Source organism: Colius striatus, chromosome 1 (genome assembly GCF_028858725.1).
Source record: "Colius striatus isolate bColStr4 chromosome 1, bColStr4.1.hap1, whole genome shotgun sequence".
Lineage (NCBI taxonomy): Eukaryota > Metazoa > Chordata > Aves > Coliiformes > Coliidae > Colius > Colius striatus.
Window position 1 is genome coordinate 145,560,508 of NC_084759.1, and position 144,179 is coordinate 145,704,686.

General features: G+C 39.0%; 1 protein-coding gene across 2 annotated transcripts; it reads right to left on the reverse strand.

The window, feature by feature from the left end:
• Positions 1-5,547: 5,547 nt before the first annotated feature.
• Positions 5,548-118,902, reverse strand: DGKI (diacylglycerol kinase iota). Of its 2 annotated transcripts, XM_061988895.1 has the most exons (27): positions 118,795-118,902; positions 112,591-112,665; positions 111,318-111,413; positions 109,396-109,478; positions 108,321-108,381; positions 104,341-104,454; positions 103,627-103,764; positions 102,592-102,670; positions 98,614-98,669; positions 97,689-97,751; positions 97,395-97,468; positions 95,732-95,843; positions 93,184-93,383; positions 87,603-87,665; positions 76,897-76,997; positions 63,633-63,712; positions 61,396-61,440; positions 56,317-56,386; positions 54,773-54,813; positions 53,086-53,213; positions 52,421-52,546; positions 33,862-33,887; positions 17,419-17,456; positions 15,753-15,873; positions 9,049-9,085; positions 7,093-7,192; positions 5,548-5,664 (listed from the first exon to the last, which is right to left on the reverse strand). In XM_061988895.1, the coding sequence occupies exons 1-27, from the start codon at positions 118,885-118,887 to the stop codon at positions 5,548-5,550; spliced, it is 2,337 nt and encodes a 778-aa protein (XP_061844879.1). In that variant the 5' UTR covers positions 118,888-118,902. The 2 variants fall into 2 exon arrangements, with proteins under 2 accessions (XP_061844879.1, XP_061844880.1); XM_061988896.1 differs by lacking the exon at positions 87,603-87,665.
• Positions 118,903-144,179: the final 25,277 nt, after the last annotated feature.

Below are 144,179 nucleotides of genomic sequence, written 5' to 3' on the forward strand. Positions count from 1 at the left end.
GCCTGCCTAATCACTGAAGTCAAATGTAATGAATTTACTGGTATGATCAAGTCCTGAGGGAGAGAATTTTCCCTTTTTTCAGGAATGGCACCATATGTGGGCCAGGAAATCCCCTAGCCAAGGAGAGGGGTGTTGCTCCACTGCACATGCACAGAGGAGAGAATGCCATTGTCTGTGGACATCATCATGGGCAGAGGTGCTGGAAACACGCTGAGGAGGATACAGGTGGACTGCCAAGCTCCACTACTTGCCAAGGATCTCCAGAGAAGCATGGTGCCATGGCACAACTTGCAGCACACTTAGCCAGGATCACTGCTTTGACTGCTGGACAGTCCATCCCTCCCAAGCCAACTTTATATAAAATTAGAAATAAGAAACTGCCCAAATCCTTGGCCTACTTTCGGGCAGCCCAAGTCCATTGCAGAGCTACTGCAGTCCACCTGGTCTGGTAACAACACCTAAGCAATTGCTGAGACGTCTTGACTCCTCTATGTATTCTGTTTGCCTGAGGAACTGAGTGCAGGGCATTTCCACAGTGCAGTCATGAGCTGCATCTCCTCTTCCAAAAGGAGTTAAAGTACAGAAGCTTGACACACATTCTTCACATAAAATTCTGGTCTTCATCAGTATGCTAGGAAGTCACTTTTAGCACATTACTGAGTCGCCATTGCAATCAACAGATTTTGGCAGGCAGCTCATGGGATATTAAAGCTGTAGCTATCTATTACTAAGAAAAATGGTTGCCTGCATAGCTGTTAAGAAAGCAAAAGGAGAAGATGAGTACCACAGTGAACCCTGTAATAGCATGTTCTATAGCTTTACAGATATCCTGAAGGACATAGGTATATGACAAGCTATTTCCAGGACTGCTGAAATGGCTGAAGATGCTGACAGTTGATGCCCCAGATTAATTACAAAACCAATAACCCAATGTCATTTTGGCTCTGTTTCAGTGAGGAAAATAGAGGAAATAATGTACGATGAATAGCAAAGAGTAGGTATAACGGAGATAGAAGCATTACTTTTCTACAAGCTTAAACACCATTCTTGTGAAATACTTCTCCATGGATGCTAGTCTGGTGCAAAAGAAGCAAAAAAGGGAGGAAAGAAAATGACAGACCTCAAATGGATCAGCATGAAGAACTGCTTTCATTCTTGGGAGTACATGGAGTGCAGGGACAGAATTGTCCTTGGAGTGTTTTCAAGGCACTCAAATTCCCAGCATGTCCATACATTTCTTAAGTACCATTAAATTTCCAGCAAGTTTAAGGTTACCAATTCGCCTTGCCCATTTTATAGCTTTTGCCCAGCTTCAAATCATCTCAACTTGTTTTTGACATACTGGAAGGATCAACACATAAGCATATCCCATAGGAGACATCTGGGGTGGCTGAAAGGAAAATAACCACCTTCTAAGTGAGGCTGTAGGTTAGTGACTTTCACTACCATGCATGCCACAGTCACAGCAAAGGAAAAGACAAAAGTTAGCAGAAGAGGCCATCAAACATTGTTCAAACGAACCTATGGCCACACCACCAGAAGAAATATGTATCTCATCTATTCATTTTCAACAGTGTCACCTGTGCAAATACAGCTGGGAAGACCAATGGCAACAAAATATCAATTTTGTTATAATTTCTTAATGTCTATGGTGCTCCTATATGACAGTCCTCCAGTATCAGGAGGTATCTCATGTAGTCCAAATCCAGGCTACAGCACCATAAGTTGAGACTGAGCAATTCTGCTGCTGCTGGGGAAAAGCAAGGGTGACAAGTGTCAGTAAAAATATTTAAAGATATCTTAAAGTGCTAAAACACGGACAAGCCATCATGTGAAATGGTGAAAGAGCCACTGAAATTTGAAGTCTGTTTTGTAATGGGCAAAATTTGCCTTGAACTCCTGTCTTACATGAGTCACTCAGCCTCACACCCCATAATATCAAGGGATGCTCTAATTAGTGAGAAATGTATGACAATGTCATGTCTTGGATAACGTGCAAAGATACCTCTAGCATAGAAACATGAAATAATAAGAGTAACTGATGCTATTAAATAACAAAAGTAAGTTTATTTTATCAACGTTATAAATATTTCTTTCCCTCCATTTAACTCCAAAGCGAGATAGTAAAACCAGTACAATGGAACAATTCAGGAGCTCCTCAGTTCTACTGAAAAGGCTCTCCTTTAATAACATATTGAAATGGAAAATGACATTTTGTCAGTCCAGCAACCTGAGTAGCTGAGCATCCCTAGGTACCTAGTCATTCAAATGGCACAATTGTAAGTGTGTGTGCAAATGTGTGTATGCATCTATATATATGCATGATGATTTTTATAGGTATACATATATATAGCAACATGCACACATAAACAGACACAGCCACTGGACAGATACGTGTAATAAATCAAAATGGTTTACATATAATTTAAAGTGGGTTCCCAGCTGCACACTGAAATTTGGGCCTTGCACAGTAGGCACAATGATACTAAGGTAGACCTCAAGTGCTCAAGAGATTCAATACGTACGTGTCACCTTTAACTGATGCAGAGTCTCCCTTCTTCCAGTGGTTGTCCAAAATCAAGACTCCTACCACATTTGAAAAGGGGTAAGGAACAATCCTGCAGCATCCTGGCCCCAAACTCCTTCCCTCAGTGAACCATGGCCATGTGTGAGCCATTGCAGAAAACAATACACATGCTTTGTTACCTACATACACAATACATTGCCAGTATCTAATGCATTATGCGTGTAGTGCTTTGGGACACCTTGAATATTAAAGGCACTACCTACAGCCAGTTCCTATCCTGTCTCCAGTGCTGGGGTTTATTTTCATGGTAGAGTAACTGCCTCCTACTGAGCACATAGCACAGGCAGCTTTCAAGAGGCACAACAGGCTCACTCTGATCATAGCATTGTACTCCAGCTGCCAGGAAAAAAGGCGAGCCAGACTCTCGCATGCTCTAAGCTCCTCTGAGCAGTCCAAATGGCACAAAGCAGCTCAGGAAATCTGCCTATCCTGCCAAGCTGCTCCAGAGCCAGCCCCCACTGCAGCCACCCTGTGAGCAAGATGGATGTCTCACCAAAAGGAGGATCACCGGGGACAGAGAGGAATCCAGCTTCCTTATCATAATTCATGTGGTCTCTGGAAGCTACCTATGATTAGAGCAAGCCTTCACTGCTCCACATGTTGCATGGGACTAAAGGACGAGGGAGTTGCAATGCACTCACTGACCATCAGGCACCCGTCTGGCCTCAGCACAGGACAGAGCCAAGCCCTTGGTATCACTGAAGCCCCCTCTGTCTCTCACAGCAGTAAAACAAAGCAAAAAAGATAAAACTGGTACTAATATAATTCTTATTTTCATCAAATGTATATAATTATTACAGTAATGTCTTTCCTCACAACTGGGAAATGATGAAACCATGAAACCTACCATGAAGCCACAGTGTGAGTATTGTCCCTGTGGAAGTGTCACGTACACTGAAATTATGCTCTGATTTTTTATTTTAACAGTTGCCAAATTCTGTTCTAATAGATATATGTACTGACCTTCAACACAAGCCCCTGGATGGTTATCAAGGGAAGGAATTTGGCTTTCATATTTTATTTTTTCAAACAAGAAAGGTAAAGACAGAAAATAAGACAAAATACATTTCATGTCACCATTGATCTATAGATTACAAATATATAGTTTCCTTCCAGAGGAAGAAATACTAAAGAAATATTTTGCTCATATCAAATGAACTTTTGAAAATAGAATAAAATCAAATATATATTTTCCAACTCCTCCCTCTCTGCCACAACAATCACTCTTGTTAATTAAAAAAAAAAAAAAAAGAGAGAATAGCATTAATGTCATTTTCACAACCTCTACCAAGGAAGAAAAAATTATCTGAATAATGACCTGAGTTATTTTCATGGTTTCCAACCTGCATGTAACCCCAGTGATGACCATCTATCAGAGACCTACACTGAGCAAGGTGCATGAAAGCAAACACCCATGGATCTTTCAAAACAAACAATAAAACAAAATTCAAAAATCTATTGCACAGATTATGTCAAAAGCGGGCTGCAAGCATCTTCATGAGAACTGGTCAGACGAAGTGGAAGCTCTGCTGTTTCTGGCAGCCAGGTTGTCTGTAGTGACTGAAAACCTGAAGGTGAACATTGTGTATATGCCTGTGTGTATGTGTGTTTGCTTTCTCTTCTTTTGTGGTTATAATCTTTGAGGTAAGACAGAGAACAGATGAGTACAGAAGACACACCTGGCCTTTACAGCAGCTGAGCAATTTTATGTTTCCAAGCCTATAGTGAGTAAATGATGCCAAGAGCTGCCACTTGTCCTTCTCCAGCGGGATAGCCTCTCTGAAACTTTGTTCCCTTGGGGAACTGGATAGCATACAGATTCAGCCAAAGACAGTTTTCCTATTCCCAGTGTAATCCGGGCAGTTCTTGCTTGTTTGTTGACAGCAGCAAACCTAGACTGACTCCTGATGTTCTAGGTATCCTTCCCACCTCTGGTTGGAATGCAAAGGGAACTAGGTGCATAAGTCAGTCCAACAGAACCTCCTCCATCTTGCACAGATCCCTCCCCAGTGTATAATCCATCTTTTAAAAAGTCAAAAACAGCACTATCAGCTTTTAGGCAGGCCTGAAACCTGAGAAGAATTGGGTCAGTCATTATATGTGCAATGGTGGTATGAGAAATGTTACCGGCATCTTTCTGCTTTGCTATACCACGTGGTGTATTCCATGTAACTTCTTTCCACATAAATGACTCTCTCATGAGGATACCGCAACCATATACCCAGTAACAACAAGGAGGTTAGGTTTTGTTACTGCTGTAAATCTAACTGTGCCCCACACCCTGGGAAGCAAGGCAATAGGCAGAGGCCTCTCCAAAAGTGAGAAAACTCTTCAGTGATTGAGCACTGAGAATGTATCTTCTGAGAGGACAGCAAGAGAGGGAATGCAGTCAGTAAAAACCTTGGGTTTTTCCTAAAGGCATCCAGAGCTCCTCAAAATTTCTGCTGCTGCCTGACCATTTTTTGTGAAGACTTAACACAGAGATAACAGGTACTATTTAACTGATGAGAAGTGAGGAGAATGGGAGAATAAAAGGAATGCAGGAAAGTGTAGGGATGGAGGAGGGCCTGGTTGGGTGCTAACATCCCAGTTCATTTGGTTCCCCCACACCCTCTTTTCTCTTTCCTCTTTTTGTTGTTTTTTTTTTTTTAAAATAAATTGTACAGATGAACATGGGAGAAGTTCATGCTACTTGCTGGAAGCAATAAAGGTAAATTTCCGTGGCCCATGGATTCCACAGACCTTTGAATGTCCCGCCTCATCCGTCACGGGCTAACTTATGGAACCTAACCGTTCTGTGGCAAGATTCAGTAGCCCTTAGAAACTGGTGGCATGTCCTCAGGTATTTTCCACAAGAGTGAGAGACATGTTGATTCCATCAGCTTCTTCCTCTCATGATGCCTGAGTGCCTCAGGTGCAGCCTTGTGATTTCCAAGGATTCTCTTTGATATTTTCAGATATCAGACTGCTGTCTCCAGATCCTCATGGGAAACCATTTGGTAGTTCTGTCGACTCTCCAGGTAAGAGGCCAGATCTGGGTCACCAGCTTGCTGAGCCCTGTCACGAGGGGTCTTACCCTATAACACAGAAACATGAAAAGAAAGTATTGTGCTAATGTATTGAGAAGAAGAGATGAAAACATGACACAAAGAAATTACTGTAGGAAGTACAGAAACAAATTTGGAGAATTTACTTATTTGTTGTACAAGTTGCATTAACACAATTTTTTCTATCATAGTCATGAGACTCTGAAGACTTTCAAAGTCCTTGCATGGACAAATTATGCAGTTCTGCAAGGACATGCTATTTGATACATCACACAGATGGGCTCACACACTGTAAGGAACTTATTTTTCATTCTAGGGCTGCAATCCCTCTGTGAATGGATACGACACACACAGTACTGTAGCTAACACTTGAAACGTGCACTTCATAGATGACACACTTTGCTAAGTATGTGCAGAGAGACATGCCCAACATCTGAGATGAGTTAAATGCATTTTATTCTATGTCAAGTACAAATTATTTTCCAGTGCATCAATTTACTACTCCATTATCTGAGTTGTGTTACAAGTGCTGTCAAATCAGACTACAAGCCTTCACCCTAAACTATGGAAAAAATATTGGAAACACGTTAATGTATCTCCACAAAAACACTACTGTTCCTTGGGTTTCTGGGTAGATGAAGATTAACAAGTCAGAAGCCACTTATCTGGATTTCAGTTGTTGCAGAAATTATCTTTTGCAATGTATAGTACTCTTATTTGAAAAGGGTATGATTTCTCTCCCAATCATTATAGGCTAACCCATACAGCATAACATAATAGGAATTGGTTGTAATCGTCTTGCTGCAGCAAAATGCTTCTGATTCTGAAATGCAGAGATCCAACCACCTCTAACCTGGTGACCATTGGGTGCTTATGTTCAGAAATGACAAAGAAGCAGCTTCTGGACCATATTACTAAGTGGTCAGATTGCTGTATTGACAGAATATTCCTCGGGTTTAATTTTACCCAGACTTCTTTCTCAGCCAAACATATACACTGAGAGAGGATTGTGGTTAGTGTCACATCAGTGAGCACAGGGGCAAGTGAGGGTAAAAGAAAACAGTTAGCCATCCTCACAAAGCAAGTCAGTCACAACAACCAAGTCTCACAGACACTGTGCAATCACAAACCAAAGGGCTGCCTCAGGTAGTCCCAGAGGCCCACAGGCCTCTCTTTTGACCACACAGGAGGAGGAGGATGCTGTGCCATGGAGATGCCTCATTCACACCCAATGCACAACTTAGTTTGAGGCCAGGCAGTGAAGATGACTCACGTTGGGGACTGAAGTCTCTTATACTTGTTTAAATCCCTACAGTTTTCTAAATAAAAAATGCTTGTTTAAAAAGAGCTGCTCTTGGCACACATGAGGAAGCCTCAATCATGCAAACAGCAGGGACGGATGCTGATCAGTCTCACTTGGCTGCAGCATTGTATAAGTGGCTGATGGGTCTGGGTTACCTTGGAGTCCATCTTCCTCAGAGAGGCTCCCGCATCCACCAGGAGCTGGCAGACAGCACGGTGGCGCTGGCAGGCTGCCTTGTGCAATGCTGTCTCACCCCTAGGCCAAAGTACAGAAACCAGCAGTGAGATACATCACACCAAAGCACATTTATGTAGCATGAGGCACAGAAGACAGACAGAGAAGGATGCTGTATTTCTGCAGGGTTCCCTCTTGATGGCTTGTGCTCACTCTCCCCTAGCATCTACATCTTATTCAGTAGGAAAGCCTGCAATGCACAAATAAGAGACCAAGAGTTGAGGGGTGGGAAGGAAAAATGCAAAGGTTTTACGTATTCAAAGGACCAAATGTTAAATTCCTATTCAACCACCAGTTCTGCTAACTGCTGCAAAGACAAACTAGTCACCTTCTTATCTCACAGCAGGAAAAACAGCAGTAGTGTTTGTTTCTTCCTGCAATTTCTTTCCTGAACCTTGTTCTTAGATGCATCCTAGAAAAATCTTGCCCATCAGAGCCATGACTGGTGCACTTGCTGACCTGATTTTGATACCCTGCTCTCTTGCATGTACAAGAGCAAGAGCTGTGTTTCTCTTTTCCACCACTGGACCAGTGAACTACTGGGGAAGGTCAAACACATGCTTTTCAGAAGAGAAGGCTGTATAATGGGAGAGATTTATTGAAAAGCTCCTCACTCAAACTAGAACTATGTGTAACAGGATTCTGAGACTGACTGTAGTACTGAGGTTAAAGAAATTTATTTAGATTTGTCTAGGAAGAGAAGTGAATTATGCTTTGAGTGGGCTGAAAAAGTGTCCTTAATACTAGCATTTGACAAGTAGGGTTAACATCCTCCAAAATAACAAATTACAAAAATGCACAGTAGTACAAATCTTGCACTTACCTACCCACCTAGACAGTGAGAGTGCATAAAAGAATTTCAGCCTCAGTTCACGACAGAGCAAGTTGAAATATTAATAGGTAACCTTGTAATGAATCTGCCTCTGTTGTATGAGATCTAGATTCAGAATGCATTATCTGTTTTTCTCCCTGAGGGTCTAAAGATAAATTCATGCTGCTAGATACATCTTGAATCTTTCCTTTTCAAGAGTTAGCAGTATATCGACCTTTGTAAAGGGAAGTCGTCACAGTGGTATGCACCTGCACTTTATTTCAGTGGTTATTGGATAAAGAGACATAGGCAGTCCATCCAGGCTCCATCAAGCACACGTCTTGTGCAGAGCCTTTCTGGTGTTCTCTGTTAGCACAGGAGGGCACTGTGAGATGAGGAATGGTAGGTTTAACCCCTATGAGAAAGGTGACTTTTACTTCCTATATATTCCGTATCCTTTCCAGGTTTATTCATGCTTCACACACTCTTTGTGACACCTTGACTATACAACAAGACATAGAGCAGCTTGGAATTGGAAAGTAAAGTCTTTCTTTTTTTTTTTTTAACAGAGGTAATTGAGGTGCTAAGTACTTGAGAAAAATCTTCAACTGCACACTCTGTGGACACTTGGGATGGCTAAGGCGGAACACCCTGGCTGAATCAAAAAGGGACTGAAGAAAAGGCACAAAGCAAAAAAAGCAATTTCCCAACTTCTGAAATTTATCCTTCTGGTTGGTCCCTCAGCAACTGGATGCCAGAAATATCAAAGCACAATGCAAGACTTGTATTCCTCAAGAAAGATTAAGGAAGCGTGGGAAGTAATAGAGAGGAAGTTCTTTACGGAGTTCAAGAAACATTTGTTTTTAAGCCAGAAAGCTACATATGAGTTGGTTGTTGCTTGGGTTTAGGGTGACTTTTGTTTTCTTGGGCTTATTTTTTTTTGAGGAGTTGTGCCACTTCACAAGCTAATTTTTTTTTTTTAAATTTGAAAGTTTGCATTTGAAAACCAAGATAAGTCTGCTATGCTAATGCACAGAATGTGAAGGGCAGGGTAGATTGTACTTACGTTTCACTGTCTGTCATGTCCAGTAATTCAGGTGGACCTGCAAAAGAGAGCCAGGAATGTTATACAGCATTAGTCTGCATCACTAGAAGAGTATGACCACCAAGAGAAGTTTCATGGCTTGAATACGAATAAGCCAATTGAAAGCGCCATTTGCACAAACATGCCAAAGTTCAAAGTAATATTTGCTTGTGCGAGCCTTTGCACTAGTAGAATTCTGAATGCACAGCCACTTCTGGATTGTTAGCCCTAGGGAGCAGCAGCCTCTAAATTATACTAAGAATGAATATTCATGGCATTTATTTTCTCACTCTTCACCTTGCTCAATTAAGTGGTTCACACAAGTACAGTGCATTGAAAATGCTGATATACTGGAAACCTTGATATATTGCAAGTTAAAATCCATTGTTAGTACTAGAGGGAAAATGTCGTTAGGAAGTTGAAATTAGCCCAATTCTGTCCTGAATGACATCCCTGTGCTACTCCATTTAATAGCTGTTATACAGTATGTAGATCAGGGTGGAATATTCCCAGCAGTGTTTATATTGATATGCAAATCCTATACTCTACTGGTTAGCAATAATCAGGAAAGTAAGGTTAACAAAAACAGAAAAGATTTTTGTTAAGTGAGACAAAATAATGCATTTGTGCTAATGTTCTTTTGTCCTCAATTTTCACTACAGGTAGATGCTTATAGCAGCAAATTCCATTCCTAAATTACAGTGATATGGAAAAGCCGGGATACGGATAGCATTTAAAATGAGAAAATCTTTTCCCTTTGAACTTTGTCGTATTATTCTTCTCTCTTCTGCTCTGGTGTGCAACATCAGATGGTATGAGGCAGTTAGCAAGGGCAACAGTGAAACTTTACAGGAATTTTCCTTCCTGTGCATGAATATTTTTCTTCAGCGCATTTTGACTTTGAAATTCAAGAGTCCTCCAGAGCTTACAGCAAATCTCACCTGAAACTGAGGAATTTCACACTACTTGCTTACAAAGGTCTACACACAACCTCTCTACAGTCCTTTCACTCCAAGTATGTGTCAAAACAGATGAGAGTAGCCCGTGTCTCCCTCATGGCTTTTACAACATATACATGTAGTATCATCAGGGGCAGCCAGTTGCCTCGCCTCCTGGAGCTGTAGGTAGCTCCTTCGCTTCATCTTCTGTTACCATGAGAAAGTGGTGGTGAAAAAAGCAGCATGCTTAATCCTCAGTGCATTGCATGGCAGCTCTCCACACTTATTAGCCACTGACAATTTTGCATGCACAGCAACCCAACTCTACCACCACACATTCCCATCTTCACATTTGGCTGTTCTGTGTTGATTCCTCTCTATCAAAAAGAAGGATCACTCATGATTCCCAAGCTCCCGTAAGCATGAAGAAAACAACCCCAAAGATGAAGAAAAAGATTCCTTTACATCTCCCAGGAGAAAATCTTGTTCTCTTAAAAACAGAGGCAATTCCCTATGGCTTGATGCAGTGTCACATCCCAGTGAAAGATAACCAGGAATGGCCTGCAGTCTGTTAGAAAAGACACTGCCAAGTAAACTACTATTTCTGTTCATGGATGGGATAAGGAAGTTTGTGATGCAAAGGCAGAACGGGGTGACAAGGTTGTCTGCACTGAGCACAGATGTACTTGCCCTGGTAAGCAGAAAAAGGCAATAAAATGCTAGGAGGAAAGATGAAGAGAAGTTACAATATGAACTGAGGAGGGAGGAGAAGCTGGTGCAGAGTTAGTCTGAAGAAATAGGAAGTCAAAACTAGTCTGGAGCAGGAAGAAATAGCAAGGTTAGGACAGAGGAGCTGAGTGGTGAGGACTGAGCGGGCAGCCTGAGAGTACAAACCCGAGAGGATGAGAGGTACATCCCACCTGTGTGAGAAGGCTGCTCTCCTGGACATTTTCCCAAATAAAGCATTTCATGGGAGTGCCTCTATTCCATCCCAGTCATTTAGAATAGCCAGATATTGGAGTTAATCAATTAGCAGCACAAAATGGTACCAGGATACATTAGTTTCATTCTTTCTAGTCTATCTCTGAAGCTGTAATGTCCCAACTCACACACAGTCTGAGCTGTGCCCTTTACTTCTTCGTTTTATTCTCACTTGTGCTTCTCTTAAACCATCTCACGCCCTTCTCCTAATTCCCTTTCCCTTCTTTTTTGGACCTCATTTTTACATCAGTCTCCCTGGCGCTGCCAACCGACCATTCCAAATCCCCCTCTGCCCTGGGACAAAAGCTGCACAGATGTGGGAAAGGCTGGCACTGGGAAAGCAAACGGCACTGTCATCCTGACCCAGCGGGGAGGCGGCTGTTTTACTCTGGGACAAGAGGCAGAGAAAGAAAAGGGACCAAGGCACAGAGAAAGAGAGGACAAAATAACCCAATAGAAATCCGGAAGGGAAATGCATGAGTGAGATTTCTATCAAGGAAAACAGCAGGGGAGGAAATAAAAACAAAAGATAGAAATGTGTGGAGAGGTGGAGGGAGGAAAAAAGAAAGAGAGTGAGAGAAAGAGAGAGAGCAACTTGGGGGCTAAAGAATGGCAGGATGGGGGACAGGGAGGGGGGAAAAGTTCGCATGAAAGGAGCTGAAAAGCATGACGCACTGAGGGGAAGCCCAGCTGAGATCACTGTCTTTCCTTAAAGTCTCTGATAGACTGTCTCTGTAGAATTATTAACTTTTTTCCTTCTCTCCTTCTGCTCCCTTTCACTCCACCAAAGCCCCTCTCCAGTTTCTCAGGAGGCAAAGCAGCCTGAGCTGGGGATGGGAGGAGGGAAGCTGCCCTTTAGCTGAGCTCACCACAACATAAAAGAGAGACTAAATGACAATATTTCAGAGGCATTTCCAAAATATACAGCACCATGCAGTCCATAAGGCCTCTGGCTCCACAGCACATCCTGCCTTCTCCAATCAATGTGGTTATAGGAGACCTACAGCCATTAACTCCTGCCAGTCCCTTGTCCTGTCAGTTCTTCATAGAAGAGGAGAAGAAGAGTATTTGCTTTAAAGAGTAATTTTGGACATTATCAGCATTTTGGGGTGTTTATCTGCCAAAACTCTCTTCATTTAATAACTTGATTGGTGTTGTTACCTGGGAGACAAAACTGAATTTAGCTCCTTACCTTCAAAGAGGGAATATTTTTAGAATAACAGCAATCTGGAGAGTTTCAAGCCTTCCCTCAGCTCCTCACTCCTCATTTCTATGCTATGTCATTATTAACGGTGTCTCTTTTTTTACTGCTAGCATCTTTTAGCTCAGAACTTCCTCTGCAACATAGAGGATAGTCAGGCTATGGGAGTATGCTTTCTGTCATAATTGTCTCTCATCCACATTGACCTAAAATCTGGTAAACTTACACATTAAAATACACGGTTTTATACCTTATAGGAAAACTAAGGTTTTTTCTGCTTAGGTCCCTAACAAATGTCCACTACCCTAAAATATTCTGCAAACCTAGACAAACTAGCAAATGTCAGACAAAATCACTTTTCTCAGTTTTGTCTCTTACATACATTTCCTTCATAGAAAAATTTGCTTTCCAAAGGCCTTCTTCGGAACTCTTAAACCTGGTCAGGATGCAAATTCGAGCTCACTGATGGCTCCTCACTGTTGCCTTTGCAGTGCAAAGAGTAACAAAAGTAGCCTTCTTACCAGAGGATGCTATCTAATGGAGTAAGGAAGTTGAGGTTTGAGGTCACACAAATGTTCAGGATGAGATGCCTTACTGACTGACTGTTCATCTAGAAATTTCCACCACAAACTCCTAAGGCAACTGTAAACTTCTTTACTCTCTTCTGTTTAAAATTGAAATAACCTAGAGGAACTACAGCAATCTTGTTTGTCTCTTGAGCCTCTAGAGAAGAGGGGAAGACAAGGAGAAGGCAAACCATGTAATGTCTTGTATCACAGTTACAAATAGTTCAGAACTGCCAGATAAAGATCGCAAGCCAAGTTTGATTCCAAACACAGATAATGATTCAGAAGGTGCTTTTTTAAGGAGCTTCTTAGGTGCACCCTAATTCTGTTTGTGTTAAGCAAGTAAACAGTTAACTCTTCTCTAATGTGTATGTATTAGTGTGTGAGACAGTTGCTGACTGCAGCACTAAACAGCTGTGGTTCTGATACCTACTGAGTTTGGCCCTCAGTTTCAAGCTAAGTGTTCTTTAGTCTGTTCTACGGTCAGATCTTAAAAGGTGACCTTTCCACTACAAGCAAAAGACCCCTGATATAGGAAGGCAGTCTTGAACAACAGATAGGTCTGTGTATCTGCCCTTCCTGCACAGGGGACAGAGAGAAAGTATTTTGCAGGAACAGCAGCCAACACAACTGTTCCTGCAACAGTAAGCAGCTGTCACCCTGACACCTACTACTTTGGTGCTTCAGATGCTATTCCAGGTTTGTGCTAGTCCACTGCTAAGTATCTGGCAACACTGCCCAGCAGTCTCCTTGTGCGACTCATCTCTGCTTTTTTCAGTTTGAGAAGGGTTATTTTCCTCCCCTTACCGTTTGAAATTATTCTGATCAAGATCACAGAGCAATCTCTTGCATCAATGTCCACTGCATGTTTGCAGAAAGCACAAAGTCATCTCCACAAGAACAGTCACAGCATCACTACATCATTTTGTCTCCTTTGTAGTTGCAGTGCTAGAGGCAGGGGGACATTGTCTACTCCTGTATCATGTTTGATTCACTCCACTACTTTCACACTAGGCAGTCAAAATTCCTGCTATGGTGAGGGTTGTTTTGTTTTGTTGTGCTGTGTTTTAAAGATATTCAGAAGATTTTCCCTGTGTGATTAATAATACGTTTGCTGTGGTGTCTGCTGGAGGGTATTTTGCAGTGGAGCTCTTATTAATATTAACTATCTTGAGCAACATATGGGAAGCAGACAAACTAGAGAGGAAGTATGGTTTGGCAGAGGTAATTGCTAAAACAGGAGTAAGAAACATTTTTTATCAAGGGTGGATTATCAGCAGAAATCAGAAGCTAGATATAGGGAAAGCCTCAGATATTAGTAGTGTTGGATTGGGTTTTATACACTAATTAATACTGAGAAGATGCCAAGTGCCAGAGTACGCACAGAAAAACAAGGACATTATGATGATGATGATGATGATTCAGCAAGAGAGCTCATTTGTGACTGAGAAGTGCCCAGGATAGAAACGAGTTTCACTAATTGCTTGGTGGGAGAAGAGAGGAGGCCCTTATTAGAGCATTGTCCCATGCACTCTCTGATCTCCAGAGAATGTTAGATAAACAATGCATTTGGAGAAGGCCAGAGGACATATGTCTCGAAAGCTGCGCAAAAGCTTCCTGCCATCCTTCAGAATAAATGGGGAAGAGGAACTGAGCTGACATTTGAGCAAATTTCTGGTTTGTCTAACAGTTCATAATCCCTCACATTTCTCTATTCACTTCAAAAATTCCCATGGATTCCTTGGCAGTTTAAATTATCTCAATTTAAACCTTCACTAAAGCGATAGTAAATGGATTGGACTATAAATATATGAGCCTAAGAAAAATCCTGGTGAGGCAGCCATGACAGTGAATTGGCACAGGTCATGTGCACTGTGACCAAAGATAGTAGGAAAATTGAGTGAAATTATGCCTGTCTTCAGAATTCAGAGGCACATATATGCAATGTGATTAATGAGATAATCCTATCTCTACAATTTCTGCAGTAACTTTCAAACATTAGCTAACATTTACTCCAACTGCCAGAAGCAGTCTCTGTGCTTAGTGCTAACACTGCTGCTGAAATAACATAGGTAATAGCTATACAATATAGTTCCAGAAGTCAAAATAGCCATTGATACTTGAAAAGAGATTAGAGAAGAGTTACAAGAATGTTTGAAGCACTAGAAAATATTTCCTACAGTGCAGGAGGCTGATCACTGTGACTTGAGGTCTGTGTAACAATATTACTGTACTACTCTCCAGCAAACAGTGAACAAGATTATTCACAAGATTATTCAACAGGTAGAACCTCCAAAATGCGGTGGCCTCAAATGTATGTAAATACAGAAATTTCTGCATAGGCTGTGTAAGCATATCTGCAATCCTGTTACTGACAAATAAAGCTGAAGTGAAAAAAGGGAAATGATGTGATCACATCCTGCAAATGTAAATATAAATATAAAATGGAGATGATACATTTATATTATCTTGTCATCTTGAATCTAACAAAGACATAAAATTGAAAGTCTGGAAGGGAAGATAGGCAAATCCAATCTAGAAGTGTATTGCATAAGTTCCTAAGCAGTGTGTTATTAAGTACTGAAAGCAGAACAATGGTTAGTTGAGTTCTCCATCACTGCAAATGTTTTAATGGAGATTAGATGCTCTCCACAACATATGCTCTAATTGAGAAACAAATTAGTTCAGATGATTCCTAGGACAGAGGGTTCTAACTAGAGCATCACAATGCTTCTTCACAGTTCTCCCAGCTGATGCAACCCTGAAAACACCCATCCTCCTCAAAAGACACCTTTATTTTTATTTCCATATTTTCCCTTTATCTGGAGCCATTTCTGTCATTGCTACCACATTCCACATCTCCTGCTCACACCTGCTGCAGGTGAACATTTTGCTGAGGGTGATCACAGATGAGCGAGGGTACTTCCATCCCAACAGCATGGTTTTACCTGATCAACACTTGTCTGAAGTATCCCTAAGTCTTTGTCCACTGTGACTCACCATGCTCCAGGATGTATTTCACAATCTCGCCATGCCCACTCTTGGCAGCGTGGTGTAACAAGGAGCAGTGATCAGGTCCTTGGATTAATAAGTTGGCTCCCTTTTTACAGCATTCTATAAACTGGAAAAACAAAATAACAGACAACATCCACACAGAAGGATAAGATGAGAGAAGCAGAAAATCAAATATGCAGGTAAATTATTAATTTAGTACAAAACTAGAATAAAATATTACTTTAAAGCCAGCTTTTAGGTCCCAGTGAAAGAAAAAAAAACCCAAAATAACTGAGCCAGAAGTACTGGCAATTATATGGGTTAAGAAGAGCAGTTTGTATTTCCTGAACAATGAGACGTTGCTACTCTGCTGGCAATGAATTATTGCTTGCTAACAATGCTTGCAAATCACTCTGCTTAAGCTGTTGGGATGATTTAAAATCTGTATTTGATACAAAATCCTAGCTTCTCTACCGAAAGTTCCAGTTTCTCCTCAGCAAAGGAGACAAACATATTCTGACTAAACCAGAAAACTCCACTGAAAAATCCACAGAGAGGTAGGGTTCAGTTGCCCCAGACCTCCCTTCTCACTCTTCCCCCCAGCTTGGGACTGGGAGAGTGGGAAGCACTATGTAGGATAAACATGGGCAAGAAGTAGCAACTGGTCAGGGATCAGAAATACTACAGGCTCTAGGGAGGGAGTGGTTTGCAGTGCAGATCACTGCAGAAAAGAGGGAAAGGATTGAGGCAGTGGGGCATTACTTACAATGCAGTACATCAGAAGAAAGAAAACAAGTTTCTCTGTCAAAGCAAACTCAGGCAAAAAGTTTTCAAGAAGCAGAAAGCGGACAATGTTTTTATGATTGCTGCTTGGAGGACTGCTCTCTAGATGCTGCAGCCACAAGCAGAGGGGCAGAGGTACAGAAGGGGCACCTGCAGGTGAAGAGTTGGCCTAACAGTACTGTCATTTTTACAAATGGCTCTAAGCTGGCTTCTCACAGATAAAATTGCAATCATTAATCACAGTCCTCATCCACATTTAAGGGCATGTTTTCCAGTCCTGACTTGGCTACTGAAAAACACAGCCTGAATAACTGTCAGATATGGAAGTTTGGACTTTGGGCACAAAACATTTTTGCATGAGTGCCTTTTCCCCGCAAATAACTAACAATACAAAGGCACTGCATGTTTTGAGGCATCCATCAGACAATAAGACAAGCAGCTGAAGTTTATTCTACCCAATCTGGTGGTTGCCTAGGTAGAAGTTGAGAAGTCCCTAGCAACTCTAGGGCTTTGGCCACCAATCTCACTGCCGCAAAATATGCTTTACTGTGTAAGGCTGTATCAGAACTATGCTGCTGTTCAGTGTTGCATTTGCCAGTATAGTAACTTCCCTGTTAGTAACTGACACATTGCTCCGTGCTGTGCGCTATGAATCCTGGGCTGAAAAGTGCTGTCTAACACCAGATCCTATTCACTCAAATTTCACATCTCGCCTGACTGATGTGTTCCCCAAATATTCAGGATTTCCTGGAGAGGCTGTAAAATGGCACTTGCCAGCAGTCTCTACAGCAGGCTATTTATGTTTTGAGCAGAGGTGTGATAAAATTTACAGTACATCAGACATGCAAAAAAGTTTTGAAGTAATAGACATTCAGTGCTCTGTAATTACCTTCAGTAGATCACCAGCTATGACTGCCTGTAAAAGTGCTGCAAAAGACAAACAGAAAATTAATGTTAGGCAGAAAGCATTACACATATAATGTCACAGCTGAGAACATAACTCACAGCATATGCAAGCTAAGACCAATGCTTCAATTCACTTGTATTCTCACATACTATCAAACCTAATGCAAACCCTGCACTGGCACGCAGATGGAAGACTACCCACATAGCACAAAAAATGTAGAGACGTCAAATCAGAGTTTTGAATGCTGCCCTGGAACTACATGCTTCTATTTGAATTTCTGGCTTGAGACACTTCAGGGATCTTTTCAGTAGTGTCCATGGGGTGGTCCCAAGTCTCAGGCACCTGAACTGTCACTGAAGACAGCAATGTCAAACACAGAGAACCTGAAAGCATCCTCAGACTTCTTAGACTTTATTCACACTGATGGTAGAGTGGTCAGTCAGTCTGAAATACATCCAGAATTTCACATTGCAGATGATTAGGTGGCAAAATAGAATCTTTTTAAGGATTATTTATATTGTAGAAACATTTTCACATGCCAGTGTGAAAAGTACCCCAGGTTTGGCAGGCAAGGTCAAACACAGAGCAGGAACTATTCTCCACCTTTTCAGCCTTTGTACAAAGTACTAAGAAACAGAATGAGAGACTGACAGAGAGGCAAAGTGAGCAAAGGCTCACAGTTAGGCAGGGCAGAGCTGTGTACAGAGTCAGGGACTGCTCACTACTCTCTACTGTCTGCTCCATGCCCCCTACAAAGAAAAAGCCTATATACAGGCTGCATTCAACTGAAAACACCATGCCAGCAAGTAACCAGAAACATAAGAAGTTTTTACAAATCTGTTGCTATACAACTATTTCTACCTTTTCCCCCTCCTTTTCCCTGTCCTGACATATATAGGAGAAAACAATTATGAATAATCTTTCTGAGAAAGCACTTGGTTTGCATCTTAGAAAGCATTAAACGTTTGTCTCAGTTCATACTTTTTCAAGAGCGCCTAAGCCCATTTCTGTCTTTGAGTCTAGGCAGCACAACCAAGTTAAGCATTTGCTCAAATGGCATCCTTGATAAAGATGCCAAAAGCTCACACAGGGAGGAATAAGGGGGAAAGAAAATTATAGTATAGCCTTGCTTCTGAAAAAAAAACCCAAAACAACAAACCCAAAACAACAAACCCACACAGGAAACTGCACAGTGTGAATTCCATGAGGAACTTGTTACAACTTCAGAAATGACTACACATCCAAGCCAAACACTGCAGAAGAGAAAGGGTATGCTAAGACAACTCAACAAATGTTCCTTTCTTTCAAAACACCTGGGGTTGTGCGTGGCTTTCTGGCCTCAGCAGTGCCTCATTCCCTGGCCCTGTAGCAGTAGAAAAAGCAAAAACTAAGTTTTCCAGCTAAGTTCATACTTGGAAAAGTGGTAGACACCACTCTTCTAACATTGGATTTAGGGCAGTTCTACAGTAACTATGAGTTAAATGAAGCTCTTGCAAATCCCCCTGACACTTGTGAAAGCAATGGCACATAGATTTGGGGAATGGGAAAAGACAAACACCAGCAGGTAAGAGCTAGAACTGGAAAAATACATGTACATCTTTTCTTAATATTTCATTTTCAGTGATTTACATCCTTCCTTTTTTTTTTCCCCTAACATTTCTAATATTGGCCTAGCCCAAATTAACAGCACAGCAGAGTTTAGCCCTTATGTCAATTGATTTATCTTTTTACTTCCTTTTCACATATCTGGTCTCACTGACATATTTATTCTGTGGACTACTACAGTCTGGACTTGTATAAATAACAGAATCAAGATAGAATGTTTTGGTTTGGAAGGGACCATAATAATCACTTAGTTCCAATCCTCCTGCCATGGGCAGGGACATCTTCCACTAGACCAGGTTACTCAAAGCCCCATCCAACCTGGCCTTGAACACTTCCAGGGATGGGGCATCCACAACTTATCTGTGCAGCCTCTTCCAGTGCCTCACTACCTCCACAATGAAGAAATTTTTCCCATTCTAAATCTACTTACTTTCTGTTTAAAGCCATTACTCTTTGTCTTATCACTATATGCCGCCATAAAAAGTCCCTCTCCAGCTTTCTTGTAGGCCCCTTTAGCTACCAGAAGGTTCTCCTCACACACATGGAATCTGGTGACAGATTTCAATGTCTCCTACATCCAGTATTTTAAGACATAGATTCTCTGAAGTTACTTTCCCGGAGGCAAACCATGCTTAAGATGATGGTTCAGAAACTCCAGGAGAAAGATCTAGAAAACTACAAAGTGAAAAGAAAAGCATGGCAAGCCATGAGAAATCTATGTTGAGTATCGATAGCCAGGATCTGGTGTGGTGATTAATGTTGCTTTATCCAAATAGCTTTAACATGTTCAACACAATCAGAGAAATCTTTTCCTCTCTTTCCTAAGCCTCCAATTCAGTAAAGCATTTAGGCAGGTGCTTAGCTGTGAGCTAATCAGATTCTTTTCAAGAAGCGTACCTGCAAACTTAAAATTGAGTGCTTTACTAGAGTAGAACCTATTGCATAAATGAATATATTACAGATCAACAAAACCAGCTGGCATAACAAGCAGATTAGGCTGCAGCAAAATGATTCAGTGCCATAAGCCAGGATGCTGAAAGACTTAGAATCTATTCAACTGAAAATGGAGAAAGGTTCTTTAGAATAGGGAGCACGTTTCTATAAACATACAAATATTGCTTAGCATACTAACCCTATAAACCAAAATGGGACTTATGAGCGTCTTAAAGAGGAGGGTAAAGATGGTAAAAATCACCTGGTTGTTAAGGGGCTGGTAAAACAAGTAAACAGATGGCATTGACAAGAGAGAACAGACTGAGAAATTGGACAAAAATGCTGTTAACATGCAATGCCAGGCTAGTTTAAAATTAAAAACATTAAAATGAGAATGGTTTTATTTCTTCTGAGTAACACTGCATCACTGGTGTAATATACAACATGAATTATGAAATTGTTTTATATCATAAAATACTTTCAGGTCTTAAAGATGCTTCAAAAATTACTTGATTTAATAAATATTTTAAACCAAGTCATTATTTTCTCGACTTCTAAGACAAGCCTTTGTCCTGACTAATAATAATGTTTTATTACCTTTTTCATTTATTTAGCAAGCAGATTTATTGCTGGTGGAAGGTGACAGCTTGATAAGACTGGAGACTTAAGTGCTCTATCGATATAATGAGGAAACACTAAGTCTGCTGTGGTGGTAGACTCCCCAGGCTGCCCTCACAGCAAAGCTCAGCCCTCTCTACTGGTATACTCCTGCAGACAGTCCCTGCTCCATCATTGACCTCTTTTCTGAAACTGCCAGCAAACGTGTCAATCACTGCTCAAGGTGATGGATCTTGACAGAAACAATTACCTGCTAAGACATGGACAGCCAGAAGTGCAAACTATACAACAGCTGCTAGAAACTAGAAACTTTCAGTTTCCACCGAGTGAATTCTGAAATGAGGCTCTAACCACAGCCGTGGGCCAACCTACCAAAGAAATCTCATTAAAAATAAAACACAAACAACTAACAAACACAACAAAGTAACACAAACTTGACTTATAAATTAAATATTGAACAGCTACAAGTGGATAATGCACTAAGAGAAAAAAAGAGACACGTTAAAAAGGCTGATAATTTAATTCTAAAAATGTTGCAAGCTAGTGAAGCTTGAGACATGGAAAAAACACCTTTTAGTACATCCCCTTATGCTGAAAAATACTACCTTCCCTGTCACGTGTCACTTGTTATTTCTGTTTGTGCCCACTGTTTGCATTGGAAACAGCTGTTTTTATTTCATGTTCTAAAAGTACATATTAATGTCACCAAGTTAAAATAAACATTTTAGTTTCCCAGCCATAAAATTAACCTACTCAATCATCATTTCTCTCTGACTCTGCATGTGAAGTCAGCAGCATTAAAACAGCACAGCAAAGTCAGCCATTAAACACTGGGAAACAGATAATGAAGGAGTAAAGTATTTGTATCCAGTAACTTCAGAGGCTGCAAGATCCCTAAGGATGTCTCATAGCGCTGTCTGGATGGACAGAAAGAAAATAGCCCTCCATACAGAGCAGCCTGGTGTATAGTTCCTGTTGCTCATCTTCCTCCACAGTACAAAGTTCTGGGGGAAATGACCTCCAACTTGCAGTACCTAAAGTAAGAGGCAAACTAAGACAGAGAGAGGACCCTTCAGAATGGCACGATGTTAGAAGATATGCCTGATGACCTGAGAGAAGAACCACCAAATAAGGACAATTTTAAGAGCTTCCAAGGTATGCTATCTCCTGGAACCACACAGTGCAGCATGAGAACACTTCATAAATGTAAGGGCTAAAAAAAGACAGACCCAAGACTGCAATAAAGCAAAAGAAAACAGTAAGAGAGGGGCAAAAGTAATCATAGCCATCTCGCTCACTTCAAAAGCAACAAAAATTCTCTGAAGCACCATCAGTAAGGAAAACCTTAACCAACAACTACTCCTTCCTGTCTGCCCTGCAGGAACATTTCCTTCTGATCCCAAAGCTCCTAATCAGCTTAACACCAAGGACGTGAGCAGGGCTCAGCACCAGGTTACTATCATCACAGAATTTTGCTGCTAAAACACTTTCAGAAGGAACACAGAGAAAAAAAAATCATAAACCATTTTAAGGAACATCTCAGGATCACAAGGTTCTTTGTTTAAAGTAGATTGACACAGAAGATACTTAGTGAGTTAGTTAAACAATCTTTACAGAGCCAGTTAGGGGAGCTGGTTTTCACTGGAAAGAATCTCAAAGAACTGTACAGCTCTGCAGTGTGCCACTGTCAGTGGTACAGGAGTAATGTGATCTTCTTACATAAGTAAAAATTAGTCATAAACCATAAATATCTTCCACATTTTACTAGTCAGATTGTACACCTCATGTGACCTTTTCCACACCATTTTTGCACCCGCCAAACTATGTCACAGTGAATGCCGATAAAAACGGCTGGATCTTTCGAAGCTTTCACCATCTCCAGTCAATTCTTTAGTGAGGGTCTAAGAACTGTAACTGGAGGGAGAAGAATTGTTTAAAACTACGTTTAAAAGTGTAAGTACCACACAAAGGAGTCGTTGCATGCATTATTAAAACGCAGCCAATTTGAGATCTATGAATGAGAGCAAAGTATTATTTACAATAATATATCTTACTGTGGGATAAAAAAATATCAGGCTAACAATGTATCTGATCAGTGTCTGAAAACATTTAAGCACATGGGAAATTGTGGCAGAATTCAAGTACCATAACTCCAACAGAATTAGGGCTTTCAAAATCTTTATCTATTTCAAAAACCACAATGAGACAGTTGATGGTGTGAAGGCGATCAGGATCTTATAGAAACTTTATCAAACAGTGCTTGCAACTGTCCAGCCCTTTCTAAGACACAGTAAACACACTAATTTAGCACTGGGAATTGATACACCATCCCACATTTCAGTGCTGGATGTTTCTTACTGGTTAGAGGTATAAAAAATAATAAAAAATATTACACGTTAGAGCTTTGGTGTGGAACTCCCACAATTTGAGTCTCAGTGTCCACCGCCATCTCCAGTTACATTTGCTCAGGGGAATTCTTAAAGAACACCTCATGAAACGCCTCACTCAAACCTTGTTGAGCTAATAATAAAGAAGCTGCAGCACAAGGTGACATCTTGAAATTTCACGAGAGTTATGGAACTTAATTTGGCCTACCATTAGCTTCCAGAACACTTCCTGCTCTTTATTGGTGTTGTAGACTTTATGAAATTCACACGGTCAGAAATTTAAAGTAATTACTGTTTTGCACATTGAGAAGTTAAAAGCCAGCCCTGTCTAGAAGAGTGATTTTACACAGCAGGAGTCTTCTGAGCTGTATTACAGAAATGATAAGAAAACAAGCCCTTATTCTTAATTTCCCACTAGTTTCACAGAGATCAACAATAACTTATATTTCAATCAAGCAAAAAGGTACATACTCAAATGAGTGTGATGTCCATATAGATCATTCAGAAATACATTCTTTTCTCTGTAAACAACAATTTGTTTGCAATAGTTTTGCACAATCTAGTAAAGATCAACTTGAAAATAATATGAAAAACTGACAGTGACATAAATTACCCAAAAATAAACAGAACTGACTTTTTTCTACTCTAGCCATGATGTTCAACTTTGGCCTGCAGATGAAAGGGATAGAGGGCACCACGGTGAGTTGCTTTGTGGACTACTTCCCTTCCAGGATGACTATGAAATGCAAGTATCTAAGATATAGAGCAGTTCATACACTTCACAATTCTGAAAGATCTGTTGGTCTTATAGAAAAACTTTTGGGATCCATGGCAAAGAAAGGTTGCAAACCTCCACATTTAATCTTTTACAAATCCTTTACCTCTTCCCAATATTTAATCTGCTTTTAGAGGAAAAAAACCCTCATATTTTAAAATGCATGTTCCAAACCATCTATATAACTGAAAAATTTAATTAAAAAAGTAATAATTCTATGTTGGAATGACTATGAGCTCACTGATCTTTGATCTTCAGACAGTCTCAAGTCTTACCAAAGCTACTGATGTTTAAACATTTCTCTTTGAAGCTGCGTGGAAGGAGCAATTAAATGCTTCTTCATGTATTTTATGCACCTGCAAGTACTAGAAGAAGCTACTGAAGACCATGAAAAAAGTAAATGAAAGTTAAGCTTTGTGGGTTGAGGAGTCTCCTAGATGTTGGCAAAAACCACAGGAAATCAATGGTTAATTTCTTGGGAGGGTATAGGAGAGGCAGAAGGCTAGTAAAAATAAAAGCAGCAAAAGCAAAACATGCACTATGCAGACTTGTTTGAAGTTCTGAACAAGAAAATAACTTATGTTTTCACTGAAAAAGGATTTTTCAGTTGTCCCACTGTTAAAATCAAATTTTCTTCCTGATAGAACGGGGCAAAGCTCCTTGAATATAAGCTAACTGGTTGGGCCAAAAAAATATCACTCATCCCCTTTGGAGAATGTTATTATCATAGTGCACAACTTATACTAACATATGGACACAAACATTTGGTTCTGTCATAACCATCAGGACTGAATTTTTCCTTACATCACAAGAAAAGCTATGTTCAGGGAAAAAAAATCAAAGTCCTTTTCATGAGAATATCCTGTAAATATACCTAAGTACTGATGGTAAATCTGCCTGATCATAAAGCTTAGTAGTGCTGTTTCGTGGTGAGACTCTTGGGTATATCTGTGTCATGTAGAAAGCTCCATCTTGTTTTCTTTTTATGCCACATTGAACTAAAGCTGACATCAAACATTCTTACATCAAACAGAAAAATATTTTTGCACAATTTCTACACTTTGGTGCTGAGCAATCAAAATAGAACATCTTCAGAAAAAAAGATGGCTAACTGACCAGAAGAATCAGTCTCACATTCCAATGCTCAAGAAAGAGGCTGCATTTTAACTAAACAAGGAGCATTTTGATGGGGAACTTGATTGCCTGTAAACCTGAAGAGACATCAATTCATAAATGCAATTATAGGTTGAAAAGAAAAAAAAGTTTCTATTCATTTTAGAAAGTCTAGTCCTATATGCTAGCAACATTTTCTAAATCTAACATCAGCCATAAGAAAGAAGATGCTGGCAGTCAACATCTGAAACAGGTGTCTGGCATGGGAATGAAGAACGGGGAAAGGTTCCTAGATTTCATAGAGGAGTTCTGCCTCAGCTTAAAGGCTGTATAAGAACAGTTATGGAACTATATGTAGTAGTTTTGCCTGGGCTAGATTTTTGGTAGCCAGGGAGGCTACAGGGGTGGCTTCTTTAAACAAAAATCTGCCAGAAGCTTCCCCCGTAGCTCATAGGGCTAATGCCAGTCAATTCCAAGATGGACCTCGCAGCTGACCCAGGCCTGGCCAATTAGTGATGGAAGTAATGCCTCCGTGAATAACGTATTTGAGAAGGAGAAGAAGTTGCTGTGCAGTTGCAAAACTGCAGCAGCAACAGGGAGTGAGAATGTGAGAATAACATCTCTGCAGACACCAGGGTCAGTGGAGATGGAGGGAGAGGAGATGCTTAGGCCTTGAAAGAAAGATTCCCTTGTGACCTGTGGTGAAGACCATGGTGAGGCAGCTGTCCCTCTGCAGTCCATGGAGGCCACCAGGGAGCAGACATCCACTCGCAGCCTGTGGAGGACCCCACACCGGAGCAGGTGGATGCCTGAAGGAGGCTGTGACTCCGTGGAAAGCCCACATTAGAGCAATTTCCTGGCAGGACTTGGGAGCCTGTGGAGAGAGAGGAGCCCACACCAGAGCAAAGTTTACTGTCAGGACTTGTGATACTGTGAGGGACTCGGGCTGGAGCAGTTGGTGCCTGAAAGGACTGTTCTCCCCATGGATGACCCATGTTGGGGCAGAGTGTGAGGAGCTGCAGCCTATGGGATGGACCCACACTGGAGAAGTTCATGATGGACTGTCTCCCGTGGCGAGGGACTCCACAGTGTAGCAGTGGGAAGTGATGAGGCCTCCCCGTGAGAAGAAGCAGCAGCAAAGTCCATCTGTAATGAATTGACCACAACCCCCATCCCCCGCACCGCTGGCAGGGAAAGAAGGAGAGTCCCAGGAAGAGGGAGAGGTAGGTGGAGGTGTTTTAAGATTCAGTTTTATTTCTCATCTCCCTGCTCTGACTGTTCATTAATAAATTAATTATTTTTTCTCCCCAAGTTGGGTCTGTTTTGCCCATGACACTAATTGCTGAGCGATCTCTCTGTCTTTTATCTCGACTCACAAACCTTTCATTATATTTCTCTCTCTCCTTTGTCCAGTTTAGGAGGAGGAGTGATATTATGACTTGGTGGACACCTGGCTCCCAGACAGGGCTAAACTGCCACAATATGAGAGTAGAAATCCATGCAGTTTAGAGGCTTCCTGCCTAGAACATTGTATCTCCTGTGAAATTCTTCCAAAATGTGTGTTTGCTGCCCACTACACACTGTCCTAAAAAAGAGCTGGTAAACAAAATTTTTCCATAGTATTTCAGCTTTGGGAAAAGCTTAGGCTTCTTAAGGAATCCAAGAGCAATGGCATCAATCTAAGAAGCTCACAAAAGCAGCGTTGAGGTACTACTTCCATTAAAGGCAACCAAATAAAGAGCCCGAGAGCTCAAAATGCTCCCAAGAGACCAAGAAAACCAACAGTGCTGCAACCAAAAGCTCAAAAGCACATCAGCTGAACAGCAGCCAGACACAGATGTCTGATGACTTCAGTAAGGGGAATATTATGAAGGTCTCTACACAGAATCTCAAGCTAATCCATCTGTACAGGAAAACCTGTGCATAAGCTTACATTCTCCTGTGGTTTGAGAGACACTTTTGAAGCATACTAGTCCTCTGAATAAATCATACCTCAATAAAATCTATTTCTAGGGTTGCACAAAGAGGTATAAAACCCTTCTAAACATTTGTGGAGTGTCCCTCAGTTACAAAAGCATTCCGTCCTGTGCAGATTCAAAGGAGGGAACCAACACAGTTTTGACTGCATCTGTTTGCCTAACTTGGGAATAAAAAGAAATTTAATATGCAAAAGATCATCCATTCCTCAGATGCTTATAAATATGGATTATAAAACTTTTCCTTTTAAAAATTTTAGTTTCTAACAACACAAAGCATCAAATCACTCTTCAGAGAGAAAAAAAAAATTAAAAAAAGGAAAAATAACCACACAGGCTTGCTGGAAGGAAAGAAAAGCCAAATTCTCACTTACACAGAAGTCCCTTCATACAACTCTAGGAGGATAAAGAGGCTTTCAAGCAGATGTAAATTACACTCAAGCTGCCTTTAAGGCCCCATTTGCACTGTCAGACTAGTTTAAAGGTACTTTGATGCCAATTAGAGTTCACCCTGAATTGTTTATATGGCACTGGTGCAGAGCTGAGTGTGCAGTTGATAGTTAGGAGTGGAAGTATTCAGATCCTAATGTTGAACTGCTAGACTGTTTAACTCAGATTTACAAATGGAAGGAATGACCACAAAGAAATAGGACTTCCTTTGTAAATGGTCCAAAATCCCAAAGAACAGTTGCAGATAAACTAAGTACCATCTGGCAGACATCCTCACTTTTTTTTCCTTTCCTTTTCCCTTCCACCATTTTTATTTTTCAGCCAGGACAGGAACAATTAATTTAATTTTCAGGAGCAATGCAGTGGGGGAAAATGTCTCTGATCAAGCGAAAATGGAAGGCAGGGAAGACTTTGGCTGACTAATGCAGCCACTCTGTCAATAGAGTGGCACTACTTTGGCAGGAAAAGAATTCTAGGTAAAAAAAAAGCGGTAACTGTTCCTCCTCTTTCCCTGACTTAATGGACCATAACTATCACAGGCACTCCTAACACATTCCTTGCAAGTTTTTGCCACTGCAAGACAGACTATAATGCTTTACCTGGCAATATCTAAGTAACTATTCCCCAACAAGCTAGGGCTTCACAGTAGAACTAAATAATCTGAAAGCCAGTTAAAGCAATTATTTGCTGGCCAGAGTCTTCAGTGGATGGAGAAAATTGTTTCCTTGTTTTACTTTAACAAGTTGCCACTCTTACTTGATTATGAGCAGCCTCTATCAGAAATAAAAAAACAGAGTGAAGTAGGATGCAAGTCTTCTGCTTGAAAACAAATGCCCTGATTCAGACAACACATTCCTTACTCCTACTTCCCTTTGAAGAGAAGGAATAATGTCAGTGACCATCTGGAAATAAATGTTTCTCAGTTTTCCTTTATTACTCATTCAGATGCCCACATCTGCCAGACCTCTTCCTCCCAGCTGCCTGTTGACTCCATCAGCCTGCTTAGATGTGAGCAGAGGTGGTGCATAGACACCTTTTGAAGATTTTGGGCAGGGAAGACCTCCCTCACCCTAGAGAAGTCTCAATCAATACCAGCCACTGCTGAGCAGAGAAGTAAATGAACAAATTCAGAGCAGATCCCTATGCAACCGTTGGCTCAGTTGGGCACAAACATACTTTCAAAACACTATCCAGGAAGGCTTTCTTCCCAAAGTGGCTAATTAATCAAAATAAATACCTGCAGTCAGGACCCCCCACACACTGTACTTTGATTTCTTCAGAGAAAGCATTCCAAAACATCTCAATTTGTTGCTAGGTAAACAACTGCAACATTATCCTGAAGAATACAGCTTCTCCACTGGAGCTGCATGAAACCACCACTCTCTGGAATGGAAGGATTTTTGGCTTGGGGTCTTTTTGTATTTTGTTGGGTTGTGGGTTTTTTTTTTTTAATTCCACCAGCACTGAGATGTTTGGGTTTGGACTAGATGATCTTTCAAGGTTCCTTCCAGCCCTTGAGATTCTGTGTGTGTGCGTGACCTGTAATACCCTGGTCAATTTTTTATTCACAATGACAGAATGCTTACAAAACTTTTGAGGAGAACATCCCTTTGCAGACTAGGACTAGTAAGACTAGTGGGAAGTGGCACCAGAAAGAAGAAAGGAAGTTGAGAGAGTGAAGTCCATGTTGCCACATGAGGGACACTGTCCCCATGAGGGACAACAAGAAAACCCATGTATTGGAAAAAGTGTTCTTCTTTTGCTCTTTTCTGGGGCTTCTACAGCCATCTTCCTCCTCATATGCGTTCAGATTTTCTCTCTTTAGTGGAGCAGACAGCACTGGAGCAAATACCAGAATGTATAGAACATTCTGTCTCTAAGGCAGGAATATGTGTTGCATAGTAAAGCGTTTTGCAGTGTGTCACTGCCTTCCATGCTCATACTTGACCATCCCTTTCTTTATAATTGATACATCAGTTCTTTCCAACCAGAGGGACATCCAAAGACAGAATTACACATCCCACCCAAAGCTGCCAGTTTGAACCTAGGCCAAGCAATCCCTGTGGAAGATTTCTATTAGAAACTAATTTGAAGGTGACTGTTATAAACCCACTTCACTTCTAATGCTCTCCTGGCTCCACACAAATCCCTCCTAAGGTCACGATATCCCAACTGAATGACAAAGTATCATCATGGAACCACTACCAGAATCTGAAAGATCATTGAGTGTTGCTGCTCATCTTTCCAAGTATAAAAACCATCCTTCACCTTTTGTATAATACTGACAACTCAAAAATTTCTCCTTTGAATGTATTTGCCCCTTGTCTTATTTCTCAGTTGTCTCCTATTCCCTTATGGATTTGGAATCTATTGCAGGGGAAAAAAACCAAACAAATCCCATCAACAAAAGAATCCAAGTTTAATCATAACTTGTTAGAAAATATTCTGATGCACCAATAAAGTTTGTCTGCTAGAAAATAATATGGCAAAAAGAAGAGCAAGAGAATAGAGTTGAACTTTTGGAACCTCATGTCTCCAGATTGCAATGCAACTTAGATGCATACAGATTAAGCTCGGGAGCTGACTACTACTTGAAGCGCATTAGTATAGCCACTTAAAGTTTGAAGAGTTCCATTAGAGGCAAGGTTCCTCTGTTTGAAGTTAGGCAAGCAAGTATTGAGCTGCATAAGCTCTAAGTTGCCATTAGGTAAATAACATACCAATGTCCATACACTATTAATAGTAACACTCAAAAGCTTGCTGGTATTTCTTTCAGAAGGCTGAAATGAACCAACTGTAGTCTTTTCTAGAGCTTTTCCCACAGTTGCTCAGGTGATGATGAAGAATAGACAATCCATTTACACAAGGTAATCAAAGAATGAATGGTAAAGCTAACCCAGAGGAAAATGTAAGATTATTCAATGCATTAGCATTGGAAATTTTGTAGACAGGTTTCCTCAGGCCAGCTGTAAGAGTGGGCAGAGCATGACCTAGCATACATACGATGAAAGGTGCTGGATGAAGTAAAGGTTTGGTGAACCTCAATCGCTCACCTAGTGATAATCAGGCAATGACTGCATACTGCCTACACAGTACATAAGAAATCTCCATTCCTATCCCATCCCAGTACCATAACTGATCTAGAAACTACAGATGTGGTTTCTCTCAATAACCTCCAACAGCTTCAGATCTGCTAAGCATAACTCTGGGATTTTTGTAGAGTAAAAATACAGCAGGTGGTACCATTCACTATCAGGGAAGTTGCCTGTCCCCTTCCTCATGACATCCACCAGATCTCCTGTGACCCTGTCACTTGTCTATTGCTGACTCAGCTAGTTCCAGCAGCCAAAGCTGTAAAACATGTAGCTGCATCAGGGCCCACACGACTGAACAGGCAGCCCCTCTATTTCTTTCTTCACAGACATCTCTCTAATTCCCTGTCTAAACTGCTATGCCTTGGTATTTACTTAGCTTGTTCCATTTTGTCAGTTAGGGAATTTGGGGGTTAGGGGTTTTGTCTGCTCTTTTTTTAGTTTGTTTTCCTGTTTGGTTTTTGGTATTTTAATTAAAAAAATAAAAGAAGAAGATAGATTCCACTCTTTAATCATGTATTTCCTGCCTAGAGAAGAATAAAATACAAACCTTCTAAAATCTTTGAGGTTTGCCTCTTTTCTTTTGAAGTTTGGTACCTTCTAGCAGTACTGTTTCCCTTTCTGTGCCAATTAAAATTCCTCTGTTCTGTAACTGATAAAGGTGCCTTTAACACGCGTCCACAACAAGGAGCATTGTGTACTTTTACAATTGTTCAATAGATGCCCAGTCCCAGACAGATGGTGCTTTATCCTTGCCCTCTCTTCAAGACAGCATAATGTGTTGTCCTGTCAGGGATTAATGGAAGTGCCACTCACATTAGATGCTAATTCTGGTAGCAACTCTGTTACTACACCGAAGATGCGACAGCTACTGCTTGCAACTAATGCTTGAAGTAGGCAGTCCACGCTGGAGGAGAAGCAGGACATTGAGAAACCAAAGTGAGAAGTACAATGCAATAATCTATGCAGAATGCAACCTTATGGTCAAGGAGAAAGAGACATTTGAAAAGGAAGACAAGGATGATGGAAAGAAAAAAAAAAGCAGAGAGATACAGTAGAATAAAAAATGCGTGAAGATTATAAAACAGACAAAACAAAGATCAAGAACCAAATGGGAACTTAAACAGAAGATCCAACACAATTTAGAAAGTGTCTTTTTTCAGTAATGGCCAACACATCATGTTGTCATAAATTCAGTACTAGAAAGGTGCCTCATAATAGAGAAAAATAGCTGAAATGTGGAACAATAAGAGTGATGCCAGTGAGAGTATATTATTCTACAGTTGGATCTTGCCCCATTGTGCATGCAAAAACATCATTGCCTTATAAAACTGTATAGGAATGTTTAACAGCTGGAATGGGCTCACAGTTAATACTGATTATTCATGAAAATAAGAGTCTCAAACTTGACTCCTAGATACCTACTCCAAGAAAAATAACCAGGAGAGGTCTCCATAAACACTATAAAAGACAAAAAAAATCAGTTATTAGTTTTCATCTCTTTTCTGGACCCTCTCTTTTTGGTTCAGGTAATAGATTTCAGATCCAAGACTAATTTGAGATGCTTCCACTCATGCATAGAGTGGACTGAGAAGCACCTAGGCTCAAAAGAGCTTATACTACATTGCTTTTGTCACATTTTCCTTCTAGTACTACGCTCATTTACGATGGTCTGTATGTGGCATAGCAGGAGAGAGGAAATCCAAGAAATGGACCTCTCTTTCTGAAAAGTCACTGGGGCATGGGAAATCTTTTGTGTTTGAGGGAAGCTCCTACATATTTACATAGATGACAAATCTAGTTAGACACTCCACAGTCATGAAACACAAAACTTCTAATAACTATCACTATCACGTCACTAATTGGTCAAAGGAACATAGGCCTTTCAGCCTGCATTTCAAAGGAGATTTCTTACTGGAGAAAGGGAAAAAGAGGGAAGGAAGAGGCTATTCAGAGACGTTTATCAAACCTGAAAAGCCAGACTCTGGCAGCAGATGGTAGATGGCAAACAGGAAGATTTTGTGAAAAACTAGAACAGTATAAAAATAGTAGAAAGTAGGAAAGCATTATGACAGTAGGAAATGCTAAAGTTTAAAGATATACAAGGAAATACATTTACATTATTTGTTGCTCCATTAACAGATAAAAATGGAGCAATAGAATAAATGCAATGAAAAATGAAAAAGCAAGAGCAGTCTACCACTAAGAAGCTTATGTACTGACAAGCAGCTAGAGTCCAGGTTTTGAAATACTATATTAAGCCATAATGTTTTCAAATTTCATCTGAGGGCTGGAGAAATGAGGTATGTTGTTAACTTCTCACAAGTCTTCAGTACTTTATATTAAGAAGCTGTGGTCATGCTGAAAAGCAGATGAACTATTCAACAAGAAAACTACCTCTGGTTCACAAAGTCAATGAGCTGCAAATTAGAGGAAGTTAATAGGGTACATCAGGAAATTAAAACTGTATATTTCTGCCATTCTCATGGTTTTATTTGTCAGGTGATCCACTGCTGTCAGATATTAGGAATTGACTAGATAGGCCAGATACATCTTAGGTCTGCTGTGTTTGTCTTTTATGGCTTTCTTTGTAAATTTCCTTACTATGAAATGACATGTCAAGGAAATGGAGGGGAATTTATTAATGATGGCTTGTCTGATGGCCACTATACTGGACTAAAAAGATCTTGTCTGGAACCAAATTACAGTCTTGTTTCTTTTTTTTGTTCCATTCCTTCTGCAACTTTGACAGTGTAATTACCTCCTTATTTGCAGTATGCCTCTGGATATCAGTACCAATGTACTCTAGAGAGCTATTTATACCACCTAGCTCTAAGCACCTAACTTGGTCAAGTTATTAACAACTAGTCACTGCAAACTCCCTCTTTATTCCATAGGGAAAGATCAGATCCTTCAGTCGGCTTCAGAGAAAGTGTATTACCACAACTTGCACCTCTTGCTACTCAAGCCATGAAATTTTTACACATAGAAGATCCTAGTTACACTAAATTTCATTCTATGCTATCAAACTGTCCTTAGTGGTAACCCAAGATAGTGTGGGTTCAGGTGTTTAAATTATAGTATACTCTCCTTTCCTACTAAGGTGCTGTCCTGTAAAAGTCATAAGAGATGAGTTCATCTTCATAAAAAACATATATCATCCTTTAAGCCCATACAAAATTTTCCATAGGTGAAGTCCTTTGCAGTTCTGTGAATCAACTGCAAATATTTGCAATAATTCTCTTTAACTGAGTAAGATTCATTTTGTAACTCATCACTTAACATTCAACTTCTGCCCAACTAAACCTACTAAATGAACAAGTACTTGATGCCTATGGGTGAACAAGGTTTGAGCAACAACCAAATTTCATTTTCATCAAGTAATTTTTCCCCACAACTGTATTAAAACACAGCTTACTAGCTAGTCTTTGGTCCAATTTCTAACATGCTATTAGTATCTGTAAGATAGATCTTACCTTGATCTTCTGAAGAGGCCGGTGACCTGGAATAAAACAACAAAATTCAGTCAATCTTTGGTATGAAAAGGCCACAAATAAGGTTCAGTGTCACTGTGAGGAATGAGATATGGAGGAATTTGAAGGTTTTATTTTTTATGTTTTAGAAAAGACAGCTGGAAGGCATCTGACAAAAGAGCAGAAAAGGGCAGAGACCCACTCCAGCAGCAGGTTCTGCAGACCAGAGTGGCCCTATTGAGTCAAGTTCATAAGGCAGTTGTCAGCTGCACTGTTAAGCACTCATGCCAAGTTTATGTAGGCATTTGGCAAAAAAATTATCTACTACTGTTACTGTTGGAAATAGCTAACATTACTGGTGAGAAAGCCCTGATCCTCCAGAGATTATTGAAGGGGCCATAATTAAGCATGTGCCAGGAGAAAACCTCACAACTAGGGGTGGTTGAGGAAATCATAGCTTCAAGGGAAATCACAGTCATTAAGGTGGCCACTTTTCTTACCACAAGTCAATGTAGTGTCTAGCTTAAAGCACTAGTCATAATTAATAATAGTTCACGTCATCTTCACAAAAGCAACATAAACAGGCAAAAGAAAAGAGAAGGTCTTAACAGACGTAAGTAGAGTAAAATGCAGTATAATAGCAGTAACACAAGAGTTACAGAATACCCTAAACAGTGGCTTAAGTCTCTGATACAACCTGAGGGACCTCTCAGTGTCACGCTGACAAACAGAAAGATCTCAGTGAGTTCCAAGGATTTGTGTCACAGCTCCTATTACTAAAGATCATGTTCCTCATTGTTTTGGTCAGCAACCAAAACAAAGCAACGTAAAGAGATGTAAAGTATTGGCCCTCTATTTTTCCCTTTGCTGGAGTAGTTTGGCTTAACAAAACTGGAGCTAACTGTAAAACCAAATCTGGGATGTGCCTTAATTATGTAGACAATACTGACAGCACACAGGGGGTTAGACCATTTCCTTAGCACTTCCCCAGCAAAGATTTTCAACAGCCTTGCTACCAGGTAACAATGAGTTTGTTCCTGAAATGAATGGGACAGCTGATGCTTCCCTTCCAAGATGTATTTAATTTTGCACCAATGTACAAAAATAACAAATTACTACAGATTTTTAAATGTTAGTGTTGCCAGCAAAGAGATCAAAGCTGACATAAGGCAAAGCAGCAACAGAGGGGTGAATGGAAAAGAAGGAACAAAGGGAAAAAGAGCACATGTATATTTAACTGAGCCAGCAGGGGCTGAAGGTTGAACTGGGGGAAAGGAAGGGTTAGAAATCCTGGATTTAGAGGAATAAAGTAGCGGAGGAAGGAGTCGTGATCTCACTCTATAACATGGATCTGAAAATGCAGGTTGAGGGATTATAGGACATGACAAGCAGATATGCAAATACATAGATGGAAAAAAAGAGATGGAAAAAAAAAAGAAGGCACTTTCCTAGTGAGGTAGGCAATTTAAAAAAAAAAAAAAAAGATAAAGATTTGCAAAGAAAGAAAGAGTTACAGCACAGCTGGAGCAATGGTCACTGTGAAAGGAAAAAATGTGATTGCCTAATTAAGATTCTGACTGTGTAAGAAGCTAATGTGTCTATATGGATCAGAATTAATTAATCCTTTACATCCATTAAATCCCCTGATTGCTGCTGAACATCCTAGGCATATATTCTGCTCTGCTGCCAAACAGGCTAGCTCCACCCTTGCATTTCAGCTATGTCTGTGGAAATACAGCTGTAATACAGGTAACCCAAGGGACTAGGCATCACTATGGACTCTGTCCCACTGCTTTGATCAGTTAGTTACAGTCTTTCCTCCACAGCCCCCAGCAGAAGCCCTTCTGAAGGTCAAAACTCCACATATAGCATTTACTACAAGGACATCCAGTGTAGAAGAGGTCATATCAAGACAGGCACATTTTTAGGTTCTTAAAAATAATTTTACATGCAGGAGTCATGTCGGATTCCTTAGCTCACATACTCTGACTCTCCAGCCAGTGTTAACGCAGTATCCCACTGCATCAGTATAATTCATTCCTTTGTTTTGTTTCTTAAACGCACAGTTTCATCATCTTTCATATCTTTATGTGAAGCAATAAGATAAAGAGTACAAATTAACCTATAATTTGTCTCCTCTTTATGCTTGATAAAATAGCTGACATTAAGTTCCTTAAAGCATCAACAACAGGAGAGACACAATTACAATACCGCTGCCTTCTCGATTAAAACATTGAAGGGAGAGATGAAAAATATGTTTGTGCATATTTAATGTGCCCAAAACTAGCATATATTTTTCAAAATCCTACTACCATGTACCTTTGTTGCGTGCCTTGAACACAGTGGTTGAACAGTAAAAAATCTAACAGGTACTACTGTTGCTACGAGCACTGTTTTTATTAAAAAGGCTTCGTCAAGCATCTTTTGCAAGTGTACAGCCTGGTATCCCAAGAAAATAGGGTTTATTAGGGTGAGGTAGAGAGGTGCATACATACACATCAAGATCCTGGGAATATATAAAGTTGGAGCCCTTTAGCTCATTTCTCCCATCGTTAACAGAGGGGTTGAGGAGCCAATTTCTTCTTTCACAAGGAAACACAATAGTGTAAGCTCGAACTTTCTGACACAGCTGCAAAGCCACAAAGAGAGGGTTTGAATATCCCAGCCACAGGAAAGCCTCAACGAGAGTTTCCACCATCGAAGATACCAAAGGTTCAACCACAGTAAACTAGATTTCCTTTGTTCCGCTCCTGACAAAAGTATTTTGGCAAAGAGTGGAGAGGACTTTTCCCCTACAATTTCAGGCCATAGGTTTTAGCAGGAGTGGAAATTTTTCAGATCGTTTAAGTACTGGTCTAACTACACCAAGGGGAGTTTTGGTTGTAACTATCAGGTAAAGAAGTGAGGTTGCTGAAAAGTCCACAATAACAGTGTCATACATTTTATGCATTGTCTGGTCTACCCCATGCTTATGACAGGCTCTAAGGGAGGAAAGAAAGAAAGTTTAATGACCTGCTCTAAATGACATACACTCTCTGCACAGCCACACGGGGCTTTTCTGACAGAAAAAAAATCCAGTGCATGCTCATATTTCCGGTCACACATCTTTCTCTCAGGTCTGTAAGGTGTGTGAGGGATATACTGTGGCAGTACTAGTTACCAGACATGTCCTGAGACAGGATGATTCTCACCTGCTAACATCACACAGTAACCATCTATCTAGCACCTGTCAGCTGCCCTCCTAGTATGATTCTGGTTGCATGTTTGACTGTCATAAAAAAGCAAATTATCACTCTCAAAGCCTCCATGCCTTACAAAAAGTAGAGACAAGTCAGAGATATTTCAGAAAAACTCACATGCTGTCAAGATCTGTGATCCCATCTGGGTCAAAACACTTTGCCAAATGAAATCTTGAAGAGATTTTCATTTGGTTAAACAAAACAAATCAAACCCCAAAACCTTCTGGAAAACGATCAGGCACTGCAATATCCTGCTTTTGGTCATTTCTGAATGGAATCACTTATTTTTTCATATCAACTCTTAGGTTTCTTCTTTTTTTATCTTGGTGTAAAATTAACTTGTAGAAACAAAGGTTCATCACCTCCCCATAAGAGTAAAAACAGATCGAATTGTTTATAACTGGCTACATTTCCAGAAACATGAGATTAAATTAGCTCTTCTAACAACAGTGTACTTTTCTCATGCAAAAAAAAATGTGAAAGGGAACTCAATTTCAAATATTTTCACCAAAGGCATTAATTTGACTCTTCTCCTGTCCTGGTTTGACAGATGCTTTATGAAGAGCTATTGCTGTAGTGACTAGTTGAAGTGAAGATAAGTATTTCTATGATGATAGGGAAGGGGAAGCAGAAGAGAGGAGCAGAAAAGGTACGTTATCACCTCCGTTTGCTTTCCATACTGTTCACATCCTTCCTTTTGGCTATAAGTCCTGCAGCAGTGTTCTCCTCTTGTTGTAGACTAGTAAACTCTACTCAGAAGAGATAACAGCACTTGCAAGCTTCACTCTGCAAGGGGAAGCTGTGCATTGCCTGTTCCACCCATTCCCTATGCAAGCAAAGCAGTACCTTTTGCACTTAACACAAAATGCACAAGGGTCTCCCAAGAAATGAGGTACACAAATGTAGGAATATATTAGAATGCTTGAATAATAATGCAAAAAACACCTACTCATACATTCACTAGATGCTTCCAGCAAATTGGATAAAGGTATGACACACAGCCACCTAAAACGGCATTGTGCCTCAGAGGTAATGCTCTGATCCAAAGCTTGCTGGAATTTTTCCACTCATTCTTACAGGCTTTGGATCAATTGCTGGCAAAAATCTAATCCCCAGTATAGCCAAGGCAGCCTTCAGTATCATACAAACCTTCCCCAAACACTCACAATTGTTTCCAAGTGCACTCTCCAATGTGCAAGCACTAAATTTATTCATTACTGAAGGGTGGAAGTGGGAATATTCACTTCTAAAGAGAGAAGGGCAGAGACTGCCACAATTTTGAGCCTAGTCAACTGAAGGTTAGGAATCTCAGGAAATACAGTCAGCCCCCAGCAGATGAATTCTAACAAAATTTCAGCAAATGGGTACATTATTCATGAAGACAAAAGCCTCTGGAGAAACAAACTCAGAGCTGATGTAAAGCAGCTATTTTAATCAATAAACCTGTAGCAGAAACCATCTGCACCAGGGCTATTTAAAACCAACCATTTACAATTTAAAGGCTAAATAACAATCTGTGTGCAGCAATCCTGATGGGTTTTATGACCATTCCCCTTTTTCTCTGATGAAGCGATGTATTTCCACAAACTTTCTAATTCAGTCTGAAAATAGTTGCCTGTGATGAGGGGAGGGAAAGAGCTTTCAGATTAAACCTATTGCTTCTCTTTTTGTGTGTACCTCTCCTCAGAACCAAAAGTGGCTTCCCCAGCTGCAGCCAGTGCCTCATATCTTACTGGCAGAAAGGCAGAACTGCTTGCTTTCCTAGTCCCTCAGCATCTCCTACTGGGATGTGCCCAATAAAAGTTAAAGATCATGTACAGCCTGGGTATCGCCACTTTCTGCCACAGCACATGATTAAAAAAAAGGAAGAAAAGAAAAGAAAAAAAAGCCTAAGAATTACTGAGACCTTCCCCACACTTCCACTTTGATCCTGTACCTGCTCAATTCAGTGATCTTGACAGGCTGCAGAAGTGGGCTAGCAGCAACCTAGCAAGTTAAAAAAAGGTGAATGCAAAGTCCTGCACCTCAGGAGGAACAAGCCCATACAAGACAAGCTGGAGGCCCAACAGCTGGAAAACAGCTTTGCAGAAAAGAGTGCATGGTGCTAGTGAAGTACAAGTTGAACATCAGCAAGCAGAGTTCCCTGGTACAGTGAAGTCCAACGACATACTGGGCTTTATTTGCAGATGCACAGCCATAAGCTAGATGGAATTGATTTTTACCCTCTATTCAGTACTTGTGAGACTTGTGAACAAGACAGACGTTGACAGGCCAGACTGAGTTCCAAAAAGGACCACAGAGATGATGAAGGCATATAAAGAGGGGCTGAGGGAGCTGGGTTCATTCAGTAAAACAAAAAAAACTCAGGGAAAATAGTATTGCTACCTTCAGCGCCAAATGGGAAGGTGTAAAGATGACAGAATCAGAGTCTGCTTGAAGAAAGAGGAGGAGGAGAAGCAACAGTCATAAGTCGGAACATGAGAAATTCAGAGTGGATATTAGGAAAAACTTTTGCACCATGTGTGCAATCAAACAAGGCAAGAGGTTGTTCAGAGAGATAACTGAATCTCCAGCTTTTCAGATATTCAAAACTCATCAAGACAAGACTGAACAACTTCATCTAACTGGATCTAATTTGAGAGAGAGTTTGGAATAGATGACCTTCAGAAGTTCTTCCCAATCTAAATTTTTCTGCAGTTCTATGAGTCTCTCTACAAAGCTTTCTGCTTTCATTATCCCAGCTTTCCTGCCATTCTTTCCTCTCAAGTATTTCTCATAGACCATGTCCATAGTGTCCGTAGTGTCTCTCACATGAGAAACGTGCTGACCAGCAATGCTCCCTGATTCTAAAAAATTCCATCCAAGTTAATTATTATTTTACAGAAATCCATTCAGATATGTCCTGTTAATCTATAAAAACAATCTGGAGAGCCTCGTTTTTTTCTAATTCTACTAAAAGAACAGTATATTTTTCTATTATCTCTATTATTATCTTTCTTGTGCAGCTTCAGTCTTTGCCTGCACACAAACCATTGCCTCAGGCTATTCACAAGAACCCCAACATTCAGGAATGTACCTTGGTGCTTCTTAGGAACACAAGGGCAGCTCAGATGTATTCATTGTTGTGTCTCAGGCATGTCTGTGTCCCTTATATACTTGCATATCTTTTCCCATTACTAACTTTTTATCTCTCACCATTTCTTCGTCCACTGTAGAATGATTTGAGTGAAAGCGTCACAACACAATTATACCTGAAGTCGTACTGACACCAAGAGGAGCTGCCTGGGAAGTGCTGCTTAGCAATAAAAGATTTTATTGCAGAATTGCAGTAAACCCAAACATGCTTGACCCTGATTTAAAAAAAGAGAAGAAAAAGAACCGAGTGATGTTCTAACACATTTCTCTTGAAAAAAATAGTTCTACCTTGCTATTACAGTCAAAACATGACCTAAGAAAGCTGGTTTCTTATTTCCCTGCAAAAGAAAATATTTTTAAATGAGCATCAGGATCACTGTAAGGTAGATCTTGGGTTGTTGTTATTTTTTTAATACTTGCCCTGTCTTTTTCTTACCACTCCAGGACATCAAAGCATCTCAGGGGAATGCGAGACATTAGTTTTTCAGAGGGTCTGAACCAAGCTTCTTTGAAATGCTGTTCTTCTATTTCAAAGTCTGAATTAAATCTTCAAAATCCTCACTGACCTACCCAGAAAATGCTTGATGAGCTTGGGGGTGAGGGGTGCAAAAGGCAAAGGAAAAGGCAGTAGCTGATGTGGCTCTAATCCTAAAAAAAAATCAAGTGAGATCAAGACACATGATGTAATACTTTGGCAAAACAACAGACTAGATGTCAAGAGACTGGATGCTTTCTGAAACAACTCTTTATTAAAAAGATCTAGGACAAGCAGTAAAGGGGCTGGGTGTGCACACTACTGTAACATCCTACATGAAAAAAAGATATATACAGCACAATCGAGTAACAAATTATCTGACCTCTTTCCTCAAGAACAGATCTGTGTACTCTCATTTTTTCCAGAAAAAGATTAATCCAGAGATGATTTTGCTGTGACTTCAACTTTTTATTTAAGCCAGAGAAAGGAATTATTTTGGTAGCTGCAAGGCCATGACAGCTACTGTTCAAGCACATCAGGAATACTCTGATTCAGAAGTCACATACCCACATGGCCCTCAGGCTAGATGGAGATGAAGTACATCAGCTGTTTGCTATCTCAAGACACTACCCAAATAGTCTTAGCCCATTTTGGCTTCTAAACAATCAGGAGGCTACCCTAAGTGGTGTGTTTGTTACCACAAAACAAACTAGTAACTCCCGATAAACAGCCTTTAGTGATTTTGGGAGAAGAGAGGCTGAAACATAGGAAACTCGTAGAAACAGATTCTTGCATTTGTGTTAATAAGTATGTGGCCTGATTTTCACAAGTGCTAAGTATCTCTCACTTGTTTCATATCTTTAAAAACAAATCACCTCAGTTAATGTGCATAACACACAGGCCCTAAGAAAAGCAGAACTGCTGAGCCCTTTACACTCCTTCTATAGAGTAATTAATGGAGAATAAAACTTACAGTGGGAGTATCAGATATGGTTTTGTGCTGCACTTTTAGATGCCTGGCACAGAAACAAGAATGTAGAAGTCAGGGTTACACTGGCTCCAAGCCACCTCTGGCTCTCTGATTTCAGCTCTCAGCATAATTTAGCCAGGTCCATCTGTCCCTCCTTGCCCATGGGCATCAACACTGGCAAGAACCTCAGCAAGGCTCTGTGTTATGGCCCTGCTCCTCATGTATTTCCCTCCCATGCACACATCTCTGTGTCAGAACTGCTAAATGCTCACACATTCCTGAGTGTTTCTGAGACAAAGCTGTGGGTTTCAGTGCTCCTTTCCCAGCAGCAGGCAAGTAGGGGCAACTTTTCTCCCTTCCCATTTGAATCCTTTTAAGCTTTCAGAGGCTTCTCTTATCACCTGAGAAATCCTTCGGCAGTCATTTTGAAAAGATATAGTACCTTCAGTACTCTGACATAAGTTCAAAGCCAGGGGACTAGGACAGGCACCCTAGATGTGGAAGGGCAAGAGCAGCTCCCTATAGAGCAGCCATGCCAAGAAGCATAACGTTTTCCCTGTTCCTCAGCAGTTTCCAGATGAACCCCAGAATCTTTCCTCAACTCAAGCACACTAAACCCAGCCCACATTCACAGGTATTTTCTGTTTCAATTGACATTTTCCTGAAGAAATAAACCTCTTTCATGCACACCTCCACCAAGCAAAACCACCTCACTAATACATTTTTCAAGCACTCCTAGTGAAAAATCTCACTTTTGATTCAAGGATTCCAGTGAAGGCTCATGTCAAAAGTTGCTCCCAGCCTCATCTAAACACTCTGAACTTTGTGGATCTAAAACACTAAACTGCAAACCTCAAAAGATGACCTATTTTCACATGACTATGCTTTGTCTCTAGTTTTTTGTTGCATGGTATTTTGACGCTCTCCAGTTTCCAGCCACAACTAAAATCCAAACACAGAGATTTCTGAAGAATAAGAGAAAGTTATCAAGGTTTGACTTTGTGGAGTTTAACGTTGTCAACTCAGACAAAGTAGTACTTCCATGTGATAGTCCAGACAAGGTATTTTACCAAATTATATTTCTACTCTCTTTGCAAATCTCTTAAACCAGAACCTAGGAACATGAATGGAATATCAACAAATACAGTCTGTGTGCATATTATGAGATGTTCTAGTGTTAAAGCCTGGACACATTGTGTATTCCAATGTGTGTGTGTTACATATGTACAAGACTGTGCTTCATATCCATGCCCCGAAGCTTATTAGTTTTGGCTTCAATAAGACAGCTTGGTACAGAGTGAGAGCACATTAAGAACCAGTCTCCTCTCGAGCAGATGGCAGCTCCTTATGGTAGGGACAGAGCACATGGACACAGGCTTGTTATTCCTTTGCAATGCTCAGAAAACTAGGACTGGGATGCTTTGGGTTTTTGGGTTTTTTTTTTTTTTCTTCTTCTGTCAACTCTTACAAATAAGTAACAAATACAGTCCTATATAGTACCTAAAACTATGAGGTTCACTTCTTTTCCAACTTTTATTGGACTTGAAGGCTGCTGTGCTGGAGGATATTCACCTTATATTTATAACAGTGCTTAAAGCAAGCCTCAAAGAATATATGCTTTCTTCCTGTCGATCACCCTATATCACTCCAGTAAACCCAACCAGCCCTTCTTCCAGTGCCTTTAGTATCATTGACTACCATACGTCTGCTGTTTCCACCTCATAAAGCTGAAGAGAGGGATAATCACATTCTAAGGTGGCATCATCAGCTCCATTCTCTCCTTCTACACTTCTCTTGCCAGATACAGTTACCACAAGCCTGATGCTCACAGGAAAGTAGTAGGCCTCAAAGATCAAATTATCAAATGTCCTTTTCTTTTACTCTGTCAAACAGATAAAAAGGGTGTAAAAAGTCACTGTCTTGATATGTTCCCCTGCCTGCTTTGCTGTAGAGTTGCTTTATTTCTCAATGCAGGTTCTGATTCTCAATTCAAGGGCTAAAGTAATCAAGCAAGGATAGAAACAAAGGGGAAAACGTGATAAAGAAAGGGTTATAATGAGAAAAGAGAAAAAAGAACTCAACTGCTTCAGCCCTGGCTATCAGCCAGAGAGTGGAAAGCAGATTTATAGTTGTTATGGTAAACCACTTAAAGAAAACCAAGACACCCAGCTATCTATACTCTGTCAACATCAATTTTATCCTTTAGACACACCCTCAACAAAAATACCTTACATTCCAGGTGGAAAACTCTTTTTTTATCCCTTTATCTACTGAAACTATTCAGAAAGCACTTCTCAAACTAGGTGGTAGTTGACTTTTTCAACTGTTAGGAAGGTCCCTTTGCCAAGTACATGCATATTCTGTTGCTTGAAATCACCCTGAGGAGGAGAGCTGGACTGTTTGCATTTCTACTTTAGAAAGTAGGTGCCAGTCAAGAAGCAAGATCTCTCTAAAGAAGCTGATTTGTAGTCTCAGTGTGTGTGGGACTGTTTTACATGTCACTGTCTGCCAAAATAATTTGTCAGCAGAGTGAATTTCCTCAGCTGTGCATCAGGTGTTGAGATGCCACAAAAATCATTCAGAGCCCTCAGAATGAAGGCTCAGGGGCAAGTGGGTGGGAAAAGAGGAAGCTACAGTCCCACCCAAACCACTCTGGGGAGCTACATTCTGAATATTAAAATCATTTGGTAATAAGCACTGATGAGGGAGAAAAAAATATCCTACAGGATGCAGTACAGGATGTATTCTATTTCTGCCACATATTGAAGGGCCAGAAACACAAACCCACCTTCTCAGACATGTCTACTGTTTTTTCAAAGCCCCATTAGCAATTCGGCACCTCTACAGAATATTCGGGAAGAAAACAAACAGTATTTGCCTTGCACTCACATACACGCATAAGGCCATACACATGCAAATCTAAACCAAATTCTGATTTCTTCTTTTTTTTTTTTTAATTAAGGTTAAGATGAATAGAAGTGAAAGGCGTTGTCTTAAAGCTCACTATTACTGAGAGAGGGGTTGCCAGAATGATGTGGAAGTACCAAATACTAATAACTGTTGCAGAAATTGTAATAAGTAAAAGACATGATTTCTCTACACTCCAGTTCTCTGTAGGTCAGACTTTAACAGTAGTGACATAAACATTTTACTAATTAACAGAGGAAGAGGTGATTACGTAAGGTTTTCCACACATTCAATCCCTTAAAGGCAACAACAGAAGTTGCTGAAAGTTCATGTTAAACAGTTTCCAGAACCATCTGATTCTTGCTGTTTGCAAAGATCCCTCAGGTCTGGTGGGTGCAATCACCGTAGAGCCACAACTCATCCCCTAATTTAGCAGGGATTGTAAGTGGTAATGCTTTCTCTAGTCCTGCTTCTGTAATGTCAGGCATCAAAGCAAAATGCCAGGATCTTCCCATGGCCAGAACCATCCCTGAGATGGTACCAGTATGGCTGAAGTAATGCAAAACTTCTTGAAACCTGAGTTGAAAACATTTGTTCTTGCATTTACCTCACATACACGGTCTAGATGTGATACACTTATATAAAGAGCATACCTCATGTGGGCCAGTCTCTGAAAAGATATTTTGTTCCCAACATTCCTCTCCATCCCCTGTGATTTTAGCTTTTTCTTTTTTTCTTTTCTAAACTGTGTTCATTTTTTCTGCAGTTGAGTCAAAACATGTCTAATAACCAGACATGTCCAGGAGTTGCCTCTCCTGGCTATGACAAGAATTAATATCAATAAAACTAGAGACATTGCTTGGGGAACGTGGACATGAATTAAATGACAACATGGGAGAGCCCCAAAACTAATAAATGAATTCATATTTGTCCAGGTAAAAATCTGGTTTCCAGTTTCATGACAAATGATTTGACAAATTTATATATATACACACACATATATTCTGTATCTACAGCTGTACTTGAGATTGCTATATAAGCAGCTCCAGAAGGAAAAAGAATACTACTTCCAGAAAAAAAAATGTAAAAATTGGACACTCAAATTAGCTTCCAAAAAGTAAAAGATACCAGTAGCAGTAGTTGTCCTTAAATAAACTTGTGAAATCTCACAGGCTACAAAGCAGCAGAGGGCACTAAGCAAGATTTTTCTTGTCAGTATGGAAAGTGTTTGAATTTCACTGGGAAGTATTTCTGTCCACAGTGCTACAGTCTCCAGATTGTTCTTGTATTCCATGATTGTATCACAAAATAAAAATAACTATTCTGTTTCTGAGTAACTCTGTACTGAACTGACTATACAGAGAAAATAAGAGATTCAAACTATTTCTGTAAAAGCTTGATTTTAAAAGCATAGAGATCTCACAGAGAAAACATGCTTCTTTTTGTCAGCCAAAATCTACCCTTTTTAAGAGCTTTCCTATTGTTTCTCAGGCTGATTTTTTTTTTTCTGGATGGCAAAAAATTAAGCAGCAAGATAAATTATTCAGACAATGACTAAATTCTGATAGATTTTTACTGTTACATTGTAAGTTTTTAAGGGAATGAGAAAAGACAAAAATACATCTTTTCAAAACCACAAGCACATTTCCTCAAGGTAGAATTCCAAAGGAAACCAATAATTGTTCTCTTTTTTCCCAAGGAAAAAACTTCAAGAACAATGAAGTCAGCTAAAATCTTGAAGTATATAGAGAGAAAGAATATTCACAGCAGAAGTATAAACTACATCAAATCCATTATTTCCCATACTTGGACACAAAACATAAAAAAAAATAACAGATGTCCTCTTTGTCAAGAAAGTCGCTGGAAATGGAAGTAGGGGGAGATTTACAGAAGCAACCAAAGAAAAGCTTTCCTAGTGGTAGATAAATTATAGCCTCTACTGGAACGAGCACAAGATTTTAAGCATTGTAACTGCATCATGCTGACAACAGTGAAAGCTTTCAAAATGCAGAACCAGACCCGACACTGAGATGTGTCACTTTTCTCCACTCAGTCTCCCTCAGGGAACTTGCATTCCCTCCAAAAAATTCTTATCCATTTGCTGTATTCTTTTTTTCTTCTTCTTCTTCTTTCTTCAAAGTTTTTCCCCTAATTAAGCCATGTTTACCTTTTCCTGAATCCTCAGTTCTCTTCACTTTTCACCTTCTTTGAGTCCATGTCTTTCCTTTCACTAATGTTTACCTCTCTCCTTTCACTCCTTCATATCACTTTCCTAGAGGTGGAGAGTTGCTTTAGGCAAACCTTTCTTGTGCCTCACTTTAAGGTAGTCAGAGTGGTACCTTGCAAGCTATTGTAAAAGTATCTTAGACAGTAGAAGAGAAAGAAAAGGGAGAGCCTGCCCAGGGAGGTGGTGAAGTCATTTTCCCCAGAGATATTTAAAAGACACAAGGTGCTGAGGAATATGGTTTAGTTTAGTGGTGGGCTTGGCAGTGTTAGGTTAGTAGTTAGACTCTATGACCTTAAAAGTCTTTTCCAATCATAATGATTCTGTGATAAACAGATACTGCACTTTGTTATGCTATTACAAGGATCGTACAGGAGTGTACAGTGAAGGTGAGATGGTGATTTATGCCTTCACTCAAATAAGATTTGTTTGAAAGCAATCTGTACTCTTGGGAGCCTCATTTGTGATTTTAAACAATGGGAAGTAGTTTGCACAAGTGTATAGATAGCTGGTTAAAACACATACACTTCACTCTTGTGGCTAAATCCTATAAATGCAGCTTGAACTACATCTGAACCAGAAAACTATATAGGTTTTGGTATCAAAACACGCCACATTACTGAGTTTTTCCAATGCAAGAGTTGTGAGGAAACACTTGGATTTTTCAAGTCTTCACCAATCTTCAAAATTTTAAGGGTTCACTATTGCTAGGCAGCTCCTGCCTAGCAAATTCAAATCTTAAGAGAAACCTCTTTATATTCTCTTAACTTCTACTAGATGAGCATTCCTTCTCTTTTCTACATGTAAACTTGCATCTCTGATAATCTTTTCACCTAGTACCACTCAAAGATTTCTCTTAATAAAAAACCAGCCCTAAACCACCTTGCAACATCTGTACTGTCACACTGATTTCCTGGGCAACGATGTGATTCTCATGGATGAGTGAAAACATTTGGCATTTAGCCTTTTTCTTCTTTCCTCTCAGGAACTAGATTATTATTTCCTCATAAAGCAGTGCCTCAGTGATATTATTAGCTAATTAATGTCTATTTAGTGTAAAGGGCTGCAGCCATCTTCCAGCCCCTACAGGCATTTTTTCTGCCTCTGTCTGACAGGACCAGATGGCATTTTGGCCAACCTTTGCCCACCCTTCACAAATCATGCACTTGATTCAGACAATGCAGCTAGCAGCTTTGGAAACACATTACCATCACAGCTGGATAGATTTTAGAAGTCTGGTTGTTACTGCCCGAAACAATGGAAAAATTAATAACTTCAACTAAAAGATGTAGAATAAATCTCTACTAAGATATAATCACCTTTTCATTTTAGTACATTGTTGTGGATTTTATTTTATTTCATTTTCCAGCTCTCATCACATCACATAACAGGGTGACAAAAACATAACTAGCATGAGAAATACATGTCCAACAGCAAATGCTTACAACAGGCTATAGGGGAACGCTCATCCCAATCTCACTGCATCCTTTAATCACAGGGTAAATCAGGCTGAAGAACACACTCACGTTTCAATGAAGAGTCCAATTACATGTTTCAGTGGAGTCAGTCTAAAATACTTTGCTTTTTTTTCAAGATCAAGTACCAATAGTCCAAGGAATTGTCTTCCCATTGGTCTTTTGTATATACTGTTCACATTAATTTGATGTTCCTACTAAACTATGATCTGCCCGAGCTCCTGGTTACCGCATTAAGACCCTGTTTCATGTCCTCCACACTCCATACCATCAGTCACACATAAAAGAGCCAACAGAATGAGAGTAAAATAATTAATCAAAAGCCACTTGGAAATTAAATAACACAAAACTCACTTAATTAAAAACAAACGTATAAGTAATTTTGCCTTAGAAAGACTCCCATTCAAATTACTCTTTAACCCAACACCTCGTGAGCAAAAGCAACAAAATTATTTTTACAACACATATCCTCTTCCCTACTTTCAATGATTGAAATAATTTAAGGGATCTCTCTATTTACATACTTTGTCTTTTTAAGCTTCACTCCTCATGTGTCAGAAACCTCATCTTAAAGACAATATATATATACACATGTGTGTGTATATACTTATACACACATATATATGTACATATATAGCAACACCAGAGACACTCTAAGTAGTTTGCAGACATGCTACGACCAGCTGGTAGTCTAAGCTGCTCCTAACATCTGAGGAGGGTCAATCCCAATCCCTGTTTGTCACATTCAATCCCTGTTTGGGAACAAAATGACCACTGAGAACATAGCCTCAGTAGGTCAACTGACACCTTCTCTCATAGCAAGTCTTCTGTCTCTTGCCCTAGTGAAAGGCTATAAGATTCCACTTAGAGCTTTAAGCGCTGTCCAGTATTTCAGACTAGATGTGAAATGCTGGATACTCCTGAGTCTATAAAGATGGATGAGAACTCCATATAGGGGAGGAATTGTCCCCTCTGTGCTCTGCCATATTCTTTTTTGTGAATTTTGCTAAAATCCTTTCTGCAGGTTTCTTTGAAAAATAACTTCTGCAGGGACAAACCTCTGCAAAGAATCTGTGAGCTACTTCAGTTGCCAAAATATAATAATGCTTCATAAGTTTTTCTTCAATGTGTCAAATCAGAAAGAATTTTTAGGTTGCAAAGTCAAGGATCCAGAAGCTTGGAAGAGCCAGAGTTATTGTCATGAGAGCATAATGCTCCATCCCTGTTGCATTTTGACAACCTTTAATCACATTGCCACTTGCTACTTCTATTGGATTCTTGCCTCAGTGTTTAAGTAGAGACCTGCTTGATATCTTTCTGTATTTTGTCTATGCAGCGCACAGCCTCAAGATTTATTTATTCCACACTACCAAAACTCTGCACAGAATGTAAAATGATTAATTTTCTCATAAGCATCTCTGACAGAGATTCCCCATAGTATCCAAGTTTCTTGTGACCGTGTCACTGTACTTCTCTAAGGTGAGGTTGCAATATAATCTGTATTCTGCAGCTGGGAAAATGTAAGTCAGAAAGGCACAAACTTCTCATTAATTTTAGTGATAAAACCTAAGGCACATAGGAAGAGTTTTTCTCAGTTTCCATCCCTACACTGTCTTTCAAAATCTCCTTTTAAAGGCCTCTCAGAAACCCAGTCTACTTAACAGTGGACATGCAGTTACTGGCCATTTGTGGAAAGCTTATTGTAAATCTGCATCATTCAGAAATTCTGTGAGGGAAATTGAGGGGAGAAGTCAATCCTCTAGAGTAGCATTCAACTGCCTTAACTGTAATAATACCTTGCATTCTATACTGCAGTCCCCCTGCCTCATTTACTATACACCTTCCAGCTTGGCAGCAAACGAGGCAGTGTCTAAACAATACTTCAGAGTATGCTTCAGTATAATAAATAATCTGCATCAGCCCAGAAATCCAGACTCTGGAGAGAAATAGCCATAAACCCTTTTCCCTCATGCTCCTAACCTGTCTCACTCAACTTTTACCTCTCTTCATCTGATGTCTGTCTCCTCTTGGTTATTCGCATTCCAGCTTCTCAGATATCTATATGTCCTCTGTGCTTATAATTGTGAGTTCCCATCCCCTAACCCTGCTTCCCAAGGTCCTGCACACACTCTTTTTTTGCTTCTAGTCCTTTGTCTCTTGCAAACTCTCTTCCCTGTTCCTACATACACCTTTTCCTGACCTGTCTCCATTTGACCATGGCTGCTGCTCCCCTTTTCTCTTTGCTGCTGGAGATCAGCTGGTGAGCACAATGGCCCCACTTCCCCCAGCCTCATGGCTAGGTCTGCAACCAGAATTAAGCACAGAGGGACAGAACTCCTCCATGAGCACGTGCAAATAGAACCTTTTGAAAGCAAAGTTCTTGGATCTGAGATGTCTCTGAAGAACATGAACAATCACATTAGCAGGCTAAACTCAGGAGTACTTTTCTCAAGACAGCAAAAGACATCTCCCTGGTATTATGGTGACACTTTATTAAATGTCAAGAATATTTCATTAACCAACTACTGGACTTATTTCTTTTAAAGAAGGTAATTTAAAGCAGCACATTTCCTAGTTTTCAGAAATAACTGACTTTTTGATAAAGTTTTAGCTAAGAGAAAAAGAGCAAGAAACAGCCAAAGACCGAGACTTGCCATGAAAAATTTCTGCCAAAATATGTAAAGTTTAGTGAAACTGTAAAGAAAACAATTCCAAATAGCAGGCAGTGATAGGTACACTTTACTGTGGGCAGTGCTACTGACTTTGCTTGTAATTAGTGAATCTACTAAATATACTTGTTCCAGATAAGCAAACATTTCCAGTCACACTGATATAAACAAAATTATTACTTTTATTAAGTTAGTCCACATTCTGTCACCATCTCTCCACACTACCTAAAAGTGTCTAAGCAACATTTTTCTCACAGCTTTGACAGCTTCAAATTTCAAGCACTGGAATTCTAAGTCTGTAGAAAACTGAACCGGAATTCATCATCCTTTGAATTGTAAAGAGTACAAAAGGAAGAACTGATCCCAAAACCCTCAGGGTAATGGAAGGAAACCAGGTAAGTGTTTCCTTGCACTGCTACCCCACTCAACCTTTTTTCCCATGGCACCTCTTTCTATTGCCAGCAGTTTCAAGATTGCTGGAAAGTTTCCAGTTTGAAACCATGTGGCTAATCAGCCTCCCATCCACACTGCATCTGTCCTGAAGCAGTATCTGGCAGGCACCTTGCAGCCTTCTTCCACACAGTTGTGAGACAGAAAGACAAACTGAAACAAGAACCACATGGCTACCATTTCTAATTTGTCTAAACTGTTTTAAAACCCATCTATAGGCATCCAGATAGAGTAGAACTAGAAACATAAAGCAGAAATGATTGTACATCATGTATTTGGGAGGGAAAAACAACTCCCAAACACTAGACTTTTCCAAAGTCAGCAACAGAGCTTAGATAGGTGCTTACCATCTAAACTTTGGTAGTGATTATGGACCTACTGCTGATTTTGAAAATCTAAAGCAAAAGCACAAAAAGCTGAGAACCACTTCTAAAATAGGCAAAAAGAATAAGAGATGCTCTTATACAGATATGAACGTGGCAAAGAGGATTGCAGTGGAAGAAAACTCTCACATGGAAGAATTATCAGCAGTAAAACTACTGTTTGGTCATCTTATGCTAAAAAAGGTATCTGTGGTTCAAGATTATATGAAAACTATTGTCTGCATATTTGAAAGCAGGCAGAAATAATAGAGGTTTCTTCTGCTTTGTCACATTGCATCAGAGCTACCTTAAGGATGAGTGTTTTGGTCATTCTGATAACTAGTTGCTATCAAGGTTCCCTTAGCTGGAACTTCAGGCATCCATACTAATTTATTTACTTTTGGAAACTTGGATCCAGAATTTTTAAGAGTTCATGAAGACACAGAAAAAAAAAAAAAAAAAACTCAACCAAAATAAAGGCAAGAATATCTATTAATGGAGAAGAGGAAGAAACAGAGGGAGAAGGAAAAGAGAAGCAGCAAAAGGACTTCTGCAATTTCAGAATGTCAGCACAACTCAGTAAACTGAAAGGAGCTACTTGTCTGTGGTGATGGTGACAGTGCATCATCAAGCAGAGAAATGCAGAGGGCTCTTACTGCAGCGTATGTGTCTGGCTGGCGTCCTTTTGTTTGTCAGGTACCTCGTAGTGTGGGGAGATCTTGCCAAGACCACTGTCGCTCAGCATCCTCTTTCGAACCGCAGGGTTCCATCGATCTGATATTCTAAGGAGGGAGGAAAGAAGAGAAAGGCACTCCTCAGAAATCACCTCACGTGCTCCACTTTGAAGTCGTTCCCAGCATTTTTCAGCCCATAGCAAACTAAAATACTTTCATTTACTATGAGTACAAAACTGTTTCCTAAAGATAAATAGAGGCATTTCTGGTCTGTCCAGAGGATGAGAAGAAACAGAGGCATTTCACCATCACTCTTAGGCACAAAGGGCTTCAGGGTGATATCAGATCCCAGACCATGCAGAGAAGAGGTTTGTAACTTAATCAATACAGATTTAGGTTGGGGTAGATACAGTTAGGGTATGTGAGGAGGTTGAAAGGTGCAGAAGTCCATTATTCCTGCTGTGCACTCCATGATGCTTAATGAAGTAGATGTTATTCTCACTGTCTTTCTGTCATTGCCATGGCTGCATCTGATCCTGTCCCCAGCTCATCACCTAAGGTCGGCCCTCCTACATCTCCCAATCCTTCAGAAAAAGGGATCAGAAAAGAGATGCCCAGTATGGCTACCAAAAGCCAAATTCACTCACCCAGAGGCCTGCTCCACTACCAGATCAGGCATTCCTGGTGGTGTCCCCACCTGCTGTGACATTACCATCTCTGGGTCCAGTATAAAAATCTCATCCTGTGAAATTTCTGTCACAAAGTGCAAATGTTCCTGTTGGAGTAATACAAGGAGCAAATAATGAATCTACGGCATCACTGATCTCTCAGACCTTCCCGTTGGCTACAGGAAAGCTGAGTGTACATCAAGGCCTCTGAAGAGCATTCATGGGACTCTGTCTGTGTATTATTTAAGTGCACACACACTAAAACCAGCGTCACTGAAGCCACCAATAAATACTTCATCAATTTCAAGCCAAACATGATTCACAACCAGCGAAATTAACACATCACCACTTAAATGGCTTCAACTCAGTGACTCTATGTCATTCAGCTGAAAAGTCGAAGTTTACCCGAAAAGCTGAGGTTTGCATTTCAAAATGAGGACCAGCACCTAAGATTTGCCCATCAATGATGGCTTACCAAAATTTTCATTATTTGGAGGTACTCTTCCAGATTACTTGTAGGTTCTAGTTTCACACCTCTGTTACTGAAGCTCTTTCTCAGTCTCTCTCTTTTTTGTAATTGACACTGAAGGTTCATTGTCCTTCAAAAAACATCGAGTGTGAGTAGGTCTGTCTATGTAGGCAAATGGGCAGGAAACATCCCACCATTTGTGCACTGGGACCATCATAAAATATTCATCTTTTCCCCACAGAAACAATGGAGTAGGAGGCAAAGATGACCATTTTTATAGAGCCAAGTGTTAAAGAAATGCAGAGTAAGCCAAATAGAACACATTGCCCAGTTTAACCTGTATCAGCATCTTCTTCACCCTTGCTTTCCAAATGTTATAATATAACTTCATTGAAGCATTTATATGACTGTGTGCAAAGAAGTCCCATGGTAGTTACACACAGACACTGAACCTGGGACCTCTGAACTAAAGCCACAGCGCCTTCTGCTTGAACTAAACCAGCAGCTGCTTTTTCTAGGAAGCAATCCTATGTTTATGTGATTCAGAAACAGCTTACACAGTTCTCAGGGGGACTAGATACAAATGACCACTATGTGAAATCAACAGCTTGCACTTAGTGATGAGCCACTAATTCCGGCTTCAAACCACAAACACCAAAAGCTCTGTAAAATTTCCAAAGTGTCTTTTAGAAGAGACATTGGGATTGTCAAATCTGTACTACAGGTTTGAATCCAAAAGAGCTACACAACATGTTTTTTTTGCTTTTGATACAACTCTGTTCATCATTTTAAATATCACCTTAATTTCCACAGGTATTCCGTGTCACACACACAGGATTCAAGACTTCTGGTGACTAAAAGCATCAGTGAGAAGAAAAACTCAAATACTCTGGTGTCACACAGATACTCTTACTAAGACTTGATAAGCATGACAAATGTAGAAAATTCTGATCTGTACATCAGATTGGTAGCAAATCGAAGGGCAGATGGTCAGTGGATCTCAAACTTCAGTGAAACAATTTGAATTACATCAACTAAGAAATGGTCCCAAATTTTTTCTCTGCTTTTCATGAGACATCAGTAGCATTTTAAAATACATAGGAGGCACTGAAGATAATTCATTTCAAACTGCATTTGACATAGCTTTAAAAAAAAAAAACACAACTCTGTAGAAAACTTATCTGAATAAAGATTTACCTGAGATCTGTCAATGCGGTAAAAACGATCAGCAGAAGTTGCTGCAAGACAAAGAAACAACAGAGACACAAGTGAAGCAAATGGTATGGACAGAACTGCATGGGGAAGATGAGCCGAGCTAACATCAATACAACATAAGACAATCTCACTGTCAACGAAGTCACAGAGTTTCCACAAGAACTATCTGATTCACTCACTATGTCCATATTCCTGTCTCATTAAATGACGAATTTAAAGGTGAGGCTTAACAAAACAATATCCACTAAAATTATTAACTTGAAATAAATACTTACAAATGGTATAAAACGGATTTCAGGCTTATAAGAAGAATTGATTACATTAAAATATGGGACAGAAAGAGCTGCATTGTTTCGATGACAGTTTAACAAGCATATAACAAAACTGATAGTTCTAATAGGATTAATTCAAACTTTAAAGCTAAAGAACAAGGACATGCTTGGGAGCTCTTTGTAAAATAAATGCATGACCATAGATATTCCCTTTGAATTACCAATCTGCTCAAGGAAAATTTATACTGTTCATGAAAAACACATAAAAATAGGGAAGACTCACTAAATGAAGCACCTAATATGAATCTTGTCACTGCCAAATAATCCATACTACTAAACACAAAAGTATTTTATCACCTACAATGTGCTTCATCAGATGTCATTTTTTTTGTTTCTGCTTTGCATTTAGCTTGGCCAGTGAAATCAGATTCATTACTCTGGAGTTTTGTCACAAGAACACAGTGATGCAGCATTGTAGGTTTTGGCACTGCAAGGAAAAATCCCTAAAGACAAAAACTGAATACATATATCCACACAGTTTTCTCCAAAATCAAATAAATTCTCAGGATATTTTTATCAACTTCCCTCATGAGAGACAAGGAATAGTGATTAGAAGTTACCAAGGAGAAATTGGTTTTGTTTAGAACAACAAAAATTTCAGTCTCCTCATGTTGAAGCTTTTGCAAAAGCAGATGCCATCCATTTTAGCTTCTAATCCCAGTGGTCTGGAGTCTGATGCAAAGTTCAGATAAGCTGTCTTGCTTTGACAAAGTCTGGGTCAAATACAGGTGCAGCTCTCCAGGGAGTTTCACCAAGTGCAGTCTTTACAGGGAAAGTTAGGTATATTATCATCACCTAAACACTATTGTACTTAAAGAGAAAACAGAGTGACAAATGCAGCATGACCAACAGCAGTGTGTTGCCACAACCAGCTGCATTCTGAGTCTAGGCCCTGCCATGCAGTACGTGCTGCTTATCACAGAAGCAACACTAATAAACCAAACCTCTAACCACCCTTCTAAGAACATGTCTCCTTGGGGTGATAATACTAAAGCAGATACATTGATTGCTAGAGGAAGGGCCTGCTTCATTTTTTAGAGGGAAAAGAGAGGCACCCAGCTGCTTCTTTACCTGCTCAGTGTATCAAGAAGGAACAGTTACTCCTCCATGGTAGTACTCTCAGATGCATGATCCTTCACATGCACACCAGAAGCAAGCAGCATGCTAGGCACAAGAGAAGGGAGATGCACTTACCATCTAGGAAGCACCATCTAGGAGATAGCCTTTGAACAGAAAGTACTCTGGGGAAGGAGCTTTCTTGGTCCTGGATAAGGCAAGGAAATGATACACAAAAAAAATCCAACTTTTGTATCTTAAAAGGACTATTTTCTAGTCTCTACTTTTTTCATTTTGCCTATTGATGTTGCAGCATGCAAAAGCTGCATTGCCCAAACTCACTGGATTTGCTCATCACCAACATTAGGATTTGACTGTTACATAGAAGAAAGAAAACTGACATGGTTAGCTTCAACACATCCTTGGCTGCCCTCTTCCCTTCAGCTCAGCAGGATCAAAAGCTTTGCATCAAAACCAGCTTTCTCAGCTGTCTACAGCCCTCCTTATTTGTTGGTGACACAGGAACAGACAGAGGTAGAAAAGGTCAAAGATTCATGTCAATATCAAACAACAGCCATTAACTATTATGTTTGTTTTCTTGAGTGCCTGCCACCTTCCTTTACTGTAGCTCAGTATTTTTATACTCTTTACCACCTGTACCGATCTGCCTCTTAAAGAAATTGACCACTTTGCCTGTCCCTGGCATTTCTGAAATGCACATTGGGGTTAAAAAAGTGCTACACATTCAGAATTTTATTTATTCTACACATTCAGAATACAGAGAGTGAAGACTTGGGGATCACCACTGGCAAAAGAAAGAGGTATCCAACATCAATAACTTCCCATTCTGGCTAAAAAGATAGGTTTCTTGGGAGCCAGAGGATGTTGTGTTAGGAGCCAAACCAAATGACTGGAGAGGAATTAAAGTCTTCTCCTGACCTGTACCCATCAAGGAGACAAATAGGCTGTCCCTTGTTCTGTCAGTTCTCACCGAGCTGGAGAGACAAAAGGGGTCTCTGAAAGCAGAGGGTGGCCATAGCTCTGCTGCATGCTGCCAGTGAGTGGACAGCCAACTTCCTAAAGACACTGGCACACAATGTTTAAGCACAAATAGGTGTGCACAGGGCAAAACACAACAGCATAAATATAGGGCACACACCAAATATTTGTATAGGGCCAGATTCTATTCTCATTTATATCTGGAGCAGTAAAACCAGCACACCTGCAGATTATGTAAATTCAAGCATGTACTGGCTCAAGATTAAGCTTTACTCCTTCAGACAACAGACTACAGAGTGGTATACCAAATAACAAGGGAATAAAACACAAAGTAGAAGCAATGAGAAGAAAAGGTACCTTTGAGAAAAGTATTGCTGTGCACAGAAAGCACAGAATATGAATAATGTATATTTATCTATATTCATATCATGGGCATAGATTAGTGAAAACAGGCCAGGACATGATATCTCTCTGTGACTTCTCAGAATATCACACAGGAGTCTAGCATCTTTTTGACAGCAGGATGCAGGACAAACAATTTTTGTATTGGGAATTGTGCAGCTATATCAGGTGAGTAGTTGTTTGAACGTCCAACACCAGAAAGTAAAAGCTGTCTGAAAGTGTGAGTTCTAAAAAAAGATTTCAAGCAATAACGGGTTTTTATCTAGAAGGGACAAGAAGGTCATGAATCTTAGCATAACACAGAAATCCACCACTTCAGTCTGAGCTACAGCAGCCCTAAGAAAGGCACCCAGTCTTTGTGTCCAAGTGACACAAGACCCACTATTCTCTCAGGCAGTTGGCACCATGGTCTGAAGGAGGAAAGTGAGTCAGCTTCATATACAAGAGGAAGGAGAAAAGTTCAGAGCTAATGCAGAGCTAAAATGAAAGTTACAGTGTATCAAACATATCCAATATATTCAGAACATTCATACAGATTCTCAAAGTTTCTCAGTTTCCTATAAATTTCCCTCTGTTTTTATCGCCTGGTGTCAGTAAGATCATAAGGAAGAAGCCGTTTGGATTCTTCGACCTCAGGATAATCTCAAAGAATGCTGAAAGAAATTATCATTTTGGTTTGACTGGATGAAACAATTTCCAAGTTGATTACAGAGCAAATAATGCCCTCCTATGTCAAGAGTCAAACATTGCTCTTTAATTTACATACAGGTATCTGACACTTTTTCAGTCACCTGAGGAAAAATGAGGTCATGCTGATGTTGTACAGAAACGCACAAGTTCTTGGCTTCCCCAGCTCCCTGGTCAGGCCTGCATGTGCCTAGTGTTGTTTTTAAGCAGCTATGATGGTGATTAGCATTTTGAATTTTAATGGACACTCATTTCTCAGCCAGATGAATGTATATCAGTGCCCGGCATGATATTGCTACAAAATGTTATTAATTTCATTTGGTATCATGACAGTTTCTGCAAGATCCATCTTATTAGCTTCTGCCTCTGGCATTAACTGGAACCATCTATTACTGTCTTTCCTCTGTGGTTATCCAGGACAGAAAATCCAAGATGGCTTCAGGCAACTCATCTATTATTTCCTCAGTGCCCTAGAGTTTGGCTACAGTCCTGGCAACAGATCTTGTCTGAAATTTTACTGCATCAACTTACAGACTTTGTTTGACAAAAATATATAAATATATATATATACATCTTCTAACACATGATATCTGCATCTATAGTCATCCAGATCAAAATAAAACTGCCTCAACTCTCTCTCATATTCGGATTCATGGATTTTACTTGATCCCATAAACCTTGCTCTCACACACAGGTTTTTGTCTCCAACCTCTGTGCATTATAGAAGAGATGAAGACAATGACAGCATAACATTCTATAAAGTCAACTATTTCTGCACATAGGGACCAAATGACATATTTCAGTGGTTTAAGCATCAGATTTAAAATACACCTGTCTTTGCATAGTAGGGGCTTATAGAGCTATGGGATGCCTAGGTTTGCTTGTGTCACAACTTGTGGTGTATATGGAAGAGTCAAAGTTTTCCTGAAATCCACTAAGTTTGCTAATGTCTTTGTATATACAAACACAAAGCTTTATGTATCTTAATATTTAGATCACTATTTGCAGAAAGGTGAATAAAGGACAAAAGGGAGAAAATACCCCAAGATAGCAATGCATACTAAAAAGGTAGAGGATACAAAGAGCAGAAATGAGTAAAAATTCATAGACCTAACAAAGTACATAATGCTAGAAAATGAAGGCAGAAATAGTGCTGGCAAATGTAAATTCAAGTTACATATTGTACACTGGGATAGGCTCCTTCCAGGACTTCATTACAGTTCAACTGCAGAACCAGGTTGTAAAGTGTCAGGCCTATGAGAATGATATTTTATGAGCATTAAAATCATTAGAGAAACAAAACAAAATGAAAAGCAACTTTAGTATCATATTTCTCATTTGCACCTGGGGTTGCTGATGTTTCTGCTGACTTGCCATATTTTGAGCTACAGAGGAACCGTACAAGAGATGTTCATTTATGAGACCTAAGAGTACCCGTGACACCTTATTAGTGAGGTAAGAAGACAGTTCCATCAACTCAAGCAGCTTATTCATGCCCTTTTACCCCCGCTTTTTGCTCTTTCTGTAATACGAAGAGGGATACCAACAAATATGAAACAAATCTCAAATTAACCTAACAAGACCATTTTTAGAAATTACCACTAAGAATAAACCAATGTTTGAAGAATCCAGGATAAGCAAGTACTGAAGACAAAACACAGAGGGAGGTGCATTCAAAATGTAGCATCATAAAACATTGATAGTATGTTAGGGATTTCACACTGAGGTGCACTATAGAAGACAGGTAGGCAATTAATTTATATTCTGCTATAACTGCAGATGTTAGTTCCAAGTATGGGGCTGATTTCTGACATTTCATACTCTCTTTTGGCCCTTACTATACACACAGATTTAGTTCTTCATTTTACCTCAGGCAGTTTCCTATGCATGGAGCAGTCAGCAGCCACTTAGGTTAATTTATAGTGAGTGGAACAGAATAATACATGCTGTTTTATTAGCCAATTCACTAGACACTAACACTGCTCTAAAACTCAGTTCCAGGGCAATGATTGATACAAATGTCAGGACTATGAGGGTAAAATTGGACAGGAAAATGCAGAAACAAGTCATGAAGTGGTATAAAGAAGGCAACTCCAGGAAAACAAGCCAAATTGCATTTTCTCATAATGTCTTCCTGCATACAGTGTATTTACAAGCATTCTTGCCAAACTGGAAATCTGTATCACCCAGGTAATCATTAAGCCCCAAGAAATTTCACCACAATGGATTCCCATCACTTGGATCTCCATATGTTTTCTCAGTGAACTCATTCCTTCTGATACCAACAAGACTTGCATTGTTAAATCTAAGAAAAGGCTATCAACACCATGCAAACTGGTTTTGTGCTCCTAGGCACTGTGTCAACTGGTCACGGTCTGTGTTAAGTCTCTGCACTGATGTCAGATCAGCTCAAGAGACTAATAGTCTGAGCTACTTTACCGCCAATTTAAGCACTGCGCAGTGCAATAGTTTACTGAGAGAAATATACATTCTTGAGCAATATCTCCAGCTGTAAAGGCAAGTTCTGGTATGCATAAATTACAGAATAAAGTTGTAAAATGCACAGAGACCAATTTTTAAAACTAGTCACCTAAAACTCAGACCCATTTGTCACACGTAAAAGACACATTTGTGCCCAGGATGGATTAAAAAGCTACTCTGAAGATTATGTTAAACTAAAGGTAGATGGCTGTGGTGCACAGAATTATTAAGAGTTTAGGCTTGCTAGCATACTTTTTTTTTTTCTCTCAGAGATAGAATTTATTACTACAGCTATGCAATACATCATGTTATTGTTCAGTCTCTCAGACAAAGAAACAATTTTACTTTTGTCATTTGTCCTACAGGACACATTCCCCCATTCCCTTCAATATGCAAGGCACTGCTATTTCAATACAAATCACATCATCATGTTGTGCTAATTTTAAAGATGATTCCACAAAGTTTGAAAGGAAAAGGATTGTCTGAGGGAAAGCAGAATGAACCTCTCACTGTTAAGAATAAGTGATAATCAGAAATTCATCATATGAGTAAGTAACAAAAAAGAAAACCTGGGTTCAAATGCAAAGAGTACAGGCAACACTATTAGGCCTGTTTTTGTTCTGATACTAAAAGGAAAGCTTATCTTACCTGGTAGTGAACTCTCTGTGTAGTAGAAGTTACTGACTGTAGGTCCTAGCAAGAGGATGAAAAACGTAAAGATGATGAAAAAAGTTAAAGCAACAAGAGTTGTTTGCAGTTCTACTATCTGAAGTGGCTGGGCAAACACAAATGATTTCCCAAGTATTTCTCAATGGCTTTAAATATATGAAACAAACACCACAGAATAGTCATGCAAAGCTCACTTAGGGTTTAAATTTACATGCATTTGGTAAAAAAACCCAGATAGAGACTATGTTAATGCATCTTTATTATATCATGGCCCTATTTCTTCCATGAAAAATACCTAAATTTAGAATATCATCAAGAAAATGAAAGATGCTAAAATCATAAATTTTTTGCAAGCATTTCTGAGTAATTTATGCACTAAAGAAAATAACTAGCACTTCTCCCTGTTTTAAGACAACCTCATGTCAAGGAGGTCATATCAGAATGATCCTCCTATTTAACAGGGTTCAGGAATCTATTTTAATAGAGATTTTGTCAAATAGTTTTAGCTCTTGACATTGCCTACGAAAAAGCCTGACCTACAGAGCATATCCCCTCAAGTGGCATGCACATTGGCAGAATACAGAAAACCTTGGCACCTCCCAGAAAATGAGTCTGAGCCAAATCAAGCACACAAAAAAAGAAAGTAGTACAAAACCTCCAAAAGGCTGGAGAAACAAAGTTCCTCTACAACCACTATGGGTCATTCAACCAAAAATTCTAGCTCTGCTTCCTCTAGGGCTGTACAACTAACTACATGCCACACAATACCGTCCATTAAAGTGACTGAGCTCAGTATGAGATTATATTTGTAATCTGCTGAGAATATCATCACAACTATTTCATTGTTATTTTCTATCACTGGACACTTCAATTATGCATCATCTTAAAATATGGGTTTATGTCTGATAATAATAGCCACATCTCAGGTCTGAATGTTCAGAAATGCATTTGATGAAGGGAATCCTGGCTGAAATGCAAAAAAGTGAAAGCCTGTCATGAGATACTAAGGCCCATACTTAGGCTATAAGTGTAGTTTCAAAAAAGTCAGTGGCTCCCAAAGAGTTCAACAGGATGCATGAGGTTCATAGCTCTTATGTAAATTGGACTACTTATTTAGAAACCTACATAATAATCTCACACTTGTTGAAAGATATCAACAAGAGATTTAAAACAGTCAAAGAGAGCCTATTAATGAAGATGATCAGAAGACTGGAGCACTTCTCCTGTGAAAGCAAGGGGAAGGCATTGTTCAGTCTGGAGAACAGAAGGCTCTGAGGATACCTTATAGCAGCCTTGCAGTATGCCTAAAGTGGAACTACGAAACATCTGGAGAGCAACTTTCTACAAGGATCTGTATTGATGAAGGGGAAATTACTTCAAATTGAAAGAGAGTAGATTTAGATTAGACATTAGGAAGAAGTTCTTCCCTGTGAGACACTGAAACAGGTTGCCCAAAGAGGCTATGGATACCCCATCCCTGGTAGTGTTCAAGGCCAGGTTGCATGGGGCTTTGAACAACCAGGTCTATAGGAAGTTGTCCCTGTCCAAGGCAGCGTGGTCGGAAATAGATGATCTTTAAGGTCTCTTCCAACCCAAACAATTATGTAATTTCGTGAAAATCTATTAGTTTTATCACTAAAACCAGACATACTTAAAATTATTCAGTAATGAGGTACTCAGAGACTCCATTTCCAAGACTGCAGAATGAGCTCTCATGAGGCAAGGTGTTCAAGACAATAAGAGTAACATTATTAGGTGCATGAGCATACATCTCTGCAGATTTGGAAACATCTAGTTGATATTCATGGTGTTTATTAGTGTCTCAGATTACTCCATGATAATACTAGAGAATGACATTTGCATAATTGGACCCATTCAAATACCACAGTGTTTATCATTACATAACATGTTCTCTGATCAATAGTTTAATTTCAGCTAAATATGTGGAGAGTCCTGGTATTCCATTCCAATATAAGAAATAAACACACCCATCTACATCGATTCTGTTATAATTTAAAAGGAGTGAGTATGACTTTTCATATTTTTCAATACTACTCTTGCTTTTATTATCATGACTCTGAAGTTTTGTTTTCAAAACAGGCAAATTGCTGTGCTCTTAATATATAGTTGTTACAGCTATTAAGCCTCTGCATTCAGAACTGAAAGAAGCATGATATAGATGAATAAATGATACCTGAATTCATAAAAAACCTCACCTCTTGTAGACGGTCAATGTACATACGACAAGTCTCCAAGTCACAATCTCCTCGTACAACTATAATTCCCAGGGGAATGGCTGGAAAATGAAAACCAAAGAAAAATCTCTTTAACTAAAGTCTCTTGAATTTTAAAAGATTTGCAGAATGTGTCCTGATTTTGGCTAGCACAGAGTTAATTTTCTTCCTAGTATCTGGTACAGGGCTGTGTTTTGATTTAGTGAGAGGATAATGTTAAACACACTGATATTTTAGTTGTTGCTAAGTAGTACCTACCTTAAGTTAAGAACTTTTCAGTTTTCTCCCATGCTTTGCTAGCAAGGAGGTGCACGGAAGCTATGAGGGTGCATGGCTGGGACAGCTGACCTGAACTAGACAAAGGGCTATTCCAAACCATAGAACATCACGTGCAGTATATAAACTAGGTGGTGAGCAATTGCATTGTATATAACTTGGTTTTTTTTAATGTGGTTTTTTCCCTTCTCTTTTTGTTATGTTAATTTTCATTAAAATATTTATTATTTTATTACTATCATGTTTTATTTTAGTTATGACACTGTGATCTCAGTCCACAAGTTTTGCTTTTTTATTTTTCAGTTCTCCTCCCCATCTCTTTGGGAGGGAGAAGGAGCAAGAAAGTGGCTCATGGTGCTTAGTTGGTGGCAACTTGTAAAAATACAGCAAATAGTTTCCCTCAGATGAAGGCAGCACTCTTGAGGACAGAGGATTTAGGTTTCCACAGCTATACTGTTCTTGCAGTCAAAAAAAATCTGAAACAAATCCACAAAAAGAACAAAAGAGGAAAAAAAGTGTATGTGAAACCACAAGGAGGGTATCAAGAGAGTTAACTTCTAAGATCTCATGAAATAAAAAGAAAACAAGTGAACACTCTTGAGTACCTAATTTTCTAAAACTGATTCACCGAATAAAGTTCTTTTTCTCCCTGGAGGGTCCTTAGTCAATCAATATCCAGAAAAAGTAGGAAGGCAGCAAAAAAGATATTTAAATCCTCATATAAAGTATTCCAGAAGGAAACCAACATATCAACTCATAAACAATTTTGGTAATTGGATAACAAGAAGCAACAGAGTAACTGACAGTTATGAGATAAATAGAAAAAAAACCCCACAACAATGCTACAGTCCCTCCTGCCATTCAAAAGAATTTGATTAAGAGGAAGAGATACTTATCTATCAAGCTCTTTACTCTGATAAGAGAACAAGACAGCATTAAAAAAATGGAGAACATGGGTCATTTTTGTGGCCAACTGAGGCTGGAAACACAAAGGGAAGCTCAGTGGTTTCAGAGAGGAGAGTAGGGGAGCATCTGTGGCAGCTAAGGTCATTACAGGCCTCAGAGGCCAGCACGGGGCTCTGGAGACATATCAACAATGCGGCCAGTATTGTGTTTGGAAAGAATAGCTGTAAGCCAGAAGAAAGGAAAATAAGCTGGAGGGAGAAAAAGGAATATAAATAAGGAATAGGCAGGAAGACCAGAGAAGATGGGAAGAGCTTGCACTTCTGAAGTGACACTAACATCTATCAGTGATACTAATTTACCTGTACATTTTCAGAAAGGATGGAAGGGAACAGAACTCATTGCAACCTCCCAGATTGTTTTCATTACAGAACATAAACAGAGGCAAAAGTGAGTGGAAGGAGGAGTGTCAACCACAAGGTTTGCTTTATGCTCCCTGATGCTCCAGGTTACAGATTGGTTTTCTTTGCTTAGTGTTTATTATTGCTTAACCTGTTCTCGGCAGGAGACCCTTAAGCTCTTTGCAGAAAGTAACTAACGGTTATCTACTTTCGATTCAGCAAATCCCTTGGCAGCCTTTACTGAAAGAAGTGTTTGTTAAATTCATTTATCATACTAAAAAGCAAATTGCAGCAGATACAACTACACCTCAGTAGCTACAGAGCACTAGGGAGCTACGCCACTGGTTCATAAACTGTCACAACAGATTTTGTGACATTTCTATTGAATTATTTTATTTATGGAGAGATATGTGCAATTAACGGGGACCAGAGCTTTGACCTGCTGAAACAACGCAGCTAACACAGAACTGAAATCTTTAACTACCATTGTTCCTGACAGCCCAAAGGAGAAGGACCTTACAAATGTTTAGAATTTTAAAGAAACCCAACAAAATATCTGAAAAACACCAATATGCAATAGATATCTCAGTGGGCCTCCTCAAATGAATGAAGAAAGTCACGATCTCTCAGATTTAATTATGTCCCATCTACTCTTGGTGGTCAAAGAACAATTCTGGAATTCTAAGCTGTGTGACTGTCCTGTGTGGATGCAGATGTGGACATTACAGAACAGTGCTGTGGGACACAGTGATGACCAGATATGCCAGGTAAGAGTTGGGATGATAAGATCTTGCATTAAGAGCACAGGCACTGCAGAGCAACCTTTCCCTCCATTCACACACTATCTGCTTCTGTGAATATATTCTTATATCCACACATGGGAATATGACAACAGTAAAGGTTAGTCTCAGATCATATGCCAAGCCATAGCATTCAAGTGCCAGACTTTTTTCTCCCAAGGCACCTGTTCTTCTGGCCTCTTGCATCCAGCTCCCACTTCATTTGTGTTCCTTGAATGATGAAAAGGACTTTGTCCAGGGAGCTGTGGATGCAGACTCAAAAGCTGCAGCAAGAAGCAACAGTGCAAGAACCCCAGGAGATGAGACAGGCAGACAGTTGCTTCATATTCTGAACCAGTATTGTGGAATGTTTTTTATTCCTAGCAACACTAACTTAAAATCGAGTATCAGCAGGAGGACTTTTGAGTAGATGCAGCAGTAGGGCTAGCATGATGCTCTAATTAACTGCGAGATGAACAGTGACTTCATAAGTCCTCATGAAATTAGCTATGGAATTTATAAACAAAGAATAAATATTTTACCCATTAAGTGCCCATTATGCTGAGTAAACCTTGTGAACTCTTTAATACTATTGAAGACACAAATGGAAGATGCCTGAAAATACTACATATGGTACCATAAAGAAAAATAAAATTCAATTAACTTCCCTGTTTGTTGTTATGAAAGGATTCAATTTGTGACCTAAATACCATGATTAACCCACCCAAATCTCAAACAAAACAGCCTCAAGACATATCATTAAGGTAGCTGTGAATGCCAGGAAAACTCATTCTGAGTCTGACATCCTTCAGGGCACTGAGGAGATTAGACATTGGGTTGTAAATGTTTAATGTAGTAAACAAAGAGGATGTTACAAGAATGTAATTTTCCCAAGGGATTTCCACTGACATTAGAAATGTGAAGGACTGAGTAAATTTTTGTGAAATATTTTTTTTTTAAAACATATTTAGATGCTTCTAACAAGTTTGCCTTTCTCGGTGTAGTTTTAATACAACTGAATTTGTACAAAAGGATTTTCTCACCACACAAATCTAAGCCATGCATCTCTTTAGATGCTTTTTCTTTATTATATTGACAAAATCTAAGCCTCCTTAGGTTCATCAGTTGCTACTTTCCTTAGCACTAGTGGTCTGCTTTTAATATCTTCACACGTCAAGAGGTAAAACAGAAGAGGCTATCAGACTAAAACTAACCATGACAGAGAAGGCAGTCATCCCCTTCAGGCTCTCAGTGACTTCTTCAATACCACAAAAAGAAAGCTGTCCAAGTCAAATGAAGAGAGAACTTGTCTCACACACAAAACAAAAGAGAACAGTTTATAGAAAGAAAACTATGAAGGGCTGGGAACTAAAACTGCAAGAGATTAAAAATTGGAATTAAGACTGAAAGAAGAGGTCTAGCTGAACAACAAATAAGGATTTAAGATTAAGGAAAAACAACAAGAACCTGAGCTGTGAGTTCTAAAGAAACAGATTAAGACAGGCAGGAAGGATGTGTGTGGGATAAGAAAGCCAAAGGGGACAAGGAGAACTGAAAAGGTAAGAAGAAAATATCAGAAAAGCAATAAGGAAAGGAAACAGGAGAAGCAGAAAATATATAGGAAAAAAATCCCACGGAAAAGTCTATACCAGAAAGACTAACTATAGTATGATTTTCTGAAAAGTCTGAACTAGAACTTAATATTCTTGTGTCTTTCCACTTCTCTGGGATAAATACATATTTATATATGCTTTGAGTATTGTATAACTCTTCTAGTTTAAAGGACACGTCAAACTTGCACGACAGCTTCCCCACTTACCCAAAAGCGAAATGTGTTGAGTGTAGTTATGCCCTATGTGGTGTCAAAAGATCATACATTTATGTTAGATGCAAGGAAAAAATTCTTTACAATGAGGATAGTGAGATAATGGAACAGGCTGAGCAGAGAAGTTGTGAATACCCCATCCCTGGAATTATTTAAGACCTGGGGCTTTAAAAGCAATCTGATCTAGTGGAAAGTGTCTCTGCCCATGGTATTGGGAGTTAGAACTGTATGATCTTTAAAAGTCCCTTCCCACCCAAACCACTCTATTATTCTGTAACTCACTGAGATGAGATTTCAATGGTTTGGATTTATTCCTTCCCCAAAATCCATGTAATAACATACACTCTTAAATAAATGTTACTATTACTACAAAATCAATAATTAAAAATTTGAAAAAGCCAAGAATTAAGTTCCTATTTCAGCACTTCTATGTATATTCATTGTGCTATTGCATTTAATTATCTGACCACATAAGCAGCAAAAGGAAGATTAGGGGGAATGTGGGCCCACTGCTGAACACAGAGGGTGCTCTGGTGACAGAAGATGCAGAGGCTGAACTACTGAATGCCTTCTTTGCTTTGATCTTTACACCTAAGGCTGGCCCTCAGGAAGCCCACTTCAGCAAGGATAGTAGGATGGAGATTGATCTGCTAGAGAGCAGCTCTGCAGAGAGAGACCTGGGAGTCCTGGTTGATAATAAACTGAACATGAGCCAGCAATGTGCCCTTGTGGCCAAGAAGGCCAATGGCATCGTGGGATGAGTGGCCAGCAGGTCAAGAGAGGTTCTGCTCCCCCTCTACTCTGCTTTGGTAAGGCCTCATCTGGATTCCTGTGTCCAGTTCTGGGCTCCTCAGCTCAAGAGAGACAGAGAACCCCTGGAAAGAGTCCAGCACAGCGCCATCAAGATGATCACAGGACTGGAACATCTTTCATATGAGGAAAAGCTGCAGGAACTGGGGCTGTTTAGTCTGGAGGAGACTGAGGGACAATCTCATTAATATTCAGAAATATCTAAATGGTGGGTGTCAGGAAGTTGGGGCATCACTTTTTTCTATTGCATCTAACAACAGGACAAGGGGTAATGGGATGAAGCTGGAACACAAAAAGTTCCATTTAAACATAAGAAAAAAATATTCTACTGTGAGGGTGATGGAGCAGTGGCACAGGCTGCCCAGAGAGGTTGTGGCATCTCCTTCCTTGGAGGTCTTCAAGACCCATCTGGAAGGATTCCTGTGTGACCTGATCTAGGTGGACCTGATTCTGCTTTAGCAAAGAGGTTGAACTAGATGATCTCTGAAGGTCTCTTGCAACCCCTACCATTCTATGATTTTATGATCCTGGTTTTCCTTCTATTGGACTCCTACATCTTCCTTATCTTTGAGTGTGTGTAAGTCAGTCAAAGCAAGAAACGCAATTCACTGCGGTGTCTGGACAAACTCAGAAGGTCTCACCCATCAAAAGGCAAAAAGAGATATTTCCTTTGATACAAGCAATGTCTTTGGCAACTTTCTTTTTGATTTTGTCATTTCTGTTTCAGTTACAACCATTTATCAGTGGTTTCAATCTGTATACACCAGTATGAGAATGTGGGAGCTCAGTGGCAAGTTTCCAACATTTAACTCACTATTGACTTCTAACACTCTTGGTTTCATCTTACCAGGTGATTTTAAGCAATCAATACAACTTCCTCAGCTTCAGATCTTATTAAATCACTGTGACAGAAAAATACAAGAATTAGCTAACATATACACAACACACACTGAGAACACAAAGCTGTTAGAGTAAGGCAGTGACTTTCAAGCAGAATTAAGTAGATAGTCTGCAGGTAATGCTGCCTTTTACAGAGCTTCTATATATTAGCCCTCATATTCCTTAAGAGACCTCTTCACAAATATGGGACTATTGCTGCTTCCTTTACAGGATGGAAGAGAAGGTTTGTAACTGCACAACCCATCTCACTTAAACCCATCCAAATCAAAGTTTCTTCCCAATATGAGCATATTTCCTTCAGTGGCTAATCTCCCCTGTCCTAACTCCATCTGTTAATTTAGGTTTCTCTCATCGTACCACCTAGCAGGAGGTCCTTTGCTCCCCTCTGCTCTTTACATCATGGGTATTCAAGATGTAAATATCAAGTTCTCAGTGTTGACCTTTTCTCATTTAACTTAAAAATCACAAAGAATAGCCTTCAAATTAACTTCACCTGCCATAACCCTGAGCTTTAATGAGTCAGAATACATTTCACAGATCAAGAATTCTCAAACTGTGGTAAATGCATTGCTGGTGAGAGGAAGGTACATTATCTCTGTACCTGTACACATCTCAAATGATTTATGAGCCTGTCACTGATGAGAGCAAGTACCTAATAAGAACTCTTGGGATAACCCCCAAACTCTCAAATAATCCATATAAATTAAAGGCAGGAACATATGCATTGTAGACATCTGGATAGATATAATCAGAGAGAGACAAGAATCCGTGCTTCATACCACAGCACTTCTCACTACATAGAAGACAAGGAGGTTGCAGAGAAAATGATTGTTAGATTACAGATAGTTGTTATACACATGGAACCCAATTTTCTTCAAAAACTGCTTTTTAATCTGGTGTGCCATTTTATTCAAGAGGAGGTAAGAAACAGCTGTGTCACTGTAAAATGTGGGAGACCCTGAGGTATTACAGAGCTGAGTTATTTTTTATACTGCCATCACAGCAGTCAGGTATGATTCCTCCTTCATTTTATTGGCATTGAGCCAATTAAGTTTGTTCTCCATGGCCGAGGCATACAGAACAATGAGTTAACAGCAGTAAGAATTGATATACTCTATTTTAAAAAAGCAATTATGCAGTTATTGCTGATGATGCACTACTTCCTTGCTCCATCTTCATGGTGCAAATCTACAATAGCATTGGCAGGAAGGATGAAGAAGAGTTAGCACTTGGTCGCTAACAAGTTTATGCTTGGTTAGTTTGTTGATTTTCTTTTTTGAAAACATAATTTGTTTCAGTCTGCATTGTTAAGAGTTTCTTAGTCACACTGAAGAGGAAAATAAGGTGTCAAAACCAGAAAGATTTTGCTATTTTAGAAATTACCCGATTGTTTCCTCACAATGCTGCTTTGGATCATACTTTCCTGGTGTTTGTGAACAAAGGTCTGGTGAGTGATATGATGGTTGGAGGCTGTCTAGGGCATAGTGATCACAGGATGATCAAGTGTCCCTTGGAGTGTCCTGAAGCACAAAGTAGTCCAGGACGCTCGATATTCTTCAAAGGAGGAAATCTTAAAGGCATAGGACCAAGCTGTACCCATGTGTAAGAAGATGAGTTGATGGGGCAGAAGACCCTCTTGGCTGAACAGGGACAGCTTCTATCAGAGCTCAGGAGGAAAAAGAGTATTTATGATTTCTGGAAGAAAGGTCAGACAGCCCAGGAGAACTACAAGGATGATGTAAGGTCCTGTAGGGAGAAAATTAGAAGGGCCAAGGCTCAAGTAGAACTTAAGCTAGCTACCACTGTAAAAGACAATAGGAAAATATTCTACAGATATATTAAAAACAAAAAGGAGAGCTAAAGGGAATCTTTGCCCCTAAATGGATGAAGAAATATAGTGAACTAATATGAGAAAAAGGCTGAGGTGCTTACTTCCCTCTTTGCCTCAGCCTTCAAAAGTTAAATCAGCTCTTCTCTGGGCATCGGTCCAGCTGAGTCAGAAGACAGGGACGGGGGACAGAATGAAGCCCCCTTAGTCCAAGGAAAAATGGTGTGTAACCTGTTGCTCCACATCGACACATACAAGTCAATGGGGCTAGATGAGATCCACCCAGGGCTACTGAGGGAACTGGCAGAAGTATTCATTGAGCCACTCTCCCTCATCTACCAGCAGTCCTGACTCACTAGGGAAGTCTCAGAGGACTGGAAGTTGGCAACCATGACATCCATCTACAAGAAAGGCTGGAAGGAGGATGCTGGGAACTACAGGTCTGTCAGCCTGACCTTAGTGCCGGGAAAGGTTATGGAGCAGATTATCCTGAGTGTTAGCCTGAGGTACATACATGATAAGCAAGGGTTCAGGCCCAGCCAGCATGACTCTATGAAAAGCCAGGTCCTGTCTGACCAATCTGATCTCCTTCTATGACAAGGTGATTCACTTAGTGGATGAAGGAAAGGCTGTGGACATGGTCTTCCAGTACTTTAGTAAAGCCTATGATACAGTCTCCCACAGAATCCTCCTGGAGAAACTGGCTGCCCATGACTTGGATGGGCCAAAGCTAAGATAAGTAGAAAACTGGCAGGATGGCTGGGTCCAGAAAGTTGTAGTGAATGGGTTATATCCAGTTGGCAGCTAGTCACCAGCGGTGTTCCCCAGGGCTCAGCGTTGGGGCCTGTCTTCTTTAACTCTTTATCAGTTATCTGGATGAGGAGATCAAGTGCACCCTCAGTAAGTTTGCTGATGACACCAAGCTCAGCAGGTCCATAGACCTCTTCAGAGGGACCTCGACAGGCTGAATCAATGGGCCATTGCATGGGTTAATTGCATGAGGTTCAACAAGGCCAAGTACCAGATCCTGCACTTGGGCCACAACAACTCCATGCAGCACTACAGGCTTGGGGCAGAGTGGCTGGAAAGCTGTCCTGCAGAAAAGGACCTGGGAGTGTTAACCAACAGTCAGTTGATCATGAGCCAGCAGTGTGCCCAGCTGGCCCTGAAGGCCAATGACATCCTGGCTTGTATCAGAAATAGCATGACCAGAAGAACCAAGAAAATTATTTCCCTCCTGTTCTCAGCACTGGTGAGGCCGCACCTTGTACACTGTATCCAGTTCTGGGTCTGTCACTACAAGAAGGACATTGAGTGCTAGATTGTGTCCAGAGACAGACAACGAAGCTGGTGAAAGGTCTGGAGAAGAAGTCTGGTGAGGAGCAGCTGAGCGAGATGGAGATGTTTAGGCTGAAGAGGAGGAGGTTGAGAGGAAAAATGATCACTCTCTACAACTATATGAAAGGAGGTTGTAGTGAAGTGGCAGTCAATCTCTTCTCCTCAATAATAAATAACAGGACAAGAGGAAATGGGTTCAAGTTGTGCCCAGAGAGGTTTAGATTGGACATTAGGAAGAACTTTTCCAGCAAGACACTTATTGAGCATTGGAACAGGCTGCCCAGAGAGGTGTTAGTCATCATCCCTGGAGATACTCAAAAGACACATAGATGACGTACTGAGGGGTATGGTTTAGTTTAGTGTCGGGCTTGGCAATGTTAAGTTAGTGACTGGACTCAATCTTAAAGGTCTTTTGCAACTGTAATGACTCTACGAATAACAAGAAACCAGAGAGAGTGTATAGAAAAAATTCAGGCAAAAGAAATAGAATTAAGTTCTGTCCTTCTAGAAACATCAGCCCAACTCACTTTTTGATTATTATAGTTTTGCTTATGGTCATGTAATATATAACACCAGGCAGGCAGTTGGGAAGCTGGTGGCTAGGGTGACAAGTGCTTGCAGCAGGTATAGGAGATGTTAGAGAAGACAACTACATTTGCAGCAAAGAATAACATAATTAAAATGCCGACATATATCCCTTTCTGAGATCAAATGGAAGCATTTACCCCTACTCAATGAAGGATCAATAAGAATCCTCTTTACCATCATCAATCATCTCACAGACAATACTGAGACATTGACAGAAGAGAGAACAAAGGAGAAGAAAAACATGGGGAAGGAAGAAAGGAACAGTTCAAAATAAACATCTTGGTTAAATGTCAGCTACAGTGACAAGAAAAGTAGAAAGGAACAAGAGAATGAGTTAAGAACAGTCTTGCCCTTCAGAGGGCAAAATGACATTCTTTAATTGCTTAGGAGACTTTCAAAATTAGGTGTCTACCTCCAGCAGAGTGAAGATTAATCTTTATGAAACAGTTTGTACGATGAGTTGTTTTATGTCAGGAAGTGCAATTTTAGGTGAACCAGTTGATAGAATCAAATCAGTATTTCAAGCAAACAAGGGGAATGAAATGTATTTACTCTGAGTTAAAGTGATCCAGATTATTACTCCGATGTCAGAGCTTTCAAAACTCTATTATGGAGACATGTAACAGGAAAAAACTGTAATAGCTTCTTTGCTATTTTTCCTTCAGGGATAACTTGTTATTAACTGGCTTCCTTTTCCTGTTCAGATTGCTAAGAGATTCTGATTTGGTTTTCGAGATACACAGGGACATAAAAGTGCATTTAATCCTTGTGGCAGGGAATGGATATTAAGTGTTTTGGAATTACGTTGTAAGTATTCTGCCAAAGCATGGACAGATATGTAAAGTCTCCTGCAAGCAGCTAATGAGGCACATGTACACCTCAGAGCTACAATCATGCTGAAGGAAGGTAGCCTCACTTATAGCAACAGGCCTTATTGAAACAAGGCTGGGTACAAGCGCTCTTGTATTTTGCTGATGCGTACTTATTATCTACACTTAAATTTTTAATTCAGACTAATAGAAATGCAGTTATTCCCTTGACATGGAAATGTATTTATTCCCATTCCCCTCCCCATCACCTCCTCGCTCACTTTCTGTGGTAAAGGAGAGTTGCCTCTCCTCCCTTAGGAATTCCCTTCTCTTCTTTTAGCCAAGTAAATTTCAGTGGCAATACTCCATGAAATGACTTGCTGATGAGGACACAGATAGTACATTTACTTCATATAAGTATTTAGCATATGACAGAGGCAAGGCAGGCATCAATGTATACACCCACCACCAGAAAACCATTTAAAATCTATCCAGATAGCTATGTCAGAAACAATTAAAATGGCTATCCACTCTTCTTAAAAGGAACATTTACATAATTTTCCAGCTCCTTGCTCACAAAAATGTAAGTTACATAGTACTTCAATGTAACTGTGCCGCTTGATGACTGGCTGTGCCTCAGTTTCGAGAAGACATGCAAGCATCTTGCAGTAAGTCACGGGAAAACTCATATGTTAGGGCTATGCTCAGCGAACCACAGTGATTTTTCCAATTTCTGTTTCATGTAACTCATGGAGCTGGCTAGAATATTTAAAACAGTTTGGTTTCTGACTATTCAGAGATAAGCTCTCTTCCCATACATAGCTTTCTTCAGTCATAATTAGCGTTATTCAGAAGTCCTCAAAAGAAAAACAGCCTAAAAACTAAAACACTAAAAACTAAAAAAACTAAAGACTGGATAACTCTTACGGGAGACATTCAAATTATATGTCCAGAGAAGCAGGCTGATGACCATCAGTGTATGCTGTCAGTTATGTGTCCATACACACAACATTCCTAATAACTGCAAAGGGTAAGGTGAGGTATCTGTCCTGATTTATTTCAGGTTGATGGGGATATTATTTGCTTTCTCAGATTTTAATGTAAAAATGGTAATGCAGAGGCATCACTGATACAGCTAAAGGAGAACAAATAGGAAGAAAATCTTCTTGAAAAATGTCTGTGGAGAACACTGCTGTCAAGCTACGCTACATTATCAAGCTGGCCATGCAGTACCTTGAAAGAGACAAAGAGTCTTACTGCTAAAGACCTGCCAATGCCCAAAAGCAATCATTTTTAACTCTTGATGGACAAAAATCAAATCATCACATACACATGAAATCTAAAGCCATATCTCAGAGGTGCTACATCATTCGCTGGCATTTTTGCTAATGTTATCATTATGATGTTTTTTTCGGTGACAAAAAACAAATATGCATTTACAACTACAGTGACAGCAGTGTAGGAAGCTGTATATTTTGTGTCAGAATACATAAAATGGCTCTTAGGGACTACATAATATACTAAATCAACACCGTAACATTTTCATCCATAGGGAGGATGGATAAAGATAGTTCTCAGATGAGAAACCATACAAAGAATCATCAAATGAACCAAATTGTCTCTGACAGAGTTGGAGAGATGAGGATTCAGTATGGCCTGAAGTCTACTCAAGGTCAAATTCTCAATTTAAACTTAAAGCAAATTTTTCTCCAGTGTGACATAATCCTCATGCTATTAAATTTCTTCTCAGTCCAGTGATGAAGTCTTTGGTTGTTTTAAGTATAACCAGAAACTTCAGAAAAAGACTGTCAGGCCCTATAATAAAATTTAGGCTATTTCAGTTCTTTTGTTGGATGGAGAGTTGGTGAACTGGGAAAATAAGGAAGGGTGAGACTATAGGAGTAGAAGCAAAACAGTTTAACTATCTTCCAGGGCTAAGATAAGCAAACCAATTAAAAGGATTGTCATCCTGTAATTACCGGAGCACTCTGTATTACAAAGGGAGCTGAAGCTTTGTTGCACAACAAACAGTCATGCTTGTAATTTATATGAATAATGAGCCAGATGCATGAACAAGACTATTAAATTGTTATCACAAGCAGCCACATCCCTCACTGATTAATAACTCCGGGTGTCACTAAGGAAAGGAACTCCATTTTTAAGCGTGGATTATCAGTATCAATGTTGCCAAAGCAACCGTTGTCTGCTTTTGACTTACCCCTGAATGTGACAATTAAACCATTACATGAGGAAACAAAACAATGATTATTCTCTTATGTGGAAAACTGAAGGCTGTTAAAGAATAAAGGACTGGGGGAAGCCAGATTTGTTTCCCAAGATAAATGTACTTGTGCAAGAACTTGTTCAAGGTCAGAGCACATTCTCAATATGAAATTTATCATCATCCCCTACTCAGCTTGATATTTGATGCTAATCATAAAATTTGGAATTGTTTCAGAGAGTAGTAGAAACCCAGCAGAATCAGAGAAACAGATGTAAAGAACATTTTACAGTAAGTAAAATCAACTTACAGAAGGCATATTTAAGTAAGAAAACAGGCGAATTCCCTATATGTGCTCTCTCTAGAGAGAGAATTTATCTAGAGAAAATATGTATGTGGTTATAAACATATGCTCCACATGATTCATCCAAAATGTACACTTGACTTTGTGTTTTGGGTTTTCTTTGTTGGTGGTAATTTGGGTTTGAGGTTTTGTTTGTTTATTCATTTAAGATTTATGCAGAATGTCCTACCAAAAGCAGCTACAATCTGGTTTCTTCCAACTTACAAGCTTCCCGGAGCTTTTCCTTGTCATAATGTAGCCCCTCATATTCTTGTAAATTAATCCTGTTCACTCTGATCCGCAGGCGGTCTGGGATGGAATGAGGACTGCAAGAGAAGAAGAAAGTTTCTTAGACAAAGTGTTCCATGGAAGAGCAAAATGAAAACAGAATATGAAGTGGTTTTATTCTTCTCTGAAAGAAGAAAGAGCAAGCCTCTTCAAAACTGCCAACTCCTCACAGGTCCATCACTGCATTTAAAATTATGACTACCCACTGCACAACACAGACATAACATCTTAAATGAGAAGCAAGATCAAGAATCCCATTTGCTGGCTGTGCGGTCTGAAATCGAAAAGGTTTCTCTGACTTCTCTCGTCTCTGTATTGCTACCCCTACCTTCTGTAGTTTGCCTTTTTTTACATCCTTAGGGCCCTGCCACAGCCAGTTATCTTCCAAGCTGTGGTTCAAGAAACTTGGGAAGCCGCTCAGGATAACTATTCCTCTGCCCACGAGGGCATCCACCTTCATTACTGGAAAATGTTTATTCAGTATCTCTGTCCTGGGAAGCAGGCAACAGAAATGTGGCTAAGAAGTGGATTTCTAAAGTACTGCATCCAATACACAGAACCCGGGCAGGCTTTCAAAAGCAAGTAGCAGTATAGGAACCTCATTTCTACAGATCTCAGACAGATGTAGGTACCACAGCTGTCTATATTTTGAAATACTCAATGAATCCCTATCTATAAAATTTAAGAGTCCATATATTGAAAGTTGTCCTTAAAATATTTTCCTTGATTTCATGCTGGGTTCAACCTTACTGTAACCCATTATTTGATTTTGCAAGTTTAGCTGAATGCCGTGTAAATTAACTTGGCCACATTTGCATTTTCCACTTCTAAAGACAGATCTTCTGTGTATTACAATGCACAGAGCAAACGTTGGTCCTATAGGAACTGGTCCTTAGGTCAGATAAAAGTAGATTGTATGCTTCCACAGAAAGACTGTCTCTTTTCTTTGTTTTAATCCAGTTAGTAACAGAACTTTGACAGTAATATCACTGTCTAATATACACACTGCCTTTTAAGTGTTAAAATATTGTGCACTGTCATGAATATAAAGGTTTGCTTCTTTCTTTGTCTCGATTTTAATATATTTGACCTGCAGAACTGTCACTGCTAGTGTGGGACAAACCACATCTCTCAACTGTAAAAAAGGGGGAAAAATACGCCACTCAACTTCAACAAGTGATACATTTCCTTTTTGGCTAGAAAATACTGTAGACCTAACAAAACACACAGTTTGTGGTTGTCTCTTGTAGAGCCATTAACACTTTTTTCAGTGTTAGCTTATTGCATGCTTTCTTTGTTGGTGTAAAGAGCTATGTCATATCTGGATAGATGAAAATAAAGATCAAAGATCAAATTCTAGTTGAAAAAACCTCTACTGGCACAAGTATTCTTTACCTAAAAAGTGATAAAGGACAACAGATTGAGGGTGCCTCCAAAACTGAAGTGTAAGACAACATGCTAGAAGGAGCTGCACTGAAGTAATTCACCTTCTGAACAGGAGTTTCTATGTTACCCATGAAAATGAAACTAAGATACATGAAGAATACTTCAGAAGAAATAATAAATGCTTAACACTGGCAGTGAGACTGACACACTCAGAAGCATATAGGCTAACCCAATGTCAGCACAGGGGAGAACTCTGTGCTGACAGTGACTATTGTGTCCAAGTACGCCGTGATATCAGCAAGCTGCCTGTATTTAAGGTAAGCTTTAACTCAGGTGCCGTTATGTTGTCCTACAGAACAGTACTGTCCACCTCTGCAGGCTCCACAGCTAGCTTATCAATCCAAAGAAGACGAGTGCCTGAAAATGGAGAGCAAAACTGCATAGACAGAGTAAGAACATAATTGCACTGAATCTGACACTTTCTTTTAAAAACAAGTTTAAATGTTACATTGCTGACTGAGAAATGAACACAGTTTGAGGAACTGTGTACCCTTCACAAATCTATAAAAATGAAAGTTTCAAAAAAGATAAAATCGTAGATTTTATTTCTAGGCAAGAAAAGGTAAGAAAATGTTTTAAGTCATAAAACATAGGAATTTAATTGCATAGCCTTCATCTGAGTGGAAAAAAGAAATAATTCACTGCATGTAGTAGGGTTTATGAAAATGACAGACTGACAGATGCAAAAAGCATTCTTTTATGCACTGGTACAATATGGGAAGAAGCTATGCTGTTCTTCACATAATGTCCTGCCACCACACATTACAAGGAATTCCTTGCTACAGACATGTGATGCTGAGACCATTCTTTCTACTTTGTGACCCTGTGCTGTGGTGCCCAGTGCTGCTCTCTGTAATGAGAGGTAACAGTTTAGTACTGAAACTGTGAATCTTCCTGAGGTACATGATCTTTTAAACTCTTAACAGAAGACCATTGACTCCTTTTTCTCCTGTATTTGTCCTTTTAGATCTTCCATAGCAGATATGCAAGTGATACTTGTCGTTCAGCTGCTCATTGTACCCCATCAGTCTGGCTGACCCAGCAACCTACTGATGTCCTTCACCATAAGAAGTTAATTTGCTTATGTATTTGTGTAGCTTTGCAGTGTTGGTGTAGAATTTACTACAGCTACAAGGTTTTTACTACTTCCTACTCACAATTTCACTTCCTGTACTTTCACATATTGACTTTTCTCATGTTCCTTAGTGCATGGCATGACAGAAGTGTGCCTGATAGAGGTAACTGGAGACAAGCTATGCTCAGTTGTGGACAAGACTGGGGACAGGGGAGGTAACGCGCTCCCCAGCTTTCATGCCTGCCTGTGAGCTTGTTTCAGTCATGAAATTGCTTCCACTTCCAGATGTTGAGAAACAACCCCAGAAAGTCTGGGATCACTTAGAAAAAAAATGGCTATTAATTCTCTTTTGTCTGATTTAGAACAATCATCATTGAATCAAAAGTGATTTTAGAAGTTGGTGCTTCCAGCTTTCTGTTTGATACTTGCATGTAACTGTCACGCCTAGTTTTTCAGAAATAATAATTATTATGCGGTACCCGATTTAGAAGAGAGGAATGAAAAAAAAAAACAAAAAACAATGTAAACAAGCTCAGACATTTAATATTTGACAGAGGTAAGAATTCAGAAAGATTCTTTAGCCCAAAATGCCCAATGCCATTTACCCATTCCTCTCTAAGGCTACCTTCTTTAGGAGAGAAGTTAGGTTTTCAGTAACAGTACAGTGATTTTTTTTTTGTTTTGCTTTTTCCCTACAAAGTCCCAGCAAGACTTTTTAACTTGCAGCTGAAAATGGAATTCCTGAAAATATTTGGATGATTGTCTCAATAGTTATTATTACAAAAAAGTCAAATAATTTCTTTATTATCTACAAAGTTTCTTTACAATAATAATTAAAAAAAGAATCAAGACATTTTCATTCTCTCTGAAGATAACGTAAGCAAAATCAGGAGAATTACCTTATTTTTATAGTGCTTTGCTCATAACTCATTTGGCATAAAAATACCAGGAAAGCTGTATAAAAGCAGTTATGATAAGACTTTCTCAATTTCTAAGCACTTGTTCAAGCATGAACTTTCTTGGCAGCCATTATCAATGGAATTAGTGGGAGACTTATGTCCTACCACACAACAGACTTCATTTCAATCATAGCACTGCAACAGATAATCTGCATTGCATTCATAGCATTGCAAGGGATAAACTGGATAATCTGCAATGGACAATCAAAAGGAGAAAGGAAAGACAGCGAAATAGAATGCCTTCTCCAAATGTGTGTTTGAAGCCTTTATGCCAAAGTGAAGAGATGGTCATGTTGACCCTATATGTAGTGTTCAAGACAATCTAAAGAAAGGAAAGGGCAGGAATGTTAATAGCCTCATGTCAAAATCTCCCAGTCCTCAGTAAAATACCACCTGTTTACCTACAATCTCCTTGTGAGGACAGGATAGTGCTTGGACATCAAGAGAAGAGAAATACAACACTGGCTTCTGTAGCTATGCTGACTCACTATAAACATTATTTCCCAGCTTGAAGCTAGACAAACTATTGTATCTGCAACCACCTTCTTGAGCCAAATTTTTGTCTAAAAAAGACATAAGCAAGTCCTTTTTATTTGCTTGGAACTGGAGAAGGAGAAAGACAATGAGCATGAGCAGCAAATCTGAAATATTTTTGTTGCTCCAGGAACCACTCACACACTCTCCAAAACCACCTATTAATTAGAAAACACATATAGATATATAGAGATATATATATCTCCAAGTCCAGTCACAGGTAACATTCATAACTCAAATACATATATGTGCATATATAGACTATAAATGTGTATATATGCACGTACTCAAAAAAACATTTCTTCAGTGACTGAAATTCTGTGGTTTTATTCATTATTTATTTGCACATACTCTTTGCTCTATCAGAATACAGTTACTGGCTGACATGATGTCTCACTAAATTTTATTACCTATTGAATATAGATTTGACTCAAATTCACTATGTTAATATTCATTCCTCATGTTATCACCCTGGCAATTGACACTATGGGATATTGTCCTCATCATCTAATTAGTTCATTCACTTGCAGAAATCATGAGCTCCATACAGAGCTCTATTTAACACAGCTGAGCAAAACACTTCCACTATCAATACTTCTGTAGTCTTCACAAATACTGTGTAAGAAGCCATATCATGATACGAATAGCACAATTTATCTTTCATGATACAAATAGCACAATTTATCTTGTTCAAATTCAGCATATTCAGAAATCACAAAGCGTAAGTACATAAGCATGCCCATGTAAAAGCTAATAATATTGTGATGTATGTCACTGAAAGAAAATATTACTACAGTATTAATAGAAGCAGATGTCTCTAAATGCTGTACAAAACTTGCTCAATAGTAAGGAAAAGAAGAAAAGCTGGTAGAGCAGTAAAAAACTTACAGATAAATTTGAGGAGATTGCTGCACTGCAATTCAGCCTAAAATATTTACATTTCTTCCACCTATAGTTGTTCAAAATGATGTATTACATAGTCAATGAAAAGTAATCTACAGTATAGATAAATGAATTCCATTACTTCCTAAAGAATCTAATTGAGAACCTCATTCTCCAAACACAACAATACACAGAATTACATCCTAAAGATCACATGCCCATGGAACCATAAATACAGATTTGTGTCAGCTGAAACCTTCTGTTCATTCATGTTGATTAGCTATGATAGTTTCATTTAAACACAAACCTAAATATCAATTTTCTCAAGTCAGGAGCATAGCTAAGCTAGTTTACCACATTGAATTTTATCTGATGAACTTTTGATTAGTATAGACCGGAACTGCACATTTGGAGCATTATTAAATAACAGTTCAAACAGGTCTTGTAGAAGAGTTATGCACATTATTTAGTTGGAATAAACTTTGAAAGATTCTACGGAGATGTTATGACGGTATCTCAAAATTATTGCACTTGTATTAGAAAAAGTAATTTCAGTAATAGAGGATTATTTTCTTTTTTTAGTTGCACTATAGCTGAACAGTAGAAGGAAATTGCATTACTTTGTATCAGATAAAGAGCATTTGACTTTTCCACAGGAATACAAATCACAGATCTTGAATAATCCCTATTGTAAGGAAGAGGGCATGCTTTCTCAAAATTCTTATAACTTGTAGACATTCACTAACATAAATACTTAATTTAATTTGTGTGTGTTTCATGTGTACTCTTCTGTCAGAAGATGTCCATCCCACTCTACACCAGGTTATACGTCAGGTTCAGAACTGCTCTTTATACGGGGATAGGTCTTAGTCAATATCATGCTAGATAAACTGTTTTTAAGGTGAAGTCAATTTTAACACCACAACAGCCTTGCTGGAAACTGCTTACCAGAGAAAAGGCACACATTTGTTTCCCTCCTATGCCTGAACTAATTAATTTTGGGGATTCTGGAAGTGTTACCATCACCACCACCCTCCCCTATTTCTACCCTTGCCCCCTTCCCACCCACCAAAAAAAAAATCCAAATCAATGAAGCTAAAACTTAAAACCACAGAGCTTTGACAGGAAAAAATGAAAAAGGCCTTTTTTTAAAAAAAAAAAATCTCCCTTTCCTTCCACCACTTGTGGTTCAGCCCCACAGAAGCCAAGTCACATGTACCTGTCCTGAGATTACTAGCAGAACCTGATCTATTCACTAAGAAAACACACTTAGATTTTTTATGAAACTGTGACTTCTTTCTCTCACCCCTATCAGTCATCCAGCAACAGGCAAGAAGATACCAGCCAACTTATACAGATCACAGTTGGTTTTCATAAGAAACATGGTTCTGTCTTCGGTCACCCAGGAAAGAAAACAGGCAGAGCAAGCTTGGGTCCTGCCCAAGCTTGGCATTCCTGCACAGCAACCTCATAACACTTCTGTCATGCCACTAGGTTGATTCAGCTGGGAAGACATATCTTTAAATTATAGATGCCTTATTTCCTATATCAATTATTTATGAGCTTTGGGAAACATTTCTTATGCTTTGGTCTGCATAGAGAAAGGAAATAATAATAAACAGTCCAACAGCTCTACAGAATCCAGCAGCAAGACTGATAGATCTTCCAGAATACAGCCCATACCAGCCTACACACATATAGATTTTAATATGATCCAGTAAATAGAAAAGAGAAAGGAAATCTAGTGACGCTCTCTTCCAAAAAATACACTTGAGAAAAAAATAAAAATTAAAAGAAAAAATATCACACTCCTCTGGGGCATGATTGTAGTGACAGATTAATGAATTACCTATTTCCTAGAGAAGAAACAAACCTGCAAAATTAATTACACGTTCCAGTGTTCAGAAAAACTGGAGAAAGAAAAGCAGCAGCCAGAGGAGAAAGAGAAATTTACCTTCCTTTTGAGATCACATTGGCAGATCTTGGAAATTATACATTAAAAATAAGTGTGGTTTTGACAACATTTATCTACTTCAAATGTAAGAACTGTCACAACAGAGAAGAATTATCCAGTCTCTTCTGATGGACAAATTTCAGTGTTTCATAAATGGCCATTTAAAATGCTATTTTAAGGCAAAGCTCTTGCTAAGTTCTTTACCTAAAAATAACCTTTAAAAATAAAAGCTGTACCATATTTTTTCCTTCCATATGATAAGTGTTATCCCTCAAAGCAAGGTTAACACCCTTTTCACTTTCTTACCTCACACTTGCTTCAGCAGGTGATTGAGAATTTTGCTAAATAAAGGCTAGAATCACACATACACTTAAATGCATGCCGAAGTGCCAGGTAGAGTCCTGGTCTTCAATTTCCTTCTCCTTCCCCATGCTAGCTGTAAGTCTTTCAAACTTGACACTTGTATGCACAGTAGACTCTCCAATGGTACAGGTCTCACTAAACAGAAGCCCACTGCTAAACGGGAAAAAATGACGAAGAAAAGATGAGACCCAATTCCCTACAATTCACATAATAGAGAAAACTGAGAAGATACGTCTAGAAATTTTCATCCTTGACTATGCATTTGGAGAAGAGCTTGTTCTAATGCTTTCTGCCTTATGCCTTGTCTCCTACTGTTCATTAGTCTCCTATAGACAGTATAGATATTCAGCCTGAGAAAGACTATTCTGTTTGGCATTTGTATCTCTAAAAGTAAAAAATTATTTCCTATTATCCCTTTGCTATTTACACAGCTTTTATATGCATGTTCTGTTGCAATCATTAACCTGTGAACTCTTTAAAAATAGCATTACTTACCATTAAAGCAATAATTTCCATTTATGCAGATTTTGTAAATAAGTAATAATATATTTTTTTTACATCGCAGCATATTCACAGTGCTTATTCCACTTGTAAAAATATATCAGGAACTATTATTTTTTAAAAGGTGATTTTTTTCAGAACTCAACTACATACACAAATGCACTCTCACATATGCATCCTTCTCATCTCTGAATGTCCTAAGTCTTGACTTTCCCTTTAAAAGGAAAGTTAAAAATACAACACTTATATTTACTTAGGCACCTTTGTTTAAACAATCTGAAGCTGATCACAACTACAGTTCTACTGTCTTTGCAAAGACCACACGTGTCCTGTAATTTTGGCTGCACCAAATTCTCATGCATGTCCTGCAGAGAACCTGACATTTATCCAAGATGGGCTGCATCTGTCACCAGGTCTCAGCATGATCTGCCCTGCTGTTCAGTACTAACTGGAACTCGGGCTCTTTCTATGTTGTTTAACAAAAAAAAGAAGGAACACTTGAATCTCAAAGCCATCATAATCCAAATCAAATTTCCCTACTACCTCATGGGGTCTGATTTTAATTTGCCAGACACATTAATTGGCAGTCACGATGCAGCAGCATGTTTAATCTATTTTTATAGATTCTAAGATACAGAACATCTTTCACTTACAAATTAGTTTGGGGCTCATGAGTCTTTCTCTCCCTGCCTTATCCTGACAGGTGATACCAAATGGGACATCCAAATAGCTGTATCATTTTCCAAGGGATATCCCTCAACTTGGAAACATTACCCATTCTCCCAGATGCACAGCTTAAGCCTTATTGCTTACACAGAACACTGGTCTCAACCATTTTCTAGAGGATTGCTCAGGTAATTGAATGATGCACATTGAATTGGAAAACTTCTCCTGTTTGCAAAACAACAACGAGGAACTTGTAGCCTTCCAAAATTTCACAGAATCACGAAATAGTTAAGGTTGCAAGAGACTTCTAGACATCATCTGGTGCAATCCACTGCTCAAGCTGAACCACCTAGAGCAGGCTGCTGAGGACCATGTCTAGCCAGCTTTTCAGTATCGATAAGGATGCAGACATCACAACTTCTCTTGGCAACCTGTGCCAGTGTTCAGCCTTCCTTACAGTAAAATCATTTTACTTGATGTTCAGAGAGAACCTCCAGTGTTCCATTTTCGCTCATTGCCTCTTGTCCTGTCACTGGGAACTGCTGAAAAGAACCTGTCTTTGTCTTCTTCACAGTATTCCTTGAGATATCTATAGACATTGATAAAATCCTACCTGAGCCTTCTGTTCTCCAGGCTAAACAGTCCCAGCTTTTCCAGACTTTCCTCATAGAAAAGATGCACGTAAGTCATCTTCATCACACTTTACTGGACTCTCTCCACTAGTTCTGTAAGTCTCATATTGGGGAGCCCATAACTAAGTGCGGTACTTTAGATGTAACTTCATCAGTTTTTAATAGAGGTTAAGGATCACCTCCCTTGATCTGCACACAATACTCCTGATGAAGTCCAGTATACCATCAATCTTCTTTGTCACAAGTGCATGTTGCCAGCTGATGATCAACTGGGTATTCACCAGGATCCCTGTTCTTTTCTACAATGCTGAAATCTGCCCTAAAATTATTTGTTTTTCTCAAACAGCTTTTGGGTTGTTGAACATTTTTGTGCTATCTATTGCATGAGCAAAGTGTTGGTAGATTTTCTTTTAGTATATATCATTAATTTTCTGCTATGACAGAATAAGACTCGTTCTTGGAATCAAGTTTCTGCTCTGAATATTTGGATTTATAGATCTGAAATTTGATATTTTCCAATATATTTCAAATCTGATTCATAGTTCTAATCTGTTTGAAAAGATGTTCATCATAAGAGTAGTAAAGCAAGAAGACAAAAGGGATGTCAATAAAGAGTAAAATATGTCTTTCTTGACTAGACAGTAAAAAAGGATTTCTGAAACTAAACTGAGTTGACATATTAAGTTGACAAGAGGATAGAGCCAGGCTCTTCCCAATGATGTCTAATGACAGGACAAGGGGCAACAGGCACAAGCTAGAACGTAAGAGGTCCCAAAGAAACATAAGGAAAAACTTCACTGTGAGGGTGACAAAGCACTGGAATGGGCTGCCCAGTTGTTGAGTCTTCTCTGGAGACATTAAAAATCCACCTGGATGAGTTCCTGTGTGACCTACTCTAGGTGGCCCTGCTCTGGCATGACTAGATGATCTTTTAAGGTCCCTTCCTACCCTTAAGATTCTGTGAGTGTTTTTTGTTTGGGGTTGAGGAAAGAGTTGGGTTGAGTTTTGGGGTTGGTTGGGACACTGTAAGTGCTAGTTCATCCAATTTTTAAGAAGATATTAAGTTATTGAATAATTTAGCTTTTATCTATCAAATAAGTACAGTCAGTACAGTGGAGATGTTGACAATCAGTGTATTGCTAAGGTGTGGGGAGGTACTCTATTTTCAAATGCAGCTGCAGCTCATGTCATGCCAGTCCTCTGGGGGACTAGTTTCCTGGTTTGATTATCTGAAGAAATGGCTTGTGCTTGTTCACAGTGTGTTTTTTATTAAAAACAAAGGACAGAAATCTCTCATCTCAACTGTTTCCAGGGATGATGTTTGGTGCGTAATTTCAGACCTGCCTGTTGCTATGGATTTGTCTAGCGAGCTGGACTCTTGGCTGAACTTGGTCATCACCAAACATGCCCTGCTCAGTTTGCTGAGTTACCTTGGAACTGTGTCTTTGCTAGTGAGGCCACGGCCTGTGCCTGCCATGCTGCCGCATGAGCTTCTCCACTTTCCATTTGTCACTTGATTTTACTGCCCCTTCTCCTGCTTGGAAAATATATAGGGTAACAGGAAAAAAAAAAAAAAAATCCCAAAAACAGACTATGGAACTTTGAAAGTAGAAAAAAAGCCATATACTCACACAGTGAAGGAATCAGGGGGAGCTGAGACTCTCCTCAGGTCAGCAGACTGCACTTTATGGATACTATAGGCAGCAGGTAATGAGTGGTCAGAAGAAAGGCAGTACACAGTGTGGACAGACAAGGAAAAAGACAAGGAGGAGATAGAGAACGAGTGGAAGAAAAGAAAGAGAGAAAGACACACAACATTTAAACAGAAACAAAAGGAATGTGTCACAAAGTTGAAAAGAGACATGCAGAGCTCCAAGTTCACACTATGAAGCCAAAAGCAACAGAAAACATGCAAATGGAGAAAGCCACAACTACATGGCACACAGGAGCTTTCTGAAGACACAAGTGAGGGGAACAATGACAAGCTAGGCACATAGCTATACAAGGAAGGAAAAGCGCCCTGATTTGTTCCACAGGCACAAATAAATCTCAAGGCAAAAGACTTTGGAAGCAGGTTCAGAAATGTAAACAAACATCAAAGCCAAGGTCTGAATGGATGGAATTGTCTCCCAAGGTTGGCCAACTTTAGTTAACATTAAAACAAAACAAAAAACCACAAAACAAAACAAACCACAGAACAAAAAAATAAAAGGAAAAAAAAAAAAACCCTTACTGGAGATTTTGTAACCACAATGACAAATTGCTGTCTCCATTCTTCTTTCATGCACCTTGGGGAAACATGCATTTCATACATTTCATACTCCCAAGACTGACTCTCTTTCAGTATTTATACTCAAATGGTCCCTTTGTTTTTTCTCAAATGTATGGAATATGTTTCATATACAAGCTCTTCCCTCCTCTTTCTCTTCCATTACATCAGACATACCTCCTCAATTCAAAGTAAAAGCCAATGAAAACAAAATATCATCTTTCAAGGTTCAGAAAGTAATCATTAACTGAAACTTACCAAGTAGTATACTAGAACTGTAGTTTCTATTCAGAAAATGACTCTTGGAAAAACTGAACCACATCTTCTCTTCCTATTACATTTGTTTATGGCTTACAAGAACTACATTCTTGGCTTAATTGCAGAAAACCAAGCCACATGTTGTGGCTTTTACATATTACCACAATCAATAGCAGAGAATAGGAATAAGAACTCGGCCAGCAAGTCTTCTAAGAGAAAGAGAGTACAAACATAATTCACTCTTTTGCAGAAAAATTGAGTCTGCTGATCTGGCTGTAGTAAAAATTCACTTTTGTTGGTACAAATAGAAAAGACATATGAGAAGAAATGAAACCCACTTTTGCCGTCCCCCAACACCACCACTTTCTGCTTTGTTTCAACCTATAACCAAGCATGTACAGAGTCATCTTATCCTGTATATTCTTTGCACTTAAATTGCTTCTAGCTCAAAACAATTCATTAGATTATTACTTTTCTTCATTGTAGAGCAAAGCATTCCAGGTAACTTCCATTAGAAACAAATTAGAATACTGTAACTGTATTCAGTAAACAACTTTTGTCCACTATGCTTTAAATAAAAAATTTAAAGATGACAGAAGAGTAAAAGTTGTAAACAGGTCACCTTCACCTACTCCAGAGTATTCATATAATCTGTATGTCACATTGAAACAGATCAACATTGCAAAAGGAATCATTTTTAAAAATTAATGCTTGATGAACAGTAGTAAGAGAGATCACTAGTTGCAGCAACTAGTCCATGAATAATTCAGGACAATTCACATGCTGAAAAATTTGTTTTTAGGCAAATCAGCAGTGAAAGATGAAATAGCTGAATGAAATATTAATTGCCAGTAATTTGCCCAGCTATGAGAAAATGCAAAACATTACATTTAGTTGTTCTCTAATTGTTCAGACAAAGCTTTTCATGTTGCTGCTGTCAACAGGGAAAGGAGGCTCCTTCAGTTTAAGTAGCCTCACAGAAACACTAGATTTTTGTTCCTTTATTTGATTCCATGGCAAATCTTTCTTTTTCCAGTTATTAAAAGACTAAGAACTTTTATGCTGTCAAAAGTGCTGATGAATTTTCCCTTCATCTCAGAAAAGACAAATGATTCAGTATCAGACGAAAAACAAGGGCTCTCAACATATAAGAGTTTCTACCTTGAAGGTCTGCGTTGAACCATATGAGGCAGTTCATGTTTAATTAGACGGCACTGAAGGTACAATAGTGGGAAAATTGAAGGAAAAAAAACACGTCAAAAATGTCAGATCCCGTTTCCTCATATACCAGTGCCCTCTTGGAATATCTATAGGTTTTGAAGGAGAACAGTCCTGCGTCCTGATGGGATAGATCCAAGAGTGCTGAGGCTCATGTGATTACTAAGATGCTCTCCATTTTTGAACAATCATGGAGGGCAGGCCAGGTGCCTGAGGACTGGAGAAAGGCCAATATCACTCCAGTCTTCAAAAAGGGCAGCAAGGATGACCCAGGAAACCACAGGCCAGTCAGCCTCACCTCCATCCCTGGAAAGGTAATGGAACAAATCCTGAATGTCATCACTAAACATATAAAGGAAAAAATGGTTATCAGGAATCATCAACATGGCTTCACCAAGGGGAAATCCTGTTTGACCAACCTGATAGCCTCTACAAGGACATAACTGACTGGCTAGATGAGGGCAGAGCAGCAGATATCATCTACCTTGACTTCAGCAAGGCTTTTGACACTGTCTCCCATAACATCCTCATCAGAAAGCTCAGGCAGTGTGGCTTGGATGAGTGAACAGTGAGGTGGATCAAGAGCTGGCTGAATGACAGAGCCCAGAGGGTGGTTATCAATGGCATGGAATTGAGTTGGAGGCCTGTGGCCAGTGGAGTTCCACAGGGATTGGTTCTGAGGCCAGTCTTGTTCAACATCTTCATCAACAACCTGGATGAGGGGACAGAGTGTCCCCTCAGCAAGTTGGCTGATGACACCAAACTGGGAGGACTGGCTGATTCCCCAGAAGGCTGTGCTGCCATTCAGCGGGACCTCAACCGGCTTGAGAGTTGGGCAGAGAGGAACCTCATGAGGTTCAACAAGGACAAGTGCAGAGTTGAGCACCTAAAGAGGAACAACCTCATGCACCAGTACAGGCTGGGAATTGACCTGTTGGAGAGCAACTCTGCGGAGAGAGACCTGCAACTCTTAATGGCAGAAGAGAATAATGTTTCTAAAGCCTTTCCACTCCCAAGTGAGAGAAGCATGGAGAGAAGTAGAAAGAATCAGAATCTCTGGTTTTCTCACTCAGCTACTTTATATATGGGCTCTTCAATTTTAAAATGCTATTCCCTGGAAATTCAAGGGCATGCACAAGGCAAACAACAAACTCACTATCTTCTCTAAAATCCCTCTCCTTAAAACCTCCAAAACAAAGGAGAGCAGGGTAAAAAAATCAAAGCCAAACAACACTGAATTATAGTGGAAGACTTCTTTAGACTAAGACCTTTTCTAGTTATGATGCTGGACTAGTTGAAACTCCAAAGAGCATTCTTACTGCTCTCCTTATCTAGCAATAATATCAAAGATGACAGTAACAGCAACCCTGTATTACTGTGACAAGATAATTTTTTAATCATTTTCCTGGTAAGGAGCTCAAGCACAGTTGTCTAACAATTAGGGATAGCTTCAGACTCACTTATCTCATCTCACGCATCTAAGTCATAAGAGAATAAACCATAGTGTTCAAGCAAATATAAGGCTTTCTGGGAGATTTCAATAAAACAGGAAGATATATCCAGATATCAAGTTAAGAAATGGAGATAAACATATTTGAAAATGTTCTCTCTTGTGAAATACTGCAAATCAGCATCATATTGAATGACCTTCCTACAATACTAAAATGCTTCTTAGGTTTTAACCTTCAACGTGTCATTTATCTTTTATCACACAAGGAGATTCAACTCCTCTCTCTCATTGCTCTCAAGTGTTGAAGAGGAAAGTACATACACATACATATATAGTTGTAAATGTGTACACACATCACCTGTGATATAAAAGCTGAGACGAGAGTCCCTGACAGATCATTTGTATTTTCCTGAAACACACGTCTGTAGACAAAGGCATCAACCAAATCAAAAGGACTCCAACAGCAACATAGTCTACCACAGCACATTTAAATCAAGCTGAAGCACAAAGAATATGCTCTTGACAACTGGCATATACTATGAATCTGTATTTCCCTGTACTATGAACCTATATTTTCAGATCTCAAAATCCAAACCTAACCCAACCTATCAGATAGAAATATCAGGATTTTTTTTAATATTTGCATTAGCAGCCCTCAGTGGAGAAAAGGTGCCCCGGGACTGTTCTCTGATCAATTCTAGCACTCTCAAACAATTGAGTTGTTGTGGTTGGATGAAATTGGGCATTGCTGCCCACAGGCAAGAGCACTAAATTGAACAGGAAGATGTTGAAATTAACCAAGGAGACTTTGATTACATTAATAGATTGACTACCAGCAGATGACAAGAAGCACTAAAGGACTAGAGATAAAAATTGAAGTGAAGCAATATCTTCCACTACGTGACACAGCTGAAAAACACAGATAACCTTTAAGATATATGAAGGGGTGTGTCTGTGACCTTGACTGGTTTTTTCCAGTGATATGAGTTAGACTAATGACAGATATTACATCTCCATGTGAACCTTGCCTCGCCATTACAGCTACAACAGCAAAATCCCCCAACCAGCTCCCCAGGAAAATTAAAACCTCATTGGATGAGTATTTGAACAAAATGTGGATTCTTTATAACTTTAGGCCTTTGGTTCTGTATCTTTGTACAACTGTTTTGCTTCACTTTGGGAATACTTGAAGAAAAACAGCAAAGGCACTTACTATGTCAGTTGTTTTAGTAGCAAAGATCTATATCAAATGTACAATAATTTCCACCAAAAAAAAATCTAAATTATTTTGCTGGATGGAATTTCCATAGATCAAAATTTGAATATTTAGGATTTCCTCCTATTAAAATATCTCTGTAATGCTTATAAATAGGGTTTAATAATTAAAAGGAATGTTAGTCCTGTCTGTTTTCTTCTTCACATATTACCCATTTCCAGTTATCTCAGCTTTTCTCTATTCATCTTTACAGTACTCATTTCTCATTTGTTTTTTATACTGGAGAAAGAACTGTGTGTACTTTGCTGGAGATCCCTTTGGACCTTCAAGTCCTTCCCCATAAATAATGCCAGGCGACACAGGAACTACAAGATGTCCTGAGAAATTCTTGACTGTGGCAATTTGTTACAGGGTCTCCAACAGAGTTTAAAAAAGCAAAATCAATGAAGTTGCAAAAATGAATCAAAAGAATCCTAAGAGCAAACAGCATACATAATCAGAACTGTCAGAAGCTAAGAGGCACGCTGCTGAGCCTGCACAAATCTTTCCAAAAAAATAACTGAGAAATACAACATCTTTCAAAAAGCAAGACAGAGGCTATCTCAGAAGATGAAAGAATTAAAGAAAATCAGGTAAGTATTTACAAAACAGTGAAAAAAGAGTTCAGAAGGTGCACATTTTTTTAAAGTTTTTTGGTTTTTTTTTTTTTGGATGCGCTGCAAATCCAATACATGCAAAATTCATGAATATGCTGTCACAACTGGGCCTCCTGCCATTAGGGCATGCACATATCCAACTCACTCATTCAGCAAAGGCATAGATGTTCTCCTCTTGCTCTTCTGCACCATGTTGGCTTGATTTCTTAAGGAGATTCGAATGAGCGATGGAGCCAATCGACATGGTTCACCATCCACTTGCATGGGGATAGACTTATACGTTAAAAGTGTCACCTCACGGCACTGATGCAATCTCTCTCCATGACCACCCACCTGGAGAGCAGCCTGAAAAACAAACCAAAAAACCAAACAAAACAAACAGGAAAGAGAAATAAATGACACTTCAGAAGAGATAGTTGAAGCAATTAAATCCAAAAAGCAGCTTTGCTGACAGCATCCATTACACAGTGTTCCATGCAAAAGGCTTTCTAACAAAGCATAATGACAGCATTTTCACTCAAGAATTGCAAAACACGACTTAAAATTTCACAAAGTAGTGGGCAAGAAGCAGATATCTAATGATATGCATAGTATGTCTTACCACATGCCAAACATATTACACACACATGCATGCACAAATGAATACCTGTATTCATTCTTAAAGATCGATTGGTGTTGGCTGTTTGGTTTGTTTTTACTCTAACACTAATGCTACTAATTATTTGATCTTTTAAAACAACTCTAATCAGGAACATCTGTGAGGCAGAAAAATTATTTCCCCTTCCTGAACAGAATACAGTCCTCATGTGAATTAGATAAATTTAAAGTCTTTATTACAAAAATTTACACAGCAACTCAACTTTGAGAACAGATAGGCTGAAAAAAAAAAAAGCAAGCAGGACCTTATTAAAAACAATTACATACCATGTTCAAGAATTCATTTCAAAAAAATGAAACAAGGAGGACAACAAGCATATCCTTCAAGTTCTAGGCAGATATGTTTGCCCAGAAGCTTTTTTTAAATTAGTATGATCATAGTCTGACCTATTTATCTGTCTCAGAAAAAAAAAACCCTATAGTAATGCATTACTAAGAGAATAGCCTAAACTCAAGTCAAGACCTTAAACCTACTCTGTGCACTTCATACTGTAGATCAACTGATAATACCAATCGTATTACTAATAATACTTTCTATTAAATACTTCTCTTCCTTGTTCTCACAGACCCTCTTGGGTATGACGAAGCACAACTGGGAGACACACAGAGGACTATATCAATAGACTCTAGGATTACAGAATATTATGATATCAACAGAGTCTGGGATTCTTCAGAATCACAACCAATGTAGACCCACAGATCCTCAAATCTGAACTAGGCTTCCTTTAAAGAAAAATAGCAAGTCTAAGAGCACTACTCAAAAGCTACTAATGATTTTAATTGGGGTTAAATTTAAGATCACCCACTGCTAGTGGCTATAATCACATTTGTGGCCAAGGCAAAAAAAGCTTCCAACTGAAAACTCACAGTTGGTGCATATTAAAAGGACTTTTGGTAACATTTTAAAAATATATTCAAGTCCTCAGGGATGAAGTAAAGAAGGTTCATTCCACAAGATCTATCACTTACTTGTGGGTTATTTCCTTAATCCACTAGATCCATCAAAAAAAAAAAAAAGAGATTTAAAAAAGAATCCTTAACTCAGATAGACTTGTAAAGAAATGATTGCTAATCAAAACCACCTTTTACTTTTGCTTACTTTAAAGATTAGATTTGTCTGAATTTCTCTTTGAGAGTACTCACTGAAAGCAATACGCACTGAGGGCTGGTCAGACAACAAATAAGTGCGCAAGTTTAGTGAAAACAGATTTACCCATGTTAGTTTTGACCTAGTCCACACAAGAAATAGTGGCAACAAAGGCCTAAAAGTGTGGAGTTATACAAACCTGACAGGAAGATCAGATATGTGCTTTCTGTTTGCCACGCTAAGTTCAAGCCACAGTGCCTTAGGTAGATTAATGTGAACACAGGAATAACTACCAACTCTGACTGCATTCAGTCTTCCTTTGAACAGACTGTCACTGTGTTTGACCACTGTGATAGAAGGGCACTAGAGTATTCAAAGTGAGAATGCTTTTACAGTAACTGAGCTTTAATTAGCATTGACAGGAAGAGCACTGACAAATTAAAACTGCTGGTTGAATTTTCTTTCCCTAGTAGAACAAAAGGAGAGAATATCTGACACAAATATTACAAAATTTTCCAGAACTATTACTCAGTTTTCACAACATTTTAAGTGGGTATATGGAAACTCTAGGGGCATATCATTTCATATCATGTCTCATATTTATTTCAGGTAGCCAGTTTTCCCAAAAATGATTGAACTTTTATACCATAGATTGAGATATACATAAACTAAAAAAGAAACTTCTTACTGTAATAATCTTTACATTTACCTTGCAAATCAGTCATATTTTGCAAAGAATACCTTTCTTTATTAAATAATTTGTCTCATTAGAAAACTTCACTTTGTTTCTGTCATTTAACAGCAGAGTCTGCATTGGCCTTAAGCTGAGTATGTGGAATCATGGTGGTTCTTTGATAATGAGGACAACTTTGCACTCTGTAGTGCTAAGCATAGAATTCCCCAAGTCTGGAAGGACATCCAGGAAGGGCAGCAGCTGCGATATACTCACCAGTGAGGCCATGGTGAACCCAATGACTTCAATATAACCATCATCATGACGCTGGGGCTCAAAGTCTCTGTGATCTCCAGGGTTTCCCCATGGCATTGTGCCAGCACAATACCTACAGAAAGAGATTTGAAAAACAGGTTTTGAGAAATCAGTTTGCCCTGATGGGTCCTGGCTGGTAGCCTATTAGCTTATTCTGCTGTTCTCCTAAAGTATTCAGATATCCATTCCAGGATTCAATTCATGGAGAATTGGAAATTATGCTGCTAAGGACTGGCCAAAAGGAAGAACAATAGAATCATTACAGTTGGAAAAGACCTTTAAGATCATTGAGTCCAACCACAAAAATATCATTCTCAAGCTGCTACAATGTCCATAAATGTATCTATCTTAATCTTTAGCAGATTCCTCTGAAAGGAAAATGGGGAAACACCAGGAAACAGATACAAGGCAGCAGCACTTTGTTCTCCTTGTTTACTTTTCTTTCTGCAGATGAACTGTCAAGCCAATAAGCTGCTTAACCCCTCTGCTAGGCAGGCATGAGGCTAAAACAGTGAGTCCAGACTTGGAGCTCACCATTTCTTCTCTCCCTGCTGGCTCAGTAGTTCTAACAACACAAGGAACACAAAACGTTGCGTTGCTTGAGGAGGCAGGGAGAAATAAGAAGCGGGAACAAATGCAGCTGTGTCATCTATCTTACGTACCACTTAAGAATGGATGCAAAAGAGATCTGAGAATGGTAAAAGAGGCAATTTTGGAGAGGTGACACCAATTAGAAGCTTGCAGCAAGAGCAGTGCAGGACTAAGAAGATCAAAGCACTTGAGACTGCATGTGGAGCAAAGTGGTAGGTTGGCTAAACCAGTGGTCTCTCAAGTAAGGTGTACACACCACAGGGAGTGTGCCAAGAAAAATCCATAACTGCCAAGACAGTTGGGGTGTTGGAAGAAAATGTTGTTTGTTCTTTTAAGAAATATGAAAGCAAACATTAAAACTGTGTTTGTTTCATCTTCATCATTTCCTTTCTTAGTCTCTATTTTTGAGTGTTTTATAATGTATGCAATGTAATAGTAGAGTAGTACATGTATATAATTTATAATAAATATACATATATTGGGGTGCTGCTCAAAAATTTTTTAATGATAGGGTTACACAAATCAAAAACATTCAGAGACTACTGCTCTAGAGACCAGGTCACAGATAACTTCTAAGAATTCTATTTCAGACACTAACATATTAAAAAACAGTCATTTCCACAGTATGGTGTTTCTTTACCAGAAAATCATTGATCCTTTCCCTCCACCCTGCTTCCCCCCATCCCCTCCCTTCCCCCTGCTTCTGATTAAATAAAAGACCAGGCATTTATGACTTTACTATCTTGTTTGCAGGTGATGTGCACAACTTTTGAAAGTGTGTTTGTTAATCTTTTCCACTACTTCTGTTTTGGGATATTCAGCTTCATAAAGGATGGCTTTGCTGCTGCATCCTGAATTCTGATCCCATTTCATATTGCTAATTAACAGTATTATAAGCACTTAGCTCTTAAGAAAGCACCACAATGGCAATACATTTCTTGAACATTCACCCAGTCTAGGACAACTTGTAGGTATATTTTAAAAATTATTATTATTTTTCCTTCAGAACTCCAAGCATCTGTCTTGGGCTTACCTGGGTATGTTTAAAAACACTATACACTGGAACTTCAGCTCCTGGATCTTTGGAGTCAGGTCAGTACCATCACACTACAAAGCCAAAGTGACAGAGCACAGAGAAATTGCTGAATGGAGCCACAGACAAGAGAAGTGTTGCTGCTTTGTAACAACTTTCCCAAGACTTTCCTTGGAATGTGTTGCAAATGTCATGCTCAAAACTGAAAAGTAACAGAGCCATTAAACTCTCACCTCACTCTCTACCCATTCCCCCCTCTTCCCACATTACTATAACACAATTTCTAATACTTACCACAACTTTAACATGCTTGGATAAATCTCTGGAGCTTCTTTGCAGGAAGTCTGTAAAGGCTGCCTGCAACATAAATAAGAACAGGAGTTGTCATCAACACTTCCACTTCTCGCTTTCCTCATTTCTCATCTCACCACAGAGCTACTTTCTGAAATGCTATCCTTTTTTTCAAGCCTAGTGTTTCTTGCTCTCAGAAGATATGGTTTCATATATTTTAATTATTTTACTTCTTTTTGAGAAATTTACTGAGAAATTTACCAAATATTTACCTTAGGCAACCAAGGATTTAAACACAAATTCTTGCTCACGTTTCCACGTTTCAGGCACATGGGTACAGTAGAAGTCATTATCAAGAAAGACATGTTATACACGATCAGATTAGTGTTTCTCTCTTGATAACTGCATTTTAGAATAAAGTGTTGTCTATGCACCTCCTGAATGCAGAAATGAGTAATTTCATTTGCATATTTACTCTCGAAAATTAGTCACTCCGAACAGCTGATCATTGCCCTCCACTCCCCACAATCCCACATCCAAGACTATTTCTTAAAGCTACAGATCTACACTTGGAGAATTTCTCAAGGAAAGTCAATATCAATATGCTTCCCAAATCTCTAAAGAAGCAGACCAGTTTGTTGAGAAGGTTACAAGCAAGATGCAGGGGGACCAAGAAATGACCAGTACTATGTCCAAAGGAGAGGCATGTCTCACCTGCTAAGCTCTGTAACACAACAGTGCTTAAGGCACTTCCCAACAGACATGTGTGTGTGTGGCATTGCCAGAAACAGTATATGTGCACTTCAAATTGCAAGAGGTAACATGAAGTGGCATGAGTTCCTGATGTGAGAAAGTGAGGGGGAAGGTACTTAAGAAAACATTCAAATAACTAAGTTAGCATCATTCTATAAGATGAATCACAACTCACCCCTGCATAAAACATTTTATTTCTAAATCGGCTGTTGAATTTCTCTGGATTTGCTTCTGTGAAAGGATAAAAAGGAAAAATATGAACACTCTAATAAAACAAGTAGACTCCATTGTACCTTCATATTGCCTGCTAGCACTACACTGCTTTTAGCACACATCATTCAGTGAAGATATCAACATAAACAGATTTTTGCTGTGTGAGTGTTCCCCCATCTGTGCCACTATCTGCTATGAAATTTCAAACATAGAGAGGGGAAATAAATGGAAACATGAGCAAAGAGATAACGCGAATATAATCAGTTCATTTAGCACCTCTCAAAATCTTCATCTTATGATCCCTCAGTGCCATTTGTGAAACTTCTGTTTCTGCCAACACAGAACATACTTCTAAGAAATCCATGAAACACTAATCCATGCTTTGAAGAAAGAGTAAAGCATTAGTAAATTACAAGATGAAACAGACACTTAAATTCTGATGTTTTACAAGAGGTACTAAGGAATAGACATGTCTACCCAAGCATTCCTGCAGGAAAAAAACCCAAAAATGGTTACTCTTTAGCTTATTAAGGTAACTGTTTCATTTTGATTAGACTCCAGGCAATGGAGAATTTTAATAATCCAGTTGGAATGCACATGTAATGGTTAATTACTCTCACTTTTCAAATAAATGTGGGCCTTTTTCCTATTTTGAACTTTTCAGACTTCAACTGCAACTGCTAGATCTTATTATACTACTCTGTCAGATTATAGAGCCCTCAACTATCAGATATCTTCTCCTTGAGTAAATACTCACAGGTAGTGATTAAATTGCCTTTTAACCTTCTTTCTGATAAGCTAAATGTAGCTCCTTTAATCTCCCAGTAAAAGGCATGTTTCCCAGAATGCAGGTCATTCTCATGCCTCCTTGGGAACTGTTTTCCTAGTCTGCAGCATCCAGAGATTTGAGCAGCAGCCTTTCTGCCACTGTAGTCAGTGGCAGTATCAACCACCTAGCCTTGCTCAATGACTCTCTAGTGAAAAGATGCAGCTATCGAGATAGTCCCTACTGGCTAAAGCATCTCACTGGTGTGAAGGTTTCCAAATGACCACTTCTCAAATGACCTCTTGAAACAATGTTTCTAGTTCTCTTTGAAGTCCCTACACCTCAGACTAAGTCTCCACTTTGTAAGAATGAGCGACTTTTGTATTTCTTGTTTGACTGTTTGCCCAGCTACAGTACACCATCCATTTGTTGTATCACTGGTGAGCCTGAAATGCAGTCAAGCCCAACTATTCTTCAAATGATAAATTTAATTACTTAAGTAAATCTCACCTCACTAAGCTATCAGCTATTTACAGAAAGTCTCAACATACCATGGTAAGAAGCAGGAGGCTCCTGAAGGCTCAGCGCCTGTGCTGCACCTTCTCTTATATGGCTATCCCCAGTGGCACTTGGCAGAAGTCACTGGCTCTTATGTAGACCTTATAAATACTGACCAGAACCGAAGCCCCAGATTAGAACAGAAAAATAAACTTTCTGAGGTCTAGGACTCAGCAGTCCTTCAATATACTGAACTGCTTCTGTTTCTGACATAGTAGATGAGCGTAAGCAGGACTCTTTCTGCCATGTGGAAGCTGATTAAAGTGCAACTTTAATTGCAGAAGCAGATCACTGCCTACATATCCAAGGCTCACTCCATCCTTACCATTCTCAAGCCATGAAGGTAGCCGGAAATGGAATATGTTAGACTGGGGTGCAGGGGTAGTCTCCTACAAATGAACAGTCCTGTATAGCTGAGGAATCAAGTGGCATGTCAGCAGGGATAAAGTAAATTGCATTTCCCCTGCTCCATTGCAGGATAAGGATAACAAGGGGGGAAACTGGAAAGAGTCACTACCCAGAACACTGTGTGAAGAAGCAGGGCTAAATACATTAGGCTTGGAGCCAGCCCTCAAGGCTGAATCTGATTAGTCACAAGAAAAGTATAGAGGTTGCCATGGAAAACACTACATTTGTGTACGGTTCCTCCAAGACATTGCAATCACTGCTTATTCTAAATATAACAATTGACAAATCTCTATTGCAGTAATTGCCTTGATAGGCTGGGAGTACGAGAATATGATGGGGTGGGGGTTATTTTAATACTATGTGTGATTACAATAGCTCCACATGAGCAACTGCATACAACCACTCATTTTAATGAACCAAGTGCTACAACCATAAAAGTTGCTCAAGTTTTGCTAAAGTTACACTAAGAATTTCTCTGGATTGTCATCAATTGTAAATGAGATCAGAATCTGATTTGCATTACTTAAATCCACAGAATCATAGAATACTTTGGGCTGGAAAGGACCTTTAAAATTCATGAAGTCCAACCCCCAGGCAATGGACAGAGACATCTTCAACTAGATTAGGTTGCTCAGAGACCTACACAATCTGAACTTGAATGTTTCCAGGGATGGGGCATTTACTCCCTCTCTGGGCAACCTGTTTCTGTGTTTCACCACCTTTACAGTGAAGAACTTTTTCCTTGTACCTAGTCTAAATTTACTCCCTTTCAGTTTAAAACCTTTATCTCTTGTCCTATTGCTACAGGCCCTACTGAAAAGTGTCTCCCTATGTCTCTTACAAGTCTGTAATAAGGTCCCTCAGAGTCTTCTCTTCTCCAGGCTGAACAATCCCAATTCCACATGAAAAACAATAAAACTTGTAGAACAGTAATACCTCAAAGGCTATAAACTTTTCTCTCCTAAAATATGTGAGAATTTTGTATATTTTAGCATTTTAGAGGGTAGAAAAGACACTAGCAGTAATGACTTTTAAGAGTAGACACCTGTGCTATGAAAAGCTCTCCTAGCCACACATACCCAGTCACAGACACACAGCTTACTCTGCCAAGTATTTTTTCACCCATGTAAATTTTTAAAACACTGGCATCTCTGGAATAACATCCATTCTTTTCAGGGCTCCATAACTTCATGATTAAGTAATGCCTCCATTAAGTAAGAAAGTAGTCATGTGTTTCATCTATACAATATATTCACAGCCACATTAGCAATGCAGTGTGATATGCATTCATAAAAAAATGCATACAGTTCTCATTTCATTCCTGTGCCCTTTTGTGGCTCTTTATTATTATTCCTAAAGCTCAAAGTAGTCTTAAATGTTATAAAATATGCATTAGCACATTCCATCATGTATCCCGCTCTTTATTTAGCATGGCATTATAGTGCTCTCTTTTCATCTTGAAACAACACATTCCTAGTATGAAAGTGAAAGGAGGCTACGATTCAGAAAAAATACCTGCATATGAAGCTGAAATGACCAAAAGCCGAACAATTGAACAAGGTTTGTTTATACAAGCATGCTTGCCTAAACCATATAAAGCAGTTCACATCAGTCCAAAGTCCCCCTCTTAAAGCACATTTGAATCTGTATGGGGTGGTATAACCACCATCAGCAGCAGGGCAAACAAGATGCTACAGCAACTCAAGTTCCAGGCAGTTTTATGGATATTAAAACCTTTCAGTTGCATAGAAACACTCTGCATCTGTATCATGTCCAACAATAATCCTACATTCATTCATAGGTAAAAGCCATTTAGTTTGAGAACACAATTATTGTCCTGCTACCCTGCTACTTCCAGATTCTTACAGATTTTTTCCTCCACACTTGCATCTGAATTACATTTGTTTTCCCTTCAGCATCAGCATAAACTTCCTCTATATCTGTACTTGGTATCTCCTTTAAAAGTTCAAAAACTGAAAAGCTTCCTTTTCAGTCCTTTTCCTCTAGCAAATGTCCTTTTGCCTTGTAGTTTTTTCATTTTCAAATCATGAGGTCCCTTGAAAACTTACGATAAAGTCCCAAAATACATAAAAGTAGGAAGGAAGAGACAGTATGTTCCAGTTTTCCTTCTAAGAAAAGAACGTTAAATCCAAATTCATAAAACAACTATCCACTTGAAAGATTAAGGAAACAAAAAGTTCTCCTTACCTCTAGATTCATGGAACTCCAGCGTAACATGTGCATCGAATCCAAGGCTGAAGTAATTATTGAAGACATTGAGAGGGAGCTGTAATTGGATAATAAAAAAACATGTAAAAATAACACAAATGAAATGGTCCATGACACATCAGAAATTAACTACCTCAAACCTAAGAAGAAAGTGGAACGTACCAAAGCAATCTTGTATGCACAAGATTGCTTTGAAGGTTAATAACGTCTTGTGGAACATTATCAGACACAAACAGCCAAAAAAAACCCCATATCTACAGTGCTTTATAATCATATATGTGTTCAAGTCCCAGACAAGAAGCCTTAATTCTATTTAGGACACATGAGACTAGGAAGAGGACATTTGGCCTCTTCACCGTTCCACACACCCAATAGAGCTGGAAATTTTATCTGAGAAGAAAACTGTGCACAGACCCATTTTTTTTTAAGGATTAACACTTTCAACACCTCCAATCCAAATGGCATATTACTAGAAACGTGATCCTCTCACAGAAGAATGTTCACATTCTTCAACAATCAAGGTACACTAATGAAGATTTTATGGAGACCTACGCACAAAGAAGTTAAACACAAAAATACACTACACCTTGCCAGAAAGTAGGAAATAGTATACATTAGCAAAATCCTAAGGAAAAACAACTCTACATCCTGTTTTTAGTTTTGTCTAGTTTAGGAATGGATGGTAGTCACAGGGTTGCTTCTCCTGCCAGCTTAACTAGAGTTAAAAAAAACACACAATGACCTTTCAGATAAAATGTTACGGATTTTTTTCCCAGGATTCAGTTCTTGAGATAAATGTTCAATGCATGGAAGTTACAAAGAACAAACAAATAAATGGCTGGCATGCATTACATTTCATGTGGATTAGAAAGCACTGACGCATGAAAAGGGCAAAATGAAGAGATGCACCTAAAGAATTAAGTTTCAGAGCTTCCCCAATCATGCAGCTTATGAAGTAACCCAGAGATGCTCTTCAGCGTCTTATAGTCTCCCTCGGAAAAAGAAGGTTCTAACCTTACGTGCCCCGTCCTCCAGTTCATCCTGTGGCAAATCAGGGTTGCGTTCAACCTGGAGATTCCAGCGGTCCAGCTGGACAATGGTCCCATCTTCTACATGGCACAGGATCTTGGACACTGGCTCATCTGTGTAACCCTGACAGCAGAGGGAATGTTACTAGAGCATCAGCCATCAATAGTGAATGTAAAACAAGTCAGTCACCTGTCAGACCTCTCTCCTTTCACAGGAGGCCTAAACACCATAGGTTTAAAATGCCAGACCAAATATTCCTAAGAGCACCTCAAAATATTGCTAAATTTTGATATATCAAGCATTTTAACAAGCCATTACTGAGATTCATAAGCAAAGCAAGGCCATAGGCAGAGGAAGAGAAAGTCCATTTGCCTTGCCTGGAATAACTCCAGTGGTATATTTAAGGAGAAATACAGAAAAATAAAGTTTAAACTATGGTTAAATTAGAAGTCTACACATCCTCCTCACTACTTGAACTGAAATACTAGGCAGATACATCCATGTACACTTTTATTACAACCACATTGTTAGTAACTGAAGACCCCAGATTGGAAGTTGAACCAAGCCACTGTGCCTAGCTGAGACAGACCTCAGACACAAACTTGCCTGTTAGTTTAGCTGAAATTCCACACCCTACACAACTAAATCAGAACAGCAATTTGAGAGCCTACACGTATGAGTACCCTAGTCATTCCTTACCCCACCCCAGTTGAGGGTGCGGGCAAGGTCATTCCCAGTGCCAAGCGGAAGGACAGCCACAGGAGGTGGGGGGCTGAGTTGCAGCTCATCAAGGATGGAGAGGATCCAGCCCACCTACAAAACGAGAAATGCAGAGAATTGTTAGTCAGGAAAACTAAAAGTGACAAAAAAAAAAGGAAAAAGATATGTTGATCCTATCCTCTTTATAGAAAAGATCAAATAGACAGAAAAATTCAGTGTTTTTGAAATTTAACTGCCCTATCTGAGGTTTCACCTTTCAGAGAATAAGTACAGCAGTTCTCATTAAACTCCTGTGCAAGTAGAAGCAATAGTGTGTAAACACCAGTCATCTTTCACATCACACAGGAAAGGGATCAAGTAAGTTCCTGTTCTTCAAGAAGGAAATGAAAACACACAGAATTACATGTGGTATTATATGGCTGCCTAAATATCACTCTGAAAAATACTATGTGTAAAAAGGAAAGAATAATATGGACAATTCAAGATTTTTTTATTATTATTATTGCTGTTATGCTAAAAGAAACTAAACCTCTGACACCTATTCTGAATAAAGATGAAAGAGATACATTAAAACAACATGGTATCTCAGAGTGTGTCTTGGAATAGAGGGTCCAAATGAAGACAAGCAAGGGCTTAGACTCCCATTCTCCAGACAAGAGACCTTAGTGCTGAATTATTTCACTCAGTGAAAAGGATAATTGCATATATATATACATACATTACAGTCATATGTATACACATACACATATATATGGAGAGTAGTCTACTAGTAATTGATACTAAAATAAAAGACAGTCTTGTAATGCTCAAGGTTGAATGTTTTAGATTGGAGGAACAAATCTGTCTTCTGTATTGTAAGATCTTAGCTGTTTTGGAGAGTTAATTCTCTCACCTGTTCATATTCTGGACTATATAAAACTTCCAAATAGAAATCTAGGAAGAAGGAACAAATTTCTGTAAAACATTTTAAATGGTAACTTCCAAGAAGGTAAAGAATTGTTGCTGAAAATATTATAAAATCTTTTTTTTTTTTTTAAGTGAGAATAGTTTTAAAAATATTCCTGTTTTCTTACAGCAAGAGTTTCAATTTGTAAAAGAATCTATGCTGTAGTTTTCCAGAGGTCAGTGTTCAAAGATGCAATCTCTACTGTAAATGTGAGTTTTTCAATAAGATAGAAAATTGAAACCCTAACTGCATTTAGACAGGATTTTTCCTACCATCAACTAATATTTCTATGATTTTGAATAGATTCTTAACCAGCTTCACAGAAGGCACCCAGCATAACACAGACATTGGGAAGAGTTGAAATTTGAAGGACTACAGGTGGCTTGACAAATACAGCAACCACCCTGCTTATTCACTGTTCTAGGGTATGTCTTTCTTCATGTCTCTTGATGGATAAATTTTATGTAAGTAGCATTTATCAGACAGTTATTTATCATAATCAATTATGCAATTATTAAGGCATTCATCTGGGATGTGATCTCATATTGCAGCTTATTGTCTGACAATAGTCATCCAAATCATTAATACCTCTCCTGAATTTAGATGTCACCCAAGGTACTAAAGTAAAGCACAGGCATCACGGTAGGACTAGTAGCAGAGTCTTTAAGGGATTTTCAGAGGTAAGAACTTTCTTCAAAATAGCTGTTCTTCAGTATTGATACCAGAAGGCAGAATTAAAGAATCCCGATAACTTCATTCAGGCCAAGACTTCTTGAAAAGTTTTTTGTCATCAGCTCTTTGTCATTGCTACTGACTTAATCTGTACACCTGTGCCTCAGCCTCCCACTGATACAGGTAAATTACAACTACCACATTTGTAAACATTTTTTTTTATTGATATAAATTAGTAATTTGAAGTTTCTGTGTAAGTACATTTCTATTTATCTTAAGGTTATTTCTAAACCTTACATATTAGCTTCACAATCAAGAATGACACAGACTACTATTATCCTGTAAACAGAAAGCTCTTGACTGCTTTGAAAGCAAAGCCCAGGAAAAGAACAGCATGCAGAGATGATGGAAAACTTACAATAAGTTCTGATTCACCTCAATTAACCAAAGTAACATCTGGTCTCATTGAATATTCAATAAGTCCATTTGAGCCAGATTTTTCTTTTCTAGATGTAATGGCTTTGGGAATAGCTAGATATTAATTTGCTTCAAACTAAGCAGCAGCCGCAAAGCTAATAGCGGAGAGCTGCTCGTACTAATGAGAATGTGCTGCCACCTGCCGCTGGTATTGCTCGGCAAAGGGAAAACAAAGGATGGCCAGACTATATAGAGTTGCATTAATTTCTATTTTCATATTTTTGAGACTATTTTGTTCTCCCATTAAAATATTGACTTCCTCAGGTGGAAGAAAAACACATTCAGAAACAGACTGAAAAACTTATTTGCAAATACCTTGCAAATCTCTCAAGAAAAGTTCAAATTCAGTTAACAGTAGTGTCTTACTTTCTCAGGTACAATAGTTTAATTACAGGGCTTTTTCATTACTCTCTGGTATTAATAACTCCTTCAGCTGGGGTTTTAAAAGAACTCACAGAAGCTGAACATAAAGATCCCTCAGGAATTCACAGAGAGGTGAGTTAATGGTGGGGAATCCAACACACTACAAAACCAAAAAACAAACCAAAACTCTCCATGCACTAAACATCTACATATATCTATCCTGGTCAGGCACTGCACGTTGCAAACAGTAATGCATTCTCCTAATGAAGATTCTCCTCCCTGGCGAGGTTACATCTAGGGTACTGTGCCTAGTTCTGGGCTTCCCAGGTCAAGAGGGATAGGAAACTTCTGGAAAGAGTCCAGTGAAGGGCTACCAAGCTGATCAGGTGACTGGAGCATCTTCCTTATGAGGAAAGCCTATGAGAACTGGGGCTGTTTAGTCTAAAGAGGAGGAGATTGGGGAGGGGGTGGGGAATCTCATTAATATTTACAAATATCTAAATGGTGGATGTCAGAAGGTTGGGGCATCACTTTTTTTTGTTGTACCCAGTGACAGGACAAGAGGTAATGGAAAAAAAGCTGAAACACAAAAAGTTCCATTTAAACATAAGGAAAAACTATTTTACTGTGAGGGTGAGGGAACCCTGGCACAGGCTGCCCAGGGAGGGTGTGGAGTCTCCTCTCGAGATTTTCAGGAGCCACCTGCACACATTCCTGTGTTACCTGATCTCAGTGAACCTGTGTTAGCAGGGGGATTGGACTAGATCTCTAAAGATTTCTTCCAATCCCTACCATTCTGTGATACTTATGTTACAAACTAATCAAATACATGTTTGAGGAACAGAACTTTGAGATTAAACATGAATTTTTCAACTGTATTTAAGCACCTAGTGGCACAGACTGAGATTTACAATACTCATAAGTACTGGAAAGAGTAATTCAGTTGTCATATCTCCATGACCACTGATGGCCTCCAGACCTTGAACTGCAGACCCTGTCTCCAATCGAATGTGCCTAAATCCTTTAAAAGATTTGACCCTATCACTTATTCAAGAACATACAGCAGTTCAGTAGCAAAGTACTAAACCTGGATCTGCCAGATCCCATGCTAGTAGTATGACCAATCCAATACCTTTCCCTGACAAATATTTTGTAAAGAAAGCAAGGAAACTCATTTTCTTTAGGCACAGAGGAGACTCTTTTTGACTGTGCTTAGACATCATGGAGAAAGTAAGAGGAAAAAGCAGCAATTAAGATTTAATGTCTGCCAAATGCTGACTTTACATAGACTTGAGGGTCTAGCAAGTTAAGACGAGGCCCAGCAAAGTAACTGACCCCATCACCATGTAGGCTGGGCCATACAGAAAATTAAAAACAAGATTTCACAAATGTGAAGTGCATTACTGACTTTGCAGTCATCACAAGGTGGGAAACTCACAAATGAGAGGAATTTAAATCACTTGACAGATGACCATGGGACTTCCAGGTGCTGGGCACTTACCGTCCCATCCCCACCGCAGGCCAGGATCCGCAGGTTTGGCACTTTTCTGTACAGTTCCAGTCTGGCCAGGGGAGGGAATTGGAGATGGAGGGGAAGGAAAGAAAGTCAGAACAATAATGCACACACAATTTATGCATTTTGCTGAGTGACAGTTTAACCACCACTGAGTGCATTTTCAAATATTCATTACTAAGGATGTGAGTGGAGGTGGGGGCAAAAAAACAAATATTGAAATCTGCAGATTTAGCAAAAGCCTCAGCAGGGAGGAGGAATCAGCCCTGACAGTTGCAGGCAGCATTGGCCTCAACCCAGCCTGACCACTGTGTCACTTCACATCTTCACACACAGAAAACCACTAGGAAACAGTAAAACAGTTGGGGAGCACCTGCAGAGACATATTTGATCAGTTTAGCATGTTCCCATGCTACATCTGAGAGACTAGATTCTCATGTTCCCTCTGGACTTGACAAAGTATTTAATTTTTATCTTATCCTAAAGCAAAAAAAAATAGTAAACATTGATGTTTTAAATAAAATGTACTGTTCCTCATCAAGAATCGTTGGGTCACTGTTCTGAAGCACGTAGAAGATGACATGACAGCTTCTTTAACTAGTATCTATTTTTTTAACACCACAGAAGGCAAGAATGTCTAATAGATTTTTTTTTCTTTGAGTATCTGATTGAAGGAACCAATAGGAGAGCCAAGAAAAACCACCTGTTGAAGATCTCCTCCTTCAGTTGCATTGAAGTGAAGAATAACTAAATATTTCATTATGCCATGTATAGAAACCTGGAGGCAGCCCCACCTTATTGTAACAGTCAGCCGTCAGGGAACAGTCAGGCACTGGGATCAGCAGCAAGTCTGTCTTGAAGCCATGTGGAACTGGCTCTGCCTGACATGGGGGCAGCTCCTGATCTCTTCTCAAAGAAGCCACCATTGCAGACTTCCTCACCCAGTACCATTAGCTGAATAAGTAAACCCCATACAAAGTTTACTAATCTAAGCTACACCTTTTTCCACTTTCATGATCAGAGAAGAATTATGGTCCACAGTGCCAAAGGCTTGAGAACTTACGCATCTCTTGGCCCTTCCTGAGAGAGATCAAAGACTTGGCGTGGATTCAAATACCACATAAACATTTGGAGAACCTTCGTGCCCTGAGAAGAGAGAGAGACAAAAAAGACAAATAAACAAAGGCAGGCAAATTATGAGTAGTTTAATAATTACCAGAAATAATAGTATTCATTATTCACTATTTCTGGATTGCTTTTCTTTCTTCTGCATTTTATAAAGCAAACATAGACCAAGAAGAAGAGAAACAAGAAGGTGGTCTAGTAGAGGACTGCTCTGTAGAATAGCACCTGCAAGTCTGGGCAGTGTGCACATGCATACATGTAGACTAAATTTAACAACACTCATCACTAATGGTTGATAAGAACAGTTATTTGAGGGTCAAACCAAAGGTTCAGTTCACACAACAGCCTGTTCTCTTGCCTGACACCATTTGCAACAAGAAGAAACCTCTGTTGTCCCACATCACCTTCAGTTATCCATGAAATCAAGAAGTGGAACTAGCCTGTGGCAAATTCACCATTATATTGAACAGTGTCCTGCCCCACATTCGAGCAATGGCATTGCTTTGACCTTCACCTTTACCATCATGAACATTCATACCTGTACCCCTCTACCATCTACTAGAGCAGGACTCGAGGACTGTGCACTACCGCTGCACCAATGTTCCTTCCCTCAGTGCAATGTGGTCAGCTCACCACCCAAAGATACAAATTCTGCTTTATCAAATTCTTGGTTCATTTTCCAGACATTCACTTTCCATCCTTTGCACTATGCCCAAACACAAAGTTGCAGGATCTCTTACTAGCAAAAGAGGACTAAGAATGCTATGGGGCAAGCTTGTACTCCAAGGTAAGTCACAAATGCCTTTCAGAAATGGCCAGGAGGCTTCAAGTCAGAAATTATCAGTGACTCCCCCTTCTGAGAGATGGCTCTTCTGTCTGACACCTTTCCCTAAGTGTAGAAATAGCAACAGCAGTCAAAGAGTCCAGGAAAAATAGTATAACAGAGAAAGTAAATGTGATGTTTGCTGTGGGTATTCTCCCAGCCTCAGTTACTCACAGAACTCTTGAGACAGAGAAGAGCACAGAAGTTTAGCAACCATTCCAGTTTTGTTTTCTGAATCTCTCCTTCAACTCAAGTGAACTTTTAGCCTCCACAACATCCTATGTCAACGAGTTTTCACAGTTGAACTACACACTGTGAGAAGGATCAACTTTTTGTTGTTTTGTCTTAGAAGTTCCATTTAATATCCTCCCTAATGCTTCCAATAGAGGTGAAAGAGCAGAAGCTATGCTATTCTCCATGCTTTTTAGGGCTCTGTTGTATCTTGCATTAATTTTTTCAACTAGAAGGCCTTGTTTATCTCAAAGTACTCAGATTATTTGATTTTCAAAAAGTGGCAGAACTAATCTGGAAAACATTCACTTGAATAAATTTTAATGCCAAGAACCCCAAGAAAGGAGTCTGTTGCATGTTAATCACTGAAACTTAGTTCTCTGTGGTACAAGACCAGTAATGATTTCTTAAATGCCGTAGTAATCTGTCATTTCACATTCACTAATTTCACCAGGCTTTCCTTGTAAACTTAAACCACTTTTTTTATAAAAGTCTAAGACTTCATTGGCACTTAACTTTTCTGTGGAAAGATGAAGTCTTCTAAAAAAATCTCTTAACTATCATTCTAGATTCCTTTCAGGAATCTGAAGATAGGAATACAACTGGTCAAATACTAAAGTCTCTGTTCCATCCATCCATCCAATCCCACCAAAGTGACAAAGATATTCGACAGCAAGAACCTGTTACAAGAACTGCAGTTCAGGCATAGAATTTTGCTTATCTTACTGACCAAGAAGTAGTATCATTTGCACAAGAACTGCTTTTAAACTGAAATTTTGTGACCTGTATCCAGATGATGTTCTTACCTGATTCCCTCCACTTTTTGGATTGACAAAAACCAGCAGCGGCTTCATGAGTGGAGAAGAGATAGGCTTTATCACAAATGGCCGACCTTTGTTTTCCTGAGAAAGAGAAGTAAAAAATAGCTTTAGTACAAGCTATATAAGTTTCTCTGGCATAATACATGCAGGAGATCCAGCCTAGCTATGACAAAACTACCTCAGGGACTAGAATAATACAGCCATGTTAATGCGGTACTCAGCTGGGTCTAACTTATCCATCTGAGACAACCGAGTAAGAAAATAAGAGGAGAAGGGAAGGGAATCACTTCAGGATAGCATAAAGCTACTTTAAATTTTTACTCAGTTTTTTCCTAAAAAGGCAACTATTCACATAGCACTAAAAATGTGCTATTTCTAATATGACCAATTTTCCAATGGAAAATAGAATGAGATAAGCTACTTATCTCTTATTTAATTAATTCTAACAGACAAGTTCTCTCAGCAGTTATTTGCAGATGATCTGCTCTTGAATTTTTGGCCTTGGCATCCTCATACCTTTGAACAAATGCCACAGGTCAAACATGACATGTCAATGAGAAAGCTGTTTGCCTCTGTATTCCCTAAACCTGCAGGACACTAGAAAGCCCAGTAGGAAGGCTCTCTGCTGGGCTGTGGCAGACATTCAAGTTTCTAGTCTGCAGTCCTCCTACCACTCCAGTGAAGACCTTAATCAAAGAGCCCTGGTGATGCAGAAGTAACTCTCTTCACCTCTCCCATCATCTATATAAATAATCTATCATGCAAGGTTTGGAAACAAGGTCTTCTATAAGCTATGGTAAATCAAACCATCAGATCATTCATCTGTTTTCCTCTCTCTGGCCCCATGTCCATTTTGACACAATATGTTCATTATGAGATCTCCTGAGACTGATACCCTTAAACTGAACAAACTCTTGCATCAGTGCGCCCAACATGGATTTTGCAACCACAGTTTCACAGTGCCGCTCTGCTTAGTGGAAACCGAGGGTCTGAATTTAGCCTTTTACACCCCAAGGGATGTTTCATTAGGCTGCTGATCCTTATCAAGCCTGGTATGTGTCTTCTTGAAAAAAAATAACTCAGCAAATATAATTTCTCATACAAGTTTCATCAAAATTGATCTCTTAGCACAGCAAATTCAATAGCATGGAATTTTCCAGTGGAAAAAAGGTATTAAACGGTGCAGTAAATAAAATTAAAGTCTGCTTTTAGGCATTTGAACAAAAGGAGTCTGATTTCCAAAGCACTGAGTACCTACTTCATTGCCTCTTTTGCTGGCTTTTCTTTTAAAAGACGTTCTCTTCTTTCGTCGTGTTGAAGTCTTTAATGAGTTCTACGTCAGAACAAAAAAGAATACATGAAAAGTAAAACAAAATTTAAAAGACAGGTCCAGACAGAGCCCCTTTACGAAGCTCTTCCATGCATGTCCACTTGGAGAATGATAAGATTATCTGACACATGCTCGAGATTTAAATTACATGCGCTGCATGCTTTACACTTCTACGCCACCGTTTATGGAGAAAGCCACACACGGAAACCAGACTGGTGCTTTGGAACTGGAAACTTTCCCACGCTGTGAGGGGGAAAAAAGATCAGATGCTCCCATAGACTCACATAACACCACATGTTGTACCTGCCAACCCTCCCAATAGGGGTAGGAGACGCCCGTTTCCCCTTCGGGGCTCCAGTCTCCTGCCCAATCAGGCTCGTCTCCTGGTATGGAGACCACCTGCATAAAGATGTAATAAAAAACATGATAAATGAGATATTTTTCATGTTTTTTCCAGGAAAGAAAACAATAAGTTTTAGCTCTGGCAACCATTATGACTCAACATAACATAGGCCACTGTGGCATATGATGCTGGCACTGTGTAGTCAGTTCCAGCCTATCAAGAAACTTGTGTGATCATTTGCTAAGGAACAAACTGAATTGTTGACATTTAAGGTTTTAGGCGAGGGGAACATTTGCGGTGATTTTGTTTGGGGTGTTTTGTGGGTTTTTTTTAATACTAATATCACTTAACTACATGGAAAAAGAACCCACATAAAACTGCTCTTATTTTTTGCAAAACCTATTAAAATAGTACTTGCAACACCACTATTCTCCAGGCTGGCAATAGTCTGCTTAGTGATACTGACTCATAGGGTATCCAAGGGTGATACAAACAGTCCAAAAAGAGGAATTTTTAGTTTTAATTATTGTAATTCAGTAACTGAAGTCATACCTGCAGGAAACTCAAACCTTCTCCATATGATTGAAATGTGTTACAGGAAATACTGTGACTACTTTCTCAGCTTCTCAACTTCCAGTCTAGCTATCGCGAGGAAATAAATTAATATAGGGAATTAGAAGAAAGTTTATTTTTTCTTTTGTATGGCTTCAAGATCCACTCAGCTCATCAAAAAGTTCATTTCTGACATATCCTTATTCAAAAGCATAACACTAATGAAAAAATGACCAGAGATCATCAAATTTGTAAGCAGTGATGTCTATCCTTAATCCTGCCTGCTAGCCAACACCGACAAGAATAGCCACCTTATTCTGTTTAGCACCTAACGGTTGCTTCCAGAATTTCAAGACTTCAGACACACCAGATACAGAAATCAATGCTCCCACACCTCTGAGAAGAAAGCTAATAATTATCCTACTCAAATACCTAAAGACACTGTCCTTTTTCACCCGGATCAAGAGAAGTCTGCTATAAACCACAAGATCCAGAGCTTTTTGTCACCTCTAAATATTCCTTGTAGACCAGGATATAGCCATGCCTTGTTGCTTACCGAAAATATTGAAGACAGCTCTGTAGAGCAATTACAGGACATTTACTCTTTTAGACCGTATTTTGAGAAACCTCCTAAAGTGTTTCTACTTGTCCATACTCCGATACAACGTGGTCTTAGAAGCATAATAAACCACAAACACTGTACTACCTACAGAAATGCACTGGCAACATCGCCTGCCTGGTCTTTCATTGCCGTAACTCAGTGATCAGATTGACTGCAGACAAACATCTTTATGTCAACAGAAAGGTACAATACATTACTCTCAAATATGCCTCCTATGAGGGTCTTGCTGTGGTTCCTCAGCAGTTCTCTGATGAAGGTTTCTCCTTGGAGTGGGGCAAAACACAGGACAGAGAGATCTAGTCTATCTACAGACTGGCCAGTGGTCTGATGAAAAGCCAGAAGCATATCAAGCCTGTGCTTCAGTCTCTCCAGGTGTAAAATTCAAGAATTTTATCCTGTTACTAAAGTGTAGTGAATTCTGCTGGCAAATATTAGTCCATAGCTCAAGTTAGATATTATACTAGGCAAGTATTTAACTGTACCTCTGGAATAAGGATTGTACTTGCTATTCTACCTTCACAATGGGTGGACCTAAGCCCAGTAAGGTTATGGCAAGGGCAAAGACAGTTCAGTAAGATCCTGACTAATATTAAAAGAATAATTTAAAGACCATTTAAATGTATTTGTCTTCAAATCACCTTATAACGTATCTTTTCTTCTCTGTGGGAAGGGTGGGAAGAGGTATACAGCTATATTAGTGAAAGTTTTACTCTAACTTTCTATTTATGATAACAACTATTTTCATTGCCCCATTCAAAAAGGCACTAAAATATGCTACATCACAACTACATTATTTCATTTTTTTTTTTAATTCTAAACATGCCTACACCTACAGTATTAAGAAAATATAAAGCTTCGCTCTGATGATTGCAACTGCATGTCCACAGCAGACAAAAGGCAAAAAAGCTGCTGAAACATATGCAGATTCTCTTTGGAAACATGCAGAAGAGTAACTGCTGAGAGTAATCATCAGTCTTTGCACATCAAAGTGAAGAAATGGATTCATACTACCTTATCCACATAACAAGGTGATGAGTATTTTAGAAACATATAATGTTATTCTTAAAAACATCTGTTAGCAAAGCATACCTTTAAGTGGGCACCATATGTAAATCCTAACTTGCCTCTAGAGAGGAAACCTCTCCTTTGTGGATGTTAGTTTGGCTATCTTCAAAAAGAGATTTTTGGTGTTATTGAATAGTCAATATAACTCTCAACAAGCTTAGCTAGATGAACAGAAGAACTGGAATCCTTCTTGTGTGGTGATGGGTGATATAAAGGTCACAAACTATCTCAAGAAAATCCAACAGATCTTTTCAGTCTTTTACTTCACAGCATTTAATTTTCTAAGGATTTTAGCATACTGGACTTCAAATGACTTAACGAATAACCTCTGGTAAGGTCAGTCTTCATTGTCTTCTAGTTGTGCACAAAACACCATCAGACAATCCATCTGCACTCAACAATTGAGGAAACAAAGAAATAAATCCAGAAATACAAATATTCACTAGCTCTTTTTCAAGGTCCTCAAAATAGGAGAAGAAAACATCATGTTTACTCACCTCAAACAGAAAAAAACTTGGAACAGTTAGTGCCTTTGTCTTCCCAAACAGAAGACAGACTGAATCAGCAGATACTGATCAGCCAGATTCTCCTTATTATCTACTTTTCTCCCACAGCATAAGCATATAGGAAGTCCATTCCTGAGCTAACATCACCTGGGCTACCAAACCTCACTTATAACAAAATACCACCAGTCAGAGTGATCTGCTTCCACAAACTAGGAGATAGAATTTATTTGAACCCTGGGAAATCAGAGCTGGTATCACAGTGTTGCTAACACAATACAGAAACACTGGAAATCCATGGAGAAGTCATAGAAGTGGTTCACATTATGAGTAACGTGAAATAGGTATTGGGAGTTCTCCATTCATGTAAATGAGTCATTACATACAGGGCTACCACCAATCTCAAGACATTTTAAATATTCTTCATCTTGCAATCAATTTGTTGCAAGAAGCAAAAGCTCCCCATGTAGAATGTAGGTTGTTAGCAGAGATTTGTCCTTAACCAATTACACCATGACATTTCACTAGCACAGCATTGTTGGTAATCAGATGGGGTGTGTGCTCTTTATTCAGTACCAATATCTGAAAGGTGGTGACCTGTATTGTACAAAATAAGCATGGAAAACCATTTTTGTAGCAAGGTAGGTTGAAATTCAAACTAAAAACCAAAGCAAGGCTTTGCTACAAAAAGCCATCTTATTTGCTTAAAAGAAAACAACCAACAAACAGGATGAAGGCACCACTAAAATCCATATCATATGACTAGGGAATTCAGTTCAGAAGTTGCCTGTGATCTATGTAAGTAGTTAATTAGAGCTGAGGAAATATTTTACAACAAAAAAGCTTCTAGCCAAATTTATTCTGATTGTGGAATATGTGAAAAACAGATTGCTGGTTACACATTTATTTAGTATTTGAATTTACGAGAATCTGTGAATATTTCGTTTGTATTTTGTGGACTGAAAGCAGTGACTATTTAATATTGTTTACCAAACATTCATAAAGGGCAAAGAGAATCATAATACACAGAAGAAGAGCTGGCCAGAAACAAGAGAAGAGAAAATATTTCCTAAAAAAAAAAAAAAATGAAGAAGAAATCAAGACTTCTGCCAAAAACCTGAAAACATCTGAAAGATGCATCAGTATTTTCTACAGCAATAATGATGCATTTCCCGGAACCAATACTGTAATGGGTGCTTTTATGAGGTTTAATGGAAATATGCCCAATACCTGTGCTAATATAATTTTGATCTAATGCTTCAATTATTCAAGATCAGATTTTTGCATGCTGCTGTTGATGAATTTCAAGGACTCAAGATGTGATATGTAGGGAATATTGAAGTACTTCCTCTCCACTCTGAACTCAGCCACACAAAGCTAACAGGTATTTTGGTTTAGAGTAACATTTTAAACCTTTTAAATAAAGGTCTTTCCCATAAATGCTAATTAGCTAGATCAGATTTTTTTGTTGTTGTTGTATTTTTCTGAAAAGTATTGGACAAGAAAGAAAATTCTCTAAAAATATTATAAGAAAGGTACCTTGATTTGGCCAAACGACAAATCAAAATCCCTAAAAGTAATTTAAAAAAAAATTAAATACAATTAAAAAGATTGAAGAAAGTATTCTTTTAGAAAGGTCAGACATGGATACATCTATCAAATACCACACAGGTGCTGAAAAGTAGCCAAGAAGATTAAGTCCCTGCTGAGGACTCTAACAGATTCTTCAATGAGAAAAGAAAAAAATATTTTCTTTGAGGAGGCTGAAGTAAAACTAACAGAGAAAAAAGAGAGTGAGGTGAAAAAATGCAAATGCCAAATAAAACTTATTTTCTCAGAGTGGAGGTGGCCAGGAATCTTGCCTGCTCTCTCTGGACTTACAAGGAGAAACAGCAGTCTCTTCAGTTGACTTTGATTACTGTTTTTCTCTCTCTCCCCCAACCACCTTGTCTTTAATATCCAGCTCAGTAGAAATGTTACTCATGCACAAATCTGACAGTCATATCCCTAGGCTGGAATTAAAAACTGAGCAGTGTCACAACTTAGACCTTTTTACAGTTTCATGTGAGTAATTTTGTCTTAGTGACTTGCCTACAGACAGAACTTCGACTTCTTGTTGACAATTGGGACACAGAGTTGAAAAGTCCTGAGTCACTTCCCAAGGATGGCCATGCTAACATTAAGAACCGTATATGACTACTCTATAAAGCCAGTGTCCTTGTTAGTGGAGGAAAATTACAAGAAAATGAGAGTAGGAAGTTTAAATATCCTACACATTATTAATATCAGAAAGCAATAGATTGTTTCAGTGCTTCTGAAATAAAGTTACCAGCATTTGACTCTGACATGCTCCATGTTTGACTGTTCCTTTCATCTCAATCTGGAGTGAAAACAGACTTTCAAAGAAAAAAAAACAAAAAAAACCAACTTCTTATATGATTTGAATCCTCTTAATTTTTGGCCAGCTCTCTTTTGGATTCCTTTTCTCCCTATCATGTTCATCAGTGAATTATTCTCTCCAAAACGTATCACATCCATTACAAAAGTTCTGAAGTCTACTGCTTGTTACCTGCAACTAAAAGAGTATGTGGGTTTACTACTGACATTCAGCAAGCACTGATGTAAGATACAAGTGTTTAAATGCAGTCACAGTCAATTCTTACTGCAGTTCAAGTGAATGTTTGTGAACAGTTTTCCCCTATATTTGCTCAGCTCTATTTAATGAAACATGCTTGACTGCCTACAACACAGGGGATTTCTTGCAGTATGCTCACTGAACTCACAGTTACAGGAACAAATCAGAGCAGGATTTGCTCAGAACAAAAGTCACATTTGCTGCTAATCATCCCAAATAGGGAAATCTACTGAAGGGCTGGATGGAGGGGCAGGAGGATACAGGTTCATAGTCACCATGGATGTATGCTGGGTTTCAGGGATAAACACAGGGTTGAACAAGCATGCTTTAGTGAAGGAGTACTGAGTGGCAAAGCCAGGTTGGCCCTGCACACCCATACAGCTTCAGAAACAAGACATCAGCATGCAGTTACCTGAGGTTTCTTCACCTTAATGATCCAGGTGGGAGGCACAATGACAGCAGCATGAGCCCCCAAGGAACATGGCTCCTCAATGTGATGTAGCATGAAACAGGTGACTTTGTTATGAAACTGGAAGAGAAAAGTAGAGTCAATAAGGGCAGCCAAGAAAGACAAAAGGAGAAGCACAAGAGAGGAAGAAGAGGATGCTGGTACAAAAACTAGAGCAACGTTCTCAAGTCCACCATCATGAAATCCTTCAAGTCATGGAGTTTAGTAAAACATGGCTGGGGAAGATGATCTTTAGTCATGTTCTCTTACAAAAAAAAACCACCAAGAAAACACCAAAACAAAACCAAAACAACTCAATCCCTCTTACTTAAACACATATCACAGCCTGAAGACCACAACCTAGTTTCATGCAGCTGTATGAGCTACCAGTAACAGGACATTGATGGGAAGTAGCCAGCAATTACGTTGTGCAGCAAGACTCTTCTCCTAGAGGACTCAAGTCAGCAAGGTGAAGTTATGGTTTCTTCAAACAAAAGAAACGGAAATGGCAAAACTGGGAGTGATTCACAAAGAGGGAATTCTGAGAGACAGAAAAAACAAAATGGCTTGCTGTGTGGCCACTCAGTGAAGCTGCTACTAGCCTCCCTGAGTACTGTTCACTTACCGCCAGCTTACACCAGGAACAACTGATTGCCACAATCTCTTTACTATGGAAGGAGAATTTCTGCTGAAAGCCCTAAAACAAGAAAAAAAATGAATTAAGTTCCTCGTTACTCTAAATTAAGTCAGATAGATTGGTAGAGCCTCAAAGCTCTTAGACACCAAACAGTTTTTTAGGGAATAAAATAATGACAGGGTTCATAGAGAATGTTCTTCAACTGGGGCATTTTCACACACTTTTTTTAAATACTTATCAAAAACTTTAAGTACAAAATCTAAGACAAAGCATAAACAACTGAAGAAGAAATAGAGGAGGATACTTTTTTAACGTATTTCTACAGATCTGACACATTAACTGTTGAACAAAACGTTTTCACCTTGCAGACTTGTTTGCTCTAAATATAAACAATAACTTAATTTTTACTTTTTAATACAGAGTGAAATCAAGTACAATATGTGGAAACATTATGATTGGGAAATTAAGTTCATTTGAAGTGACTCATACCAAAATCTTTTTACTAAGTTCCAAAAAAATTAGATGGTCTGATTCAGATCAAACAGATAAAAATATTTTTATTTCCATGGGTTTACAGATTAAAAAGTCCATCATTAACAGTAAACATGAGATTTTATTCTCTCATAGAAGAATTTCACTTTGTAGAATGCAATTTCATCAGACATATCACTTTGCTCCAAGTTCTAAGGCTGGAAGAGACCATTGGATTATATACACCCTTCTAGCACATAACATGGGCAACAAATGGTAAGTTACAGTGTAAAAAATTGGTTTTGGTTAAAACTTATTTTAGCCAGGGAAAGAACTTTCCATATTTGCAGTCATTCAGAGCCTTTATTCATCACCACTCAGAATTTTGTAACTCACACTCTCTACTAAGTCATGAATTTGTGAGCCATTTTGGGGTTTTGTTTGAGAAACTGAGTTTTATCTAAATCTTCTACATGCTGAGCAATGCCCAAGACCCAGTGCAAAGAGTTATAATCTGATTTAGTAACATCTAACCGGATATTGCCTCACTTCCTCTATAATTAAGGTATTTTTTATCCAAGTTGCTATAGAAAGGAACAGGAAAATGAATGTTTGCGGGAAAAACGAGCCTACTAGTGCTCAGTGCAATGACAACATCAAGAACACCAAGAAGGAGAGTTAGAAGAACAACTGAAAACCCATCGAGAGATGCACAGCTCTTGTTAAGTGAGGGACTGAGTTGTAATCTATCCATGTACGGCAGATGAGGAAAACCTTAACAGTATTCTCAAAAGGAGGAGGATCTACCTGGCTGCCCACCATGCAAAAATGCACACTGCAGCTGTTTCTTCAAGTAGTCCCCAGGATGTACTCAAACCAGCTTGCCAGATGGACCACATCAACAACAAAGGCCCGCTCCTAAAAAGGTTTGTGTCACCTCTGGCTAGATATTTTCTTTTTTCTTAAATCCTTCCCCTAATGTCATAAGTTTTCCACTCAGAGAACTTAATAGATTTTTCATAAGGATGGTGATTTGGCATATTCAGATTGAGCAACTGAGCATTGTTGAAAGGCTTTACAAAGACCAACTGGCCAGCTGCTTCTCACTGAGCAGATTTAGTGTGCCATTCAGTGTGGTCACAAGAACAGAGTCGCAGTATGTATGACATGAGTGCTTGAACAAAGGTCTGACACTGGACAGAAAGCTCTATTCTTATTCAGTTATACCCATGCTTCTTAATGTTTTCTCGCAAATCTCACTCTTTCTTGTCCCAAAGTGTAATTTTAAAAAAATAATTTCAGCCCCTCATGGGCATGAAATGTTTTGTTTTGTTCTGCTTTGTAACAAGCAGGGGAGAAATTTGTTTCTCCAGAAGCCTCTACTAATAAAACCTAAAATTTAGTACATTAATTCTACACACAGTGGTGTATTTTAAACATATGGACTCAGCAGATTGTCTGGTTCTGGATGGACCATTTTTCATTTATTCAGTAAGACATTTGGCTTTTAGGGAGTCATTAGAGAAAATGATACAGCAATAAAAACATACTAATGATAAGTAGCAATAAAACACCACTTGACTTATTCAAATTGCTTTACAAATGTGAGCTAATTCTTCCTAAGGATAAATGTTTGAGGTAAGAGAGCAACAATTTGAAAGCTAGCTTTATAAATAAAGACATTGACAAAATAAAATAATTCACTGCAAGTCACAGTGAGATTTTACAGGGACTATCAGATGGTAACACTGGATTGCATGTATTGTCCTATGATATTTATTCCCTTTTTAACAGTCTCAGATATATTGCTATGCAACATTACTGTAAGAGAGTCAGTTATAACTACAACTCAAATACAGATAGCAACAGAAGCACTTGGATGATCAAGTACTACAAGTTTCAGTCCCATCATTATATGCAGGGAAAATAGACGGCTCTGCATCAATTCACAGGACCTTAAAGGTCCAATAACAGAGAGAGATAGATACTACAGTTGCATACTATGTATGCATAGTGGACACACTGCTCTGGATACCACAGAAAGTAAAAAGAGATAGTGTCTTTTTAGCATGATGGTCCAAGGTGCTTTCACAGCCTCAGAAATTCCCTGAGCTGTAAGTATATGAAGTATATGTAAGTATATGAAGGTCATTCTGCATTCATTCTCAATCTTCTATTGCTACACAATCTTGAACTGGATGTCAGGTCACATGGTCTGAACATTCTTATGTTGTATTATATTAAAAAAAATTAAATCTGATTTTCCTGATGATCCCTGTTAATTAATAGTGAATAACACCTAAAAGCTAAAAAATTGTCTACTTCTCCCCCCAACTGCAAGAGAAATTTCTTAAACATCATGAATGGACATCCCTTTTTTTCTATGGTAGATAGTAACAGGACAGGGGTAATGGGATGAAGCTGGAACACAAAAAGTTCCACTTAAACATAAGAAAAAAACTATTTCACTGTGAGGGTGAGGGAGCAGTGGCACAGGCTGCCCAGAGGGGTTGTGGAGTCTCCTTCCTTGGAGGTCTTCAAGACCCGCCTGGACATGTTCCTGTGTGACCTGATCTAGGTGAACATGCTTCTGCAGGGGGGTCAGACTAGATGATCTCTAAAGGTCCCTTCCAACCCCTACCATTCTATGATTCTATGATTTCATGAATGGTATAGAGGATGTGGTTCAATGGCATTTATTTACCGTCTCTTCTAACACAAGACCTACAGAGCACTTGAAAAAAAATATTAAGTGACAGATTTGAAACAACCAAAATGCAGTTCTCTCAGCACATATTTGAGTTTGGAAATTCCTTGCTAAAGGATTTTGTAAATGCCACAACTTCTCAGGAACTCCGGGATAAACTATACAAGACCACAGGAGAGGAAGTTCTTCTAAGTTGTTAAATATAAAAGCACTGTTCCTGGAAATTCATGACACAAATTCTTAGAGGCCAGGTGACTGTTTTGGGGATATATCACCAAATACCTGCCCCATCTTATACTTTGCCATAATAAGCCCCTGCTGAATACTGGACTTGATGTTACTTTGTCTTAAGAGATGTGGTAATCCTTTTGTTACAGTGTCCAGTTCTAAAAAGACCCGCAAGTGGCAACATCACAGCAAGTAGACAGAAATAAATTGTTTGGTTCCACTGCACTCACAATTTGAACAAGACTTTGCAAGTCCACTTCCCTGGCATCAATTTCTGCATATAGTACTTCTGCAGTACATCATTTAAAACACCTCATCAGGAAAAAGAGAAGTAAACTGAAGCTTAGATGAGACCTAGATGTCTCCAGTAGGCAAGTAACACGTAACAGCGATAGCACAGTCTCTGTTGATACTGATGACACTATGCACAAGGATTTTCTAAGAGTTACTTTGGACTAGGTGCAGTCTGGTCCAGTGGACTGAATGTCTATTAGTAGCTGCTGAGTTAAATTCCTCTAAAGTTTAATCTAAAAGGAATTCAATTCATTTCCTGCAACACAGTCCCATGTGTGAACCATGGTAAGTCATGACCATTAGGAAAATTCCTTCCAATCGGCACTTTGAATCTAAGGTGAAACACTGACATAGAAACCTCCATTCTACAGCTCTCAGTAAGCATCAGCTGTGGCACAGAAGGCACATAAAATATGAAGTCATACTAAGGATGTTGGGGAATATTAATTATTTCCCACTGGCTTATGATTTGAAGTCTGAGATGAGTATATCCTAAATACTTTCTTTACTCAAACTCTTATTAACAATCCTAAAAACTTAACCATCCAGATCCAGCCTTGGGATAGGATCAATATTATATGTTAATGAGATCTACCAGAATCATTAGGTGTTCTGTGAATATTACTTTGTTTTATTGCTTTAAATTTACTGCCATTCTATTCATATTACAGGTCCCTTTTTCTTGCATGACAAGGGAATATAAAAGCTAGTTCTTACTCAGAAGTCTTACGAATGTAACAGCTGAGCACAAGACAGACAAGTATTTTACAGTAATAGGAGACTGCGTGTCCAATAAATAAAATGGGATTTTTTTTGTTATCATTTTCCCTAATTATTCCTGTTTCTTGACAGAATACTACAATTCACTCATGTTAGTCTTTACTAAATATTTCTTATTTAAGGGGAAAACTGATCTCCTCTGAACTTCTCCATATTGGTCAGGGCTGATAGAAATTTTAGGATGGACTGGTCATGATGTCCACATAAATGTAACCAGCACAGGTTTTTATATGATAGGCAGTAAGTACTACCATTGATAAACCAGCTCCTAATGCCTTTAGGACAGATTCAGCCCAAAATGGCAGAGGAGAAAGCCAGTATCACTGCCAAGTCATACTACAAGAATGTTGTATGCAAAGTGCTTTGCTGCACTGTTCCCATGCTACAACTATAAAAGGGCATTACATTTTTATTGCATGCCTTGCAGCTGGTAGCTAGTAATCTATACCAGTATTCAGATACAAATCTGATTTTCCTCTGGCTTAAGTACAGTGCTATGGAGACAGGACACAGTCTTTCTTACTAGTTGATGTTAAAAGAGAAGCAAAAGTATGACAGTGCTACAGAAAGGAAATTAAACCCCTCTATTAATTTTTAAACATCTCTCAACAGATTTCAAGGGTTCATAATATTTCAGAAGAAAAGCTTTCAGCATTTAAGGTATTTCTTGCCCCTTTTTATAGCTTTCTAGAAATAAGCTTTTACAGTGTATGCAGCAGAGCAAATGTGAAATAGTCTCACAAATCTTAGAGTCTGCCAGAGTAGAAAGAAAACAACAGCCTTTCTTTTTCTAGGAGCCTGTAAAAATAGGCCATCACCATTTTGGCACAGAGGACAGCTCTACAAGAATGCGATATTAGCAAAGGGTTAGCTTAAAGAAAAAGCTCAAGAAGCCACAGCCTTCCTCCTCATTTTAAGCAGACAGTGCAGTGCAACGTGCTAGTACATGTGATGGGCCTGATCCTGCAGATGCATCTGCCTTTTCCCAGATGGGAATCGGGGCTGCTACCACTCAATATATCAGGCTTCTTATCAGCACTTTAGGATAGAAAAATCTCAGTCACTAGAAGGACCTACAGGCTACCCTGAAGTCTCAAGTGCCCAGCATTGTGCTTGTGCTGCACCGGAAATCTTACCTTTCCACACTGCTTACATTTCCCCTCTTGCCTTCGCCTGTGCACCCAGTGATGTCGAACAAAGTTCTGCAAAAGGAGGACAAAAGAAGATATGTTATAGGAAGCAGTGGCACCTTGCACTCAACAGTACTGTTTGCTTGAAACTGGTTTAGAGATGCCAAAGGAAAAGTCCCTTCAGCAAGTGCAATCCTTTCTGGAGCAAAGTGCAGCAGTCCCTGTGGGAAACTCCAGACAAACAAAACTGGAGGAGGAATAAGGATGAGATGGTGTTCTTTATCCATGTTGAAATGCAGCCAGAATTACTCTCTCAGTGCTCCTCTACAAAAAGAAGAAAGTTCATTACATGATGCAGAGATAATCATCACCTAAATACAGAGCACAGAAGTCTCCAAACACTGCTTTGTTCAGCTACAATGTGGGGTCTCACTCTCTTCAGCTTGGAAATACAGTCTTAGAACAAAAAAAAAAGAGGGGAAAGGAGAGGGGAAAGGAGAGGGGAAAGGAGAGGGGAAAGGAGAGGGGAAAGGAGAGGGGAAAGGAGAGGGGAAAGGAGAGGGGAAAGGAGAGGGGAAAGGAGAGGGGAAAGGAGAGGGGAAAGGAGAGGGGAAAGGAGAGGGGAAAGGAGAGGGGAAAGGAGAGGGGAAAGGAGAAAAAAGAAATAAAGAAAATCACAAGTCAATGCAGAAGATGGGGAGGAAGGAGTATTCATTAGAATCATAATGTCTGGAAAAGACCTTTAAGATCGAGTCCAACCACTAACCTCACACTGTCAAGTGCACTAGTCACTGAAATGGTCTTTTCTCCCTGGTTTTTTTTTTTGGTTTGCATTCCATCCTAGATGGCAGCAAAGAGGCAAGAGACAGGAAGATGAGCAGTACTGCTACTTCTGCTCTATGCAGGCAAGGGGATCAGAAGAGGTCTGCCCATGCCATGCTGTTTTGCCACCCAACACTGAACCATCAATATGACAGGGAATTGAGCTACCTCTGCTAGGAGCAAGCTTGCCACTAAACTATAAAAGTTAAAGGGGTTTTTTTTGGCTTCTAAGATATAGAAATAAAACAATTGTAACAAAAAATACCCAGAACCTTCAAAGAAGGTTAATTAATACAGTAGCTCAAGCAAATGGTAAAGGTTTTGAATGGGTTTTTTTGTTTTACTGAATGTATGTATATATATATATATATATATATATATATATATATATATATATATATATATATCTCTTAGGACACTAGACATGCTTCTAGGGAAAAAAAAAATAATGAAGGGAAAGGCCAATGGAAGGAGAGCAAAATGGAGAAAGAAAGATTAAAATATAGTACAAAGGCCAGGAAAGAAAAAAAATAAATGCTACCAGTAAAAAGAAAGAAGAACAGCTAAATGAATGGGAAAAGAGGTAACAAAGATGAAACATTTTTTGTCAGTGTAAGTAATGTAGTGGTCAGCTGGAATTAATTCTACATTTATGCTGAGAAGAGGAGAACATGTCTCACTGGGAACCAGTACTCTAAGACTTCTTTGAATCTAAAAGCATTGCTGCAGCTCTACACCAGGTGGACCCGTACACAAATTAAATGAAAAGCAATCATTTGTTCATTACTTACTTCTCTTGGAGATCTGGAGCCTCCTTCTCGGAAAGTTGGTTTGCAGCGAAAATTAATCTATGATTAAAATAAAGCTGTTAGAACTGAAAAGTAAGTTAAGAAAGAATTTGTTCCAGTATGCTGATTTAAATCAGACTTGAAAAACTTTTATTATTTATTAAAACATTAGTTTAACTTGTTGAACAAAGTAACTTACCTGGATGCTAGAACATCTCCTTCCATATACCATAAGAATTCTCCTTGCTAGATCTTACACAGGCTTCCCTTTCAGTAATTCAACTCTTGTCTGCTCTGTTCAACTATTTAAACTGTCTTCCCCTTGCCTAGAATGAAACTGCTTCATCTGTTTTGGGGTATTTTTCCTGAAGAAGATAGTTTTCAAACAAAGTAGTTTTAAGTTGAGGTCTCAAGCTGAAAATCTAACTCTGTAAGATCTTTTTGCACATTCCATCTTTATGTCTTCATTAAAAAAAAAAAAAAAAAAGATGGGGTAATCTTCATTCACATGAAGAACTGTGCAAATTACCCTAATTTTTTTTTTACCATCTGTTTAGAGTGGATTGCTTTTACCCACCTCCCCAGCCACAAGTCATTCAGGGAGCACTGTACTGCCTCATGTAGTGGTGTTGCCTCCTTCAGATGAGAGAGGAAAAACAGAAAGGGGACTACAGAATCATGCACGGACAAAAAACATTTTTAGGTAGGTGAAGAGAAAGAAGTATGTAATGAACAAGAAGGGAAGGAGGAGGGAAAAAAAAAAGCAGCTAAAATCTGTGAAAAGGAAAAAAATATCAATAGAAATAAGAGCAGAGAGGATGAGGAAAAAATATACTGAACACAAAAGAGTCATGGGAAAAAGCTAAAGAATAGGTAAGGTAAGGATGCACTATATTAAGTAGATTCAAGCTTAAATTGATTATCCTTTAAAGAAAAAAGCACTGAAGGATAGTGCATAGCTATGTTTTGTTATCAAGATAGAAGGATCAAGTTTCCCCAAATTTAAATACAACTCTTCCCCTTCCCATGTAAATAAGTTCTCTCCTCATTTAATAATGGTCTTCAAAATAGTAGCTCAAGGGAGAAAAAAAAAACCACAACAGAAGAAGACAAAATACTTAATACTTAAAAATGAATTAAAGACATAGCAATATTAGTCTTCCTCAATAGATCTTCAGCTGCAATTGCAATTCATTGCTGCACTGTCAAGTCGCAGCAGTCTAGAAAGACCCCAGCTTATATTTAGTTACACCTTTGCAGATAGGTGTAACTTCTTGCAAGAAGACTTGTGTGCCAGTTTTAAACTCAACAGTGTTTAAGACTGATGCTGACTTTAGAATCACGTTTTGCCAAGAGGTGAATTTCGTAGTGTCCAGAATGGCGTAAATGAGCTCAAGAGAATGGGTTTTATGTAAGTGCTCATTTGTGCCGTCTGGCAATGCCACCAGCTTACTGGGCTATGGAGAGTCAGCACTGCTGCTGATGATTGAAGTCATGAAAAATTCACTGGTAACATTTTGTGCTGAAAGCATGTGCTAATGCTAATTTCACTGTGGGTAAAAGCATCGGGGGTGGAGATGGTACTTCTCCAACTTGATATTATGGCAATCACTGTGACATTTGTCAACACAAGTCCAAATACTTGGAAAGGAAAAAAAAAAATCTCTTTCCAAAGGGTTGCTGCTATGAATTTGTTATGCATCAGCTTCTATGAGGAACCAACATTGCAAAACATATAGGAGTGAAAATGAAGCTCTAATGAAATCAATGGGGAAATTCCCAGTCATATTTCTTTACACGTATCCCACCAAGAAAGAAAAGGGTGGGGGAATATTTCTCTAACACTTTGCCAGTTAGGCATAATGAAGACAAAACACTGATGGGAAGATTGAAGTCAGTGACAAATATTCTATAGATGTTTGGGGATGATGAAAGATCCTCGAAGGCACTGAGAAGCAGGATAGATGCTCACAGAAATAATGGTACTATAAGAGGAAGGTTTTTAAAGTCAAAAACATCAAGCAATAACTTATTTTGTTATGTTTTGAGGAGAAAATGGTATAGTCTAGTAAATGCAGTGAAAATGTTCATAGTAGTGTCTTATGCTGCATTGCTTATAATAAATACTGCTCTCATAAGACAAATTATGCTGGGCTTAGTTGAGGAACTTTGAAAGGTCAGGTTTTTACATGACAAATACTTCATCTTTTGCTTCAATTCTCAAGCTAGAAGTAGAGGGAAATTATCTTTTAAACAGACACGAAAGCATTCCAATTTGTTGGTGGTGGTTTGCTGTTTGGAGTTTTTTCGAAACATTTCCAAGGCTTGAAGAAATCTATTTTTAAAAAAATAATATTGACTTTTAAGTCAACTTTTTAAACAAATGTATTGTTAAGACAGCTATGGAAACCTAATTTGGCATATGACGTTTTCCAGAATGAAACCGCACAGAAAGAATTAAATGGGTGCTATTCACGACAAGCTCCAGAAGATGGCAGTGTCTTACCTTCTCTAACTGCTCCATGCACGCATTGTGGACCACAATCTTGCAGGCAGCACACTTCCTCCGCAGAGCTGATTTCTGCAAGAGGAAAACGAGATGTGTGTGCACGGAGGTGCGCTATTGCCAGGGGGAAAAAAAAAAAAAAAGTTAACTGAGAAACAGGAGATGTTTAGCTCCTTATGCAACATGGGTTGGTTTTGGGGTTTTTTTTTTCCCTCTCCCGGTGCTCTCAACTGTTTCGTATATTGGAAAAGAAATGAAGCTCTTCCAGTTACGAATTGGACTTTGTGAAAAAGACAAAGTCCAAGTGCTCCAGCTTGTGAACTATTAATAAAAGGCTCCCTTGAGGTAGCAGATAAGGCTGTTAACAGTGCAGACCATCACTCTAAAAGAAAGTAGCCTTCAAAGATAAGCAGAGCCAGTGAAAAGAGACGAAAATACACACATACAAATCGGAGAACTTAGGCCAGTTTGGAAGAGCATGTTCATTTCATGCTTATATTTAATTTAATGGGTCTAACAATTGCTTTGCAGAAAAATACTTTGGTACTTGGGTCATTTAACAGAGAATGATAACCACATAGAATGTTGTTAAATGCTTATGAAATGTTACAGCTGGGAAAAAAAACTCTACCTAATTATGCTGGTTAGTTTTATTAATTTTTAGTAGGGCTTTTAAAATAATTTCCATTGAATCTCTTGGGTCAAAGCATATCCAAGGAAAGAGAATGCATTCATAAGACAGAATATATTTACTTTTTTTCTCACTTATACTCAAATTTAATGTATTTAGTAATTTGCATGTAAGTTTATCATAGAATCATTTTGGTTGGAAAAGACCTTTAAGATCATCAAGTACTTGTGCTTGAGGGGCAGAGAATTTATGAACACATGGTAAGTTAAGATTTGCTTCAGATTTTCACTTGAATTAATATTCTTTTAAATTATTTAATAATCTTTCTTTAGAATTTTTAATATCATAAAAAAAATCGAGGGACCAGTTTCAGTTCACATAATAAATTATTGTATTCTTACCGAGTCTCATAATTGCCTAGATACAGCCTAACTGCACATGTTACACGTATGTGGAGTACTGTTCTAATGTTTCACCTGTAGAGTGACAGTGCAATAGACATGTTCTCATACGTTTTGTGACTTTTTAAGTTTAAGTATGTTTTAGTCTCTGTGTTTACTACCAGAAAGGAATCAATCCCTAAGTCAAAAAAAAACCCCTGCAAAACACAAAGGTAATGCCTAACGAGCAGCTATTTTTTTAACAACTTGCTTTTTAAATTCTCGTGCTTTTTGAATGCTGGTGGCATTGCAAGCAGTTATAATCAATTATAGTGAGAGGCTAAGAAAAATTCAGACTATCTTTTCCATCACTTCTAACTATTTTGATTTATCATTAAATGTTAGCTCTATATTCCAGAGACTGAGTTAATGTTTTGTATAGGCTACTATTTTATACAAAGTCTGTGCAGCTACAGCTTACTTCTTTCTCAAATAGTGTATGTGTATAAGAGCTAAGTCAAAGGAAAACTGACACAGGCATAGAAAGAGGCAATGTCTTCAAAAGAGTCTAACTGGAAAAGCATTAGTCTTTTGATAATCAGGTTAACCTTACAACAATTAAAGGCCAGGCAATTTGGAACTGAACAACTTTAATCTCTGCTGCTTCCTAAACATGACTCAACATTTCCAAGTCTATTGACTGGAAAAGCTTATCATCAAATAAGATGTCTCTCAACATTTCCAAATTAATGTGGAAGTCAGTGGGTTAGTACTCACAAATTCATCAGCTACTGCAAAAAAAAAAAAACCTTACAAGTTCTGAAGAGATACAGCTCTAAAGCTAAAAGACAACCTTGCAAATCAAATGCAACATATTACTAAATTTCCATACAACTTTGTCGAAAGTACATCATGAAGAAGCATTCCCTCAGTTTTTTAAATGTAATCTTCTGCTAAAAATGTAAGAACAGTCATAGTGGATCAGATCAAAGGTCCACTCAGTCAAACAAATCCCGTCTCCAGCTTTTGCCAATATGCAGTGTCTCATGACCAATGTATGTGCAGGGCAAACTCATGATAACATTTCCCTTGGATATTACCCCATAATCAGCAGGTTTTTACTGTTGGTACTTGGCTTCAGTATTCATTGTAAGCAGGCATAGACTTTCCAGGCTTGGCCTTAACACTGTATATGCCAAAAAGTAACCAATAAATTAACCATAAATACCTTGAGAAGTTAAGGAGGTATAGATACTAAATTGGAACTATTAGAAAGTGCCCCCAAAACCAGAGGTGATTAAATCAAAATGCTGTGGTTTGGATCAAATAATCTGAGAGCTGGGTTTCTTTAAATAAAAGCAAGAAGATGATATCAAGAGGTCACAGGCACTGTCCACAAACATGCCAGAGAAGAGAGACTCCCCATAAACTTTGTGAAGGGCCAGGAACCTCACTTGAGCATTAATTTAAAACAAGAGTTTGAACATAGGATCCCCACACTCTCACCAGGTTTCCTAACTATCAAAATAAGGAACCAGGGGCAGAGGAGACCAGGACAGGTGTCTTTCTCTTCTGCTGATACCATTTAACTGAAATCGATTTAACTGAAACACCAGGCGAGCGGTTGTTCAAGCAGACTGGAAGTGTAACAGTGACTCCCTAGTCAGAGATGACACACATGTGTCAGTATTCTAACCCTTATTCTTTATCATAATAAAGCTACTCATTACATCCATTCTGACTGTGTAAATAATCTTGGTCACTCAAAATTGTTCGGGGCTCTTTTCTCAAGCAACAACAGCAGCCTTTTGCCCCTTTTGCATTCTTTCTGGAACACAACATTGACAACAGCAAACAATTTGAACACCCAAGAGTCTGAGCACTGTATCAATCCCAAGTCAGGCTTGTTACCTCACAAAGGGAGAAGGAAATCTGAAAATAACTCACTGAGAATTTGACTTGGCAGCTTTCCTCTCCCAGGTAGCAAAGATCCCCAGAAACATTTGTCTCCAGCCAGAGATGCTCTCCATTCACAGCATTTTCCTGAGAAAAGATGGTTATTAATTTAGTTTCTGAAATTCAGCCATGTGAGTATAGAGAAAGGAAAAATGATCTGATTGCCATCACAAATCTAGAAAAAAAAAAAAAATCAAACCACAAATCAACAAAACCCAACCACCACACAATCAATCACATGTTGATCTGTTTCTCTACAAGACAAAGCCATAGCAGTATTGGCTGACCACCCCTGCTTAAAGGGATGCTGAAGATACAATGAATAATGTGTCACCAATGAAAACTGAAGTATTCTTATGTATAGTTCAGTGAAACTTTGCTCATGTTCGTCCCATATGCTGCATGATTTAACTGGGACTTTAGGTTTCATAAGCATGAGACATATAGCAAAAATTTAAAGAAACCGAAGATCAAGAGAGACAAAGCAAAAACAGGACTACTGAACTTTCAACTGGAGAAATCCAAAAACTTGAGCACCATGCCCAGAAGCACAAAATAACATACTGACTACAGCTTTATGATGTATCTTTGAAATGGCAGTATAAAGAGTATGTTTATGAAAACACCAACAAAACAATAACTGGCCAGGAGAGGCTAGACTTGAATTTTATTCTGGAGAAAATAATAATTCAATAATAATTCAGCTGAGGTCACCTTCAAAAAAAATCTACCTAGCACAACAATAATAAGAAGTGATTAACAGAGTAACAGTTGATGTTTCTTTGACAGTCTCATTTGACCAAATCTGCATCTTAATTCTATAAAAATTCTTGTTCTGAAGAAACTAGGTTACAGAAAGACTACAGTTTTCACCTGACTGTAATCCTGACTCCACCACAGAGTCTACAAAGTCTACTGTACACTACTTGAGCAAAGTGATCAAACAGGATTTCTGTTCAGCCAGAATTAGAGCACGATGGAAAACGCTTTGACAGTCTCTGACATTTGGTTCCCACACTGCAGAAGTCACAAATGATGACGCTTACCAAACAGATGGCGTCCGACAGCAGGATGATCTAAAATAGCCACCTTGGTTAAAATAATTTCTTTAAAATACCACTGACAGTTTCAAAGTGATGAAATGAGATAGCTTCACTTGCCATGTGGATTTCTTAAGTAACGCAAAGAAGCAAAAGTGGCAAACTCCCTTGGCTTCTGGAATACAAATGCATTCACAATAGCCAAGACCTATGCAAGTCTGTATGAGATGCCTATCACAACTCTGATACTCATTTTAAATTAACCAAGACAACAACAACAACGGTGGTTTTTTCTGGTGAGATATCTACCTGTCCACAAGTCTTCTAACTTTATCAGATATTCCTATTGATGTCAGACATGGTATTATTCCTCCACACAAAGGGCTGAGACTTGGATTCCAGTCTACTGCCATCACAGCCCGATTAAACTCTCGGAGCATTTTGTTCTATACCTCCATTTCTTCTCATCCTTTTGTCTGCCTGTCCAGCTGAACTGTAAAATCCTTGGGACAGAACTTTTCCTAAGCTGTACAATTCAGAGCACAGTAGTTTAGGTAAGACTTTTCAGCACTTTCATAACAAGAAAAGAGCTCTTAAGGACTTGAACTAGCATAAGAAATTCTTCAAGCCTTACTCAAATGGTAAATCATTAAGGTTGTAAATTCTTCAAGTTTATCCTTATAGTAAAGCAACTTTCTCTGGCAAGAACTGTACCAATTTTACAGTATCACATCAAACCCTAATCACATCATACTAAAAATTACTGTGATAACAGTATTACACAACATATTATTTCCCTCTCTATAGTTTATGAGGACCAAAGCAGGAGGATATGAGCTCATCAAGACTCTTCAACCTGAGCACATTCTCTGCTGACAACACAGTGCAAACAACATTATAAACCAGAGCTAAATTTTATAGGTAAAAGATTTTTAGGATGGATCACTTTTGATATTCCTAAATATCAGAAGACATTTAAGAAGGATGTTTGAGCTAACTAAGAAAGCACACAGCTCCAGGGATACAGTTTTTAATGAGGAATCAAAATTACATTAAAAAAATAGACTAAAGACCCTTTCATTCACATCATGTCCATACAACTTACCATCCATCCATTTCTAAAGATAAAGTGGCCTATTTCCATAGCCTAGTTTAGACTGATTGAGATTGTTTTTTCTTGCTCCAGACTGTGTTATAGATTCACATCAGACTAAATTTCACAGTGCAAATAAAGTCAATAAGTAGTCTACAAGGATGACCTTTCTAGCTCTTGTTATGATAGAGTTCTGACAAGACTAGAAAATAAAAATGTAAATAATCTGATCTGGTATAAAAGGGGCACAGATCCAGACACTTACCATCACAAACAACCTCACAGCACTTTGTGTGAAAACTCTCAATTTCAATTCTAGCAAACTGACATCTGAAAAAATCTTCTTTCATCTTGAATCAGATGTACTGAGATTTGCCAAGATGAAAATGTTCTCCCTCAAAAAGCTTAGCCTGTTGATCGTTTTGTCTCAGTAAGATCAACAGGAATTCTCTGAACTTCACTGTTTCAGATTTTACAGGTCACTTAGATGATGAGGCATTCTGTTGACACTTACAAAAATAAAGATGACACATTCAAAGAAAAATGCTCTGACCTTTTCCAAACCAAATTTATCATTCAATTCTAGTAGAAAAATTTGACAAAAATGAACAGATTTCTACAAAGGATTTTTATTTCAGCAAATCAGTATTTTCAATTTCAAATTTTACAGTGTTCTACAACATGCTGTACAAAAGGGTACTCCTTTTATCAAGATACAAGCTGACAGATGTCACTGGAATCACCCCTAGTATGAGCTTCTGTTTAAAAAATACTAAAGCACACTAAAGGCCGCATCATCCCATGTATATTTTGACACAGACATTTCCCCACAAGAGTTGAGTTCAGAAATCTTCTAATGAATAAGTTTCCAATTTGGTTTATTTTGCATTTGATGTCTTAATGTTGGCTTTATGAGTAAATGGCTACTAAACAGGCAGTCATCCTCTTTCTGTCCCTGACTCCTTAAGACACCAGTCTCACACTGTTACCATTTTCCTCATGCTGCACCTAGCAGCTGTGAAGCTACACATGAATCTGTTTAACTGACGAGGAAAACAAATCCCACAACAGATAACTTATCTACCAAATCAACTAGACAAAACGAGTCACCCTCTGACCATATAACTAATGGATCTGACAAAAAGAGCAATAGGTTGAAGGTGGATTCAGCGGGACCTACTTTTAGTACCAACTCAGAGCAGTTTAGCTGATCTGTCAAAACATGTTTTTAGGTTGAAGTGCTTTGCTTTGACTTGCTGTGTAGAAAAGAGATACCGTCCATCATGATGGATAAACCAGCAATGACTGCAGCCTAATATTCTGCAGTTAAAAGGAGAATTGGGAACTCTGTTTCTTTGCCTGGCTTCACAGCCCTTGCAAATGTATGCACTCAGTGTCCTGTGAAGTGAAAGAGCCCCTGTTCACTGAAGATGAGGCAGCAGTGCTTTCCTGGCAGATGCAGCCTGCCTCACAGGGGACATATGAACTCAATATGCTCTCCCAGATGGAGACCTCCCATTTGATTGCTCCTGATCCATCACCACCTTCATAGCAAACAAAAATAATTTCAGTATAGCAAACATTCCTTGCATACAAAACAAAAGCTACAATCTCCCCTGAAGGGAAAGAGAAGTAGGAATTCAAGGACTAGGAGTTTGGGAACAATGTAATTACATGTGCATGATCATAACTTGCTCTGCACATTTCACTAATTCAACAAGTTTTCTTCTCCTAAACGACCCCACATGGTTAAATGACAGAGCAGGTGTTACCATTTTTCTAAAGCCCTTATGTTTCCCCATATCTCACTGTTCTTCAGGCTGCAGTCAGCATGGTTTCAAACGCAAGGCAGATAAAGTCAAGTAATTTGATTTGCCATGTCAAGCGGCTACAGATATTCAGCCAAACAAATACATTAGTCAGCCCAACTTCCAAGTTCAAAGGAGCTGTAACTCCAACTGTAACAGGAGAAATGGAGCTCTCCTCCACTCCTGGCATGACTGCTGTTCTGCAAAAAAATATGTAAGACAGATTTATAAAAGAAGCAATTAAGAAAGTTTTCCATTTGTTAACAATCCAGTGAGAGAGATCCTCACACAAATGTAAATTTCTGTGACAAACTTAAGATTAGTGTAAAATTAGTGCTCAGTCTAAATTTAAACATATTTGTAAGCAAAAATTATTAGCTTTAGCACTTTCCTTTATGAGGTCATTATCAAGCAGAAACAAGTTGGTTTGGATGTCTTTTTCCCAAATGTGTCTTATGTTTGGCTTGTATTTTACCTTTAACTCTAAAATTTCAGAGGTTTTTTTGCTCATGTTGCAAAAAATAGCAATGTTCTAAATGTTTTTCCATTCATTTTAAGTCCATCTTAACACGTTATAATTTAAGGAATATTCTTCATGTAGAAGTCACCTTTTCCTTAATTATTACAAATGTAGTATGTGGACATCAACCCATCATCACAGAGATATGGTACTCATCATTACTTCAGAAAAACTTTAAGATATGTAGGCTTCAGCTATTTTTGAGCATTCAACTTTTAGGTCGAGTTTTACCACATTCTCGAGCTTTTTCTCCAGTTCTCCTTTCCCCCATCAGGCTTTCCAACAGCTCTATATCAGTTGTCTACTCCTGTATTCTCTGCTTAGCTTTTGAGAGTCTTATTACCATCATCTCAAAGATCAACTGTACACAGAAGCAGAATAACATTTGTCTCTATGGAGGAGCACTGTCTAGATGCTATCAACTGAGATAATGATTCTCTATGTTCTCATGAACTATTACTTTGGCTGACACAGCTTAACCTCAGTCCTTTAGGCAGCAATGGAAAAATACCTATTTTCAAGAAGGGCACTTTCTGTAACATTGAAGACACAAGAACTAAACCACTCACATGGGAAAGAAATCCATTTCTCTAGATTAATGGGGGAAATATTTCATCATTTGTCAAACATTAGTTTATTAACATGCATATTAATTATCTATAGTATATAATTGCACTTGCAAACATTTACTGTCCATGAAATTAAGTGGACACTACTACTGGCTGATGCCCAAAAATGCAGAATATAATGCAACAAACTCATGGCATGGTCACATTCACTGATTATAAAGGTCTCACTGTCTATTTATCTAACCCCATACTCCAGTAGTTTGTCTACAAAGATATTATGGGGGACAGTGTTGAAGTCTTGCAAACGTCAACATCACAGCCATTTCTCTCCCCTCATCTACCAACTACAGAAGGCTGTCAGGTTGGTCAGACATATCTCCTCTCCATAAATCCATGCTGACTACTCTCATGTTATCCTACTACTCTTAGAAATGGCTTCTAGAAGGATTTGAACCATCACCTGTCCAGGAATCAGTGAGACTAGTCAGTCTGTAGTACCCTGGATACTCCTCCCTGTCCTTCTTGAAGACAGTATTGGCACTTGCTTTGTCGCAATCCTCAGCAACCTCCTCTGATTGTCATGAGCTGTCAAAGACAATAGACTGTTCTTGCAATTGTATCAGTCAGCTCCCTCAGCATTTTTATGTGCATCTCATCAGGTTTCATGTACTTTTGGATGTTCACTCTAATTGTTCTCTAACCTGATCATCGTCTATACTGGTGTCATGGTCCTGGGATTCCTGAAGGTGGGTATTACCAGTAAACATTGGGGTGAAAAAAAGCATTGAGCCCATCGTTTTTCCCCATGTCCTTTGTCACCATGTTAGCCCACCCCATTAGTGGTGGTCCAACATTTTCCTTAGTGTTCCTACTGTTGCTGATATGCCTACAGAAAACATTGTTGCCCTTCATGTTATTCCTCTTTTATTCAAGTCCAGATAAGGTCTGACATTCCTGACCTTATCCATATGCAATTAAGTAGAGCTTTCTACAATCCTCCTTGCTGGCCTGACCCTGCTTTCACCTATTGGCAAATGGCAATTTTCAGCTTCTACTCAATGCTTCATTCTCTTGTTATGATCTAAATGATTTTTTTCCGTTAATGCATATAACAAAAATTAGGTATAACATGATAATATTGCTCCTGTGAAAAACATTCAACTTGCACCCAGAAAACTCTGACTGTGCATTCACAGAACACAAAGCACAGAAGTTTTTTCATTGAATTCCATGAATGAAAGCTCTGTGTCTTCAAGCGCCTCTTACGAGACATGATTAGGGTTCTAAGTTTTGTGGTTGTAGACGATAAATGTCTGCTAAGTAAAAGGCAAGCAATGGGTGTTAACAGACAAAATGCATTATGGATAAACAAAATTAGACATTTTTGGGAAGTGGGAAGCTCAACATACTAACACCCTAATGACTGCAAAGATTTTTTGCAGGCATCAAAGAAAGCAAGAGCTAGAAGGAAGTACTTAACAGGAAATTACAGGATGAATTGAAATAAAAGCTTACGGTTATTATCGTTGGGAGCAAATGGCAGTATGAAAATACACAAACACCTAGATCACCAACGGTATGCAGGCACAGTATGTGATAGCCCAGCTGTACTTACTTGAGAATCTGGGCAAGAATTACGTTATTTAATACAGAGGACTAACGCCTAAAACAGGAAAGGTGGGAGAAGGTGCATAAACCTATCACAAGGACAGATATTTAAGGAAGTCCTGTATTATTAAGGCATATTCTTCATTCACCTCTGTCTATAACATCACTTACTCCAGAGAAAATGTTCCATATGACCCTGCTATGAAAACATGTATGGCACTAAATTAGACAAAGCTGCAAGTTAACTTGAATTAGTTGTAGCAAGTGTGACAATACTGGGCATTTGTACGTTAGAGGAAAAAAAATCTCAGGGGTGATAGATAGTTGCAACAACAATAATAAAGCAATACTGTTTCTTATGTAAAAGGTCTTAAGAGACATCAGAATCATCATCTCCATCCAGCTAGAGGGGCTGATGCACCAAGAGGCAAAACAATTCATCCAAGCCTAATCAAGAGGTAAGTGGCAGAGCAGTGAATGGAAATCTCTCACTCTGAATCAGTGTCCTGTTCACAAGATCATCTGATAATAGCAAATTACCTGCAAGAAGTTATCAAAAATAGAGTCTATAGCCAGGGAATTCTTTCCAGTTATTACTGTGAAGACAAGAGAGAGGAAAATATTTTCTACTGCAAAGTCAAGTGACAACTTGATGTTCATGTCACTTACACTTTGGAAAGATCTGCCATCATGCATCCTTGGAGAGTTACCTCAAATACTGAAAAGTAGGATATAAAATGGTGGTGCAACATGCACTGATTAATGCTGCCTTCCCAAGATTAAATACAGACTTCCTTGTCTGGCTCCAACACATTTTTATCCAAATACTCTACCAAGTACAATTCTGGATTTAAATATTAGTATTTGAAACCTAACTTTTCTCTTTTTTGACATTCACTACTCATTACAAACTTTGCTCCATTTCAGCTTCTTCACACCTTCAAGCCGCTTCCCTATTATCTCTTTTACTATGCCTCAGATTTGAAAAAGGCCTTTCTCTCCCACATTCACCAGCTACTACAGCTGGTCAGTTCAGGCTCTTCGCAGCCACAGGTGTCTTCCACTCACCCTGTTGCCCCTTTACCCACATGTCACAGGGTTTCTTCTTTTCTCCAATCAAAATGTGAAGTAAAGTAGCAACACCATCTGAGAGGATGGAATAACTGAGAATTTGAACTGATCAAAAATTTAAACCATAAACCAGGAATTAAATTGCAAAACCACCACAAACACACAATTAAAATCCACAATATCTAATCAGTATTCACCAACTTTTCTCAATTCCCACAGTATTTATATATTAGTATCATATGAGAAATGAGCTGGTAAAATGAGTAGCAGACAATCAGCTTGGAAGAAGGGAAGCTGTGATTGTTGAGCTTGGTGTTTGGGTTTTCTGGTTTGGGGTTTTGTTACTGTTTTGTAGGTACAATTTTGAAAGGTCTTAAATTTAGCCTGTGCTTAATCCTTCACATACATGACTGAACCTTCAGATTTCTACTAACTAGCATTGATGACTCAGAGCATGTGTGTTTTTTAATACCTTGCTGTATCAGGACCTATGAGTGAAATATCAAGGTATTTTCCAAAGCCCTTTCAAGAGGATTCTATGTAAGCTTTCAAACTCATTTTAACACTGTGTACAGAACTGTAGAATATCATAGTGACTCTAATCCAGCTTCCTGAAGCACAGGGAAGTTCACCCTCAAAGTTTAACTGCAACAGCCAGGATTGAAGCAGAGCATGCTATCCAGAAAGCCATTCAGTCTTGGTAAAGAGAGCAGAGAGACACAGGTGTAATTAATCAAAACAGAAGTTGTCGTCACCTAAAAGCCATTTGGGTTACTCATGCTCTTGATACTGCAATGTACTGGGTTCGTTATCAACAACCCAGTGCAAGATTTACTGCATGCTTTGCTTTAAATGGGGCATTTGTGTGATCTGCTGGCTTAAGGTTTGCCTTCTCAACAAGTACCAGTGCATGGCCACATGGAAGGTGCATAGGAATGGTTCAAAGATGCGTCTGAGGAGGTTCAGACTTGACACTACAAAACATTTCTATACAGTGAGGGTGGTCAAACAGTCAAGAGGCTTTCTAGAGAAGTGGCTGATGCTCCAAACCTGTCAGCATTTAAAAGGCATTTGGACAATACCCTTAACAACATGCTTTAACTTTTGGTGAGCCTTGAAGTGGTCAGGCAGTTGAACTAGATGATCAGTATATGTCCCTTCCCACTGAAATACTCTAGTCTGTTCTAGACAAACCTAAATTAGTCCCTTCTGAACTAACGCAGAAATGTAAAAGAAGATAGAAGAGATGGAAACATATGCTCTCTGTCTACAAGGCAGCTTAGGACCAGAAGAAATCTAGCTGTACCTACAAAGCTTTGTGATCAAAGGTTTCTACTACCTACTTTACAGACGCAGTCAACTCAACATGTATCTTCAGCCTTAAATTTTGACCTATCAATCAGAGATACAAAACCCTGCTGTGCTAAAATCAGATCACCTTTGGATGGCTGACCTTGTCAAGAAGGCATTGAGAAAACGTAGCCAGATAGTTCCCAAGCTGGAAAATCTGAGCAGCTTTGTCCTGGGCTGCTCAAGTCTCCAAAAGTTTTTTATGCCTGCACATTATTTCATAATAGAAGCATGACCAGCATTTTATTCTGATAGCAATGAGCTTGTCTTATATTAATTTAAGGATGCAGAGACCACTAGCCAGAGATATTGTTTAAATTCACTGCCAAAAAATTGAACACCTACAGTCCACTCTAAGGCCGCCCTTGGTTCCTTCACAGGTCCATTGGAGACTGCAATGTTGAGGGAATGCACAGGAGCCAAGTGCTGAAGGCCTGACCTGGAGATGGCTTTCCTGGAAATTAAAAAGAAAAAAAGCCACAAATAAATGGAGTGTATATCCAATATAATCACCCAATATAATTGTCCACCCCACCCTTTTCCAGAAATCAGAGAAGACGGTACAGCATCTAATTTCAGCTTGGGTGAAATTGTGCTTGAATGCCATCTCCTGCTAAAGCAGTTTAGGAAAAGAAGAAAGTAATCTGATCACTGAAAATTACTGTTTAATGAAGATCAGTTACTCATCTGGCACTAAGCTGAAATATAAAATCCAGTGGACTACATATGGTTGTGTTTGCCAGTTCCAGTGTAGTCTTTACCTATCAGCCAGATCTGCTGAATCAATTTATGCCTAACTCCAAATAGCCTTTATTGGAGGAAACAAAGTCCGAGTTTATAAAAAGAATGCAATATCTGTTGCTTTTACTTCGATTATAGGCTGGTAAAAGCCATCCATTCAGCATCTGACTATTTAAAACAAGACATAGGGACACCGCTTAGTTAGGAAAAGGAGACAAACACTACTACCATTTGTGATCATATCAGCATCCAACAAGGTATTACAGCTTCTTCCCACATGTATCTCAATTCTATCACTTGGTCCAAAGTCATTCATACAGCTCTTGACTCATAGATAAAGTCTCAGATAGTGACTAGAAACCCTCCCGGAACTTTACAAACACGGAGAGTGTATCCACTCCTTGTTTCTCTAGAGGCATCCAGGCCTGCCAGAACAACTTTGAACAGCGAGCTATCAAGTGGAAGCACAGGGCACTGATGATACAAAGCTCAGCAGCACTGGGACAGTAGGTTTCATTATAGCGTTGTACATTTTAGCACCTGATGGTGGTGGCCAAAACAATCTCACAGCTTCAGCTGCAGCAATTCTAAAGAGGACAAAAACATCTCAAGGAGAGACCTCCTTCTGTGAGTCAGATATAGTCATCTCCCACAAAGCAAAATGAGAATCTGTTTGTGTAAAATACATTTCTGTGATACCACTCCCACAGTGCAACAGCTGTTTACAGTATCTTCTAATCTTACCACTCTACCACGGCACTAAAGGTCAATTGAGCCAATGATGACAATTCAAGTCAGCCATATGTTGAATATATCTTTTCATTGTCCTGAAAATACACGGTGCAATAGATGTACACAGTAAAGAAGCTTGGAACCCTCACTGCTCACAGTGTATATCCAAAAAAGTGGAGTGAGCTGAATCAGAATCTCTTAAACCACCTTTCTTGCGAGTAGCATGAACAACTGAACATTAACAGCAGCCTCTGATCATCCAATGCCCCCTTTCCACTGAACACAGACAACACATTGACATTAAGGATTTTTCCCAAAATATATTACATTTGGTGAAAATCCATTAGAAGGAAGAAGCTTAAGGAAAAGACATGGGAGAAGCACTACCTGTCTACCAAGAGAGCCTATCAGGAGAGAACAATTTAGCAAGAAAGATTTTATGCCATACATGTCAGCACAACATAAGCTACACATCTCAACAACCAGCCTAAGATCTTAAAGAAATAAACCACAAGAAGCAACAAAATTATTAATTTTGTAATATATTTTTCCAGAAAACTGCCAAATATTTGTCTGTTTCCTTCTGTGCCGTTTAGGGTAATCAATTTAGTTATTAGCGCTTCCTAAACAGAAGAGTACATTCATGTGTCTGTTCATGGTTTACAACATGGTAATTTGTTTTGATGGAAATGGGACCGTATCACATTTTCCACCTCATATCAGTGACAGCAATAAAGCAAACCTACTTAGTCCTGCTCTCGTAACAGAGGAAGATAGCATCCACTTTGTACAAGTAAGTACTTACACAAAGGTGGTTCAATAATGGAATAATAGAACAATTTGGTTGGAAAAGGCCTTTAAGATCATCAAGTCCAACCACTAATGCTGCCAAGCCCATCACTAAACTATGGCCCTCAGCACCTCATCTACATAGCTTTTAAGTATCTCCAAGGACGGTGACACCACCACCTCCCAGGGCAGCCTCCGCTGATGTCTAACAACCCTCTCAGGGAAAAAGTTCTTCCTCATCTCTGATTTAAACCTTCCCTGGTGCAATTTGGGGCCATTTTCTCTTGTCCTATCACTTATTACTCAGGAGAACAAACAAACGCCAACTTCGCTACAACTCCCTCTCAGGCAATTGCAGATAGTGATCAGTCTCCTCCAGACTAAACACCACAACTTCCCTCCGCCACTCCTCAGTCTTGTATTCCAGCCCCTTCACCAGCTTTGTTACCCATCTCCGGACACACTCCAACACCTTAATGTCTTTCTGACAATGAGGGATCCAAAATTGAAGACAGTACTCAAGGTGCAGCCTCACCAGAGTACAAGGGTATAATCAGTCCCCTGATCTACTAGCAATTAATTATTATTTGAAGAAAAGTGCTAACATTTTCAGCTAACATGGCTTACAGACTTGTCAAGCAATACTGTCTGTAAAGTTGCGTGTATCCAGTAAGTAAAGTTACTAACGCAAAGTCTAC

Bases quoted from the DNA above. Each gene is read 5' to 3' on its own strand.
- DGKI (XM_061988895.1), bottom strand. From the start codon at position 118,887: ATGCTACATCACATTGAGGAGCCATGTTCCTTGGGGGCTCATGCTGCT. The intron at 109,479-111,317 runs GTAAGAACATCA...CTCTCTTCTCAG, and splicing joins CAAAAAGTGGAGGGAATCAG to GGCACGAAGGTTCTCCAAAT. The intron at 97,469-97,688 runs GTAAGTATTAGA...TTGGCTTTGTAG, and splicing joins CCAAGCATGTTAAAGTTGTG to TGTGATGGTACTGACCTGAC.